The following is a 144,179-nucleotide window of genomic DNA, read 5'->3' on the forward strand; positions in this document are numbered from 1 at the left end:
TCAGCCTGCAAATCAATGCTTTTTGCACATAACACATTATTATTTCATTCAGATGCTAAGCACAACTTAAATGAGGTATTAAATTTCTTTCATTTATATATAAATGAAAGAAATTTATTTATATTTAATATTATATATTATATATATATATATATATATATATATATATAAATTTATATATATTTATATATATTTAATATATATTTAAATATATTTATATATAAGAGACGTCACAATATGATGTAAATAATTATTCCTAACTGCTCGGTTACCTACTCTAATTCTCTCCCCAGTTATATGACCCTTGTTGTAATGTAACTTTTGATCTCTTTGCACTTGTTATGTTCCATTTTTTTTTTTTCACACCCCCTTGTTATATGTAAACCGGCATGATGTGGTTTCTAATCACGAATGCCAGTATAGAAAAAACTCTAAATAAATAAATAAATAAATAAATAAATAAATAAATAAATATATGGTATTTTCTCAGGTTTAAAACTTAACCTTAACAAACCTGAAGGCTTGGATCGCACCGGACAAAGACATTTAGGGGTGCAAATTCATAGCTCACCAGATAAATAGCACTAATCTAATATCCCCAAAATCATTCAAGTTTTCCTTAAAAAATTGCATAGCTGGATGAATTTTTCTATCTATAACAGGGTGCTTAGCATTGGCAACGATAGTTCTTCTGGCTAAATTGTTATATTTTATGCAGATGATGCTGATGTGGTTGAAGAGAAAAGATCTCCTGTTAATGTACCTCGTCAAATCTTTATAAATGTACCTCATCAAAGTTGGGTTAATATATTATGTTAATCTTCCTATAACTTCTCTGCTCCAAGTTGTATTTATCCCTGTTTTATTGTAACTGTAACTGTTTTTTGGTTCAGCACCTGTTATTTACTTCGTTCACTATACCTCTCATCACTCCCCTGTTTACTGTAAACCGGCATGATGTGATACTCTCACAAATGCCGGTATATAAAAAACTAAAATAAATAAATAAAATATTCTGAAGCTAAACAATAGTTGATCTGCATTTATTTAGAAAGGAAAGAAGCCTATATGGCTATTTCAAAGTTGTCTATTCTGAAATCAGAGGGGGTTGGGGTTTTCCAAATGTTAAGCTCTACAATGTGGTGTGTCTGGTGAGATCGCTGGGAGATTGGCTTTGGAATAGTAATCGCTATTCAGATAATAAAATGGAATGCATGGTGATGACGTCTTTGGATCCTAGGTATATCTCACATTCCCCAATGATGAATTTCCTCCAGGAGGTGCAGGAGTCCTTGCTGATCTGTACGATGCAGAGAACTTGGAAATGGGTCCCAGCTAAGCTATCACTGCCCTGGCATTCCTCTTACTGATTACCTTTGCTTGGAAATCCAGAGTTTTCAGGATCCAGCGATAAGTGCTTGAAACCTTCCTCAGTTTCACTGATATGGAGATGTTAAAACCATGCTTATTCCTCCATACCAGGAAGAGTTATTGATGAGACAATCTGACTTTCCAGCTTATATTCAAATAATAGATACTGTTAACGTCAGACATGGAGTGTCCTCTGAGGCCTTTCAAAGGTTAATGCATCCTTATAAAACTGGAAAACAATTCCTTTTTAGGTTATATTCAGCAACTGACTATGCTTATATGAAAGCTTTGGCAGAAATCTGGAGCAAAGATCTAAGTAGAGAAGATATGGAAGACCATTTGTTGGTGGGTATCACTGTGCTGGATAAAACAACAGAATCTGCAGATCTCAGAGAACAAGATATGAAAATTGTTTACAGGATGATATTTTTGGCGTATTGGGCTCATAAAGCAAACATTTCTAGTTCAGCAGCATGCTTGATATGTAATATGCAAAATGCTTCACTGTTCCATGCTTTCTGGGAATGTTCACCCATACAAATATTTTGGAGGGAAGTGTTGGGCTTCCTTACCACAATATTAATGTTTCAAATACTGAGTGATCCCATGTTATGGTTGTTGGGTTACACAACTGATATTGCACAATGTGAGTGATATAAATTGCTATTTAATTTGAAAAGCAATGTTGATGGCTAGATGTAGCATTTTAAAAATGTGGGTACAGTCTGAAGTTATTTCAGTGTGGGAAAATGGTAGGGGTGTGCATTCGTTTTGAACTTAAATGTAAAACGCAACTTATTTTTTTTTTAACTTAAAAAAGTGATGAGGCGAAAACGATCGGATTTCCAACTTATTCAACATAGCTATGTTGAATAAGTTGGAAATCGCGATTGTTGATCCTAAATAAAAATTTAAACCCCTCACCCTCCTTAATCCCCCCCCCAAGACTTACCAAAACTCCCTGGTGGTACAGCAGAGAGTCAGGACGCCATTTCTGAACTCCTTTGCGAGGAGCACGTGACGTCGGCGTCACGTCGGAGTGACGCGGCGTCATGTGATTCCCCGCGCGTTCGCTCCGGGACCCTCGTTGCACCCAAAAGGCACTTTTGGCCAGCTTGGGGGGGGTCAGGAGGCCCCCCAAGCTGGCCAAAAGTTCCTTTTGGGTGCAACGAGGGTCCCGGAGCGAACGCACGGGGAATCACGTGACGCCGCGTCACTCCGACGTGACGACGTCACATGCTCCTCGCAAAGGAGTTCAGAAATGGCGTCCTGACTCCCTGCTGTACCACCAGGGAGTTTTGGTAAGTCTTGGGGGGGGGGGGGATTAAGGAGGGTGAGGGGTTTAAATTTTTATTTGCACGTATGGACATAGACTCAACTTATGGAATTCTCCATATGTCCATATTGACCGAAATTGACCCCCCCTTTCGACTTATGGACTTATGAACATAAACTTTTGGTCTGCACATCTCTAGAAAATGGATCTAACAGATTTATTATGTTTGGATCACAGAACATGGACATTAAGGATTCCATTACAAACGCAATGAAGATCTGGAACTCTGTGCTATCTGAGATAAATAAATTGCTCTCCGATAACTTCCTAGCACTCAATACTAACAAAACAGAGCTACTCCTTCTCTCCCCTCCTAACAACCCCTCACGCTATCTCTCCCCCACATCCCAACTACCTGATCGCCCTCCTACACTACAAGTCCGCAACCTTGGCATTATAATAGATGACCAATTTAACCTTAAAAAATTCATTTCAGCCACTATAAAAAGCGGATTCTTCAAACTCCACACACTGAAGAGAATCAAACCTCTTCTTCATACCTCCGACTTCCGCACAGTTCTGCAAGCTATGATCCTGTCCAAACTTGATTATTGTAACGCTATCCTCCTTGGCTTACCAAAAAGTACCCTACAACCCCTACAGTTATTACAAAATGCTGCGGCACGCATCCTTACCAACACACACCGTCATGACCACATCACACCAGTCCTTCAATCTTTACATTGGCTCCCTGTAACCTCCAGGATAATATATAAAGTACTCACGCTAATACACAAAGCAATTCATAATCAGGACATGCAATGGTTCCCAGAACATCTCCTGCTTCACACTCCGACAAGACCCACAAGAACACATCACCTAGCCAAACTCCAAATACCCTCTCCTAAGTGCTTGAAACATATCACCTTTAGAGAGCGATCCTTTATCATATCAGGAACCTCCCACTGGAATAAAATGCCTTCCCAACTACGCCAGGAACCTTGCCACAAAACATTTAAGCACAATCTTAAAACATGGCTGTTCAAACTAGCGTATCCTGACTAATAATCTGACTCCCCACATAGATTCGACATGACCGTCCATTTGACCACCAACCGACCGCTCATTTGACCCTCTCACCTTCTTTTTTCTCTCCCTACCCCATCTGACCCTCTCCCCACCCTTCTGACCCTCGCCCATTCTACACCCCCCACCCTCTCCTTCCCCCCCTTCTTTACCCTAGGTTCCCTCCTCTTCTTCCCCCCCAATCATCCTTATTGCTTATTTAACCTACTTGTTAATATCAACTTGTACATTTGTATATATTTCTCGTATTATTCTCCTCTGCCCTTGTTAATCCCTACCTGTTAATGTTATTATTGTAAAGCCTGTTGCTAATTTATGTTACATTGTGAACCGAGGTGATGTTTTGCAAACGTGCCTCGGTATATAAGAAACCTCTAAATAAATAAATAAATAAATAAATAAATAAATTGCAAGCCAGAAAGACAGAAGACACGTTCCAGACAACTTGGTTAGAATTTCTATAGTTACTTCCTAAGGAGGTCCAACAGAAGTACCTATGGGATTGAACTAAGAGATGCACTTTATGGGGCCGATTTTAAATCCTACACGCGTAGGATATATTTGTGCGCACTACCTGGTGCACACAAATGTACACCCGATTTTATACATGCGCGCGCTGTGCACCTTGCACGCACCGAGCCCAAGGGGAGCCCCGATGGCTTTCCCTGTTCCCTCCAAGGCTGCTCCGAAATCAGAGCGGCCTTGGAGGGAACTTTTTTTAACTCCCTCCACCTTTCCCTCCCTTCCCCTATCTAACCCACCCCCCAGCCCTACCCAAATCTCCCACCCCTATCTTATTTCGCCGAGTTACACCTGCCTCTGGCTGTGCCGGAGGACTCAGGACCGCCCCCGGCCACTGCCCCGCCCCGCCCCCAGCCCACCCATTTTTGAAAGCCCTGGGATATACGCGCGTCTCGGGGCTTGCACGCACTGCCGAGCCTATGCAAAATAGGCTCGGCACGCGCAGGGGTAGGTTTTCGGGGGTTACGCATGTATATTACGCTCATAACCTTCTGAAAATCTACCCCTATGTGGATGATTCTTCCTGTAGAACAAAAACTTGGACTGTTGGTTTGGAAGTTAGGGGTGTTAGGGTTATGGGGTCTCATATTTATTTATTTTTATTTGTTATCATCATGGTGGGCTAATTTGAAACTGAAAAAACATATTTAAAAAAAATTAATGGTGGAAGTCCTGCAGCTTATTTTGGGCTCCATATCTATAATTGTCTTATCAATTCTCATGAAACTTGTTGGAAGAAATCATCAGAAGGGTAAAGAACTCCAAGGTACCTAAACTGTGGCAAAGTGGCACCAAGGAGGCAGGAATAGCTTCAGGCTGTGCAGAGGGACAGAAGGATACTGACTTTGATAGGAGTGCTAAAAGCAGCAGGAGGGGGCAGAACACCCTAATTCTACAAAACAAGGTATCAGTAATAGTGAAATGAACACTTATAAAAATGATGGTAGAAGAAGACCAAATGGCCCATCCAGTCTGCCCAGCAAGCTTTCACACTTTTTTTTTTCTCTCACATACTTATCTGTTTCTCTTGGCTCTTAGTAACCTTTTTTTATTCTATTTCCCTTCCACCCCCGCCATTAATGTAGAGAGCAGTGTAGGAACTGCATCTAAGTGAAATAGCTTAATTAGTTAGGGGTATTAACCGCTGCAATAAGCAAGCTACACCCATGCTTATCTGTTTATCCAGGCTATGTAATTCAGTCCTTGTTGGTTGTTGCCTGAATATAGATCCACCTTTCTTTATGCCCCCCTGCCTTTGAAGCAGAGAGCCATGTTGGCTATGCATTGATGACATCATGAAAGGGCACCAAAAGTGACATCAGCATGAAGTCAACATGAAGGACGAACAGAGCAGTAAAGGGACCAAGCAGCAGAAAGATTGGCAGCTGGACTTGTAAAGAATATGAGAAGTGCAAGGCAGCCCTCAAACTGGCAAGAACACCTCAAGGGTTAAGGTCTGGGTTATGATAGAAAAGTTGAGTGACACAAAGAACTCCAATGTATAAAATCGTGGCATGACAGCAAGTCTGAGTGACACAAAGACCATGAAGGTGTAATATGAGGGACATAGCAGCAAGTCAGTGTGGCATGGGAGATACCAGTCATTCTGTTCAAGCACATTCAGCACGTGGCAGAATCATTACAAGAGAATAGGGATGTGAATCGTATTTCTGACAATTGAAAATATCGTACAATATTTTCAAAGTCGTCAGAAATCGGGGGCTCCCCGAAACCGATAGGAAAACCCCACAAAATTGTTTGTGGGGTTCTCTTTTCATTTTGGGGGAGTGAGGGAAAAACGGCACACAAAATCAATCCCTAAACCCACCCAACCCTTCAAAACAGCTCCCTTAGCTTCCCCCACCCTCCCGACCCCCCCTCAAAAACATTTTAAATAACCTGGTGGTCCAGAGGTGGTCCTGGGAGCGATCTCCTGCGCTCGGGCTGTCAGCTGCCACTAATAAAAATGGTGCCGATGGCCCTTTGCCCTTACCATGTGACAGGGTATCTGTGCCATTGGCCGGCCCCTGTCACATGGTAGGAGCACTGGACGGTGAAGAGCTGGATGGGAAGTGAGAGCAACAGGAACCAGGGATGAGGAGCAGAACCAACACAGCCAGCAGCTTTAGGAGACCTATTGTAGAGGCAAGGCTGGAGAGCAGGGACTGGGCCAAAATAGTCCCTACTTGATGACATCAGCTGGGATCCGTGGGAACTTTTCCCGCCATGGACTCTTTAAGGCCCGACACCAGGCACACGTGTGTGCCTATGCTGTAGTCGGGTTTGGGTGACTGGTGGCTTTCCCGTGGTCATGAGGGATTGCAGTGACAGCATCTTCCTGCCACCACAAGAGAGGGTGGCTCAGCACCGGGGCCCCGGTATGTGAGGGAGGCCAACCATGCATTCCCATGGCCAACAAGCATAACAGTACCCCCTCTCTTATGCCCCCTTCCAGGAAGTTTAAGCTTCTTGGGGTAGCGACTATGGAATTGCTTAAGCAGCTTCTTATCCAATATCTTTGAGGCTGGTTCCCAAGTGTTGTCTTCTGGTCCATAATCCTCCCAAGATATCAGGCATTCCCACCTTCGATTCTGTCGACTGACATCTAGAACATCCTTGACTTGGAAGAGTTGATCCTCGGCCGAAGAGTCCCTTGAGGGTATGGAACCTTTTGGGTGAGCCAGAATAACACCAAGGGCTTTAGGAGGGAGATGTGAAAAACATCATGTATCCATATGGTTGCAGGCAAGCGTAACTGGTAGGTAACAAGTCTTATCTGTCAGATGATGGGAAATGGCCCAATATAGGGGCGGATTTTAAGAGCCCTGCTCGCCTAAATCCGCCCAAATCCGGGCGGATTTAGGCGAGCAGGGCCCTGCGCGCCGGTGAGCCTATTTTACATAGGCCTACCGGCGCGCACAGAGCCCCGGGACTCGCGTAAGTCCCGGGGTTTTCTGAGGGGGGCGTGTCGGGGGCGGGCCCGAACCGCGCGGCATTTTCGGGGCATGTCGGGAGCATTCCGGGGGCGGGCCCGGGGGCGTGGCTACGGCCCAGGGCGGTCCGGGGCGTGGCCGCGCCCTCCGGACCCGCCCCCAGGTCGCGTCCCGGCGCGCTAGCAGCCCGCTGGCGCGCGGGGATTTACGTCTGCCTCCGGGAGGCGTAAATCCCCTGACAAAGGTAAGGGGGGGGGTTTAGACAGGGCTGGGTGGGTGGGTTAGGTAGGGGAAGGGAGGGGAAGGTGAGGGGAGGGCAAAAGAAAGTTCCCTCCGAGGCCGCTCCGATTTCGGAGCGGCCTCGGAGGGAACAGGGGTAGGCTGTGCGGCTCGGCGCGCACCGGCTATACGGAATTGATAGCCTTGCGCGCGCTGATCCAGGATTTTAGCGGATACGCGCGGCTACGCGCGTATCTACTAAAATCCCGCGTACTTTTGCTTGCGCCAAAAGTACGCCAAATCGCGTGGTTTGAAAATCTACCCCATAATGCGGGGCAAATTTCATGGAAGGTACCCTAAGTCGCATGCATTGGGTACTCAGCCAGACATTATCTTTGCACTTGAGTTGTAGGCCTGGTCAACAATATTTATTTTTACTCTTCGTAGCCCTGAGGGCAGCCTTTTGTATCAGAGACCTTGTGAGCCCCATTGATTCTGCAGTTCCTGAGCCGTTAGCTGGGCTACAAGAGAGGCTACTGATAATGGTAGGGGTAGCGGGGGGCTCAGCTGTTATCTATAGACTATTTGGAATGGGGAGGTTCCAGTGGCAGTATTGAAGTAGAATTTATGGGAGAATTCCACCCAGGGTAATAAGGCGGCCCAATTGTCCTGTCATTCATTGACAAACATTCACAAGAATAACTTCAATGTCCGATTTGGGTGTTCTGTTTGACCGTTGGCCTGGAGGTGGTAAGCTGTGGTAAAGTCCAGGGTGATGTACTTTTTGCAGAGCTGTTGCCAATATTTTGTGGTAAATTGAGTACCTCTCTCCAAGAGGATATGTTGTGGTAGTCCATGTAGATGGAAAAAATGTAGAAATTATGTAGTAAACAATCTCGCCAGCTCCGGGATGGTAAGGAGTCCAGGAAGTGCCATGAAATGGGACATTTTGGAGAAGCAATTGATGACTACCCAGATGACTCAACAGCCCTCTGAGGGAGGAAGGTCAACCATGAAATCTGTGGATAGATGAGTCCATGGCTCCTGGGCACCGGTAAAGCCTGTAACAGTCTGTAGCATCGACCTACCAAGGGTTTTGTTGAGCACAAATATGATAGGAGTCTACATAATTCCAGACATCCTCCTTCACTTGGGGCCACCAGTAAAAGTGTTGAATTAGGTTTAAGGTTCATGCTTGGCCAGATGACCTGCTACATGGGAGACACTCAAGAATTTTCTGACAGAGCCAGCAGGGAACTAACATCTTTCCAGGAGGGACAGGGATGGAAGCAGCCAGGAGGATTCGGGCAGGATCTGTCACATGGCTGGGTGGTTCCAGAGTATCCTCCACTTCAAATAACCAGGAAAGGGCATCCACCCGGGTGTTCTTACGAGCTGCTCTATATTTTACTTCAATGTCGAAGCGGGTGAAAAATAATGACCATAGAGCCTGACGAGTGTTTAATCATTGTGTGTTACAGAGATATTCTAAGCTTTTATGGTCCATATACACTGTAATCCGGTGTTGTTTTTAAACCAATGTGCCATTCTTCAAAGGCCATTTTTATGGCTAAAAGTTCTTTGTCCCCTTTTCCGTAGTTTTGTTCTGCTGAAGAGAATCTTTTTCAGAAAAATGAACAGAGTCAGAGACTCCCCTATCCGAGAGTTGATTCAAAATGGCTGCTATGGGCGGAAGATGGTGGCTTTGCGTGTTGTTTGGGCATCTGCTTTCCTTTTGCCTGACTTTTTTATCCGCAGATCATGCCGCATTCAGCCCGCAAACGCAGGGTAATGGAGCGTCTAGCTCTGGAGACATCCTCACCACAAATTTTGGTGGGGCCAATGGATGCTCTTGTATTTCGGTTCTTAGGAAATACTGTGGAGGGCTCACTGGGAGTAGAGTGGGGGGAAGAAGAGCCTGCTACCTCCCCTGAGCTGATGATAACATTCTCTCTGGTAGAGAGATCTCCGCCCAAGAATGCTGCGGAGGCCCAACCCCAGCATCGGTGGAGGGACTCAGAGATTGGAGGTCGGTGCCCGAGGTGAGTCCCTCCCAGACCTCTGCTGCTGAAAGAGGCCCCTATTTTTCCAGGTGAATTTCGGCTCAGGTTGCCCAAACCCAGGGATATGGGAAAGAACCTAAATATCCCCCATTTCAAATAATGGCATTGGTGATATCTCAACAGTTTAGCCTTGAAACAATTTGAGAATCCATTTATGTTTTGAATACAAATGTCTCACTACAAATTAAAAATATATTCAAAGCAGTTCAAGATGTGGATAGAAGATTGGAACTGGTTGAAAATGATACGGGAGAAAGTGTTATGGCTGCCGGCCGCAGCAGACCACGACTGGGGCCGACTACTCACCGGCGTGGTCGGGCCGTCCCTGAGGTGCTGGCAGCCGGCGTTAATCGTCGGCATTCCCTCCACAGCTGCTCCAGCCGCTGCTGAGGTGGGCCACGTCTTTGCCTTCCTTCCTGGTTGCTGGCTCCTCCCCCGCCGGGTCTCCTGAGAGCAGCGCGTGCAGTTGATCTTTCTATTTAAAGGGGCCTTGATAGGAAATTATCGTGGTTTAGCCCTGGGACTCCTCCCTGCAGTTTCTCATTTAAGGCAAGGTCTGCTCCTGAGACCTTGCCTTGGTTTCTTGGCTCCTGGTCATGAGTTGCTTCAGTGCTCCATTTTCCTGTTCCATTCCTGTGTTCCGCTGCCTGTTCTCCTCGGTCCTGTTCCTGCCTTCTGGTCCCAGCTCCTGCTCCTTTCCTCATTGGACGGATTCTTCTGGTTTAGACCTCTGGACCGGCTTCCGACCATTCTTCTGGCTTCAACCTCTGGACCGGCTTCCGACCATTCTTCTGGTTTTGACCTCCAGACTGGCTTCCGACCATTCTTCTGGCTTCAACCTTGGACTGTACTTAGACCTTTCTACTGTCTTCAGGGGCCCATCTATGTCCATCTGGCCACACGCCCCCAAAGTCTCAACCCACGGATAATGGGGCTGGTATTGGTAAAGCTCCAGTTGGCTCCTGCTTCAGTCCAGTCTCACCTTCTGATGGTAGAGACCTAAGAGGGTTTGCCCTCTCAGGTAGTGCCAACTCTACCTTGGACAAAGGATCCACCTTCGGAACCATAACAAAAAGTAAAAAGAGCCAGGACTTACACAGCACTAAAATTGAAAATCTTAGCCTTTCCCAGCAAGAGATGATTAAGGAAAATACCTCTTTTAATTTTAAGATTAATGAGAGCATCAAGGAATTCAGGGAGTTCTTGGGTGGCCAGATTATCCTTTATTTGGGAGGATAGTCCTTCTAAGAAAATGCTTTGGAGACTATCCTCCCTTCAGTTCAACTCTAAGGTCATAGTCTGGAACTCGATGACGTATTCAACCTTGGTTTTTGAACCCTGGCGTAGATGCAGCATGTCTGGCCCCATGGTGTCGTGTCGGCCAGGTTCATTGAAGACTAACTTGAAGGCCTTCACAAATTGCTGCAGGTCTTGGAGCAGGATGTCGCCTCGCTCCCAAAGCGGTGATGCCCAGGCTAAGGGGTTTCTGTCAAGAAGAGAGAGGAGAAAGGTCACTTTAATAGAATCACTGGAAAACTGTGAGGGCTGCAAGGAAAGTGCATAAAGCACTGATTCAAGAATCCTCAGCACAACTTAGGGTCTCCTGCATATCTAGGAGGTGTTGGAAGATGTATGGTGGCTGCCATCAGGGAGGTCAATGGAGGAACAGTAGCTGCATTGCTGGTCGGGGCAGTAGAGGTGTCCAGGCAGGCAATGAGTCATTCCTCTGAGCTAGCAAGGGCCTCCAAGAATTGCTGCTGTTGTTGGATTTTTTTGTGCAAGTCCAGGTATGGCCTGGAGTCTGGATAGATCTGTGGGTCCATGGTCTCTGCAAGCTATTACAACAGTGGGCCCTTGAGCCGAGACGAGTATGGCCCTACCTGAGAGAGAACTTCCCAAGCTTTCATTGTCCAGAGGCAGATCACAGTACCAGTCCAGATTCGAGGCCAGCAGCAGACAGGAGAGTCCAGACACCAGTCCATGATCAAGACAGGTGGCTACCAGCAGAATCCAACAAACAATCCAGGGGTTGAGATGGGCAGCAGACAGGCAAATCCAGATATCATTCCATAGTCAAGGCAGGTGGCTAACAGTGAATCTATCAAAAAATCCAGGGGTTGAGGCCAGAAGGTGAGGAGCAGCACAGGAATGGAGGGGAACAGGAACCAGGGATGAAGAGCAGAACCAGTGCAGCCAGCAGCTTTAGGAGACCTGTTGCAGAGGCAAGGCTGGAGAGCAGGGACTGGGCTAAAATAGTCCCTGCTCAATGACATCAGCTGGGAACCGCAGGAACTTTTATTTATTTTATTTATTTATTTATTTATTTTTAATTTTTATATACCGAGGTTCTTGTAGGAAATACAAATCACTCCGGTTTACATCAAACAGTGAGATGCCCAAAAAGGGAGGGGCTTTACATAAAACAATAGAACAAAGTACAAATTGAACGTAGAATAGTATAGTTACAAGAAACTTTTCCTGCTGCAGTCCCTTTAAGGCCCGACGTGAGGCACGCATGCGTTTATGCAGTAGTCAGGTTCAGAGGACTGGAGGCGATCCCGGCAATCAAGAGGGTTCACAGCAGTGGCGTCTTCCTGCCGCCATGAAAGAGGGCGGCTCAGCATGGGGCCCCACTGGTGAGGGAGGCCGGCCGTGCATTTCTGCAGCCGGCAATCATAGCAGTTTTTCAAGGGGAACACTACAGTGAAATGCCTTACAGGATCCTCTGCTGGTAAGAATGCAAATAAGATAATCAATGCAATCAATCAAGAAAGTCAGGATTCTGAAGAAGACATCACCATCCATGTGGGATCCAATGATCTTGCTAGAAACAGTATCTAGAGTACAGAGAGGTATCCAGTCTCTAGGAAGCAGATTAGGCACATGGACATAACTTTTGCCTTTTCAAATTCTTTTGCCTTTTAAGAAGTGCCTATATATTTATGGAAAGGGGAAGGAAAAGCTAAGCCATATAGATAACTTCAATGTATGGTTCAAAACCTGGTGTAAGCAAGAAATGTTTGACTATATAGGAGGACCAGTAAAAAAAAGCTCTATATGAACCATAGCATACACCTGTCTGGCATGAAAAAGGATGCTATGTGATAAATTCAAATCATATGCTATAAGGAATTTAAACTAGAGGACAGGGGTCATAGAAATAAATTGGTATGTCACCCCCGAGAACTCAAGGAAGTGGATGTAGAAATTAGCAAAAATCAGTTGAATAAGCCAGAAATGATGTCCAAGAAGAGCAGCAAGCTGAGGGAGATATGCTGGAAAGCTATGATCATAAAAGTTAGTAGTCATGGCAATAAAATCCCAGACCCACAGGCTCTAATTGTGGATGTGGACATGGACATCTTTGCTCTTAGAGAGTCACATGATTGGGGAGAATCAAGATGGTGCTGTGAGGAGAGGATGTGGTGGCTGAAGCTCCTGGAATTGCTCGCCTCTGTAAATTATTTCCTGGATGCCACACACCAAATGGAAAGGTTGGGAGCCCTGGCCCCCCTTAGACCCACCTTGGTTCAGACGAGCATCATAGGATTCTGCGCCGCTGTGGATACATTGGCTCTGGTAGATCCCGCCGTAGTGCATGGGTTAGAACAAGCCCTGTCACTTCTGGTAGAGACTTCCTTAAGTCCCAACAACTCCTTCCCCACCTTTGCATGCTACGGCTGCAGGACCGGGCATGCTCCCTGGATGGATGGTGTCTTTGGGGGTGGTGACCTCCGAGGCGGGATCTGCAGCTATTGCGACGTTGCCTACTACCATCGGTGGAACATTGATCTCAACCCTGCGCTTGGAAGGAATTCCTTCCGATATGAGGATTGATCAAGCGGCCTGCAAGCCACTTTAGATGGGATTAAGACTGTGGAAGTTGCCCAGAATCACGATGGAAGTCCTCAATTAACCCAATCGTTAACTTTTAATTTATAGCTTCTATTGGTAAAATCCAAAGTTGTAACTTTAGTTTCTTTATGGAATGCTATTTCTTTTTAGAAAATTCTATTATATCTCTTACTGCTCCTTTAAAAGACAAGTAGAATTTAACACCTCAAATCCTATTGTTTCATCATATTAATCTAAAATAGAAGAATTGGACTCAAATATTTTCTCAAACAAAATCTATACAGAGTGGCCTAATTCAGGGAGAACTTGCCATAACTTGAAGAGTGGGAAATTTGGAGAACTTTTCAAGATATTTAAATTTAAGGGTGTTAAATTTTCCAAAATGCAAGCTGGTTTCTCCAAAGGAGCAGTTTAGAAACTATCTACATGAGATATTACATTTTTCAATGGAAGCATTACCACCAATTTCTAAGGCTTATTTTCTTGTGAAATCTAAGCAAGAAGTTGAAAATCCATCTGCGGCAATCTCAGCTACACCTCACCTTTCAACTTTAAACCTTTTCGAGTTTTTGGAAATACCTGCAGAGGCTCAGATAGAAAAAAGGGGTACTTTATTTATTTTTGTTTCAATATATTTATTAATGTTTTAAGAAAAAATATGAAATATGAGCATACCATCATATGTATAACTTGTTACAAAAGAAGAAGAAAACTTTCCACTTGAAGCACAGTTAATATATGTAAAATAACATATAGTAGAAAGTGATGAACTATATAAAGATATAATGGCTTCAAGTTATACAAAGGTATTTAACATGAACAAACGAAGAAAGGAATAAGAACAAGATAGATGAAAAAGAAGCAGGAATAGAAAAAAGATAGAAAAGCTGGAGAAAGAGAAGAAGGAAGCAAAGAAATAGATAGGAAGAATACCTAGATTCAAGAGCTAGATAAAAGATAAATCTATGGGAATATCTTATAGAGACGTGATGTAATCGGTTAAGGGTTTCCAAACTTGTGACCAAGTAGAAAGTCTGTTATATTTAATGGCCATTGCTTTCTCATATTTACTATATAAGTTGACTGAGTTCCACCAGAGGTGTTCAGATAATAAGTCTCCACGCTTCCAGTTAGATAAAATATTAAATTGGGCAACAGTTAGTAAAAAATCTAGAAGTTTACGTTGGGGAACTGTAAGTGTGAGATGTGGCTCCTTTTAGAATAATGATGGCATATGAAATTGGAAAAGATGTAGGTAAGATTTTGGATATTGTAACCCATATGTGTTGCCAAAAAGTGTGTACATATGAGCAGGAAAAAAGAAGATGATACAAAGTGGCCTTAGGCATGGAGCATGTCCAGCAATTATGTGATTGGGCAAGACCAGCCCCTTTTAGTTTCCATGGAGTCCAAATAGCTCTGTGTAAAATAAAGAATGAGGATTGTGTTAAGCTGGAGGACAGAGAGATATGAACGGATACCCTCCAAACACATTGCCATATTTGGTTAGAGAAAGTTTCCGCCATATCAGCGTTCAAGGTACGGTGAAGTGCCTGTAAATGATTAGAGTTACCTACGTGATGGAATAGTTTATAAAAGTACGAGGCTAAGTGACCTTTGGGACCAAATTCAAGGTAGACATCCAAAATGTATGGAGATTTCCTGAGAGCGTTAGTAGTGAATTTAGCTTCGTGAAGTGCTTTATTTAATTGTAACCAAGCATAAAATTGGGTAGGAGGCAGATTATATTGCTGGCGCAGCTGATCAAAAGATTTAACTGAATTAGCCTGAAGTATATCTTGGACAGCCCAAATATTGCTATGTTGCCAAAGTGGCCAATTAAGTACCTTATTATCTATACGGATTGCGGTATTTTGCCATAGGGGGGCTAATTTAGATAGTTGCCATGCATGGGTAGAGGGGGGACACAATGCTTCTAGTTCTTTTAAGGTGGTATGTGTAGTGACTGCAAGATTGGAGAGGCTAAATGTGAAGTTTTAAGTGTTAAATCGGGAAATACTTCTAAAGGGTATGGAAGGAGCAAATGTTGTTCTATAGTGAGCCATCTCAGGGGATCAGAGTTAGATTGATTCGGGGCAAAGTAATGATAGCCTTGCTGTAATATGAAGGCTCTATGATATGTGTAAAAATCCTGGAAAGTAACTCCTCCATTCTGTTTGTGTGCTTTTAATTTTTTTAAGGAAATCTTAGGAGTCTTACCTTTCCATAAAAATACTGTAAGAATTTGATCCACATGAGAATAGAAATCTTTGGAGAAAAGGACAGGGAGCATAGAAAGAATATATACTATTTTAGGAGTCAAAACCATTTTGATGGTGTCTAGTCTCCCCCACCAGGTAAGATGGAGTGGAGACCATTTCAGCGTGGTAAATCTCAGCAGATTTAAGATTTTCACTTCGTTGTGTGTGATAGTGTCCGCTGGACAAGTAAAAAAATTAACATCCAGGTACTTGAGCCTGTTAGTTAATTTCTGGATTTGATACTGAGAAGCATTAAACAGCGCTCCTCTGTAGTTAAGAGGGAGGAGTTCTGTTTTGTGCCAATTAATTTTATAGCCTGAATATTTAGAGTAATGAGATTAAGAAGATGTGGAAGAGAGGTTTCAGGTTTAGTAAGAAAAAGGAGAACATCATCAGCATACACAGATAGTGTATAAGTATGTGAGCCAACATTAATGCCATGAATAGAGGAATCTTGTATAATTGCTGAGAGTAGTGGTTCCAAAGCCAGGTCAAAGAGGAGTGGAGAGAGAGGGCAACCTTGTCTAGTGCCTCTAAATAATGAAAAAGGTAAAGAGGCCCGATTATTGATATATAAAAATGCTTTCGGAGATTGATAAATATATTGGCTCCAGGAAAGAAAAGTGGAATCAATACCAAACCATTGAAATACGTGAAATAAAAAAGGCCATTCAACATGATCAAAGGCCTTTTCAGCATCCAGAGCTATGGCTACAGTGGGGAAATCAGCAGAAAAGACCTTGTGATGTAAGTGAAGGAAAAGGCGGGAGTTATTGGATATCAATCTATTTTTAATAAAACCAAATTGATCATTATGTATAAGAGAAGACATGATATGAGAGAGTCAATGAGCTAAACGTTTTGCAAAAATTTTGTAGTCAGTGTTAAGGAGAGAGATAGGATGATAATTTGCAATCTTAGTATCATCTCTACCTGGCTTAGGAATCACCACTACACATGCCTCAGTGAAAACTGAGAAAGCAGCTGGCGAATATAAAAGTGAGGCATAAAATTCATGTAAATGTGGAATAACATCATTCTTGAAAGCTTAATAAAAATCCGTCGTGAAGCCATCAGGACCGGGTGCTTTACCACAGGATAAAGATGAGATTGCTGTGCGAACTTCAAAGGGAGTGATTGGAGCATTTAATTGAGAGTTTTGAATAGTTGAGGTGGTAATTGGAGGTAGAGTAGATAAAAATTGTTGAATAGCCTCCAAAGGCTGTGTAGCTTCTGATTTATAAAGTGACTCATAAAAGTCTCGAAAGGCCTGTAATATATCTGTTTCAGTAGTCAACAGTTTCCCAGAGTCAGTAGAAATTTTGACAATGCGTTTTTTATCTTGTCGTTTCTTTAACATGGTAGAGAGTAAATGACCATTTTTCTTATTCTCTGCATAATATAATGCTCTAGTCCGAAAGAGGGCAGCCTTCACTTGAGAGCTTAACAGCTGGTTGTATTGGTATCTGGCTTTAATAAGAGCATTATAGGTGAGCAAAGTGGGAGATCTGATATGGGTGTCTTCCAAAATTGCAACTTCCTGAGATAGAGATTGAAGTTCCACTTTTTGTCATTTTTTGGAGAAGATGGAGTAACTGAGTATTTCTCCTCGAATGGTAGCTTTGAATGCTGCCCATATTATACTGGAAGAAATGTCCGAGGTGTTGTTAAATTTGAAGTATTCTTGAATCTTATCCTGAAGAAAGAGAATAAACTCTGCCTCAGCTAATAGTGATGAATTAAATCACCACTGGGGGTCAGTAGAAGACAAATTCTTGATGTTGATTTGTAGAGTAACAGCCGCATGATCTGATACGAGAATGGGACAAATATTAGCATTCTGTACTTGGGAAACCATATTATTGGAAGTCAAAAAATAGTCAATTCTGGAGTATGAAGAGTGTGGATATGAATAAAAACTGTAATCCAAAGTAGTAGGGTATAACACTCTCCAGGAGTCTGCAAGGCCAAAAGAGTTGATCAAGTGCCATAGAGCCAAGGTTTATTTGGATAGATGAGGCTTACAAGTAGATTTTTTATCCAAAATAGGATCAAGTGGCTGGTTAAAGTCTCCTCCTATAATGCATGATGAGTAGTCCATAGAGAGTAGTAGAGATGTGAATCGGAACCGGAATCGGTTCGGATTCTCATTGTGGGGTTTTTTTTCGTCAGGCACGATCACGGTTTTGTTTATTGGCTGTGCCCGAGCCAATAAACAAAAAAATCCACCCGACCCTTTAAAACTAATCCCTTAGCTTCCCCCACCCTCCCGATCCCCCAAAAACATTTTACAGGTACCTGGTGGTCCAGTGGGGGTCCCAAGAACGATCTGCCACTCTCGGGCCGTCGGCTGCCACTAATAAAAATGGTGCCGATGGCCTTTGCCCTTACCATGTGACAGGGTATCTGTGCCATTGGCCGGCCCCTGTCACATGGAGGGAGCACTGGATGGCCGGCACCATCTTTAAAAATGGTGCGGGCCATCCAGTGTTCCTACCATGTGACAGGGGCTAGCCAATGGCACGGATATCTTGTCACGTGGTAAGGGCAAAGGGCCATCGGCACCATTTTGATTAGTGGCAGTCGATGGCCCGAGAGCAGGAGATCACGCCCGGGACCCGCACTGGACCACCAGGTACCTGTAAAAAAATGTTTGGGGGGTCGGGAGGGTGGGGGAAGCTAAGGGATTAGTTTTAAATGGTCAGGGTGGGTTTAGGGGTTATTTTTGTGTGCCGTTTTTCCCGCCCTCCCCCAAAATGATAAGAGAATCCCCACAAACAATATTGTGGGGTTTTCCTATCGTTTTGGGGGTGCCCCTGATTTCTGATGATTTTGAAAATATTGTACGATATTTTCAATCATCCGAAGCCTGATTCACATCCCTAGAGAGTAGTTGGTCAAAAGTAGAGTGATAAAAATCTGGATCATCCTGGTTAGGTGCGTATAGATTTAGTATAGAGATGTTATCATTTTGTAGGGAAATCTGCAAGAAATTTCATCGTCCTTTCGGATCAGCTGATTGATGTAGAATTTAGATTGATGTAGATTTAGATTTTGTGCTGACAATCTTTTATGCAATAAAATGGCAGTGCCATGCTTTTTTATGGACAGCCGGACTATAAAATACCTGACCAACCCATTGCTGTTTCAGTTTAAGGGATTCTGTGGCAGAGAGATGAGTCTCATAAATGAGAGCAATGTCTGTATGTAATGACTGTAAAAAGGTTAATATTTTCCTACATTTAATAGGATGAGAAAAAACATTTACATTTAATGAATCCAATGTTAAGTTAACAGTTGTATTAGCCATGAGAGATGTTATAAAAAATCAAAGGTACATCGTCAATCTCTATTTATAGTATTGATAAAGTAACAGTGGATTGAAAGTGTATGGCCACCAGACAGAGGAGTAGAAAATAGAAAGGAAAGAAGGCTTGAAGAAAAAAGAAAAAGGACATAATATACCAAGGTACTTCTGGAGAATAGAACGTTGGTAAACCTACTAAGACCAAACCAAACAAGACCAGCAAGTCTGGTCTGGGAAGTCAAGAGCCTCTAGAAGACAAGTGGCTCCAGATTCTCAGCATTCATGAGATAGCAATATATATGAAAATGTGAACATCAGATGAATAACAAACAGCATTATGCTGCGTATAAACGGAGGAAAAAAAATCTTATAAACATATTATATAGCCGAGAAAAGAAAGTCAAATCTAACATCCAGGAATATATATTCCTTCACAGTATTGGTGATAAAGAAGAAACGAGCACTATCGACAAGCTAACGATTGAAAAACCAAATATGCAGGAAAAAAAAAACAGTCATGTAACCATTTCGTAACTTCCCTCTTGTGCAAGAATAAAAGCTTCAGCTTCTTTTAATTGTTGGAAAAGTTTAGTTTGATTGTTACAGGTGATTTTCAGCTGAGCTGGGTAATCGGGGCCTGAGCACTAGAAAAGCCTTTCGTCTTTCCGCTGTCGATTTTGGGAGGTCCGGCACGTACAGGATTGTGGAACCCTGATATTTAACCAGGGCTCTATTGCGTGTGGTGACCAGAATTTCTAGGACTTGTGGGTATTGTAATATTTTAAGAACAATAGGTCTCGAGTATTTAGAGTTTCGAAGAGGGCGAGAGGGAACTCTGTGTGCCCTTTCGACTTCAAACAGTTGAGCGAAGGTAAGTTACAGAGAAGATGGAATTAATTTAGTGACAAACTCCTGCATATTAGTACCTTCTGCTCCCTCCGGGATGCCTAGAATCCGAAAGTTATTCCTCCGGTTGTGATTAGACAAGTCTTCAATGGCAAGTTGAAGGCCTTTGAGGTCTTGAGTAAGGCACGGCAGTGGTGCAGTAGCTATTAGCAGAGAAGAAGTTTGAGATTCCATGTCTTCTAATATCGTCTGAAAAGAAGACATTTGGGTAGACATCGATTGGAGATCATTACGAATTGCAGCTGTCGAATTGATGTTCAATTAATTAAATCTTTTAGCTGTTTAAGTTCCGTTAAAACTAGATCCGCTGACGCCATTGTTTTTGGGAGGGTTATCTTGTCTGGCAATGATGGATCTTGTTTTGAGAGTTTGGTGCCCGCTGATGCCGCGAAAGCGGCCTCAATTTTCCCAGATTTAGTCGAAGACATTCTTAATGCAGAGGTGTTTGTCTCCTAGCAAATCACATTAGTTAGGTATAACTTTTGGCTATCAAGATGCGAGAATCTCATGGAGCTGAGAAGTCAGGCAGCCATCTTGTCGCTGCTCAAGAGCGTCCCCCCCCCCCAAAAAAAAGGGGGTACTTTATTGATAAATTTTGTTTTGTCTTCTGATCGAGACAATATCTTAAACATTTTTCTTTGAAATAGAAATACCCTCTCCCTGGGCCAGAAAGTTTGGATGTATCCTGATATTTCCAGAGCAACACAGCAGTGTCGGAAAAAGTTCCTTGCTTTATGTCCTCGTGCATGACAGATGGGTGCTCAGATAGTTATTCAATTTCCATGTAAATGTGTGATGAAAATTTATGGCATTAGATATTTTTTTTTTAACCTTCTCAACTAGGGTATTTTTTTGGATTCCTATCGATCTTCTGGTGCAAACAGCCAAGTCTCAGTTGTCAATAATTAATAATCTGCACCCTCTCCTCTTTCTTCTTCTTTGTTATATGGAATTTGTATTTGCTCGGCTGAAGTGATTCTCCCCTTTATTTCATTGTAACTCAGGAAATGGAATTTATATTTCCTTTTAATGTTTCTTATTGAAGTTTAGATAATATTTCTAATTCTCCATGTTAGTCATGATTTTTCTGGTACATGCCATTGCTGGCTGTATAATTTGAAATCAATAAATATAAAATAAAAAAAAAGAAAGTCACATGATTCAGAGCCTCATGATTGGGATATGGCCATCCCAGGCTATAGGCTCTTAAGTAAGGACAGAGAGGGCAGGAAAGAGGGAGGAGTAGCAATTTATGTCAAAAACATTATCCAAGCCACTGAAATACAAGGGAAGTGGGATAAGGAAGAAGCATTATAGGCTGTCCTATAAAAAGAAGATGGGCTTCCATTTACAATGGTGTGGTTTTCAGGCCTCTGTTGAAGACAGAAGAGCTGGACAGGGATCTGGTTGAAGACCTTTATATGATGGGAAAGAAGAGAGAATTGTTGCTCGTTGGAGATTTTAATCTGCCATATACTGATTGGAGTATCCCTTTTATGGAATCTAAAAGAAGTAAAGAGAGAATGGATGCCCTTGAAGGGCCTCTGCTCAAACAAATAGTAATGGATCCCATATGGTAGGGTGTGCAACTTCATCTGGTGCTCACAAATAGGGATACATTCTCTAATATCTGAGTAGGTCCCCACCTGAGCACCAGCAAACATCAGATGATATGTTTGATATCACAAATAAGATTCAGAGAAGTTGTATGAAGAAATGAGTTAGGAATTTCCAATATATGACTGTTGTCAAAATGGAGATGTTCCTGGATGAAGAATTAGAAGACTGGGAAGAAATGAGTGACTTGGAAAAACAGTGGTCCAAATTAAAAGAAACTCTTACAAAGGCTGTAATTACCTTTAACCTATAAGCCTTATACTTGTGAGGTAACTCCAACATTGCTCAATGCTTCATTGGCAAAAGATAACAGGGAATTGGCCTCAGACAGCAACCAACAATGGCCCTGACTGCAGTTTGGGAATCTAAGTATGGGGGTAACTTGTACAGCAAGGCAGATGCCAGCCCCTGATGATACCATTATGGGGGAGACATGTATGGTGCAGCAGATGCTTCCATAAGCTTGCTGGGTAGCCGGATGGACCTCACATAGTAAGTTCCATGCTTTGTGTCCTGAGAGGTTCGCCGCTCTGTATAACACAGTTGGGTAACATAGTAAATGACAGCAGATAAACACCCAAATGATCCATCCAGTCTGCCCAGGAAAATGTTTAATGTTGTAACTGCTGCATCTTGCAGGTTAACTCCATGCAAAAATGTTATAGTAAAATACCACAGGTTACCCCATCTTCTAACCACTGGGGGTCCTCTGTGTTTATCCCATGTCCATGTGCTCTGTGTATCTCAAACCCAGAAAGGCAAGAACGTCTATTAATGATTAAAGGCAACTAGTTCCTGTGAGGATCCGGGGCAAAGAGCAGCAGGATTTCTAATGCACGCAATAGGATAAATAAACAAAGACCATTGACAGTGCACACAGCCCTGTCCAGAGAGGATTAAAGGTTTTCATAAGTGTATGGATGATGTTGGAGATGAGGGAGGTGCTCCTGGCACCAGCCCTGAGTATCTGAGATCAAAGGATAGAATTAAAGTTTCACATTCAATGTGTACAAATGTAACTAAAGTAAATTTCATGGTAAATAATTAATCTCGTGCAATTGTACTTATAGATTCTGCACTATTTAATTTTACAATTCAGACACTTTATTTGTATTTAATTTTATTTCTTTGTTTTCAGAAGGTAGTGAAATATTTTATAAGAGATTAAACCTAGGAAAATATTTCTCTCTTTTTTGTTATTACAGAATTATTATTACTTATGGATGTGCAGAAGAAGGAAATAGGTTTCTTTTTTGGACCTTGTGGCAAGACCCATGGCAGGAAAATGGAGTGCATGATATGCTCTAGTAGTGATGTTTGTACACAGCAGGCAAAAGCATTCTATGCTGAAAGGCCCTTGGGTTGGCATGTGAAGCCTAGCAGTCAGAATCAGAGAATGCATTACATTCAGGCTTCTGTGGTAGTTTTAGGGGCATGGAAGGTAAATAGATTGTATGCTGAAAGGCCCTTGGGGTGCATGTGAGGCCTAGCAGTCAGAATCAGAGGATGCATTACATTCAGGCTTCTGTGGTAGTTTTGGGGGCATGGAAGGTAAATAGATTGTATGCTGAAAGGCCCTTGGGGTGGCATTTGAGGCCTAGCAGTCACATGCCACGCCTAGATGTCAGGTATGTGTAGTGGCATTTTGAACCTAGCAGACCGAATTACTGTGTGCAGAGTAGTCATATGCCTGAGTTGGTATTTGAGGCCTAGAAGTCAGAAGCAGTGGATGCTTTTAAGTGAGGTCCCTGTGTTAGTGTTTAGGGTATGGCAGGCAAAAGCTGTGTACGCTGTCAGGCCCCTTTGGTGCAGTTTGGAGCATGGAAGGCAAAAGCAAAGAGTATTTTCAGACCCCTCTTATGGTGTTTTGGACCTAGCAGACAGAACAAGTGTGTGCAGAGCAGTCAGACTCCTGTTGTAATATTAGGGGCCTAGCAGGAAGAGTAAGAGTGTACATAGCATTCAGGCTATTGAGATGTTGTTTGAGGCATGGCAAGCAAACATTCGGGCCGATACAGTAAGGTGCGGTAGAAAGAGGCGCGTTAGTGCCCGGCGCACCCGCGTTTGCTGCACGCACAGTTCGGATCACCTACCGCTCGATACTGTATTTAAATGGCATTCAAATGCAAGCCGCATCCAACGCGCGTCCAACGGGCGTCCATAAAGCGCAATCCATTTTACTGTATAGGCTCTATACAGTGCCTATACAGTATCCTGGGTGCTCTGGTACCTGTCATTTCAAACGTCATTTCAAATGACGTTTGAAATGACGGGTACCAGGAAGTGGATGGTTCTCCTACAGACCCAATCCACAGAAAAAAAATGCTTCTTGCACTTAGCCGCCCAGTCCCAAACCAACCCAATCCACAGAAAAAAAATGCTTCTCGCACTTAGCTGCCCAGTCCCAAACCAAACCAACCCAATCCAATCCAAGCCCCAGCAGAGAGAGACGGAATTTCACAGTCCCAAACTTTCCCCCAGGCCCCGCTCACCTGCCCTGGCCACGGCAACGCAAGCCCCCAGCAGCAGCAGTAGAAGGGCGTCGAGAGAGAACAGCTTCAGCAGCCCTGCCTGCGAAGGATGAATGCGTGCACGCCTGTACGTCCAATATGGGCGCTCAAGGCAGCGAAGGTGCATGCGCACATGCCGTGACCAGCTGGACCTATTTGCAAATGCCATTATTTGGACAGAATTAACACTGTTTTTCCAAGTTTTGTAGTCTAACTCCAACCTCTTATATCCATTTAATGATTATGTAATATGCCTTTCTTTACCCTTGTCTATAAAAGCTGCCTTTATCACATTACCCACATACTATATCCCACTGATTGCCCTCTTAGAGTGAGATTTGTACCAGTATGGTCAAATATTTTCTTGAATCTCTTATCCTTGGACAAAATCCTGTCCACTATCGGGCCTACAGATGCCTTGTCACATGACTGCACTCGCCAGCTTCCCGATATTGATGACTTACCTCTGTCTGCTATCATTTTCGTTACTATCAGTTTGCTTTTGCATTTCCAGTTTGGTATTCCCTTTTTGCATTAACATGTTTATCCTTTTTTGTGTATTGTCCCTTTGGAGTGGCATACTCCCTGTATGCACCTCTGACCCAAATTGTGATGCTTGCATCTCAGTCACTATAGACAGTATGATCAAAACTTCCACCCTGCTATATAAATCCCATTATGAATGTGAAGGGACAGTTATATATTGTTCCCATAATTCCACATGATACAGTGTATGTACCGTGCAGACAACCATTACCTGTTTTGACCCTACTGAAGCCCCCGCCCAACAATGGATACAAGTCCACAAAGGAGACACTCCTCAGGGTCCAGTTATGGCATCTACCCTTTTGCTCCCTACCGAAAGGTCGGTTTGCCCACATCCTGGGATGTGACCTATAGATGTGGTAATGATTTCGCTTGGCACCATACCTATATGCATAACCATAAGTACATGTGCCCCAAAAGATGGCCATACACACCCTTATTCTTTGACTATCTGGTTTTTCTCTGGATCTTCCTTTCCTTATTTGTGTACTCTGTGGTTTCAGTAGTAATTCATGGTTCAAGAGGAATATACATATATTCACATATATTTCTGCCACATCAGCATATGTTGAATACACTCTGTTCTGTTTGCTGCAAGCTATTTCTAGCATTCTCTCACTCATCCTACTGTTGGTGCCTTGCACAAGTTCTCTTTTGACTTATTCTTTGTTCTGCAGCCTGCATTTATGATAATTACTTTGCTGATCTCTAATATCTCAATATTCTATTCCTTTCTACGCTGACCTCCCTATAATCTTTTTGAACATTTCTTCCTGTAACACTTCCTATTAGGTTTTACCTAGAGTATGCTTGTGCTCTCTTACAAATGTTTCCTGGTAGTGTGGCCTTTGTGCTTATTCTGAGATTGTTTTCCTTGTAGAAATTTACCCATTCTAACTGAGGCTTACTCTCACAGGGATATGTAACTGTTCCTATTCCTACCTATCACCAGAATGTGTCTTATGTTTTCTTTATGTTGTTTTTCTCTTTCTTCCTTGTCCATTACAATGGATTGCCTCTTAATACTTTCTCTGAAGCTTTTAAGAATGATGTTCAATTGCCCTGCTAGGTTATCCTTTCTGATTAGTATATTTGTGACACCTATATGCATAAGCACCTATCCAACCTCATGTAAAGCACAGTGGATATTGGCCAACTCCATTGTTGTAACACAGTGCATCCATAGACCTTACACAGTATTGCACACTATTGCTATAGGCAATTCCCGCTTGTCACAATCTTTTCTCAACTATACCATGAAAGCTCAAATGGAAAATTCTTATTGGCCCAGTATTGTGACCTATTAAGTTGGCTCTTGGGGTTACAGAACTCCAATTTACATGTTAAATCGTATTATAAGATTACAAGCTGTTGTTGAAATAATTACTAATGAAACTGCTAAAGCACTGAGAATATTAGCCACTCAGCAAAAGGGTTTTCGGAATGCCATTTACCAGAACCGTCTAGCATTAGATTACATACTAGCTGCAGAAGGAGGATTATGTGGTAAATTTAACCTCAGTAACTGTTGTCTTCAAATAGACGACAAGGGTGAAGTAATTGAAGAAATCACCGGCAACATGATGTCAATTGCACATGTGCCGGTGAAAACTTGGAAAGGACTTGATGTCAGTGATCCATTCGGATCCCTTGGCTCATGGTTCTCTAGTTTAGGTTCAGGATTCAAAATTCTAATTGGCTCCATGTGTTCGATTGCCTTACTTGGGCTTGTTGTCTGCCTCTGCTAACCATGCCTCTGTATCTGCCTATGAAGATGCCATGATCAAGTCTCTGAAATGCTGATAACACAGACCAGCACTCGGATCATGCTCAATCAAGGTGAAACCCTGAACCTGATGCTCCTGGATTCTAATGATGACGCTGAATCATTCCCCACCTGTAATGACTATCTGTGAAAAACGAACATATTGGTACTAAGACAGGTAAGTCTCTAGCCAGTAAGGATTAGCCTTAACTAGGTGGGACAACCTAAGACAGGCGATATGCGATGCAGATAGGTGTGAAGGGTTCCTAGGCATCACCCTTCAAAGGGGGGAATGTAAGAATACCCAGCACCGAATTGCACCTAGTAGATTGCTAGACTATGAAGCACTATGATAACTAAACTTACCAGAGAATCAGCCAGCACAGGTGACATCATTCCTGGGAAAACAAAAGTTAACTTGGTCTTATTCTCTTCTAATAATAACAAGAGGCTCCTGCCAATAGTAAGAGCACACACACACACATGCTAAAATTTATTGATTGGCTATTAAGGTAATGGGTGGGGATTATGCAGATATCTGGGATCGGCGGACCCAAACCCTTATATTGCTGAGCACACACGTCAGATCTTCGAGCAGATTCTGAATTATACACCGTTTGCTTTGTATTTGCTTCTGCTCCTGGAAGAACCACACCTTCCTCCATAAATAAAACCTCTGCTTTTATAACCTTTTAAAGCTGGTATTTATTGGTTAATTAGCCAGGGGTTACCGCTATTAACAGAGGGAATAGCTAATCGGATCGTTTACTTACATATACATGCCGCGGCGGAAAGGGATACACGTCGAGTTAAAAAAGCGGTAAGTATCGGTAAAAACAAGTAAATCGCGGGTTAGACTTACACGGCAAAATTGGGGGTACACAGCGGGTTAGAAACGGGGTAACTGCGGCCGCGCTTTACTGTATCGGCCTGATTGTTTGTACTATCAGGCCCCTTAAGATAGTATTTAAGGCCTGTCAGTCAGAAGGATTGTGCACAGAGCAGTCAGGCCCTTATGTTAGTGTTTGGGACCTAGCAGGCAAAATGTGTGTGTGCATAGTGATCAGGAATCTCTGGTGATGTTTCAAGAATGGAAGATCAAAGCAGTGTATGCTCTCAGGACCATGTGGAAATGTTTGAGACCTAACAGGAAGAAGGAGTGATTGCAGAGCAGTAAGACACCTTATATAATATTCGGGGTCTTGCAGGTAGATGGAGTGTATGCAGAGCAGTCAGGCATCTGATACAGTGTTTGGGCATGGCAGTAGGGATGTACATTTGTTGGTATTTTTATAGCATTAATTTCATTCATTTCAGCCCATGTCGCATATCTCCCATTCATCATGTATGCACACAAAACTGGCGGTATGCACGCATATGGGCACCCACCAGAGTTCGTGCATACCATCAATTTTGAGCACATACATGCCAACCATGTACACACAGACCAAAGCAAATTAAATGAATAAACAATGAATGCAGATCCTTACAGGGCAGACAAAAGGTCTGTCTTCTGCCAGGCCCCTGTTGTAGTTTTTGGGACCTAGCAGGCAAATGTCATGTGTGAAAGCAATCAGGCCCCTGTGGTGCTGTTTGGGTCATGGCAGGCAAAAGCAGTGTGTGCTGTTAGGCCCCTGTGAAGATGATTGGTCATTCTAGACAAATTCAATGTGTGCTGTCAGGCCCCTATGGAGGTGTTTTCATCAATGCAGACAACAGCAGTATGTGCTCTCAGGTCCCTATGCTAGTATTTGGAGCCTACCTGGCAGAAGGTGTGTGTGGAATATAGTCAGGCCCCTGTGGAGTGTTTAGGCATGGCAGGCAGATGCAGTTTGTGCTTTCTGTAGTGGTTTTTGAGTTCTAAGAGTCAGAAGCAAAGAAGCATTTCAAGTCAAGCTCCTGTATTATTTTTGGGGGCATGGCAAGCAGGCAGGCAGAGCAGTAACAGGCCTTCAAAATGCTTTCATTCTTCTTGCCACTTACATGGAAAACCTGAAAACCAAAGTAAAGTCATATTAATTTTCATGAACACTAGCTTTTCCGTCAATTGTGGTGTCATCCATGAGCAATGAGGGCTCATAATATCCCCTGATCAATGGAGATTCATTCTCTAGACACATTAATTGATGGGGAGGAGAGATAGCAATAAAGTACTCTGGCTAGTCTACTTATATGTCCAATAGGCCAACTCATCTGTGTCCATGTCTTCTATGGGTTCTGTGCCATAGTCTGTCACAGAGATTTGTCCTGGTGTCTCCTTTGCTTGTGTAGGCCAATCATCTTTCTTCCTGCTGTTTTCTCTCTATCCTGTACTGGAAGAATGATTCTTTATAGTTATCATTGCTTTGGTGTGTTTAAGTGGAGAAGGAAGACTAGATGACATGATGCTACTTGCACTACTGTATGAGGTGCCCACTGCCTAACGTTCTCCAGTTTACAGACCTCTATCTACATGTTCTTCATGTATGACAGATTGGTAAACTGGAAGGCAAAGCTCCCGTTTGCATGGGGTTCACCAAATGTAGTGAGCATGAATGTCCTTTTTTTGTGAAAGGTCATAGTCTGTGTTTAAAAAAGGATCGGATAAGTTCTTGGAGAAGTCCATTACCTGCTATTAAGTTCACTTAGAGAATAGCCACTGCCATTAGCAATGGTAACATGGAATAGACTTAGATTTGGGTACTTGCCAGGTTCTTATGGCCTGGATTGGCCACTGTTGGAAACAGGATGCTGGGCTTTATGGACCCTTGGTCAGACCCAGTATGGCATTTTCTTATGTTCTTGTGTTATGTTCTCTCTGTCATCTATTTCTACAAGAATTCCAGACAGCACAGCACCTCAGCCATCATTCCCTCTTCCTGTTAAAAGCCCTCCAACATTTCCTCCAGGATATTTAGTACGGGGACAACATCACCAATGTGGCACTTGTGGAACTCTGTTCCTCTGTGGCATCCTTATAGGGTTTCAGGATTTGGACCAGCTGACCCAGAACTACCTTTTCATAATGCCCTAAAGACACTGTACACCTATCTACATTTCCAAAGACAAATCATAAAGGGGTGTCTGTTGCTCCACTAATCTTTGCAGCATCATATCTGCAGAATTCCTGTGTGTGCCAATATCATGAATATGATGCTTCTGAAACATCTTGAAATCATCATAATTTTCGTGGCTAAGCTTCCCTACATTAATACTTCTGTGAAGGTGTCTGGCTATTCTCCTGCACGTCTTTATTGACTCCTGTAAACATAGAAACATAGAAATGATGGCAGAAGAAGACCAAACAGCCCATCCAGTCTGCCCAGCAAGCTCCCACACTTATTTTCTTCTCATACTTATCTGATACTCTTGGCCTTTATTAGTAACTTTTTGGTTCTAGTTACCTTCCACCCCTGCCATTGATGTAGAGAGCAGTGCAGGAGCTGCATCTAAGTGAAGTATCTAGCTTAGGCCTGAATTTATCAAAATGCGGTAAATATTGCATGTGATGGGAAAAGGGGCATCTTTTATGAGAATAGGGAATTTATTGCAGCAATACCTATGCGAAGAGCTAAGTTAGCACAAATTGCAATTACTTTATGATAAGTGCCAGAATGTAGCATTTCTCACATATAACCACTGGGGGGACCATGTTTACTGAAAGAGAATGAGAGAGTGAGAGAGAGAGAGCGAGAGAGAGAGAGAACCTAGCCATAATGACCTGACACTAGATAGGTGTTTATATCTCTATGGGAAGCCCACCTAGTAATGTGATTTGAGATTTAGGTATTAGTGTAGGGGTTAGGGCCCACTTTGACATTCAATGTGAGACATATGAACAGAACAGTGTTCTCTTGTGACATTTGATGACCCTCGGAGTGAGGAAACTCACCCAAAGATGGAATTTGTGCAATGTTCTCTAACCCTAGCTTGATGGACTCTCTACCTGGGTAACATCAAGCTAGGTTGAGAGTAGAGATGTGAATCGTGTGCCCGATCGTCTTAACGATCGGGTTCGGCTGGAGGGAGAAAAAAATCTGATCGTTGGAGATGTGAATCAGAATCGGTTCCGATTCACATCGTTAATTTTTTTTTAGTGAGGCCCGACCCTTTAAAATTGACCCCTTACCTTCCTCCCCCCCCCTGAAGCCCCCAAAACTTTTTACGAGTACCTGGTGGTCCAGTGGGGACGCGGGGACCGATCTCCCGCTCTTGGGCCATCGGCGCCATTTTGACTGCCACTCAAAAATGGCGCCGATGGCCCGATTAAAAAAAAATCCACCAGACCCTTTAAAGATGACCCCTTAGCTTCTCCCACCCTCCTGATCCCCCCCAAAACATTTTAAAATTACCTGGTGGTCTAGTGGTGGTCCCGGGAGTGATCTCCCGTTCTCGGGCCTTCGGCTGCCACTCATAAAGATGGCGCCGATGGCCCTTTGCCCTTACCATGTGACAGGGTATCCGTGCCATTGGCCGGCCCCTGTCACATGGTAGGAGCACTGGATGGCTGGCGCCATCTTTACGATGGTGGCGGCCATGGCCGATGGCCCGAGAGCGGGAGATAGGTCCCCGCGCCCCCACTGGACCACCAGGTACTCGTAAAATGTTTTGGGGGGTTCAGGGGTGGGGGAAGGTAAGGGATTAGTTTTATAGGGTCGGGGTGGGTTTAGGGGTTGTTTTGGTGTGCCGGTTTTCCTGCCCTCCCCCCAAATAACTCCCATTAATGGACACTAATGGGAGTAACGATTTTTCATGATAAATCATGAAAATTTCTATTGTATTGCGCACTGTACCAATTTTTGACGATTTAAAAAATATCGGACGATTTTTTAAAATCGTCAAAAAACGATTCACATCCCTAGTTGAGAGAACATTGCACAAATCTCTTCTTTGGGTGAGTTTCCCCATTCCAGGTATTATGGCTAGGTTCTCTCTCTCTCTCTCAAACCAGCATCCACAAAAAACATTGCAACAGGTGGTCAAGCTATCACACAGCTTAACACTCCTGAAAATTTTATTTATTTATTTATTTATTGTTTTTGTTATACCGAGTTTCATGACAGGCATCACATCAACCCGGTTTACAATTAACAGAGTGTGTAAAGCATAACATAACTTAAAACAATGTTCTCAATAAGAACCTTGAACTTTAAATACAGTGAATAAATACAGTGAATCAAATAAAGGATGTGAGAAAGTTACAAAAAATCAGGGAAATCAACTTGGAACTGGAAAAGCGGAGAGATTGTACAGAGCAATATTTACATTTTGGCCTATTAATGTAATAGAGTAGCAAAGTGATTAAATAAGAATATGTGAGTAACTGTGGCGGTACATCACTATGAGACGGTACATAAATAACCGGATGCATAAATACGATAATGGTATGATAATGTTGCAGTTAAAGCTGTGATAGGGCTTCACAGAACAAGCCCACCCCTAACTCCTCTTCTTTTTCAGATTTGCATCACACCATATGATATGGGACTTTTCGCACATGATAAGCCCTTAATGCATGCGAAAACGCCTTAACACATTTTGATAAATGAGAAGATATTGGTTAGGGGTAGTAACTGCCGCAATAAGCAAGCTACTCCCACGCTTATTTGTTTACCCAGACTATGCAATTCAGTCCTTTTTGGTTGTTGTCTGAATATGAATCATCATTCCCCCTGCTGTTGAAGCAGTAAGCTGCTCTGAATATATATTCCAAGTGAAGTATCAGGCTTAATTAATTCGGGGTAGTTACCGCCGTAACAAGCAAGCTATGCCCATGCATATTGGTTTACACAGACTATGTAATTGAGTCCTTGTTGGTTGTTGTCTGAATATACATCCTCCTTTCTTCATTCCCCCTTGCCATTGAAGCAGAGGGCTATGCTGGATATGCATTGAAAATGAAGTAACAGGCTTATTTGGTTTGGGGTAGTAACCGCCGCAACAAACAAGATACTCCCCCGCTTTTTTGTGAATGCAGCTACTCGCTTGCTTTTTTTGTGAATGCAAATCCTTTTTTTCCACATTTCCTCTTGCTGTTGAAGCATAGAGCAATGCTGGAGTCGCATTAACCATGTGCATGTTTATTGAATAAGGGTATTAATCTCCAGGTAGAAGCTGTCATTTCCACAAGACACCCCCATGCCTTTTCTCTTCATTCACATCCTCTAGACTTTATGGATCCACAGTGCCGGATTTTAAAAGCCCTGCACACATAAATCCGGCCGGATTTACATGCACAGGGCACTCGCGCGCCGGCGCACCTATTTTGCATAGGCCGCCGGCGTGCGCATTGCCCCGGGATGCGCTTAAGTCCCGGGGCTTCATAAAAGGGGGGGAGGGGGCAGGTATGGGGGCATGGTGCCGGCTTGGGGGCGTGGAAGAGGCCTCCGGACCAGCCCCCGGGTCGGGTGATGGCGCGCCAGCAGCCCGCTGGCACGCGCAGATTTACGCCTACCTCGGGTAGGCGTAAATCTGCAGACAAAGGTAGGGGGGTTAGATAGGGCCGGGATGGTGGGTTAGGTAGGGGAAGGGGGGGGGAAGGTGAGGGGAGGGGGAACAGGCAGCATGCGCCAGGCTCGGCGCACACAGGATGCACAAATGTACACCCCCTTGCGTGCGCCGACCCTGGATTTTATAAGATACGCGCAGCTACACGCGTATCTTCTAAAAATCCAGTGTACTTTTGTTCGCGCGTGGTGCGTGAATAAAAGTACGTGCGCGCACTGTTTTTGAAAATGTACCCCAGCGTGTTTATCCCACTCCCCTTTGAAATCCTTCACAGTTTTGGTCTTCACCACATCCTCTGGAAGGGCGTTCCAGGCATCCACCACCCTCTCCGTGAAGAAATACTTCCTGACATTGGTTCTGAGTCTTCCTCCCTGGAGCTTCAAATCGTGACCCCTGGTTTGAAGCTCCAGGGAGGAAGACAGGCATTCTCCTGGTCCTTGTACCCCCTCAGGGCCTCCTTCACTACTAGTACAGGGTGTTAGTAAAACATTGGACACTCTAAAATGCCCCATTGAATAGCCTTTAACATATTTGAGCCATTATCAGTCACAAAGTAGCTTGCATTTAGACTTCTGGCTGGGGAGTACGCTGGAGAGATTGACCTCTCGCTGGAGGAATCGGCCAGAGGGACTGCTGAGAACCCTGTTTCAGCTGTGGCTGCTGCCCAGGTGGAGTGTCCTGAGCCATACCCCTGGTGAGGTCATCTGACTGCGACTTTGGACTGGTTAAAAGAGGCTGCGGCGCTTGTGGATAAGTTCTGACTTGAAGATACATGATTGAAGATAGATGGCCAGGAAAAGGAAAATTAAGGTATTTACCTCAGCTTCCACTTCTTCTGTGATAAGGGGACCTATGGACACACACCTCATACATAGGGTGAATTATGTCACCCCAAACCCCACTAGATGTTTCCTGTTCTTCGGGGTCTATTGAGAATCCTGGCCTACATTCATCACCTCACAATTAGGGGTCTATAGTTGATAATATTCCAAAAGATTCAAGTTCATCATCTTTGGTAGTAGATATTCCTCAAGACAAGAAGGAATTGGGTGATGCATCAGCTGGTACATCAGTTGGTGGACAGCTTGGAACTCCTCCAATAGCAGGTGTAGCTATGTTGGATAGCTCTAATGTAGAGATTCCTGATCTTATGAATGTGACTTAGGTTGATGCATGGGGGCGGTCACTAACATGGAGAAACTTCTAGCTCAAGCTATGGCTCAATTTGGAACTTTTAATACTGAAACTAAGAATACTCTTCAGGACTATGGAGCTCGCTTAAATAATTTAGAAAATAATTCCTATTCGGTAACCTCTCAGATTGCCTCATTACAGACACTGAGCACTTCCTTGGTTAAAGATAGTTTGGTAGTGCAGAAACAACTGGAAAATTTGGAAAACGAGATGAGATCTAGGAATCTTCGTTTCCTAAATTTTCCTGTTAGTAGGATGTTATCTGCAACAGAAATATTTAGAAAATATTTAGGATAAGTGCTGCAAATTTCCTCAAGTAAAGATATGTTAGTTTCTGAGATATACTATCTTCCTACATCTGGAATTATTTCTGTAGGTCAGGAAGAAGAATTTGATGTGATACAAGGGAATAGTCTTAATTTAACCTCCTTTATGGAGGCATCAATAGATGGCATTATTCCTAGGGCTACTCTTTTAGTAACCTTTTGTAGAGAACAAGATAAGAATTTAGTTCTACAAAAATACTTTAAAAATAAGGATATTCTTTTTTGTGGAAAAAAAAATTCCAATATTTCCTGATGTGACTAAAAGTAGCCAATTGAGAAGAAAGCAATTTTTGATATTAAAAGCTAGTGTTTTATCCTTAGCAGCAGTATTCTTCCTTAAATTCCCATGTAAGTGCTGTATAACATATTGTAAAAACAAATTTGTTTTCTATGATCCCTCCCATCTTGAGACTTTTCTCTTTGATAAAGAATCTAGAATATAATTCAATCTGACTTTTTGAAGTTTAGATGATGGAAAAAATATTGATGTCTCTCGTATTAGCTTTTAATTTTCTTCAAGGAATGATTACCTATGAAGTACTCCCCAAATTACCGATTATGGGGTCTTTAATCAAAGTGTAATGGTTGATATTATTTATTTATTTTATTTATTTAAATTCTTTTAATATACCGATGCTCAAGAACCAGGTCTTATCGTACCGGTTTACAATAAACTAGGGGGAACCAGTTAAACAATGAACGCAAAAATTACATTATAACAGGGAAAGTGGAACTAGGCTGTTAGAAAAAGGATAGGTTAAACAATTTCTAACTGGAGAGCAGGGCATGTAAGCAGGAGCAAGTGCTTACATGGTAAGAATTATATACAAATTTACATAGTGTATTATGATTAAGCAAGTTATATGAAAGTGCAGTTAGCCGAAATACAGTTCCTTTGAGTTCCGGAAAAGGACGCAACCGCGGGGTATGTGACTGTGTGGGTGACCCTGAGGCTTCTTCAAGGGTATGCTTGGGCGAACAGCCAAGTTTTTAATTTTTTTCTGAAAGTGATATGGCAATGTTCCTGGCGGAGATCTGGCGGGAGAGAGTTCCAGTGATGTGGACCAGCAATTGATAGTGCTCGTTTTTCAATCGTGTTGTGAAGAACGGATTTTTTGGGGGAACCTGGAGGGAATCTCTATATGCAGATCTGGTGGGTCTTGCAGAGGAGTGTGGTTTGAGGGGTATGGTAAGTTGGAGCGAGGATTCCTGAAATAAGGTTTTGTGGATAATAGTAAGTGTCTTGAAGAGAATTCTGTAGCGAATGGGTAGCCAGAAAGTATTTTTAGAATCGGGGTGATGTGGTCCATGCGGCTGGAGTTTGTGAGGATCCTGGCTGCAGCGTTTTGCAAAATTTGAAGAGGTTTTGATATAAATATCCTTTTGGCATTGCATGGATTTCTTCTTTTTTTTCCTTTTACCCTTGGTTTTGCTTATGATATTATTGATGTAAAAGTCAATAATTCAAATAAAGTATTCTCCTGCCCTTCTCTATTAACTCCTGTAAGTAGACATTCTCCTGGTCCCCAGCCCCAGGGCCTCCTTCACTGCAAGTTCAGGGAGTTAGCAAAACATTGGACACCCTTAAATTCACCAATAGTATCCAAAACTTATTCAAAATACAACGATTATGTAAGCACTACTAAAAAGACATTGCACAATAGTGTTTCAAATTTGCTGTGTGTATTTTACTGAATATAATTCCTTTTCTAGCTTATTAAGGACCGTCACAACACCCGTGGTCTGCACGCATTTGATGCCTGTATTCTCAGCCACACTCTTAAATTCCCCATTGAATACTTCCTAACTCTTTCCCCGGTATAAAGCTACCAAACACCACTCCATGTCCTCCATTGTGGGATTTTGCGGGGGTCATATGGCAGGGGACTTTTGGCCTGCCACCTGAGCTGAGGGCATAGTAGCAGCTATAGAAACACTCTTCCCTTTTTCAAACAGTGTCCTCTGAATGGACTATCTGACAGTAAGATGCAGAGCTGAGTTTTGGGATCTAAGTGGATTTTCTCCAGAAGGGACGTCCTTCTCTGACTGCCCTTGGGGAAACCTATGGCAGCTTCAAGCTGTTTTGACATACTGCACTCCTGATTCCTCATAAATGTATTCTTGATATGTGGATTGAAGAAACTCCACCATTGATAAATTTATGGTTGTACATGATGACAGATGTATTGCTATTAGAAAGACTGAATGTGAAAGTTGCTGCTCAAAAGGAACCTGAAGAGAATAAAACAGACTGGAGCCATTTTTTTCTCATGTCTGCCAGAAAATAAAAAGCCATCATTACTAAGTCTGGGTTACAGAGCTGTAGGGATCCTGTTAGGTCCCCTTCTAGAAGTTGGATACGATGTACTAACTGGGTTTGGGGGTTGCAGAGTGGTGACTGCGGGTTTTTAGCTCCCCCATGTGGAAGAGGCACAGTGTTTTCCAGAGAGATCACCTTTTTACCCCTGAGTGTGCTCTTTGCTTTTGAGGAGGCAGCATATCTTGAGCTGCACTCTGATTTTAACATAAGAACATAAGAAATTGCCATGCTGGGTCAGACCAAGGGTCCATCAAGCCCAGCATCCTGTTCCCAACAGTGGCCAATCCAGGCCACAAGAACCTGGCAATTACCCAAACACCTAGAAGATCCCATGCTACTGATGCAATTAATAGCAGTGGCTATTCCCTAAGTAAACTTGATTAATAGCAGTTAATGGACTTCTCTTCCAAGAACTTATCCAAACCTTTTTTGAACCCAGCTACACTAACTGCACTAACCACATCCTCTGGCAACAAATTCCAGAGATTTATTGTGCGTTGAGTGAAAAAGAATTATCTCCGATTAGTCTTAAATGTGCTACTTGCTAACTTCATGGAATGCCCCCTAGTCCTTCTATTATTCGAAAGTGTAAATAACTGAGTCACATCTACTTGTTCAAGACCTCTCATGATCTTAAAGACCTCTATCATATCCCCCCTCAGCCGTCTCTTCTCCAAGCTGAAAAGCCCTAACCTCTTCAGCCTTTCCTCATAGGGGAGCTGTTCCATCCCCTTTATCATTTTGGTTGCCCTTCTCTGTACCTTCTCCATTGCAACTATATCTTTTTTGAGATACGGCGACCAGAATTGTACACAGTATTCAAGGTGTGGTCTCACCATGGAGCGATATAGAGGCATTATGACATTTTCCGTTTTATTAACCATTCCCTTCCTAATAATTCCTAATATTCTATTTGCTTTTTTGACTGCTGCAGCACACTGAGCCGACGATTTCAATGTTTTATCTACTATGACGCCTAGATCTCGTTCTTGGGTGGTAGCTCCTAATATGGAACCTAACATCGTGTAACTACAGCAAGGGTTATTTTTCCCTATATGCAACACCTTGCACTTGTTCACATTAAATTTCATATTTATATTTCAAAATTTTTATATTTCTTATCTTTAAGCTCCATGGAGGCTTTTGTTATTGATGAAAGTTTCTTCCCACCCTCTCATGCCACCTTGAACTTATTTAAGTTCAGAGTCCCAAATCCTTTAGGACTCGGTTAAGCTGTTTTTGAGTTTTCTCTTCTAACCTCTTCTTACCCTCTTCGTCCCTCAAGCTAAAACATCTCTAAGAAAAAGGGCCTTTTCTACCGCTGGTCCCTCTAACTGGAACACTCTCCCTCCTGACCTCCGACAAGAGATTTGCCCTATCTCCTTTAAGAAAAAACTTAAAACTTGGTTATTCAAGCTTGCCTTTCCAGAACCGTCTTGTTAGCTTAAGCCTTCTCTACATCTCTGACTTCACTTCTCTGTTTATTTCTCTCCCTTATATGGTTTGATCTGTTATTAATCTTAGTCTTTTCATTTATTCTGGTTCCCTCTGAAGAGACCCTTACTCACTCTTTTGACTTTCCCTTTTATTTTTTTTATTTATTTATTTATTTATTTTTATTATTTTATTTTATTTATTTTATGTTATTATTTTTATTCTATTTCATTCCATTTATGTCTTCCGCTTTTCCCCACTCCTTTTTATACATACCTGATCCCTAACTAAGCCTAGTACAAGAACAACAAATTTTGAAGTATACATTTACTAGACTTTTATCACTTATGACCTTCATTACTATGTAATCCAAGCCAATTCTTATCTACCTTGATTACTATGTAATTTAAATTGTATATTTAGTTTTTCTTCTCATTGACTATTACTTAAAGTTGCTTAAATGTTCATTGTTCCATGTAAGGCCGTCTGGCAAGTTTCTGTTCTTTGTAAACCGGTTTGATTTGCATCTAATGTAGGAAGATCGGTATAAAAAAAAACAAAAAATAAATAAATAAATAAATAACCAATAGAAGAGGTTCTGTTCATGCAGGAGGGACCTGAGATCATCAAAGGTCCAAGGAGAGGAGAAGGAGAAAGGGGACAGAAGGATGGGAGAGGGACCACTTCAGATGCTCAGGAGCACCTACTGAAGATTGGGAGAGTGAGGCATAAGAGTTATCATCCTTGATACTACAGGAGGAGGTAGGAGATAAAAGACTGAAAGCTTTAAAAAGGACATCATTGATACTTCAACTGCCATGGGAGGGAAAAAATCTATGAATTAAAAGAATATATTGAAATTGGAAGAACATCTACATTTAATAAAGAATGTAAGAAGTCACAAACTTACTAAGAACACTTGTACCAACCAAACAACTCTCATGCTTCTTATTGAGTGGTGACTTTCTTATTCTCCATGCTGTGATTATCAGTGCTGTGTACCAAGAGACATTAACATAGGAAAATATAAATGCAATATGAGGGCCTTGAAAGGAAACTTTCCCCCCACAGGAAAACCTGGAAGTGTATAATGCAGCAGAATAACAGTGTCCAACTAATGTATAAATGTGAGATATTTATGTATTTGTTTATTTATTTGTTTATTTTTATATACCGACATTCACCCAAGGGTATCACATCGATTTACATAATGTCTAGTGAGATAGTGTGAAAACAGGTCATACTATCTTTACATTGAGAGACATAGTAAAATTACATTGATACAGTGTAGAATTACAGAGAAGTAGTGCTTTGTGACGTATAACATTATATCATTGTAGAATAAAAGTGATTTGTTGTCTTGATAAAATAGCAGCTAGCATTTGATTTGGCTTTTGCAAATTCTCATTGTGGGATATGTGCGTGGTTAGAGTTTTGTTTGTTAATGGTTACTGGGGATGGCAGGGGGGTTAACTGTTGGCTGGGTAGGCTTTTTAGAATAGCCATGCTTTTAGTGATTTCTTGAAGTTCTGTGATGAGGGTTCCATTCTGAGATTTGCTGGTAATTTGTTCCATAGTGCGTGCCTGCAATTGATATTGCTCGTTCTCATGTTGAGGCGAGGTGGGCCACTTTGTTGAATGGGATGGAGAGTAGTCCGGTGTTATTGGATCGTAGGTTCCATTGGGAGGTGTATGGATGAAGGGTGTCCCTTAGCCATTCTGTTTTTTTCATTGTTAAGGGACTTCTGTATTAGGGTGAGGGCTTTATATTGAATTCTGTGTGTTATGGGGAGCCAGTGGAGTTCTTTTAGTATAGGTGTGATGTGTGTGGAGCGTTTGCTGTTTGTGAGGGATTTGGCTGCCACATTTTGAAGTAGTTGGAGGGGCTTGAGGGTGGAGGTTGGGAATCCAAGGAGGATGGAGTTACAATAGTCGAATATGGAGAAAATGAGGGCTTGGAGTGCTGATTGATAGTCTTGAATGAGTAGCAGTGGCTTGATTTTTTTGAGGACTTGTAGTTTGAAGAAGCCTTCTTTTATTATGGTATTGATGTATGTTTTCAGGTTGAGCTTGGAGTCTAGAGTGATGCCTAGGTTTCTTGCAGTCATAACGAGATGGCTCATGCTTTGTGTGGAGGGCCCGTCTTGAATGTTCCAAGCTGGGGATTTGTTAGAGATGTGTATTATTTTTGTTTTTGCGTAGTTAAGGGTGAGTGCTATTTGGGATAAGAGTTTTTGTATTTGAGTAAGGATGTAGTTCCATTGTAGAAGGGTGTTCTGTATGTTGTCTTTTGTAGGGATAAGGATCTGGACATCATCGGCATAGACAAAGTATTGGAGGCCCAGGTCAATGAGGAGTTTGCATAGTGGGAGCATGTAGATGTTGAAAAGGGTAGAGGAGAGTGAAGATCCTTGAGGGATGCGGTGTGAGAGGGGGAATTGTTTTGATTCCTTGTTGTTGAGGATTACTTTGTAGGTTCTGTTCGATAGGTAGGAACTGAACCATTTGATTGTGATGCTGTCTAGTCCGATTTCACTTAGTCTTGTTAGGAGGGTGTTATGTAACTAGGGATAACAAGAGAAAAGTTGGGAGGAGTACTAAAGAGGGAAATATTTATTTATGTATTTATTTAGCGCTTTTATATAACGATATTCATGTAACAAGTCACATATCACTTCGGTTTACATTAGAACGATAAACAAGCATGTAAGAATGCATTACATTAAACAAAAGGATGAACAAACTTGGATCAATGGAACTGGGTTTAACAGAGCTGATAAATAAATGATCTTTTCCGGAGGCCGGAAACTAACATAGGTAAAGAGCCCGGTGCCTAAAAAGATGACACTGGGTCTAGGTTCAGGGTGGATAACTAGTTTGAAGTTGTCTGAGAAAGCGAAGGCTCGCTTGAACGATGGTTTATTAGGGAACAGCATAAAAACTGAAAGGGTCATCTGAATTCTGAGAAGGCTTGGTCGAACAGCAAAGGTTTTGAGTCTTTTTTTAAAGGTAATCGGGCATCGTTCTAGCCGAAGATCTGGAGGGAGAGAGTTCCATTGTGCTGGACCTGAAGTGGATATAACTCGCTTCCTTAATGAGGTTTTGAATGGGGGGGCATAGAGGGTGTCTCTATACGCTGATCTCACCGGTCTGGAGGGTATGTGTGGCCGAAGAGGGTTCTTGAGCTCCAGTGGGGTGATATTATGAATGGCTTTGTGTGTGATCGTAAGTACTTTGAACAAGATTCTAAATTTGATTGGGAGCCAGTGCAGGTTCTGCAAGATGGGTGTAATGTGGTCTCTTTTGTTGGTCTTCGTCAGAATCCTTGCTGAGGCGTTTTGCAGCATCTGTAAGGGTTTGATGGTATTAGCTGGGAGGCCGAACAAAAGTGAATTGCAATAATCAATTTTTGAAAAAATGATTGATTGGAGAACTGTACGGTAGTCTTGGAAGTGGAGGAGAGGTCTCAACCATTTTAAAACCTGAAGTTTAAATATTTAAATATTTTAAATATTGCATTTCAGGGGAAATTTAATCGTCTTAGAGTGAAGCTTGCATTAGGGGGAAGGAGGATCTGGTTCTGGGGGGAGGTGGAAGGTGAATATTAGGTCACGGGGTAGGAAGAGCCATGTTTTTAGGTGTTTTTTAAATAGATGAGTTTTATTTGTGCTGGAAGGTTGTTCCAGAGAGACAGACCAGCTACACAAAGCACGCGTTCTCTCGTTGTAGCCAGAAGTGCCTCTTTTGGGGTGGGGATTAGGAGAAGTCCAGTGTTGGTAGAGCGGAGGTTTCTTTGGGGAGTGTGAAAGTGTAGGGATGTGTTTAGCCAGTCCATTTTACTGTTGTGGAGCGTTTTATGGATGAGTGTATTATTATATTTAAATGTTTAATGTATTTGACAAAGGTAACACATGAGTTCCTGCAAATTTTGTTTAAATGTAAACCGATGTGATAAGTAAATCAATCAATAAATAAATAATATGATTGGAAGAAAATCTGCATTTAATAAAGACTGTAAGAGGTCACAAATTTACTACGAGCACTTGTACCATATTAAAAGTGAAGCACAGAGCAGTAAAGACTTTTATTCATCATTGCACCTTATCAGAAGAAGAGAAATGATGGAAACCACCAAACAACTCTCGTGTGTCTTCTTGAGTTGTGAATTTCTTATTCTTCATGCTGTGATTATCAGTGCTGTGTACCAAGAGACATTACCATGGGAAAATATAAATGCAATGTGAGGGCCTTGAAAGGAAACTTTCCCCCGTGTAGGGAAAACCTGGAAGTGTATAATGTGGCAGAATAACAGTGTCCAACTAATGTATAAATGTGAGATATCATCTCTGGAAGAGTTCTCCAGGTACAACCATCACAGGGGTTCCACGGTTATATGGTAAATGAAATATCTCTTGCTGGGGGAGCCGGGGAGGGATTAGGGATGTGATGTGTGGATGTTAGAATGTGTGACCTGGATGGAGTTAATGGGGGAGAGTGAAAGGGTGGGTTTCTAGTCTAAATAAAATGTGCTAGCGTGACAGCTGTTGTTTATTTACTATGTATAGTGCATGCTCAGAGAACCATGAGTCCGGACAGTCCTGCATTGTTTTGTGACAAATCTCTGTTTGTCCTCCTATACAACATTTCTGTTGGAATATTTTTTGTCATGTGAACAAAGAATATTAAACAAAAATTTAAAAAAAAACAAAACCTAGAAACCAGGAGAAATACGAAAGCCTAAATCACAGTGTCCTCAAAACACCCGTTTCCCTGATGTGAGAAAAGGAACAAATTAGAAGACACAGGAATGTCAATGCTTTGCTTTAGATTTATTGAAGAAGCGATACAAGGGAGAGCAGAATCATGAGAAGTCTCTGGAGGAGAAGATGCTTCGTGTGCCAGCAGAAATGGAAGAAGATCCCTTGTACTGAGCAGGAAGGAGCAGAGAGGATTCAGCCAACAGCCATCACTTTGCAGATCCATCGGCTGATATTCAGGTAGGGACCAGGACTCCCTGAAAGAGAGAATAAGAGCAATAAATACTGAGCAGGGTCAGCCTGAGACAGAAAAATACAAAATCTTCTGAAGGGATCAGTGAGAGAGGATCTCTATTAATGAGGGGGATGATCCAAGGGCACCATGGGGAGAAGCTAACTCGCTGCTCGTTTCCTCTGGTTGCACTATGGGAGAGTCGTGATCACTTATTGGCTCTGGCTGCATTGCAGAAGCTTTCTGATTGGCTGCTTATTGGCCTTGACTGTACCTGCTTATTAACTTTTTTGCACAACTTTTTAAATTTCCATATTTCTTGTACACATTTCTTCTGTAATGAACTCTGGTCCCATTCCTGCTCTCTGATTAATAAAACAGAAATCCTAGAAAACTCCAGGTGTAAGGAAGGAGGCTGCAGGTATTTGCTGGAGTAAGAGTCACGTTTGCTTTCCTCCCCAATCTTTCCCCACAGGAAACAGCTCTCACCCCCTCCACAGCAATCACAGAACCAGGCTGTCTTAGAGCAGGATCGGGTCTCCTCCCAGAACCTCCAGTTTAATGCACACGGTGACGGCACTGAACCCCAGGACTCCCCTAAAGCTGCATAATGTTGGGGGGAGGAGGATGAATTGGGGGTTCATGGAAGCAGAATTGCCACATTCTGCCAATGTTGTGGTAAAATTCAGGTGAAGATTATTTCAGAGGCCAGCGATGGGGAGATGGGTGAGAGATCAGTAAAGACAATGTGGGTGAGGGGAAAGAGGGGAGATGGGGAGCAGGGGTTGGTTTGTGAGTGGACGTTTTATTCTCATCTATGGAAAGAGGGAGAAAACCAGAGAGGAAGAATCTCAGCTGGGAAAATTTGAGGGAATGGGGTCAATGGTCCATATCTGCAGTCATTTACTATTTCAGAATTGATTGTTTCATTCTGATTACAAACTCTTAAAATTAGTAAAACCAGGATGTTGGTTTTACCGGCCATTTATGAAACAAATTGTCAACAAACACAAGACAATAGAAATAGAAGTTAGAAAAAGGAATTAGCAAGATCTAAAGTTTGGGCTTACCTAAGAAGGCATAGGACCAGCAGCAGCAGCACCCTAAATGAAAGAAAAAGATCCTGATCACCATGAGATTTCTGTCCTGTCTGAGGATTTGCTTTTGCATTAAATCCTTCCTGATTAGAGCCTCCGGGTGAGAGAGTCACAGTGGGATCTGTGTTACAGTGCATGACATGATGTGATCTCCATGTAAAAGTAACATCCCACATCAGGAGATATCAGACCCAGATCTGAGGATCAGAAGTAAAATCCCCCAAGATCCACAGCAGACGCTCTCACCCTCTCCTGGTTTTCCTACCATCATCCCTCAGATTCTGGGTCCCGTTCTGTTTTAGCATTTTATTGTGGGATGAGAAAGAAATCTCCAGCACATTTACCAATGGAAACCTGTAGCATCATAAGATGCAAACAGTGCTTGGTGGCATCACACAATATAATAGACACACAGGACCTGATAAGCGTTCAGTATTATTTAGCTGGATAAGCTGGACTTATGTGGCTAAGTAGCAGCTTCTGTATATTTGCGCATGTTCAGTCACCCCCAGCAGCTGTCAGGGGGCAGATTGGGGCAGTGCGAGTGAGCCACACTACTTATGCAGCTAGCTGCCTATATTTGGACTTAGCCGCTTAGGGCCGGAAGGGCGAAAATTAGTCAGTTACACTTATTTACTAAGCCTTCATTTATAACCTTATATACTCAGAGACATAGCCGTGCTGCTGAATATACATCGGAACTTAGCCAGATAAGTTCTACCCAACTAAGGTCTGAATTTATCAAAATGTACTAAATATCGCATGCGATAGGAAGAGGGGCGTGGTTCATGGTAGTAGGCTATTTATTACAAAGTGGTTTTCCAGATTTTCCCTGTGAATAGCAAGATGAATAAAAGCAATTTAAAGCCTTGCAGCAGCTCCAACTGCCTCCTATACTCCAGATAATATAAGCACTGCACCATATGTATCTGACCTGAAATGTTGTGCCTGTCTGTCCACTGTCCAGGCCGTACGTCCCTACAAAGACTTGTCCTGTAATGCTGTGCCTGTCCGTCCAGGCCTTATGTCCCTACAAGGGTTTGATCTCGATTGCTTTGCCTGTTCATCCAGGCCTTATGTCCCTAAGAGTGTTTGACCTCTATCCTCGACTGCTGTGCCTGCCGTCCAGGCCTTATGTCCCTAGGTGGGTTTGACCTCGATTGCTGTGCCTATTCGTCCAGGCCTTATGACCATACAAGGATTTGACCTCAATTGCTGGGCCTATCCATCCAGGCCTTATGTCCCTAGTGGGCTTGACCTCTGTCCTCGAATACTGTGCCTGTCCATTCTGGCCTTATGTCCATAGGTAGGCTTGACCTCTGCTCTCGACTACTGTGCCTGTCCGTCCATGCCTATGTCCCTACAAGGGTTTGATCTCGATTGCTTTGCCTGTTTGTCCAGGCCTTATGTCCCTACAAGGGTTTGACATTGATTGCTTTGCCTGTTCGTCTAGATCTTATGTCCCTATGTGGGCTTGACCTCTGTCCTCGACTACTGTGCTTGTCTGGCCAGGCCTCATGTCCCTACAAGGGTTTGACCTCAATTGCTTTGCCTGTTTGTTCAGGCCTTATGTCCCTAGTGGGCTTGACCTCTGTCCTCAAATGCTGTGCCTGTCCATTCTGGCCATATGTCCATAGGTGGGCTTGACCTCTGCCCTCGACTACTGTGCCTGTCCATCCATGCCTATGTCCCTACAAGGGTTTGATCTCGATTGCTTTGCCTGTTCATCCAGGCCTTAAGTCCCTATGTGGGCTTGACCTCTGCCTTCGACTACTGTGCTTGTCCAGCCAGGCCTTATGTCCCTACAAGGGTTTGACCTCAATTGCTTTGCCTATTCGGCAGGCATTATGTCCCTAGGTGGGATTGATGACGATTGCTGTGCCTCTCCATCAAGACCTTATGTCCCTCTGTGGGATTGACCTCTGTCCTCGACTGCTGTGCCTATCCATCCAGGCCTTATGTCCCTAGGTGGGCTAGACCTCTGTCCTCGACTGCTGTGCCTGTTTGTCCAGGCCTTATGTCCCTAGGTGGGCTTGAACTCTGTCCTCAACTGCTGTGCCAGTCCGTCCAGGCCTTATGTCCCTATGTGGGCTTGACCTCTGTCCTCGATTGCTGTGGCTGTCTGCCCAGGCCTTATGTCCCTACAAGGGTTTGACCTTGATTGCTTTGCCTGTTCATCCAGACCTTATGTCCCTATGTGGTCTTCACCACTGTCCTCGATTGCTCTGCCTGTCCATCCAGGCCTTATGTCCCTAGGTGGGCTTGACCTCTGTCCTCGACTGCTATGCCTGTCCATCAAGGCCTTATGTCAATAGGTGGGCTTGACCTCTGTCCTTGACTGCTGTGCCTGTCCGTCCATGACTATGTCCATACAAGGGTTTGACCTTGATTGCTTTGCCTGTTCATCCAGGCCTTATGTCCCTAGGTGGGATTGACCTTGATTGCTGTGCCTGTCCATCCAGGCCTTATGTTCCTATGTGGGCTTGACCTCTGTCCTCGACTGCTGTGCCAGTTTGTCCAGGCCTTATGTCCCTAGCTGGGCTTGGCCTCTGTCCTCGACTGCTGTGCCTGTCCATCCAGGCCTTATGTCTCTATGTGGGTTTGATGTCTGCCTTCGACTAGTGTGCCTTTCCGGCCAGGCTTTATGTCCCTACAAGGGTTTGACCTCAATTGCTTTGCCTGTTCGTCCAGGCATTATGTCCCTAGGTGGGATTGATCACGATTGCTGAGCTTGTTCGTCCAGGCCTTATGTCCCTCGGTGGGATTGACCTCTGTCCTCGACTACTGTGCCTGTCTGGCCAGGCCTTATGTCCCTACAATGGTTTTACCTCAATTGCTTTGCCTGTTCGTCTAGCCATTATCTCCCAAGGTGGGATTGATCATGATTGCTGTGCCTGTCCGTCCAGATCTTAAGTCCCTCGGTGGGCTTGACCTCTGACATCGACTGCTGTACCTGTCTGTCCAGGCCTTATGATCCAATATGGGCTTGACCGCTGTCCTCAATTACTGTGCCTGTCTGACCATGCCTATGTCCCTACAAGGGTTTGACCTCGATTGCTTTGCCTGTTCATCCAGGCCTTATGTCCCTACGTGGTCCTTGATTGCTGTGCCTGTCCTCGACTGCTGTGCCTGTTCATCCAGGCCTTATGTTCCTAGGTGGGCTTGTCTTTGATTGCTGTGCCTGTCCATCCAGGCCTTATGTTCCTACGTGGGCTTGACCTCTGTCCTCGACTGCTGTGCCTGTCTGTCCAGGCCTTATGTCCCTATGTGGGCTTAACCTCTGTCCTCGATTGCTGTGCCTGTCTGTCCAGGCCTTATATCCATACAAGGGTTTGACCTCGATTGCTTTGCCTGTTCGTCTAGGCATTATGTCCCTAGGTGGGATTGATCACAATTGCTGTGCCTGTCCATCCAGGCCTTATGTCCCTCGGTGGGCTTGACTTCTGACCTCGACTGCTGTACCTGTCCGTCCAGGCCTTATGATCCAATGTGGGCTTGACCGCTGTCCTCGATTGCTGTGCCTGTCTGTCCATGCCTATGTCCCTACAAGGGTTTGACCTCGATTGTTTTGTCTGTTCGTCCAGGCCTTATGTCCCTAGGTGGGATTGACCTTGATTGCTTTGCCTGTCCATCCAGGCCTTATGTTCCTATGTGGGCTTGCCCTCTGTCCTTGACTGCTGTGCCTGTTCATCCAGGCCTTATGTCCCTAGGTGGGATTGACCTCTGTCCTCGACTCCTGTGCCTGTTCGTCCAGGCCTTATGTCCCTACAAGGGTTTGACCTCTGTCCTCGAATGCTGTGCCTGTTCGTCCAGGCCTTATGTCCCTACAAGGGTTTGAACTCGATTGCTTTGCCTGTTCATCCAGACCTTATGTCCCTACAAGTGTTTGACCTCTGTCCTCGAATGCTGTGCCTGTTCGTCCAGGCCTTATGTCCCTACAAGGGTTTGACCTTGATTGCTTTGCCTGTCCATCCAGGCCTTATGTCCCTAGGTGGGCTTGACCTCTGTCCTTGACTGCTGTACCTGTCCATCCAGGCCTTATGTCCATAGGTGGGCATGACCTCTGTCCTCGACTGCTGTGCCTGTCCGTCCATGCGTATGTCCCTACAATGGTTTGATCTCGATTGCTTTGCCTGTTTGTCTAGGCCTTATGTCCCTAGGTGGGATTGACCTTGATTGCTGTGCCTGTCCATTCAGGCCTTATGTTCCTACGTGGGCTTGACCTCTGTCCTCGACTGCTGTGCCTGTTCGTCCAGGCCTTATGTCCCTAGGTGGGATTGACCTCTGTCCTCGACTGCTGTGCCTGTTCATCCAGGCCTTATGTCCCTACAAGGGTTTGACCTCTGTCCTCGAATGCTGTGCCTGTTCATCCAGGCCTTATGACCAGTCCTAATGTCTGAACCCTCGTTGCCAAGGGAAACCTCAGTCTCTGGCAATTCAAACTAGTAATACTTCACAGCATGGATCCTTAAATAAAACAAACAGGTTTTTTTTTAGTTTCAGGGTAGAGAAGAGAACTTCCTCAGTCTTGCTTATGAAGTCATGATGTGCTTGCAAATGCTTAAATCATAACAATTTGTACCATTATACACTCTAGGGGCCAACCCATTCCAGGGAGCCCTTTCCTACTCAAAGGAAAGGGAACTCTCCCTGGGGTTGCAGCCTATCTCTTATCAACTGTTGACCCATTTTCCAAACGAGAAAAGATCTCCAGGGTACTTAGACTGTGGCAAATGCAATGAGACCATGCTCACAGTGAGACTCTGCTCCAGGTCACCACGCTTTGAAGGCTTGTGCTCCACTCTAGGGGCCAACCCTTTCCACGGAGCCCTTTCCTGCTCAAAGAAAGGGAACTCTCCACGGTGTTGTAGCCTATCTCTTAGTACCTGTTGACCCATGTTGAACCACTGTTCACATGGCACCTTGCTCCACATCACCATGCTTTGAAGGCTTGTGCTCCACTCTAGGAGCCAACCCATTCAGCGGAGCCGTTTTCTGCTCAAAGAAAGGGAACTCTCCCCAGTGTTGCAGCCCATCTCTTAGCACCGGTTGACCTATGTTAAACTGCTGTTCACATGGCACCCTGCTCCACGTCACCACACTTTGAAAGCTCTTGCTCCACTCTAGGGGCCAACCCATTCCGGGGATCTCTTCCCGGCTGAAAGGAAAGGGAACTCTCCCCTGTATCTATTCTCTGACCCATGTTGAACTGCTGTTCTCATGCACCCTCTTCCGTCTTGGCCTTGAAAACTCTTGTTTGTATACCAATTACGTCCACCAGATTTTAAAGGACCAGCAAGAGCTCACTAGATGCCAATGGAAACACTCCACTCTAGGGGCGAACCTATTCTAGGGAGCCCTTTCCTGTGCAAAGGAAATGGAACTCTCCCTGGGTATAGCCCTCACTATGTCATTTTGAATATTGGCAATACGGCGCGAGTGCAAGAGATCACTCCCGGACCCCCGCTGGACTTTTGGCAAGTCTTGTGGGGGTCAGGAGGCCCCCCCAAGCTGGCCAATAGCCCCTGGGGGTCCAGCGGGGGTCCGGGAGCGATCTCCTGCACTCGTGACGTCAGGTGTCAGGAACCAAAATGGCGCCGGCGCTACCTTTGCCCTGTCATATGGTAAGGGCAAAGGGCCACCGGCGCCATTTCTATTAACACAGCCGTGGCCCGAGAGTGGGAGATCGCAGGAGATCGCGCCGGGACCCCCCCACTGGACCCCAGGTAATTTAAAACATTTTGGGGGGGTTCAGGAGGGTAGGGGATTTGTTTTAAAGGGTCGGGGTGAGGTTTAGGGTTGTTTTGGTGTGCCGGTTTTCCCGCCCTCCCCCGATTTACGATTTTTAACGATTTAAAAAACAAAACAAAACACGACGATCAGATTTCCCTCCCCCCCCAGCCAAAATCGATCATTAAGATGATTGATCACACGATTCACACCCCTAGAAACAGGTGGTGGTATTGCGGAGGCCAGCCACGAAACCCGTGGCCGGATCTCCTTACCCCTCTGCCATGGCAAAACACCTCATGGCAAAACATCACTGAAATGATAGCCAACGAATTATGCCCACTGTCAAAAAAAATTATAAACCCCATAAAAATAAGCAACCGTGGTTCTCAAACGAACTCTGCACTCAGAAGCAAAATCTAAGACGGAAAGAAAAAGAATGGAGGAAGAATCCTAATCCCCTCTCTCTTTCCATATACAAAACTACTCTCCACCAGTACAGATCAGCAACACTTCGAACAAAAAGAGATTTCTATGCTCACCGCATCCACGATATGCTGTATGATGCGAAGGCCCTCTTCTCCTATGTTTCGGAACTTACCAAAACGGCTCTTCGGAGTCACTCGCGAAAACACTGTCTCATTGGGAAACATGCCTCCAAAATATCAAACAGCTTCTCACAAGCCTCAACCTGGTACTAAATTCATCCAAAACGGAATTACTACTCATCACACCAGAGAACAGCTCCTGCACCCCCACTCATCCAGCCATACCAAAAACTACACAAGTGAGAGACCTAGGAGTTCAAATTGACAATCACCTGAACCTGAAAGCCACCATCAACAAAACCACCAAAGACTGCTTTTATAAACTCCAAGTACTGAAAAGAATAAGACCTCTGTTCCATACTCATGACTTTAGAACAATCCTACAATCAATCATCTTCGCAAAGCTGGACTATTGTAACACCATCTTGCTTGGTCTCCCCTCTCTACACACCAAACCACTGCAAATGGTTCAAAATGCCTGTGCCCGTATACTCACTAATACCAGGAGAAGAGACCATATAACCCCTATCCTAATGGGCCTCCACTGGCTACCCATCCACTTCAGAATAATATACAAGGCCATTCTCACCATATACAAACACATTCATCAACTAGCCCCAATTGACCTTCATTTCCCCCTCCGATTACACACTTCAACAAGACCGACAAGAGATGCTTACAAAGGATCACTTCAAGTCCCCCCAGCCAAAACTACCAGACACATTACGCTAAGAAATCGGGCCTTCTCCACAGCCGGTCCTACCTTATGGAACTCTATCCCCCCAGATCTTAGAATGGAACCCAGCCTCTCAACCTTCAAGAAAAGACTCAAGACCTGGCTGTTCAGGCAGGCTTTTCCTAACTCCAATATCATTTAACTCCTAACAATCATCACATCACCATCAACATCACTATTAGCTACCTCTTACAATGTAATTATATGTAATTAGCTGGTTTTCCTTTTTCCTTTTTCCTTCTCATTCCAAGTTCAATTTTCCTTGTTACATGTAACTGCTATTTCCGCACTATTGTTCAAGTTTAAGTTTATTTTGCACTCCTGTTTCATGTGAACCAGCATGATGGGACTATTGTCTTGAATGTTGGTATATAAAAAACTTAAATAAAAATATAATAAAAAATAAATCCCTGACGATACAGCTCAATCAAAGGCCAATGACCTGGCCTTATTCTTTCAAAGTAAAATCACCAATACCCTGGCCAGATTACCTGTCAACACAAATCCTCCTCTTCCAGACACAGTTCTCCTACCAAACTCAGACATAAGATTGGACTCCTTTGATTCGACCCACACTTTAGAGGTAGAATCGCTGATAAAAAGAATGAAACCTTCGACCCACCCGCTGGACCAAATACCTTCCAAGTTACTGATTCTCATTCCAGAATACTTATCCAAATATCTAGCTGATATCATCAATTGTTCCCTTACACAAGGAACATTCCCGGACGCGCTCAAATTGGCCACGCTCAAACCCATACTCAAAAAATCCAACCTGGACCCGGAAGACGTCAACAATTACCGTCCCATATCAAATCTCCCATTTGTATCTAAGATCATGGAGAAAATTGTAAAAAAGCAACTTTCAAATTACCTAGAAGACCACAATATACTTCACACGTCACAATATGGTTTCCGAAAAGAACACAATACGGAAACCCTCCTCACCTCCCTCCTGGATCAACTCTATATTGGTTTTGATAAAGGACAGTCATTTCTCTTAGCTCTCCTCGACATCTCTGCGGCTTTTGATACGGTAAATCACAATATCCTCCTAAACCGACTCTCAGACATAGGAATTACAGGTTCAGCCCTCAGATGGTTCGAATCTTTCCTCAGTAATAGAGGCTATAAGGTAAAAATTAAAAACATGGAATCACCTCATACTAATGCTCCTTTTGGCGTCCCCCAGGGCTCCTCCCTATCACCCACCCTGTTTAATATCTACATTCTCCCCCTCTGCCACCTACTTTCAAACCTCAAACTCAAATTTTATATTTACGCAGATGACCTTCAAATTTTAATCCCTATATCCAAATCATTGGACTCAACACTCAGGTTATGGAACTCTCATCTACAAACTATAAACCACTACTTATCCAGCCTCAACCTTGTGCTCAACACTTCTAAAACCGAACTCTTACTAATTACTCCAGAAGGTAGTCCCATACTTCTCCAATCACAAAATATTCCACATATATCACACGCCAGAGATCTTGGAGTCTTAATCGACAGTCACCTGAACCTAAAGCATTTTATAAAACACACTACTAAAGAGTGCTTTTACAAGTTACAAGTACTCAAAAAACTCAAACCTCTCCTATTCCACTACGATTTCAGATCCGTCCTCCAAGCCATTCTGTTCTCCAAGATCGACTATTGCAACTCCATTCTGCATGGTCTTCCAGCCTCTACCATTAAACTTCTCCAGCTGCTACAAAATGCAGCAGCAAGGATTTTGACAAATACCAATCGGAGAGAGCATATTTCTCCTATTCTAAAAGATCTCCACTGGCTCCCAGTAAACTTCCGGATCCTTCATAAATCTCTCACAATCATTCATAAAAATATCCACCATCAGACCCCGCTTGATCTGTCTCATCTTCTCAGACTGCACTCGACAGCCAGGCCTTTAAGGGATGCCTACAAGGGATCTTTACACGTTCCTACAATCAAATTAGTGCACCACGCAAACATCAGAGACCGGTCATTCTCTACCGCAGGCCCTTCCATGTGGAACGCCATGCCTCCGGACCTCAGACTGGAGACTTGTCTAACAACTTTTAAAAAGAAACTAAAGACATGGCTCTTCAGTCAAGCCTTCCCCACTACAAACCCCATTGCCTGATCTAGAATTGTACACCACACATCTTTGTAAACAAAATTCTGTTGTGCTCTGGGTGTGGATCCTTGGGCCGACCGGCAATATGGGACGGTCGGAAGGCAGACACACACAGTGCGGGATGGATCTTCACCTGGAAACCCGTGACCCCACCAGAGGAGCTGTTAGGACCCGGGTCGCTAGGACTTAGGTGGCTTCGCCCTGGAAGTCCGAGGTCCCCCCAGGAGGAGCCCGTAGGGACCCGGACCGCTGGGACTTAGGAGAGTCACTGGCGTGAGGGAAAACCGAGGACGGACAGAAGTCTGGACTGGTAGCTGAAGACAGGAACGAGGAGGTGTGCCGGAGTCTGGGTATGCAGCAAGTAGTGGCTCCAAGAAGCGAGCCAGAGTCGAGGCAGGCAGTGAACAGGCAGAGACGTGAAACAAACCAGGATCAAGGCAGGCAGCAGGCAGGCAGAATCGTGAGACAAACCAGGATCAAGGCAGGCAGCAGGCAGGCAGAATCGTGAGACAAACCAGGATCAAGGCAGGCAGCAGGCAGGCAGAATCGTGAGACAAACCAGGATCAAGACACGCAGGATAGCAGCAACTAACTCTCTCCAAGGAGTGACCACGTTGCAAGGCAAAGCAAAGAAGAAAGCTGCGGGTTTAAATCCCCCTCCGGGGCTGACGTCAGAAGGAGGGCGGATCGGCACATCCGGGTGCTGGGAGCTCAAAAGGACAGCCCTCGCGCGCGTGCATTCCCCCGCAGGGGGCGGAGCTATCCTCAGGCTTGCCGGCGTCCCCACGAGGAGGACGCCGCTGCCATGCGGCCAGGCCGGCCCGGAATCGCACGGCTCGCGGCGCAGGGAGGAGACCCGCGGGGAAGGTAAGAGCCCTGGTCGCTGCGTAAGCGACTGGGGTCGCAACAGTACCCCCTTTCTTACGGCCCCTCCTCAGGGGACCCGGCTTACCGGGATTGTCCTGATGGAAGCGAGCTAACAGCGATTTGTCCAGAATGTTCCGAGCTGGCTCCCAGGAATCCTCTTCAGGACCGCAACCCTCCCATGCCAACAGGTATTCCCAGCGCGAGCCCGGAAACGAACATCTAGTACTTCGCGTACCTGATAGGTAGGTTCTTCATTAGAGGGGGATGATACAGCATCAGTCGAGGGTTGATGGAAACGGGAGAGTACCACTGGCTTCAGTAGAGAGACATGGAACACGTTGTGGACACGTAAAGAGGAGGGTAGACGGAGTCTATAAGAGACCAACCCTATGCGTTCAGCGATAGTGAAAGGGCCACAGTATCTTGATGCCAATTTCTTGGAGCGACCTGGCAAATGGAGGTTTCTGGTGCTTAGCCATACCTTAGTACCGGGTAAGAATATGGGTGCTGGTCGACGGTGGCGATTGGCATATTTCTGCATCTTTTCGGCTGAGGAAGTGAGTCGGCGTTGGACCGACCTCCATAGATGATGAATGTGTTGGGCCACCGTTAGTGCTGCCGGTGAAGGCACGGTAACAGGAATGGGCACCGGAGGTTTCAGGTGGCGACCGAAAACAGTCTGGAAAGGTGATTGTCCTGTTATCGAGTGGGTGTGGTTGTTGTAGGCAAACTCGGCCCAGGGAAGGAGGGACACCCAATTGTCTCCTCTTTCGGAGACAAAACTTCGAAGGAACGTCTTCAAGGACCTATTCATGCGTTCGGTCTGCCCATTGCTTTGTGGGTGGAAGGCTGTAGATAGGTTCAACTGTATCCCAAATTTCCGGCAGATGGCCCGCCAAAATCGAGCCGTGAACTGTGGGCCCCGATCAGAAACGATACTTTGCGGAAGTCCATGAGCCCTGAAGATATGCTGTGTGAACAGGTGGGCTAACTCTGGTGCTGATGGCAACTTGGGTAATGGTACGAGATGAACCATTTTGGAGAAGCAGTCTACTGTTACCCATATCACCGTATTGCCCTTGGAAGGGGGTAAATCCACCACAAAATCAGTGGCGATATGGGTCCAGGGTTCCGTGGGAATGGGAAGAGGCTGCAGAAGCCCCCATGGGCGACCGTTCAGAGGTTTCTGCCGGGCGCAAACTGGGCAAGAATCCACGTACAGGCGTACATCCTGGCGCACCTTAGGCCACCAGTAATAGCGGTTGAGAAGATTGAGGGTCCTCTCCCTACCGGCGTGACCACCAGAGAGGGAATCATGAGCCCAGGCAAGAACTCTTTTGCGGTCCCTGCGAGAGACTACAACACGTTCAACAGAGGATACGATAGTATTGGCTAACTGGACCTTGGCTGGATCGATAATATACTGAGGAATCTCCTCCTTCTCCTCCGGAATATCATTCCTCGAGAGGGCGTCCGCCCGGACGTTCTTCGCGGCAGGTCGATACTTGAGGAGAAAGTCAAACCGACTGAAAAACAGCGACCAACGTGCTTGTCTGGGGTTCAGCTGCTGGGCTTGGTTCAGGAATTCCAAATTCTTGTGATCGGTGTAGACCGTCACAGGATGAGTCGCCCCCTCCAACCATTGCCTCCACTCTTCTAGTGCCAACTTGATTGCCAATAGCTTCTTGTCGCCAATCCCATAGTTGTTTTCGGCGGAAGTGAATTTCTTAGAAAAATAGGAGCAAGGGAACAAATGGCCAGAAGAGGACTTTTGTGAGAGGACCGCCCCTACCGCAACACTAGAGGCATCTACCTCCACGAAGAATGGCTGAGTGGGATCCGGATGTCGCAAACAGGTGTCATGGAGGAAAGCCTCCTTTAAGTCCTCAAAAGCTTTGCAAGCCTCGGAAGGCCAGATTCGAGTGTCCGCACCCTTCTTGGTTAGGGTGGTGAGAGGTGCCACCAGCTGGGAATACCGTGGAATAAAGTGGCGGTAGAAATTTGCAAAGCCCAAAAAACGTTGCAAAGCCTTCAGGCCCACCGGCCGGGGCCAATTTCGGATGGCAGATACTTTGCTGGGATCCATGCGAAAACCAGTTGCAGAAACGATATACCCTAAAAAGGGCAAGGAATTCTACTCAAAGAGACATTTTTCTAATTTCGCATATAACCGATGATCCCGCAGAATCTGGAGTACCTGTCGAACATGTCTTCGGTGAGAGGCTAGATCTGAGGAGTAGATAAGAACGTCATCTAAATATACTATAACGCATGATTGTAGGAAGTCCCGGAGGATCTCATTCATTAAGTGCTGGAACACTGCAGGAGCATTGCATAGGCCAAATGGCATCACTAAGTATTCGTAATGTCCATCCCGGGTGTTGAAAGCGGTCTTCCATTCATCCCCGGGACGGATACGAACCAAATTGTAGGCCCCTCGCAAGTCCAGCTTCGTGAATACTTGTGCCCCCCTGGAGTTTGTCCAACAGCTCCGGGATTAACGGCAGTGGGTAGCGATTTTTCTTGGTTATGGCATTAAGTCCACGATAGTCTATACAGGGCCGCAAAGACCCATCTTTCTTAGCCACAAAAAAGAAACCCGCTCCTGCGGGCGACTTAGAGGGGCGAATAAACCCCTTGGCGAGATTCTCCGAAATGTACTCAGACATGGCTCGGGTTTCAGGCTGAGAAAGTGGGTATACTCTCCCACGGGGGGGAGTGGAGCCAGGAAGCAAGTCAATCGCGCAATCAAATGGACGATGCTGTGGAAGCAACTCCGCTTTTTCCTTGGAGAACACATCAGCAAAATCCTGGTAGGGAAACGGAAGCTGAAGCCTGACATCAGTCTGCGCCAGAGGCGTTTGCGGACCCCTCCAGGGCTGGATGCAAGAATGGGAGCAGTGTGCACCCCAACGGACAATCTGGAAATCGTCCCATCGAATCTCCGGGGAATGTAGTTGGAGCCAGGGTAACCCCAGGACCACGGGATATACCGATTTCTCCAAAACCAGGAACGAAATCCTCTCAGTGTGAAGCAGACCAGTCTGAAGGATGATGGGCTTGGTACTAGTAGTTATACTGCCGGCGAGCGGTGTACCCTGAATGGAGGTGACCCGTAAGGGAGGTTCCTGACGCTGCGTGGAGAGCTGAAGGTGTCGTACCAAATCCAGAGTGATAAAGTTCCCTCCTGCGCCGGAATCTATGAGGGCCTTTGTGTTGAAAGAACCCCCCGGATATTTGAGGGTTACGGGTACGGTACAATGAGGAGTTGCAGTCAGACAACCTAGGGGAACCTCCTCACTTACCCCTAGGTGCGGGAGTTTCCCGGACGCTCCTTGCATTGGGCCAGGAAATGGCCTTTACCTCCGCAGTATAAACATAAACGCAAGTCTCGGCGGCGTTGCCTCTCCTCGGGGGTCAGAGCGGATCTTCCTAGGTGCATAGGCTCTTCCTGAGAAGACTCTGCTGAGGAGCCGGTGGTCCGAGATCCGGAGTTCGAAGATCTAGCGGTAGCTGACGGTACGGGGACCAGACGGCGAGGGAAGCGCCCTTCCTTCGCTCTTTGCTGCAGGCGTCGGTCGATGCGCCCAGCCACGTTAATAAGTGAGTTCAGGTCCTCTGGAAGGTCCCGAGCTGCAAGCTCGTCCTTTATTCTAGCCGCCAGGCCTTCAAGAAAAACCCCGCGAAGGGCGTTATCGGCCCAACCCACTTCTTGGGCAAGGGTGCGGAATTCCAGAGCGTAGTCGGCTAGGGTTCGTGTCCCCTGCCGAAGCTGGAGTAGTTCAGAAGCTGCGGAGGCCTGACGTGCTGGTTCATCGAATGCTGCTCGAAATTCCTCCACGAACAAACTCAGATCACTCAGGGTGGGATCATTCTTATCCCACATGGGAGACGCCCAGTTTAAGGCTCGACCATCAAGTAATGAAAAGATGTAAGCCACCTTGATTCCATCTGAGGGAAACTGATTGGGTAGCAGGGCGAACCGTACAAAACACTGATTCAGGAAGCCCGCACAAGCCTTAGAGTCCCCAGCAAAACGTGTGGGAGCTGGAAGCTGCGTGGGAGTATGAAGCGTCACCACTGGGGCAGGTATGGCTACCGGAACCGGTGCCGCGGGCTCAACGTCCATACGGGTAGCCAACCGTTCCACGGTGGCCGCCAGGGTGTCCAGTACCTGTTGTTGTTGAACCAAACGTTGAGCCAGTCCGGGAATGGCCTGTAGACCAGCTAGGTCTGCCGGATCCATGGCCTTGCAAACTGTTGTGCTCTGGGTGTGGATCCTTGGGCCGACCGGCAATATGGGACGGTCGGAAGGCAGACACACACAGTGCGGGATGGATCTTCACCTGGAAACCCGTGACCCCACCAGAGGAGCTGTTAGGACCCGGGTCGCTAGGACTTAGGTGGCTTCGCCCTGGAAGTCCGAGGTCCCCCCAGGAGGAGCCCGTAGGGACCCGGACCGCTGGGACTTAGGAGAGTCACTGGCGTGAGGGAAAACCGAGGATGGACAGAAGTCTGGACTGGTAGCTGAAGACAGGAACGAGGAGGTGTGCTGGAGTCTGGGTATGCAGCAAGTAGTGGCTCCAAGAAGCGAGCCAGAGTCGAGGCAGGCAGTGAACAGGCAGAGACGTGAAACAAACCAGGATCAAGGCAGGCAGCAGGCAGGCAGAATCGTGAGACAAACCAGGATCAAGGCAGGCAGCAGGCAGGCAGAATCATGAGACAAACCAGGATCAAGGCAGGCAGCAGGCAGGCAGAATCGTGAGACAAACCAGGATCAAGACACGCAGGATAGCAGCAACTAACTCTCTCCAAGGAGTGACCACGTTGCAAGGCAAAGCAAAGAAGAAAGCTGCGGGTTTAAATCCCCCTCCGGGGCTGACGTCAGAAGGAGGGCGGATCGGCACATCCGGGTGCTGGGAGCTCAAAAGGACAGCCCTCGCGCGCGCGCATTCCCCCGCAGGGGGCGGAGCTATCCTCGGGCTTGCCGGCGTCCCCACGAGGAGGACGCCGCTGCCATGCGGCCAGGCCGGCCCAGAATCGCGCGGCTCGCGGCGCAGGGAGGAGACCCGCGGGGAAGGTAAGAGCCCTGGTCGCTGCGTAAGCGACTGGGGTCGCAACAAATTCTCCATATTTTTCATGCATAATATCCATTAAAGAGGTTGGCCCCTTGCCCCCTCTTCTGTATATAGTATTTATTCTATTTTATTTCACTTTATATATTTATTGCTCCATTCACCCCTTCTTTATTTTCCTACTCCAAGTTAAGGCTTCCTTGTTATAATGTAACTGTATGCTCCGTATCTCTTGTTGATTGGTTAATTTTATATTCTGCTTAGTTCATTGTAAACCGAGTTGATTTGATTTGTATCAAGAAAGTCGGTATATAAAAGCCTTAATAAATAAATAAATAAAATAAATGGTCCGGGCTAACCTCTGCCGCTGTGCGGCATGGCAGGCGCGCCGCTGCCGCCATTCCCCAGGCCTCACCATGTGGCCCTTCCGCTGCTGAACTCAGTTCCTGATGGGGAGTTCCCTAGTGCGCGCGCCTCTCCCCAAGATTTAAAGGGGTCTCGACGTGCTAGGGCTGCCGGGTCCCCTCTGCTGACATCATTTCCACCCGACTATTTAAGGCAAGCTCTGACAATCAGAGTTTGCCTTTGCAACTGGTTCCCTCCCTAGTTGTCTTGGCTCCGTGGTAATTGTGTTCTATTCCAGTTCGTTGACCGCTGCTGGAACCTGACCATTGCCTGTTCCTGACTTGCCTGCCTGCCGCCTGCCGCCTGCCGCCTGCCAAAGACCTCAGCTTGTTCCTGACTCATCTGCCTGCCTGCCGCCTGCCAAAGTTCTCAGTCTGTTCTTGACCTTGCCTGACCTCTGGATCTTGACCCTTGCTTCATTGACCACTCCTCGGACTGATTCCTGGACTTTGACCTTGCCCGTCAGACCTTGCTTGATTCTGGATCTGCCTCTAGCCTTGTCGTTTCCAGCCTCGAATCCGAGAGCACTCCCCTAGTGTCCGAGGGCATGCCGGACTTAGACTCTCCCAGGAGACACTACGAGGCCCACCTAAGTCCCAGCGGCCTGGGTCCCTACGGTCTCCTCCTGGGGGGTGACCTTAGGCTTCCAGGGGTGAAGGCCTACTCTGCCTCTGTCTCCTTCTGTGCTCCACCCCCTGTGGTCGGTTCCATAAGGCCACAGGCCAGGGGTTCACCCCTGAGCACAACAGGTTGCAAAGACCATGGACTTAGCGGATTCCCTCTGCCTTGCAGGCCATTCCGGGTCTGGCTGCTAAGGTCCAGGAACAGCAGTGATGTCTTGAAGCTCTGTCCTCCTCTCTGGAACGTTTTCATACACAACTCTGTCAGAAACTCCAGTCAACTCTGGATCTAGTAGTAGTGGATGTGAATCACCTGGCTACTTGACAAGACTTCCTGAATCGGTTGAATGTTCCGCTAGCTTCTTCAGCGACCTCTGTGCCATCCAGATCCTGGATGGAAACCCATTTCCTTACCAACACTGCCTCGTTATTCAGGGGATCCTAAACAATGTTGGGGTTTCATAAACCAATGCCATATGCATTTTACTTTACAGTCTGCCCTTTTTCCAAGTGATCTGGTGAAGACCACATTTATCTTGTCTATCTTGGAAGGTAAGACCCTGGCCTGGGCCTCCCCGCTTTGGAACGTTCTGACTCTCTTCTGTCCAGCCTCCCCCAATTCATATATGCTTTCAAACAGGTCTTCGATGAGCCTGGCAGACTCCTCACAATGGGCTCTGACTTGTTACAATTAAAACAAGGGAATCACTCCCTGTCCAAGTACGCCATCGAGTTTTGCATGTTGGCTACAAAACTCAACTGGCAAGGATAGAGCCTACATGCCATCTTTTTGCAAGGACTGGCACCCAAGCTAAAAGATGAACTCGCCACACAGGAGATCCCTATGTCCCTTGGAGAGTTGATTGACCTCACAGGAAAATTGGATCGAGGACTCCAAGAACAGGTCCGAGAGAACCGGCCCAACTTGAGGAGTCACGCAAGGGCCTACTTTTCCACTATTGAGAACCAACGTCCGCTCTTCGAGAACACCAGAGAACCAATGCAGATCAGCCATGCCCATCTATCGGAAGAGGAGAAATCCCGCCATCGCCAGCTTGGCCTGTGCCTCTATTGCGGAGACCATGGTCACCATTGCCTTCATTGCCCTGTGAAGAGAGAACCCTCTTCACGTCAGGGGATCACAATATCAATACCTCTTGTCCTCACTACAACCTCCCCATTGCTCCTGCTAGCTACTTAAATAGAGACCTCCTCCATCAACTTTAATACTCAGACCCTAATGGACTCCGGAGCTGGGGCCAACTTCATTCAACAGGGTCTAGTAGACCAGTACCAGATTCCCACTGAAATGTTAGCGTCACCACTGGCCCTTTCATCGGTCTATGGCAACTCCCTTCCCAGAGCAGTGAACCGGGTGACCCAACCTCTCACATTAAGGGTTGGTCTAGACCATGTAGAATAATTTGCTTCTATGTCCTCCCCACAACAGTTGGCCCAGTTATGTTGGGCCTTCCATGGCTACAAAAACATCAACCTCAGTTTTACTGGGTTACAGCCAATCTTATCCAGTGGGGACCTCAATGTCCTGAGTCTTGTGTAGACCCGATTGAACCTTCACGTTCGTTAACTGTAGCTACCACCCGTACCAACTTCTGGTCCTCCCAAAAGACCCAGGAACCCCAGACCTACTCTAGTTCACCTCAAAAGGAGATCCTGAAGACAGCCAAAAATGAAGATCTCATTAGGAGGTATAGTACAGCCTTTGAGGGGTTTATACCCCTCTTACTGTTCCAGGAAAATGATGTCCGGGACCCTCCTACCTTTCTATGACAAGAGAAGTAAAAACATTGCCTATCTCCAGGCACAACCAGAACTCCAAGTAATTTTAGAACACCATCTCTTCCACATTCTTGGGAACCTGAAACGACATCCCCATATGATCTTGAGAAGATTCGGCACACATTTCATGAGTCCCTCTTGTGGAGGGCCTTAAAGAGAGGGTATTGTTGCGGAGGCCAGGCGCGAAACCCATGGCCGGCTCTCCTTACCCCTCTGCCACTGTCCGGGCAATCCTTTGCCACTGTGCAGCATGGCAAAGGATTGCCATTCCCCAGGCCTCACCATGCTGCCCTTCTGCTGCCGAACTCAGTTCCTGACAGGGACTTCCCTAGTGTGCGTGCACGTCTCTCCCTGAGATTTAAAGGAACCATGATGTTCTAGGGCTGCTGGGTCCCCTCTGCTGATGTCATTTCCACCTGGCTATTTAAGGTAAGCTCTGACAATCAGAGTTTGCCTTTGCCACTGGTTTCCTCCCTAGTTGTCTTGGCTCCATGGTAATTGTGTTCTATTCCAGTTCGTTGACTGCTGCTGGAACCTTACCATTGCCTGTTCCTGACTTGCCTGCCTGTCGCCTGCCAAAGACCACAGCTTGTTCCTGACTCGCCTGCTTGCCTGCCGCCTGCCAAAGACCACAGCTTGTTCCTGACTCGTCTGCCTGCCTGCCAGTTCTTGACCTTGCCTGATCTCTGGATCTTGACCCTTGCTTCATTGACCACTCCTCGGATTGATTCCTGGACTTTGACCTTGCGCATCTGACCTTGCTTGATTCTGGATCTGCCTCTAGCCTTGTCTTTTCCAGCCTCGAACCCGAGAGAGCTCCCCCAGTGTATGAGGGCACGCCGGACTCAGACTCTCCCAGGAGACTCTGTGAGGCCCACCTATGTCCCAGCAGCCTGTACGGGGCTCCTCCTGGGGGAACCTCGGCTTCCAGTGGTGAAGACCTACTCTGCCTCTGTCTCCTTCCATGCTCTGCCCCCTGTGGTCGGTTCTGTACGGCCACAGGCCAGGAGTCCAACCCCGAATGCAACAGGTGGCAGTGCATCATCTCTAAATTTCAGTTTTTTCCAGATGTAACTGCCAGCCCCTCCAGAGATTTTAGGTTGGAACAGCTCCCTTTTTAACTTAAAGGGGGAATGGCACTGCCTTTTGAAGTGCCTCCTCTGCCAGTACCTACTCTACCAGACCCAATCACTCGACCACATTTACCTTTCCCTGACATCATGGATTTAATGTCACTGCCTACTAGGGATTTCAATTAAAATAAGTATTTCTTTATTGGTAACCTAACACCTCTCTACAAATATATGTAAGTGTGGAAAACTACACACACACACACACACACACACAGAAAAGATTGGAAGCCTGAGCAAGCCCAGTTCCTATAGTGATGCTGCTTGTTCTTTGAAAATACCAACTCCCAGACAGCCACTCCAACTCTCACACTATCTCCCACCCACCTCACCCAAACTCTGCCTGCAACCTACCCCAGGGGGACAAGATCAGCAGCAAAATGCCACTGCAGGCAGCTTGGCTCAGTGGGAGAGACAGAGAAACAGTCTGAGTGTTGCTACCGTCGCTGCCTGATGTCTCCACTATGCCCACCTTACCACCTTGGCGACTTCCTATTTGCTGTTGGAAGTTTGGCTGCCGCGGCATCCTCTTTCCGTCCTTCTCCGGTGTCCCCAGATCGGCTAGACAGTGCACACCGCCATGTTTCCCGGAGCCTAAGGGCGCACGCCAGGGGCGGATTGTGGGAAAATAGTGGCCCGGGGTATTTTTCTCCATACTGGCCCATGGGTACCCAATTACATATACAAAATAATTTACGTATATAATTTACATATATTTTACATATATATGTACACACCCCTATATTTCGGCATGGTCCTCCCGTATCAACACAGTACTATTTGCCAAAACTCAAAGAATAGCAACCCCACCTATGAAAAAGAATACCACAAATATTACACCAGAATCTAAAATATCAATACACCTCCTATCAGGAAAACAGAACAGGCCAAGCTACTACAGATCCCTACAGAGAAACCACATGCTAAAAGAATGCTTCATCCCAGTCTTTGCATGCAGAACACAAACTCTCACCAAATACAGAATAAAGCCACATAAAGTATAAATAGAAATGTGCAGACAAAAACTGAACTGTAAAACGCTTCACGCCAGACTCTATTCATTGCAACAATGGAAAAACAAAAATGTCACCATTCCTCATGAAACAATCAATAAAATCAAGATATATAAATCATGAATCATAATTATAAAATCATACTAATAAAATAATTTCAAAACAGCTGATGAATAGAATATCCAATAATTAAAGACTCAAGCAAATTTTGAAACTGTTACCAAACACCAATAAAATATTTCAAACAGCAGATACATCACATACTACCGAATAATTAAAATGGTAGTCAATCAAGAAAAATGAACTTAAAAAGTCACCTTTACTTACCCTCTCCAGCAGTTCTCCTACTCCTTTCCCTTGCAGGCACCACCAGAAGCAGCAGTAGCTGCTGAAACTGTCCTCACAGACCTCTTCCTTAGGGACCACAACCAGTCTCTTCTCTCTCTTCTCTCTTTCACATACACACCAGTCACACCCTCAGGACCAGTTTCTGTCTCTCACACACCAATCTCTCCCCAACCAGTCTCTCTCTCTCTCTCACATACACACACACCAGTCATCTCCCTGATCAGCCTTTCTCACACATACACATGTCACCTCTCTGGCCAGTCTCTCTCAATCACACAATGCTCTCGCTCCCTCTTACACACAGGAAAGTGATACTAAAAGTGAAAGTGATGATCCCAACCGTTAAATAAGAAAACCACATTCCTAACAAAAGGTGAAATAACACCCTTCCTTCAGGTTCTGTCCTCCCAAGGGACAGCTACCCACACCGTACAGCTTCTCTTGTTTTACACTTTCAGGCAATAAAGAAAGTGTCTTTCTTCAAACTATCAGTCGTATGATTATTCATGTGGGAGATATGGAACTGAAAGACATCCTTAGTCACCTTCCCTTTTAAATGGGAAGATTCTAGTCTTAGTCATTTAAAAATATACATTTTCTAAAGGCTTAAAAAAAAATAGCAAAACCATTTCAGATTGGAACTATTCTAGTCTTCATGGTTAAATTATGCTTAAAAAAAAACAAACGAAAACCCACCTGGCATCAGTATCGTAAATTTGTGATTTTGCTGAGATGAAGATTTTAAATATTTTAATTTTGTTTTGCTTTAATATTTGTCTCTACCCACTTTGCTAAATTTTATTTTTCAGAAGAGGGATGCTTAACATTCAGTAATTTCATCTTTCATCCAACTTTTCAAAAGTTGCGCTACCAGCACAAAAGTTGAGGTATATGTACTATCACATTTCAATTTTTTTTTAAACTGGCAGATTCCTTTCTCACATACATAACACACGCACACACACACACAGAAGCACCATTCCTTTCTCACACATCACACATACATACACAACACACACACAGAAGCACCCTTCCGATCTAAGGCCCCCAGCTGAACAGCTGGTCTCTGGCGGTGGTTAGAGGCACTGGTGTTCACTTCTTTGGGCCCCGCCGGCCTTGATTTTAATTTGTTCGGCCCTCGCTGGCCTTCGGGGCCAGCCTTCGGGGGCCAGCTGTCTCCGGCGGGGGCTGGTTGTCTCTGGCGGGGGCCGAAGAAATTAAAATCAAGGCTGGCGGAGGTCAAAGAAAAGAAGATGGGCACCGCCCAGCCAGCCCATGGCCCATCTTCACTGGATATTTAAGGTCTCTGAAATTGCTAACGAATCAAGTTAGCAAGGGCGGGGGTTACTCTACCTAAGCTACTCTGCCTCCTTGGACTTACCAGGGGTACCCACTCCTCGGGGGCCTCGCTTTCTCTTTGCTTTTCAGATCGCAGTTTGGAACCGGTATTCACTCCTCGAGGGCCCTCGTTCCCGGACTTGCTACTGAATACCACTTCTTCCAGGAAGTCTTCACTGCCTACAGCATCAGCGAGTTACTTATCTCTCTCAGAGCGTTCCATGGAACCAGGTACTCGCTCCTCGAGGGCCTACTCCATTCCAACTCCTGGGCTGCTTCCAGGAGACTATTGTGTGAGTGTTACCATCAAGGTTCTGTTCCTGAACTCTGCATACCCTGTCTATTCACTATATTCAGTTTCTCTACAGCACAGTTATCCAGGATTGCTGTTCCAGTATCTGAGGGACTACTGCCCAGCCGGGCACTCCAGCTCACTACTGCCACCTCTAGTGGTTCAATATACTGTTTAATAAAAGAACTAGTGTGTGTCTTTCTCCATACTCTGAGCCTGACCGGTGGTCCCTCTCGGGATCTTCCCCCGGGGCGTGGTCATCTGCTACCAGCCCAAGGATCCACTCACAACTACCGTATTTTCTGGCATATAAGATGACTGAGCGTAGAAGCCGACCCCCAACTTTTCCATTTAAAATGTAGAGTTTGGGATATACTCGCCGTATAAGACTACAATTCTTAGCTGGTTGTTGTACAGCGGTAACGCATCCCTCTGGCCCACCCTTGTATCCTATTACCGGTACCTTCTTCTCTGCCTCTCAGATCTCGCTCCTGAGGACTGCAGTGAAGTGGCGCAGATGCGCATGTGCGACATCTGAGAGGCAGAGAACAAGTTACCGGTAATAGAGATGTGAATCGGAACTGGAATCGGTTCTGATTCCGGTTCCGATTCACATCGTGGTTTTTTTTTTTCATCCGGCCTGATCGGGTTTTTATTTATCGGCTGTGCCCGAGCCGATAAACAAAAAACCCACCCCGACCCTTTAAAACTAATCCCTCAGCTTCCCCCACCCTCCCGACCCCCCAAAAAACTTTTTACAGGTACCTGGTGGTCCAGTGGGGGTCCCGGGAGCGATCTCCCGCTCTCGGGCCGTTGCCTGCCACTAATCAAAATGGCGCCGATGGCCCTTTGCCCTTACCATGTGACAGGGTATGCGTGCCATTGGCCGGCCCCTGTCACATGGTAGGAGTACTGGACGGCCGGCACCATCTTTAAAAATGGCGTGGGCCATCCAGTGCTTCTACCATGTGACAGGGGCCAGCCAATGACACGGATACCCTGTCACATGGTAAGGGCAAAGGGCCATCGGCGCCATTTTTATTAGTGGCAGCCAACGGCCCGAGAGCGGGAGATCGCTCCCGGGACCCCCATGGACCACCAGGTACCTTTAAAAGTTTTTTGGGGGGTTGGGAGGGTGGGGGAAGCTAAGGGATTAGTTTTAAAGGGTCGGGGTCGGTTTAGGGGTTATTTTTGTGTGCCGTTTTTCCCGCCCTCCCCCAAAATGATAACAATTCACATCCCTAACCGGTAATAGGATTCAATGGCGGGCCAGAGAGATGCACTACCGCTCTGATAGTCTTGGAGACAGGGAGGGCTTATAAATTAATTATACGCCCTATAAGACGACACCCGGCATATAAGACGACCCCTATTCAGTAGAAAAAGATATGCAAACACAGAGAAACTCACTCGGCAGTCTCAGGTAATTATGCTACTGAATAGCAGCTTGAGGCTCTCTACTGCAGTGATTGCTTCGACCCCTTCCGGGTCTGACGTCAGAGGGAGGTGCCGTTTCAGACGTCCATAAAATTGGCGTCTGTTTGAAGTCATTTGCTGCTGACTGTTTCTTTGTGAGCATAATTACCTGAGACTGCCGAGTGAGTTTCTCTGTGTTTGGATATCTTTTTCTACTGAATAGCAGCTTGAGGCTCTCTACTGCAGTGATTGCTTCGACCCCTTCCAGGTCTGACGTCAGAGGGAGGTGCCGTTTCAGACGTCCATAAAATCGGCATCTGTTTGAAGTCATTTGCTGCTGACTGTTTCTTTGTGAGCATAATTACCTGAGACTGCCGAGTGAGTTTCTCTGTGTTTGGATATCTTTTTCTACTGAATAGCAGCTTGAGGCTCTCTACTGCAGTGATTGCTTCGACCCCTTCCGGGTCTGACGTCAGAGGGAGGTGCCGTTTCAGACGTCCATAAAATCGACGTCTGAACGGCGCATCGCCGTCGGCGCGTCGCCAAAGCCGCGCCTAAGGGGCGTCCGGCTTAGCCGGCTAGCCGGAGAATGCCGGAGAGCGCCGCTACACGAGAAGAAACACACTAGGAAGTTGGGAGGTAAAGTGCCTGTTTTGCTTGATGCTTTTCGGAACAGTAGCCATCGGAACCTGTTTAATACAAACTGAGTCACCAGGCTCCTAATTGAACATTGTATTTGAAATGTTGTTTTCTTCACTTAATTGAAATAGTGTTGCCCCTTCCTCATAGTGATGCCACATACTAAGAGGAAGGGGAAGATAGTAACAACATCAACACCAGTGGTTGATAGCAATCAACCCCGAATTCAGGAGTTTTTTGGAGGAACTATATTAATACCAGGAGCAGAAGTCGCTGGGACTGGAGTTCAGGAGCAGGAACACATTTCCCTGACTTATGAGACATCATTAAGCCCTGGTGCTCCATTAACACCTGAGCCACCAACGGGAAGAGGAGGAGGTGAATTTACATTTGAGGATACCACCCAGACTCTGGCTTTCTTATCACCTTCGGATAAAAGGGGGGTAGTGGGAATAGATCTCCCACAACTGACCCCTAAATCCCAAGTGGTAATCAACCAGAGTCAGGGCAGTAGTACCGTTTTGGCCTCTAGGGTAGAAAAGATGGAAGGCAGACAGGCGGAAACGCTAGCAGGTCTATCAGTAATTGCTCCCACAAAATTTACTATGGAGGAAATTGGTGGTTTGATTCTTTCAATTCAAAAATCTATCAATGACTTGACAAAGACAGTTCAAAAAAGTTTAGATAATAACAAAATTTTGCAGATAAAAACTGAAAAAATAGAAAAATCAGTGATAAAATTAGAACAAAAGGTTGAAGAGGTAGAAAAAGTTCAAGTAAATTTAATTAAATCAGAGAAATTTCAATTAAGTAAAATAGAACAGATGGAAAATCAAATTAGAAGAGCAAATTTGAGAATCCTTAATTTTCCTAGGACCCATCTGTAGAGAACTGTTTAAAAGTTATCTAATTAAAATTCTAAAGTATTCAGAGGATTCACTTCCCTTAATATCTAGGATATATTATATAACTCAGAGAACAGTAGGCACAGAAGGACCAGAACAAACTCAAGGAAATTTAAATGAGGATGTAAATGTATCTGAGCTGTTAGAAAAGTCGTCAGATTTAGAGATTAAAAATTGTGCCACTTTAATTATTCAGTGTGCAGATATTTCTCAAAGGGATCAAATACTTAGATTATATTTTAGAAATCAAAATTCTCAGTTTCATGGATTTCCAATTAGAATTTTTCCAGATGTTTCATTAACCACGCAACTGAGGAGAAAAGAATTTCTGTCTATGAGAGAAAGGGTTATTCAAAAAGGAGCAAAATATGTATTGCGTTTTCCTTGCAAATGCATTCTAACATATCAAAATTCAAGATACGTATTTAATTATCCAGATCAGCTGCGAGAATACCTAGATGCCTAATCCCATCGTAATATACCTTAGTAATAAGGAAGAGTAAATAAAAGATATATATAGTTCAGACACAGTTATTTGTTGGTAATTGCTTAACAATAAAATGCTGCCCCTTTTTTTTCTGCATATTAGACAGGTTTCGTTATTACTTTCAGTACCAGTCCTAGATTATCACAGATGAGATCAAAAGATGTTTTCTGTAAAGTTGAAATTTGTGTTTTGTTTCAAGTATTTGGAGATCTATCTGTGTTTTATCTTCTGTAATGATTATATAAGTTTAATAAAAATAAAATTAAAAAAAAAAAAAAAAAAAAAGACGACCCCTGACTTTTGAGAAGATTTTCAAGGGTTAAAAACTCATCTAATATGCCAGAAAATACGGTATTTCAAACACCAATACTGAGTTCAATAAAAAAAAAGTGTAGTAAAAAAAGCCTGGCTGGCACAGCAGAAAAAAAGAACAAATATCTTTTTCTGCAATCTAAAATGTATTGTTGCAATTTAAATAACAAGCAATAGCAATTGAATACAGATTTGAGACTCTCGGGCAGTAGCTCAAAGAGCAACCTCCTCAGACAAAAGCCAAGAAGAAAGTGCACTGCGTGGTGCGCCACGTGCTATGCTTGCTTAATGTAGAAATACAGCAGGAACAGCATCACAGAGCACTGAGGGCAGTGATTGGCTGAATTAGAAAAATGCTTCACTCTGATACATTGGTATTCTGGTCTCCTTGACAACCTGTCTGACCCACTGTATGACAGGGCTGTGAGGTCACTTATGACTCACAGGAAAGGGCTGGTTGTTGCTATGGATACTCCCACATGGCCTTCTCCTATTTCAAATGGCTGCTAAGAAAGCACTGTGAACAAAAAGAATGAAACCATTATGATATGTTTCATTCGTGGGGGATTGCCATGCGTTTCACGGACCCACGAATCAAACAAACAGGGACCTATACATAGCGGATTACACATTCATTGAAAATGAATGCACATCCCTAATGGACCACCTTCATGCCCGTCTTGATGTGCTTACTAATGACTCAGCTCCTCCTCTTCCACAGCCACCTCCATCATTTTCACGAGCCTTTTTGGCACTTCCAGTGCCCTCATGTTTTAATGGAGACTCCATTCTCTGCAGAGGATTCATAAACCAATGCTATATACGCAATTTGCTCTGTAGCCCTCTGTCTTCCAGGATAACTTAACAAAAATCACGTTCATCTTATCTTGCCTTGAAGGGAAAGCTGTTATGAATCAGAGAGTGGATCCTTGTTCTGAGGTAGAGTCAGCGCTGCTGAGAAGGAAGTTAATCCTCGTCGGTCTCTACCGTTGGATGGCAAGGCCTGTTGATGTTGAGATGAAGGCTTCACCCTGGAAGCTAGTGATTCCCCCAGGAGGAGCCCGTAGGCACACGGCCGCTGGGACTTAGGAGACTCCCTGAAGAATGAAGATGGTCTGGATGCAGGCACCTCCTGCAGGTCATGGGTTCCAGATGGATGGCGCCTCCAGCAGGTCGTGATCAGTCCGGGAGTACACATTGAAAGATAGTCCCAATCCAGTCCAAGGGTCGAAGTCCAGAGAGAGGTCGAGAGCCAGTCCAGGAGCAGATGGGAGAATGTTCCGAAGCCAATCCAGGAGCAAAGAAGGAGAATGGTCCAGAGCCAGTCCAAGTCAATACCAGAAGATCACCACCACTGGTCCAAGGGTCAGGAGCCAAAGAATCAGTCCAACGAGGAGAAGAGCAGAAGCAGGGCAAAGAGCGGATCCGGAACACCAACACAAGAACCAAGCACAGAGCCTCAATACCAAGGCAAGGTCTGAGTATCAGACCTTGCCTTATATACCGGAACTGGAAGGAGGAGTCCCCAGGGGAGCCATGACAATTTCCTGTCATGGCTCCTTTAATTTCTCTCTTCAGCTGCGAGCATGGCACCTAGGAGGCTGAGGGGGAGGAGCCAGACTGCCGAACCCATGTGGTCAATTAGGCAGTGGCAGAAGCCGTGAAGAAGTTAAGACAGAGGGCTACCTGCCACCGCAGGAGCCCCTGATCCTCCCGGTGAGTTAGTTTATCGCCGTGGCCACCTGACCGACCCCAGTCGTGGCCTGCCGCAGCCGGCAGCCATGACACCTGGCCACGGGATGCTGCGGCCGGCATTTCTAACAAAAGCTCTGGCCGGGGATTACCCCCTGTGGGAACGCTCAGACTCCTTGTTGAAGGAACTAGCTCAATTTGTGGCTGTTTTCAGATGGACCTTCGATGATTTAGGGCGACATGCCATAGCAAGCACCAGTTTATTACACCTATGTCAAGGACAACAAAGTCTCTTTGAATATACTATTGAGTTTCGGACGTTAGCGACCGAGCTCGATTGGCAAGAAGATTGCCTTCAAGCTATCTACCTGGATGGTCTCTCCACGCAACTAAAAGATGAGCTGGCAGCACAGGAGCTTCCTTCTTCCTTGGAGGACTTTATAGATTTGACAGGCAAAATTGACCATCGTCTTCAAGAGCATCACTAAGAGAGTCATATGCCCAAGAAGCCCTCGCAGGTTCGCTCCCGCTCACCACCCATTACTAACCCTACACCTAGTGACAATGGAGTGGTCAAGGTGGAAGAACCTATGCAGTTGGGTCGTGGGTGGCTGGCACCGGAAGAGCGCCTCCAATGAAGACAAACTGACGTGTGTCTGTATTGAAGAGCACCAAGCCACCATCTATAGAATTGCCCAATCCTTCCCAAGTTCAGTAGGGGTCCTGAACTTGGGTGCAACTTCTCAGTCCCCCCAACTCTCAGTTCCAGTCATGTTAATTTGGGACTCCCGGGCCTTCCCGTTCCTTGCTCTGGTAGACTCCGGAGCAGGAGGTAATTTTATTCTTAAGGACCTTGTGCAACTCTTGGGCAAAAAAACCAGTTCGCTTCACCCTTCCTTGTGTATTGCCTCTATCTACGGAGAGCCGCTTATTGGCCATATCTCTTTGACCATAGAACCTGTCCAGTTACGTACTTGAATTACTAGTATTAGATAAGTCTATCTATCCCATAGTTCTTGGACTTCCCTGGCTACAGAAGCATTCTCCCCAATTTAATTGGGCCTCACTACAATTGGTAGAGTGGGGTCCGGCCTGCCATCAGTCCTGTCTTCAGAAAGTGACTCCATCACCGACGATTCCCTTGGTTACTACATCCTCTGGCATCCCTGCTCCATACGCTGCCTATGAGGATGTTTTTTGTAAACAGAAGGCCAACCTTCTCCCGGCTCTCTGATGGTCCAATTGTCCAATCAATCTCTTTCCCAGAACCACGCCTCCTCATGGACATACCTATCCTCTGTCATTACCTGAGATAAAGGCTATGACTGAATATATTCCAGAGAATCTAGAAAAATGATTTATTCATTCATCTACATCACCCATTGGAGCGGGACCAAGAAAGATAGGTCACTTAGATCGTGTATTGAGTACCGCGGTCTAAACACCATTACCTGTAAGGATACATATCCTTTACTACTGATTTCTGAACTCTTCGACCGTCTTCAAGATGCCTCCATCTTCATGAAGCTGGATCTACGCAGGGCGTACAACTTGGTCATAATCCACCCCAAGGACATCTGGAAAACCACCTTTAATACTAGAGATGGTCATATGAATACTTGGTGATTCCTTTTGGCCTTTCTAATGCAGCGAAAGATGAACGTAATTTTTAGAGATCTGTTGTACACCAAAGTCATGGTTTATCTGGATGATATTCTCATTTTTTCTAAAGGTCTTGACACTCATCATGCTGATGTACGAATGGTACTTCAATGTCTTAACGAGAATCATTTGTTTTCAAAATTGGACAAGTGTCTATTTGAGAAGTCCAGTCTGCCATTTCTTGGCTATATAATTTCTCCACAAGGCTTCTCCATGGACCCAGAGAAATTGAGAGCAATCCGAGATTGGCCACAGCCAGTGGGACTCAAAGCACTCTAGCACTTCTTGGGATTTCTTAACTACTAACGCCACTTCATCCCACATTATTCAGTGCTGGCTGCTCCTCTGACAGCTTTGACCTGGAAGGGCCAAAACACACAGAATTGGCCATCTGAGACCATAGCCACCTTCCACCATTTGAAATAAGCCTTCCAAAAGGGATCCTGTTTACACCACCCCAATCCAACTCGTCCATTCTTAGTTGAGGAGGACACCTCCACCATTGGGGTTGGGGCTGTCTTAAGCCAACGCACCACTTCTGTACCATGTTCATTTATTCCCAAAAATTCACATTTGCAGAACAAAACTACAGCATCAGGGACCGCGAACTGCTAGCCATAAAGTTGGCTCTCGAAGAGTGGCATCCATGGCTCGAGGGCACACAACATAAATTTATGGTGTTAACTGATCATAAGAACCTGGAACATCTAAGCCAAGCACAGTATCTCAACACCCATCAAGCCTGTTGGGCCTTGTTTTTCTCTAGATTTGAGTTTGAGCTCCGTTATCGCCCGACTGATAAGAATCTCTGGGTGGATGCTCTATCTCGGTCCTTTGAGCCTGAAGATATCCCTGAAGAGCCAACCTGTATTTCCCTGTCTGCCACCCATCCAGTTCCTACTGGGAAAACAGTAGTGCTATGACTACTCCGAGAAAGGGTTCTCCGCTGGGCACTCGATTCCAACTTTGCCAGTCATCCAGGACAAGAGCGAACCATTGCACTATTCTTCTGGTGGTCTTCCTTGGTCTTCGACGCAAAGGCGTATTTCAAATCCTATAATGTTTGTGCACAACAAAAACCCCTGGTCAAGTGACCTTGGGGGCTTCCAGCACCTGAAAAACTGTGGACTCACTTGTCTATGGATTTCATCGTGGACCTGCCTCCCTCTAAGGGTAACACCATAATATGGGTCACCATAGACCGCTTTTCTAAAATGGCCCATTTTGTACCTCTGCCGGGCCTACCATCTGTACCAGAGCTAGCACGACTGTTCTTCCATCATATTTTTAGACTACTTGGCTTACCCATGGATATCGTTTCAGACTGAGGTCTTCAATTTGTCACCAGGTATTGGCGCACTCTCTGCCAAAAATTCGGTATCAACATCAGCTTCACGACCGTCTATCATCCTCAGGCCAACGGGCAAGCCGAACGTATGAACCGCTCCTTGAAGGCGTTCTTGCACGCTTACATCAATGACTGACAAGATAACTGGTTGGATCTCTTATCCTGGGCAGAGTTTTCTCACAACTCTCACATCACCACAGTTAATGGGACATCTCCATTTTCAATTGTCTATGGGAAACAACCTCCACCACGATTACCCATACCTCTCTCCATGCTGTCTCCTGCAGCACAGGGTACCGCGGATACCCTTAAAAAACTATGGGAACAGACAAACCTCTGCCTGCACCAGACCACCTCCCAGGCCAAGAGAACTGCTGACAGACAACGCCGCTCAGCTCCTGAATTCCTTCCTGGCCAGAAAGTCTAAGTTCCAAATATATTCAACTCCAAATTCCTTCACAAACATTTGCTACTAGATTCATTGGACCATTTCCGATTACCCGACGCATCGGACTTGTTACATACCAGCTTCAGATGCCTCCTTCTTTGGGCATACATAATACATTCCATGTATCGCTATTAAAGCCCGTAATGTTGTCCTGGCCTACCCGGAAGGTTCCTAAACCACCTTCTTTGGTGACAGAAACTGACATGATGTACAAGGTCCACGAAGTCCTAGACAGCCACCGGAGGGGCCGCCGATGGGCATACCTTCTTTCCTGGGAGGTTATGGACGCAGAGGAAAATTTGTGGGAGCCAGCTCATAACATCCTGGATAAGACCCTCCTCTTGAACTTCCATTGTGCCAATCTGGGCAAATTCCAACCTCCAGGAGGGGGAGCGTAAAGGGGGTACTGTTACAATTGCCGCCCTTGGCTGTCCCGTGGCATGGTCCTCTTACCTCCTTAGATGGACTCCAGTCTCCGGCTCCCCATTGCTGGCAGCAGTGGGCCACCAGCTCCGACCTCAGGCTCCTTCCAGCATCTCCGGCCCTGCCATGCTACCTGGAGTTTCCAGCCAAGATGCCACTGTTCATCGGGCCTCTCCTCATAGTCCACGTAGAAATGCCAGCAGCGCCGCACCCCTTCCTAGGCACGTGTGTGCTTGCATCAGTAATTCTTTTAAAGGGCCCATGGCGGGAACCTGGCCGCGGACCCAGATGCCGACATCAAATCCTCCAGTGTATAAATGCTCAGGCCTCATTCCATAGCATTGCCTTTGCAACAGGTCTCCTCGTACTCCTAGTACTCATTGCTACCCTCGTCTGCTTTGCTCCATGTTCCTACATAAGAACATGCCATACTGGGTCAGACCAAGGGTCCATCAAGCCCAGCATCCTGTTTCCAACAGTGGCCAATACAGGCCATAAGAACCTGGCAAGTACCCAAAACTAAGTCTAGTAATAGCAGTGGCTATTTTCTAAGTCAACTTAATTAATAGCAGGTAAAAGACTTCTCCTCCAAGAACTTATCCAATCCTTTTTTAAACCCAGATAGAGGCATTATGACATTTTCCGTTTTATTCACCATTCCCCTTCCTAATAATTCCCAACATTATGTTTGCTTTTTTGACTGCCGCAGCACACTGAACCGACAATTTCAATGTGTTATCCACTATGACGCATAGATCTCTTTCTTGGGTGGTAGCACCTAATATGGAACCTAACATTGTGCAACTATAGCATGGGTTATTTTTCCCTATATACATCACCTTGTACTTATCCACATTAAATTTCATCTGCCATTTTGATGCCCAATTTTCCAGTCACACAAGGTCTTCCTGCAATTTATCACAATCTACTTGTGATGTAACTACTCTGAACAATTTTATATCATCTGCAAATTTGATTACCTCACTCATCGTATTTCTTTCCAGATCATTTATAAATATATTGAAAAGTAAGGGTCCCAGTACAGATCCCTGAGGCACTCCACTGCCTACTCCCACTGAGAAAATTGTCCATTTAATCCTACTCTCTGTTTCCTATCTTTTAGCCAGTTTGTAATTCACAAAAGGACATCACCACCTATATAATGACTTTTTACTTTTCCTAGAAGCCTCTCATGAGGAACTTTATGAAACGCCTTCTGAAAATTCAAGTACACTACAACTACCGGTTCACCTTTATCCACATGTTTATTAACTCCTTCAAAAAAGTGAAGCAGATTGTGAGGAAAGACTTGCCTTGGGTAAAGCCATGCTGACTTTATTCCATTAAACCATGTCTTTCTATATGTTCTGTGATTTTGATGTATAGAAAACACTTTCCACTATTTTTCCTGGCACTGAAGTCAGGCTAACTGATCCGTAGTTTCCTGCAACGCCCCTGGAGCCCTTTTTAAATATTGGGGTTACATTAGCTATCCTCTAGTCTTCAGGTACAATGGATGATTTTAATGATAGGTTACAAATTTTAACTAATAGGTCTGAAATTTCATTTTTTAGTTCCTTCAGAACCCTGGGGTGTATACCATCCAGTCCAGGTGATTTACTACTCTTCAGTTTATCAATCAGGCCTACCACATCTTCTAGGTTCACCATGATTTGGTTCAGTCTATCTGAATCATTACCTATGAAAACCTTCTCCGGAACGGGTATCTCCTCAACATACTCTTTAGTAAACACCAAAGCAAAGAAATAATTCAATCTTTCCGCGATGACCTTATCTTCTCTAAGTCCCCCTTTAACCCCTTGATCATCTGTCCAACTGACTCCCTCACAAGCTTTCTTCTTCGGATATATTTAAAAATATTTTTACTGTGAGTTTTTGCTTCTACAGCCAACTTCTTTTCAAATTATCTCTTAGCCTGTCTTATCAATGTCTTACATTTAACTTGCCAACACTTAGGGGAACGTGGGCTGGTATAGGTGAAGCTCCAGTGGCCTCTCGCTTCAGCCCACTCCGCCTGCTAACAGTGGGCACCCATAGGCCCTCGCCTGCAGATTGCATCAACCCCACCTCAGCCCAAGGGTCTACCTCCAATGCAACACAAGGTTTTTCAGATTTTTGTGGTCCATGTAAATATTCACTTTATGTCTGGCCCCTTCTAAAGATAGTGCCATTATTCTAAAGATAGTTTCATGGCTAGAAACTCACAATCTCCAGTAGTGTAACTTCATTTTTTGGAAGTAAATTATTTAGAGAAAGAACAGCAGGTCACAAGTGTATCATGGTTGCTGTGCTGTAAGAGGCCAGTCCCTACCTCAATGGAGTAAGCATCTACCTCTGGATTGAATGTTTTGGAGAGATTGGGATGGTACAGGCATGAGTCATGTCTGAAGTACTCCTTAAGGTGTTGGAATGCCTGAATGGCACTGTTGATCTAATGCTTAGTATTAGTATAAGAATTCTTTTTAGTGAGCATGGTGAGAGGTGTGGAAGACATAACGTAGCTGTAAATAAATTGTCAAAAATAGTTTACAAATCCAAGAAAGCGCTATTGAATTTTTAGGACTATGGGCTAGGGATAATCCAGGATGGCTTTCAGTATGTCCATATCCATGTTGAGAAATAATGTAGAACGGGAAGCGGATGTTCTCTCAACCTAGCATGATGTTACCCAGGTAGAGAGTCCATGAAGCTAGGTTGAAAGAACATTGTACAAATCTCATCTTTGGTTAAGTTTCCTCACTCCAAATTACGTCAAATCTTCACAAGAGTGCACTGTTCTGTTTGTACATCTCACTCTGAATGTCAAAGTGGCCTCTAACCCCTACATTAATACCTAAACTTCACCTCGAGTAAATAGATGGACCTCGTATAGAGCTATAAATACTAGGGATGTGAATCGGGCTTCTGACGATTGAAAATATTGTACATTATTTTCAAAATCATCAGAAATAGGGGGCTCCCCGAAACCGAGAGGAAAACCCCACGAAATTATTCGTGGGGGTTCTCTTATTGTTTTGGGGGAGGAAACACAAAAGTAACTCCTAAACCCACCCCGACCCTTTAAAACTAATCCCTTAGCTTCCCCCACCCTCCCGACCCCCCCAAAACCTTTTTACAGGTACCTGGTGGTCCAGTGGGGGTCCCGGGAGCGATCACCCGCTCTCGGGCCGTCGGCTGCCACTAATAAAAATGGCGCCATTGTCCTTTGCCCTTACCATGTGACAGGTATCTGTGACATTGGCCGGCCCCTGTCACATGGTAGGAGCACTGGATGGCCCACGCCATTTTTAAAGGTGTATCCTTTAAAACATGGTAAGGGCAAAGGCCATCGGTGCCATATTTATTAGTGGCAGCTGACGGCCCGAGAGCGGGAGATCACTCCCGGGACCCCCACTGGACTACCAGGTACCTGTGAAAAGTTTTTTTGGGGGGTTGGGAGGGTGGGGGAAGCTAAGGGATTAGTTTTAAAGGGTCGGGGTGGGTTTTTTGTTTATCAGTTCGGGCGCAGCTGATAAAACCGCGATCGGGCCGGACATAAAAATACACGATGTGAATCCGATTCACATCTCTAATAAATACCTAACTATTATGAGTGCTTTGAAGCTAGGTTCTCTCTCTCTCACTCTCTTTCTCTCTCTCTCTCTCATTGTATTTAGGAATTACAATTGTAGCACATACCACAAAGTGTGAAAAAGTTATCGATCTCTGCAGTCATACCTATGCAAAGCACTAAGATAGTGCACTTTGTAATAAATAAGCTATTACCATAAAACACACCCCTCTTTCTATCACATGCAATAGTTTGATGAAACTAGCCTTTTGTCTAAATGTGAATTGATTTTATGTGTGCAAATTTTATTTTTATTTATTTATTGGTTTTCTATACCATCATTCAGTATTCTATCACAGTGGTTAACAAATCATAAAACATAAAAAAAAAAACATATTATACAAATACAAATTAAAACTATAATAACAATACATTATCTATCACAATAAAATTATGAATACCTGCAATAAAATATTAAGTTCAATGATGTAATCAAATAAAATAATTAATATAAGATAACAAAAAATAGATAAAACTGACAAATTAAAAGAAGTAGGGTAAGAGCTCATTGATGTTTTAACTTCTCAAGTCATTGCCTGTATTATTATTATTTTTTTTTAATTTTAAATTCTTTTACTATACCGATACTCAAGACGCGGTCTTATCGTACCGGTTTACAATAGAACAGGGGAAACCAATTAACAACTATATAGAAGGTAAAAAGTTACATCAAACAGGGAGCGAAAACATGGGAGCTGGAGGACAGGAAAGATATTTTAAAACGATATCAACTGAGGAGTGCTAAAATAGTCATTGAAAACAATGAAAACAAAAGACAGCGATACAAAATCAGCTAGATTAAGCTCGGCTGTGGGTTAATCTTAGGTAAATTATTCACAATTATTCATAAATCTTGTGGACGGGAGAAACATGGAGGGTTGGCAGGGGGGGAGGTGGGAGGGCAGGGAAGGGGGGGGGGAAGAGGGAAGCGGTCAAGGGTGAGAGACAAAGTGTTTGATAAAATGTTCCTTCAACCGTAAGCTTGAGTGAACAGCCAGGTTTTCAGTTTCTTTCTGAAGGAGAGATGGCATTGTTCCTGGCGTATATCCGGGGGAAGCGAATTCCAATGGAGCGGACCCGCTGTCGAAAGTGCTCACTTATGAATGGAGTTGTGGACCGAGGATTTGTTAGGGGGGGCCTTGAGAGAACCTTTGTAGGCGGATCTGATCGGTCTTGCAGAAGTATGTAGTTCGAGAGGGATGGAGAGTTGGAGTGTGGATTGCTAGTATACAGATTTGTGGATGATGGTGAGAGTCTTGAATAGTATTCTATAATGGATGGGTAACCAATGAAGGATTTTTAGAATAGGTGTGATTTGGTCCTTACGACGTGTGTTTGTAAGGATCCTGGCCGCTGCGTTTTGCAGCATCTGTAGAGGTTTAGTAGAGGAGGCGGGAAGACCGAGTAGTAGAGTGTTGCAATAGTCAATCTTTGAAAACAGTATGGCTTGCAGCACTGAACGGAAATCCTGGAAGTGTAAGAGCAGTCTTAGCTTCTTCAGGACCTGTAGCTTAAAGAAGCATTCTTTAGTTGTAGCGTTAATGAACTTTTTGAAATTCATTCTAGAGTCAAGGGTGGCCCCAAGGTCTCTAACCTGGCTAGCTAGCGGAATAATTGTATTATTGGCCGAGGGGTTGTCATCGTTAGGGGAGATAATCAGGAGTTCCGTTTTGGAGGTATTAAGCACCAGGTTGAGACTAGAGAGAAGAAGGTTGATGGCGTGTAGGCAGCTGTACCAGAAATTTAGAGTAGATGAGATGGGGTCCGAGATGGGTATTATGATTTGCACATCGTCCGCGTAAATAAAGTGGGTAAGGTTGAGGCTGTTTAGAAGCTGGCATAGAGGGAGTAGATATATACTGAACAGGGTAGGGGAAAGTGAAGAACCCTGTGGTACTCCATGTTTTGAAGGTATGGGGTGGGATTCTTTGTCATTAATTTTAACTTTGTAGTGCCTGTTGTTTAGAAAAGATTTGAACCAGAGCAGTGCAGAGCCAGAGATGCCTATTTCCTTTAGACGGTTGATGAGGATAGAATGGTTAACCGTGTCGAATGCCGCGGAGATGTCGAGTAGGGCTAGCAGGTATGATTGTCCTTTGTCAAGGCCCATCAGGATGTTGTCCGTTAAAGAGAGAAGAAGGGATTCTGTGTTAAGGCGTTTCCTGAAACCGAATTCAGAAGGGTAGAGAATGTTGTGAGAGTCAAGGTAGTCTGTGAGTCGGATGTTGACCAGCTTTTCCATTAGCTTGGCTATAAAAGGTAGGTTTGAAATGGGGCGGAAATTTACCGGGTTAGCTGGGTCCAGATTGGGTTTTTTTAGTAGGGGTTTCAGGGAAGCAAGTATTGTAATTATTACAGTATATTATTTCCTTCCTGCTCCTATTCCTGAAATGACAGTTTAAATAACCATGTATTTAATTGTTTTCTAAAAGTTCCTAAATTATTTTGTAATCGTTGATCCATATGTCTGTACTAAAATAGCCTGGGGGTCAGTTTGTGTAAATATATACACGTAACCTGGTTTTATGTCAGTAAATATCTGTACTAAAATAGCCTGGGGCTCAGTTTCTGGTAATGTATGCATGTAACCTGCTTTTATGTGTGTAAATGATTGTACTAAAATAGCCTGGGGTTCAGTTTGTGTAAATGTATGTATGTAACCTGGTTTTATGTGTGTAAATGTCTGTACTAAAATAACCTGGGGCTCAGTTGTGTAAATGTCTGCATGTAACCTGGTTTTATGTGTGTAAATGTCTGTACTAAAATAACCTGGGGCTCAGTTGTGTAAATGTCTGCATGTAACCTGGTTTTATGTGTGTAAATGTCTGTACTAAAATAGCCTGGGGCTCAGTTTGTGTAAATGTCTGCATGTAACCTGGTTTTATGTGTGTAAATGTCTGTACTAAAATACCCTGGGGCTCAGTTTGTGTAAATGTATGCAGGTAACCTGGTTTTATGTGTGTAAATGTCTGTACTAAAATAGTCTGGGGCTCAGTTTGTGTAAATGTATGCATGTAACCTGGCTTTATGTGTGTAAATGTAGTAAAATAGCCTGGGACTCAGTGTGTGTAAATGTGTGCATGTAACCTGGTTTTATGTGTGTAAATGTCTGTAGTAAAATAGCCTGGGGGTCAGTTTGTGTAAATGTGTGCATGTAACCTGGTTTTATGTGTGTAAATGTCTGTACTAAAATAGCCTGGGACTCAGTTTGTGTAAATGTATGCATGTTACCTGGTTTTATGTGAGTAAATGTCTGTACTAAAATAGCCTGGGACACAGTTTGTGTAAATGTATGCATGTAACCTGGTTTTATCTGTGTAAATATCTGTGCTAAAATAGCCTGGGGCTCAGTTTGTGTAAATGTATGCATGTAATCTGGTTTTATGTGTGTAAATATCTGTGCTAAAATAGCCTGGGGCTCAGTTTGTGTAAATGTATGCATGTAATCTGGTTTTATGTGTGTAAAGATCTGTGCTAAAAAAGCCTGGGGCTCAGTTTGTGTAAATGCAATCATGTTACCTGGTTTTATGTGAGTAAATGTCTGTACTAAAATAGCCTGGGACACAGTTTGTGTAAATGTATGCATGTAACCTGGTTTTATGTGTGTAAATATCTGTGCTAAAATAGCCTGGGGCTCAGTTTGTGTAAATGTATGCATGTAATCTGGTTTTATGTGTGTTAAATATCTGTGCTAAAATAGCCTGGGGCTCAGTTTGTGTAAATGTATGCATGTAATCTGGTTTTATGTGTGTAAATATCTGTGCTAAAATAGCCTGGGGCTCAGTTTGTGTAAATGTATGCATGTAACCTGGTTTTATGTGTGTAAATGTCTGTACTAAAATAGCCTGGGGCTCAGTTTGTGTAAATGTATGCATGTAACCTGGTTTTATGTGTGTAAATATCTGTGCTAAAATAGCCTGGGGCTCAGTTTGTGTAAATGTATGCATGTAATCTGGTTTTATGTGTGTAAAGATCTGTGCTAAAATAGCCTGGGGCTCAGTTTGTGTAAATGTATGCATATAACCTGGTTTTATGTGTGTAAATGTCTGTACTAAAATAGACTACAGCTCAGTTTTTTTTTAAGTTATGCACATATCCTGGTTTTATGTGTGCAAATTTATTTCTTAAAATAGTCTGAAGTCACACTCTGCAGAATAATCACTGATTGAGTTATTTGCAATGTCTATTGCTTGTGTTATTTGTCCTTCTGCTTGGGTCATTGCAATATCTTATGGAATTTTTGATATTTGACTTCTGATTTTATCCCCTCATTTCTTTTTTCTTATTTTCATATTTTTTACATTTTTATTTATTTCATTTATTCTAGTTTTGTGTTTTCTCCATTTTTGTTCTTTTTGGGTTGTTGATAGTATTTACATTCTGTTTATTGTTCCTTGTGTATATGTTCGTATTTATTTAAATAAATGTTTTGGTATTTCATTGCATTTTTAATTGTTAACTTGATGTGTTTGCACATATTGACTTTATTGAATGTTGGTTGTGGTTTGAGTAGCACATGTTTAGGCTTATAAGATTTTTAGATATAGTAGTTTTATAACTTTCAGATATGTGTATATGAAATTGAAATTTAATAGATTTCACTTTTGTAGATTTGCCAGTATAGATTATCTTTTGTTTAAAGTTTGGTTTTGCTAAACTATCTTTGTCATCTCTTTATATGTTTTATTGATGAAACATACAAGAAAGAACAGAAAAAGAGGTTATAAAAAGGATTTTTCTGAGGCAGTAACACAAACTTACTGGATCATTTATCAAATCGCGTTATGGCATTTTCGCATGTGATAGTACCATAACGTGTGGTGCAATGCTTAGAGCTTCACCGTTTTGCGAAGCCCTATAACTGATTTTAGCTACAACATTTTCAGTAGCGTTAAGCCGTACGATAGGTTGTGTTAAGGCTTTATTGCATATTGCGATGTGTTCTCATATGCCGGTTTTAGTAGTTTTGAAGGAGAGAGAGAGAGACATTCAAAGTGAGACTTACGAACAGCACAGTGCTCTCTTGTGAAGATTTGAGGACCTTCAGAATGAGGAAACTCATCCAAAAATGAGATTTGTGCATTGTTCTCTCAACCTAGCTTGATGTTACCTAGGTAGAGAGTCCACTTTGAATGTCAAAGTGGCCCCTATCCCCTACACTAATACCTAAACCTCATCTCGAGTTACTGGGTGGGCTTCTCATAGAGATATAAATACGTATTAAGGGGTAGATTTTAAAAAATTGCGCGTAGCCGTGCAAATCTTATAAAATCCGGGGTCGGCGCACGCAAGGGGGTGCACATTTGTGCAACCTGCGCATGCCAAGCCCAGTGCACTCTGCCTGTTCCCTCCGAGGCCGCTCCAATTTTGGAGCGGCCTCAGAGGGAACTTTCCTTCGCCCTCCCCCAACCTTCCCCTCCCTTCCCCTACCTAACCCACCCCTCAGGTCCTATCTAAACCCCCTCTACCTTTGTCGACAAAGTTACGCCTGCTGAAAGCAGGCGTAACTTTGCGCACGCCAGCTGGCAGCCCCGCTCCGTGTTCTGGTCCCGGGGGCTGGTCCGGAGGCCACGGCCATGCCCCCGGAACACCCCTGGGCCGAAACCATGCCCACGTCGCCGCCCCCGAAACACCGCGTCACGCGCGTCGCCGCCCCCAAAACGCCGCGTCACTCGGCCACGCCCCTGACACACCCCCGACATACCCCTTTTAGAAAGCCCCGGACTTACACGCATCCTGGGGCTTTACACGCGCCGGCGGCCTATGCAAAATAGGTGCGCCGGTGCACAAGTGCCCTGCGCACGTAAATCCTTCCGGATTTACGCGCGCAGGGCTTTTAAAATCCGCCCCAAAGTGTGAGGGCATTATGGCTAGGTTCTCTTTCTCTCTCTTGTCCCCCCAGTGGTTGTAGGTAGGAAATAAATTATCGCAATTTGTGGTAACCTAGCGCTTCACTTATTACCATAAAATATGCCCCTTTTTCTTTTGCATGCGATATTTAGTGCATTTTGATAAATCCAAGCCTTAGTTCAATGAACCGTTAGGGGCAGATTTTAAAACCTGCCGGGGAGGCAGCGTAACTTACGCGCGCCGACCGAGGGCCGGCCCACTGTGCCTGGAGTCTCAGGCCACGCCCCGCCATGCCACCCAGGCCACCCCAGACCACCCAGGACTGCCCACGCCCAGCTCCTTTTTGCAAGCCCCGGGACATATGCGCGTCCCGGGCTTGCACGCACAGGGGCTGGCAGGGACAGCTTTTCGAGGGCTACGTGCGTATCTTACACGCATAACCCTTTGAAAATCTGCCCCTTAATGTGAATCATTACCAGCAGGTAAAGTTAAGGCTTACCAAACCAATCCAAATGGCAGCAGCAGGATTCTAAATGAAATAAAAAGATCAGTGAGATTAGGGAAGAATCGCTCCTGGGAAGGTCACAGAGATTCAAAGCCACTTTATAGGGGAGACAGAAGTGTGAGAAGCAAACCCCAGGTCACCATGAAACTTCGGTTCTGTCTAATGTTTTGTTTTTGCATCAAAATCTAGCATTATATTGTAGAATGTAAAATATTAGCAAAAGAAACCTTTATCATATCTAACAATGAAAGGCTGTACTAGCATAAATGGTAACAGTGCTTGGTGAAATTACTCAATATAATACACAGACAGCAGAATGTTACATTAATTAAAAATAAAACTGTATGGTAGACACTCTTATGAACAGAAAGAAAGTGTAGGTATATCTCATACACAAGTCTGTATTTACCAGGCTCTGGGGCATTGTAGAGGATTCATATGAGTTCAGAAGGCAGCAGCAACAATTCACCCAATCCATCTCTGTAATGCACTGTACCTGCATGATGTCTCTGAGAGCCTGGGGCTCAATATAAGTAAATATATGCATGTAAACTGCTTTTATGTGTGAATATATCTGTATTAAACTGTTGCTATGCTAAGTTGCCTAAATGTATGCACGTAAACTGGTTGTATGTGCGTCAATCATTGTACTAAAGTAGCCTAAGGCTCATTTTGTGTAAAAGTGTGCACATAACTTGGTTTTATGTCTATAAATTTCTATACTAAAATATTCTGAGGCTCAGTTTGTGTAAATGTATGCATTAAACCTGGTTTTATGTGTTTGAATGGCTGCACTAAAATAGCCTAGGGCTCATTTTGTATAAATGTGTGTTAGGGAGCGCTAGGAGAGTGGTTCCACTTTCCAGGAGTTTGTGTGTTCTTGGACCACATCTCGACCTCAGAGGAACTCCGAAGAGGTGCCACGGCAGGCGAGGCAAGCGCAAGCATGGGCTGTACAGAAGCAAGGCTGGACTGAAAACAGATGACAGAAGATACTGACCCTCCTCCAAGAAGACCATCAATGCAATGGTGGTCTTATGAATAGTCCTCTGACCATTCAAAGCCCTTTCGGACCTACCGTTGGGTAACGGCAAGAAGCGGCAGGCTGGATGGAGGCCAGGGCAATGAAGCCTGAAACATGGAGATTCAGACGAAGACTCAGGAACAAGGTACTTGGATTTACGGACGAAGACTCAGGCAAGGTTCAAGGTATTTCAGAAAACTCAGGCAAGCTTCAAGGTATTCGGGCAAGTCAAGCAAGTACTGGGTAGAGTCTGTGACGCAGCGCGTCCTACACAGCCCACCAGCGGGACTGGTCACGAACCACGCTGGACTCGAAGTAGCATCTAGACGAGATTTGGAGTAATAAAAGGAGCATGTCTCAGAAGCTGTAGAGGCCTGCACCGGAGCACGCCCTACACAGCTGCCAATGGCTGGTCACAGACCACGCTGGAATGGCACAGGAACTAGCAGAGTCTTTGGCATGGACAAAGCAATCACAAGGGACTCCGTAGACCAGGGTCAAGACAGAAGCGAAAATCTCCTGGAGGCTTGTGCTGCAGAAGTGAGGAAGGCATTGCACCATGAGGCGCCCTACACAGCCCGCCCATGGGACTGGTCACGGACCATGACTTGGCACACCAGGAAGGGTGACATGAGGAACCAAGGGTTCAGGACATCTGGACTGGATCACGGACATCAGGATCAGGAGAACAAACATCTGGACTGGATCACGGACATCAGGAACAGAGAACAAACATCTGGACTGGAACACGGATTACAGGATCAGGAGACAGACCTCAGGACTGGATCACGGACATTAGGAACAGCAGGCGGACATCTGAACTGGAACATGGACAACAGGAACTGGATCACGGATATCTGGATGAGACATGGAGCTCCAACAAAGAACAGGAAAAACAGGACCTTGAAGAAGTGCTGGAACAGGGATGACTCCTGGAGCAAAGGACAGAATGATCCCAGGAGTGTCTAACTCCTTGCAAAGGCAACGCTGGAATGAACGCTGGGCCCTTTTGTAGGGCTGAAGAGGACAACGCCCAGAGAGGAGCTAGAAGGGGGCCACACCTGGCTGGCCCTTGAAAAGCAGGAGAGAGGCGCGAGCCCATGCCTTAGGAAGCCAGAGGAGAAGATCAGGAAGCTGGTGGTGTCCTCAGCCACGTGGAAAGCCTGAGGAAGCAAGATAGGCAGTGGGGCAGCCCTGCCATGAAGGTGGAGAGATTGCAGGTTGGAGGAAGAACAGGAAGCTGCAGGCACTGGTAGGGATGGCTTCCCTGCCAGGCAAAGACCTGGGCAGCAGCAGGCACTAGCAGGGACAGCCTCCCTGCCATCTGAAGACCCCGGCATCAGTGAGGACGGCTCCCTGCCATCCAAGGACCATAGGGACGGTCCTAGCTGCGTTGGGAGGAACAGGAGCGGCAGCGGCTGTCCCGGCCACGAAGAGAGGAGAGCAGGAGCTGCAGCGGCTGTCCCAGCCTCATGGGAGGGTCTCAGCCTCATGGGAGGCTCCCGGCGACTCGGCCCTGCTGCGAAGGGCAAGAAGGAACATGGCCTCCGTGCCGCAGAGAATGGCGTCGGCGGCGGACTGCCGCTCCGAAAACAGCTGGGGGACCGAGAGGCGAGTCAGTGGCCCGACTGGCCGCGAAGGTAGGGAGCCTGCCCACGCTCCTCGCGGGCAGATTCACAACAATGTGTGCACATAACATGGTTTTAGGTGTGCAAATGTCCATACTAAAACAGCCGGGGGCTCAGTTTGTATAAACAAATGCAAATAACCTGGTTTTCTGTGTGTAAAGTCTGCACTAAATTACCCCAAAGCTCAGATATGGTTTATATGCCTTAGTTGACATTTAATAAATTGTACTTTTGAAGATTTGCCAGTATAGCTTGGTTTTTGTACAAATTTTGGTTTTGCTATACTATCTTTTTCATCTCTTTACAATTTTTATTGATGAAACATACAACTGAGAACAGAAAAAGAGGGTTTTTTTTATTCTTTATTTATTAAATTTTCAACAATACATTACAAGCATATCTTGCAATATGAAATTTCCAAATCTGTATGTAATAATGAAACATAGTAACAGACTTTATATTTACCAAAACATATTCTACATCTTCTAAAAGAAAAATTAGAGAAACGTCCTATTAAATGAGCGCTTTAAAGAGGTAATAATAAGATCGAAAGGAAAGAGTAAACGTTTCCCCTTTTAACTTCAATCCCTAGTAATGACCTAAGATGTTCTGGGTCAGTGAATTGGTAGTTTTCCCCTTTAAGTTTAACGGCGCACATACAGGGGTATCTGAGTAGAAAATCTCCTCCCTTTTCAGTTACTTCTTTCCTTAATGCTAGGAATTTCTTCCTTCTAAATTATGTAGCCCTGAGGAGATCTGGATAGATCCAGATCTTCTGTCCATAAAATGTCTTTAATCTATTTTGAGAAAAAAAACCTTCAAGACGTTATCTTTATCTGAGATAAACGCAAAGGTTACCAGCATGATACCTCTATTTCCAATATTCAAATCCTCCTGTGATTTCAATAGAAAGTCTGAAATATCCATTCGGTTTGTGGTTATTTAATTCCTTATTATCTGTTACTATTTGGTCTGATTCTTTAATTTTGTTGATACATTTACATAAAAAGCTTTTACAATTGTGGGCATACATTGCTCTGGAATTTTTAATATTTGAATAATAAAAGTTCTAAATAATTCCACAGGGCTCATTTTTTTCCATAATAGGGAAATTAATAACCCTCAAATTTAGAGCACGAGTATAATTTTCTATGCTTTCAATCTTTCTTTGATGTTCTCCTTCTGCTATTATTTGCTGGGTTTGATTTTTTTTCAACTTGTATCAAAGGTTGTTCTATATTAATAATTTGCTTTTGCTGAGTTTGTAATGTTTCAGAATTTCTTTTCACAACTATATTAGTTTCATTTACTGCATCTGTAGATTTCATAATAGATGAGTCCAGTTTAGCCATGTAATTCAATAAAGTTTCCATAGTTATGGCTGCAGGTCTTACTATTACATCTTTGGTATTTTTTGCTTTTGTTTTTCTCTCAGTTTCTTGATGTATATTACATTCCAGTTTTCTAGCATCCTTTGGTGTACTCTCTTGATTTGGAATGAGTGAGCAGTTCCTTTCGAATCAGGTGTTGGTAATGATGTTTGTAGACCAACTTCCCTGGGTATCTTGTTAATTCCCTTTGAATCCTCACCATTTCCTTCCAGAATATCCAGGTCAACCTGGGAGATGCCTGGTATTCGATGGGGTATCACCCCTTCCTTACCAGGCGGCCATGGAGTCTCTGGTGCTCCCGGGCTTATTGAGATGTCCTCGGCCATAAGGGCCTCTAGTACTCCGATTGTAGAGTCTGGCCAGAGGACTGCAGCGGAATGGTTAAACCCCCTCCCCCCCAGATAACTCCTATTGAGAGGGCTGAGTTAGGGGTGGAATTGGAGCAGAAAAAGAGGTTATAATAAGGAACTTTCTCAGGCAGTAACACAAATTAAAGCTTATCAACTGTTAATGTGAATCATTATAAAGAGGTAAAGTCAAGGCTTACATTAATAATCCAGGTGAAAGCATCAGGATTCTAAATTAAAGAAAAAGATCAGTGAGATGAGGGAAGAAGCTTTCCTGGGAAGGTCACAGAGATTCAAAGCCACTTTACAGAGGAGACAGAAGTGTGAGAAGCAAACCCCAGGTCACCAGGAGACTTCGGTTCTGTCTAATGTTTGTTTTTGCAACAAAACCTTCCCATTTAGAGCCCCAGGGGGAGGGATTCCCAGTGGGATCTGTGTTACAGTGCATGACCTGACGTGAGTTACACATAAAAGTGAGGTCCCACATCTGGAGATATCAGACCCAGATCTGAGGATCAGATGTAAAATCCCCAAGAACAGCTGCGGTCGCTCTCACCTTCTCCTGGTTTTCCTGCCTTAATCCATTGGTTTCTAGGTCCCATTCTGGTTTAGCTTTATATTGTGGGATGTAAAATATTAGCAAAAGAAACCTTCTGCACATGTAACTATGAAAATCTGTAGTAGCGTAAATGGTACCAGTATATTACTCAATATAATAGACAGACAGCAGAATCTTCCATTAATTAAAAATAAACAGTATTGTAGACACTTTTATGAACACAGAGAAAGTGTAGGTATATCTCATACCCCAGTCTGTATTTATCAGGATCTGGGGCATTGTAGAGGATCCATATGAAGTCAGAAGGCAGCAGGAACAATTCATGCAATCCAGCTCTATAATGCACTGTACTAGCAGGATGTCTGTGAGAGCCTGGGGCTCAATATAGGTAAATATATGCATGTAACCTGGTTCTTTGTGTGAAAATATCTGTATTGAAATGTCACACAACTAAATTTGTCTAAATGTATGAAAATAAACTGGTTTTATAAGTGTAACCATCTGTACTAACATAACCTTGGGCTCATTTTGTGTCAAAGTGGCACATAATCGTAAAGTTTACAGTAAATTAGCCCAAAGCTCAATTTTTATAAATGTATGCACGTAACCGGGTTTTTGTGTGTAAAGTTCAATACTAGAATAGTCTGGGTGTCAGTTATTTTAAATGTATAAACATAACCGGGTGGTTTCATGTATGTAAATGACTGGACTTTATAGGCTATCGTTCAGGGTTTGTACATGTATCCTCATAACCATTTTTAATGTGTATAAATGTCTATACTAAAATAGCCTGGGGCTCAGTTTGTGTAAATGTTTGCATGTAACCTGGTTTTATGTGAGTAAATGTCTGTACTAAAATAGCCTGGGGCTCAGTTTGTGTAAATATATGCATGTTACCTGGTTTTATGTGAGTAAATGTCTGTACTAAAATAGCCTGGGGCTCACTTTGTGTAAATGTATGCATGTAACCTGGTTTTATGTGTGTAAATGTCTGTACTAAAATAGCCTGGGGCTCAGTTTGTGTAAATATATGCATGTAACTTGGTTTTATGTGTGTAAATGTCGGTACTAAAATAGCCTGGGGATCAGTTTGTGTAAATTTATGCATGTAACCTGGTTTTATGTGAGCAAATGTCTGTACTAAAATATCCTGTGGCTCAGTTTGTGTAAATGTATGCATGTAACCTGGTTTTATGTGTGTAAATGTCCATACTAAAATAGTCTGGGGCTCAGTTTGTGTAAATATGTGCATGTAACCTGGTTTTATGTGAGTAAATGTCTGTACTAAAACATCCTGGGGCTCAGTTTGTGTAAATGTATGCATGTAGCCTGGTTTTATGTGTGTAAATGTCTTTACTAAAATAGCCTGGGGCTCAGTTTGTGTAAATGTATGCATGTAACCTGGTTTTATGTGAGTAAATGTCTGTACTAAAATAGTCTGGGGCTCAGTTTGTGTAAATGTGTGCATGTAACCTGGTTTTATGTGTGTAAATGTCTGTACTAAAATAGCCAGGAGCCCAGTTAGTGTAAATGTATGCATGTAACCTGGTTTTATGTGTGTAAATGTCTGTACTAAAATAGCCTGGGGCTCAGTTTGTGTAAATGTATGCATGTAACCTGGTTTTATGTGTGTAAATGTCTGTACTAAAATAGCCTGGTGCTCAGTTTGTGTAAATGTATGCATGTAACCCGGTTTTATGTGTGTAAATGTCTGTACTAAAATAGCCTGGGGCTCAGTTTGTGTAAATGTATGCATGTAACCTGGTTTTATGTCTGTAAATGTCTGTACTAAAATAGCCTGGGCCTCAGTTTGTGTAAATGTATGCATGTAACCTGGTTTTATGTGTGTAAATGTCTGCACTAAAATAGCCTGGGGCTCAGTTTGTGTAAATGTATGCATGTAACCTGGTTTTATGTGTGTAAATGTCTGTACTAAAATAGCCTGGTGCTCAGTTTATGTAAATGTAAAAATGTAACCAGGTTTTCTTTGTGTAAATGGCTGTATTATAATAGCCCAGAGCTTAGCTTTTTTAACTTATGGACATATCCCGGTTTTAAATATACAGCTGCATTTATTAAAGTACTCTAACGATACGCTTTAGAGAATAATCACTGATTGATTTATTTGCAATGTATTATTTTTGTTATTTGTCCTTCATTTTGGGTCAAAGGAATGTATTATGAATTGGCATTATCTTTATAATCAGTGGTGGGTTTTTTTTTTAAATATTTGACTCCTGATGTTATCCCCTCATTTCTTTTTTCTTATTTTCATATTTTTCACATTATTTGTTTACTTTTTCATTTATTCTCTTTTTGACTTTTTTGGGGGGTTGTTGTACTTATATTCTGATTATTGAACCTTGTGTATATGTTTGTATTTGTTTAAATAGATTTTTTGGTATTTCATTGCATTTTTAATTGTTAACTTGATGTGTTTGCACTTATTGACTTTATTCAATGTTCGTTGTTGTTTGAGTGGCACATGTTTAGGGTCGTAAGATTTTTATATATAGTTGTTTTATAACTTTGAGATATGTGTATACGAGAATTGAAATTTAATAAATTGTACTTTTGAAGATTTGAAATTATAGCTTATTTTTTGGTAAAAAGTTTGGTTTTACTATAACATTTTTGTCATCTCTTTATACATTTTATTGATGAAACATACAAGACAGAACAGAAAAAGAGGTTATAAAAAGTATCTTTTTGAGACAGTAGCACAAACTTAGTCCGATGAACAGTTAATGTGAATCATTATCAAGAGGTTAAGTTAAGGCTTACATTATTAATCCAGGAGACAGCATCAGGATTCTAAATGAAATAAAAAGATAGGTGAGATTAGGGAAAAAGCTTTCCTGGAAAGGTCACAGAGTTTCAAAGTCACTTTACAGGGGAGACAGAAGTGTGAGAAGCAAACCCCAGGTCACCATGAAGTTTCGGTCCTGTCTAAAGTTTTGATTTGCAACATTTATCAGGCTCTGGGGCATTGTGGAGGCTCCATGTGAGTTCAGATGGCAGCTACAACAATCCACCCAATCCAGCTCTATAATGCATTATAATTGTATGATGTCTTTGAGAGCCTGGGGCTCAATATAAGTAGATATATGCATGTAACCTAGGTTTTTTGTGACTATATTTGTATTAAAAAGTCACAAATCTAAGTTTGTCTAAATGTGTGCACGTAAACTGGTTTTATGTGTGTATATATCTGTAATTAAAAGCCTAGGGCTCATTTTGTGAAAAAGTGTGCACCTAACATGGTTTTATGTGTGTAAATTACTATACTAAAATAATCTATTCTTACGTGAGCACTTGGAAGTGGTCCTATTTCCGGGGAGGTAGTGTACCCTTGGACCATGATGCGAAAGCAGAGGAGCTCTGGGGAAGCACCGACTCAGGCAAGATGTGTCCAAGCACTGGTAGACAGGATAGAAATAAGGAGCCCTGGCCTCTGCTGAATCTGAATGCATCAGAGAGACCTAACAATGCAATGTTGGTCGCTGGGTAAAAACCCTCTGGCCACTCGATAGCCCTTTTGAACATATGGGAATGGCAGATGCGACAGGATGGACAGAGGCTGAAGGCAAGAACAAACGGACTCAGATGAAGACTCAGAATACTTGACGGTCTCGGACGTAGACTCAGGTTGCTTGGAGATTCAGAGAAGGTTCAGGATTAAGGAGATTACTGAATAAGTAATGCCTCGCCACGCGCCCTACACAGCCAGTCAAGGCAGGTCGTGGACCATGTTGATGACGAAGCAGACTTCCTTCCTGAGACTTGTGCTGCTGATGAGAAGGGCATCTGGATTCGCGAACTTCAGGAGACAAGGACATCAGGAACATCAGGATGTCAGGAACCGACAAGATGGAGATACAGGATCAGACAAGAGACCATGACAAAGATACGGAATTCCCACAAGGAGAAGCTGAGATAATAAGAAATCCAGACTGGCTCCTTGCATAGGCATTGAAGAAGTGAAGAGAGGCCCTTCTTATAGGGCTGAAGAGAAACATCCACAATGACTTCATCCAGAAGGGCCGTTGGGCTACTCCCACTGCAGGCCCTTTAAGAGGCTGAAGTAGGTGCGGCCGCGTGCCTAAGGAGGCAGGACCACGGATAGTGGCGGTCATGCTGTGAAGAGAAAGCAGAAGTGGTGCTAGTCCGCAAACCCAGGCCCAGTGCCAGTGGCAGCCTCCAGGGCTGCAGAGAGAAGGCAGAAGGCGGCTCCATGCTGCAGGAGAGGAACTGACATTGGCATCCTCCGGGCCACAGGATTTGAATGGCAGAGGCTCCAGACTGCTGGGAGCATGGTGGTGGTTCCCTGCCACCACAGGATGAAAGAATGCCGGTGGTGTCCGGGCCAATGGAGATGGTATCGGCGGCCCCAGAAGAGGTGAGAGGCTGCTCGCGGCACAGCCGTGAGCAGAATCATAACAGTACCCCCTCCTCAAGGGCCTCTTCCCCAAGTCTTTTTCTCTGACTTGGAGGGTTCGATGAACTGGAGATGTTATACACAAGGCCACAATTTGGAAATGCAGAATTCTTGGCACTGGATTTGGAAACCTGGGCACAGGTGCCTCCTGCAAGTCTTGTGGAACCCAGGAAAAGAGCCAGCATCACAGTGGCCAAAATGGAAATGGCAGGCGCGTCCTGCGGGTCATTGGCAAGTCAAAAAATTTTTTAATGAAAACTAAAAACTCTTGGAAGTCCAAAAGTGTAGGCCCATCACAGGAACACCTTCTCTGGGCACATGGCCTTCGCAATCTGTTACGGGAACGCTGGAAAGCGGTCCCATTTCTGCGGAGGTAGTGTACCCTTGGACACAACATTACCGCAGAGGAGCTCCGCGGAAGCGCCGATGCAGGCGAGACATGTCCAAGCACAGGCGGACAGGCTGGAGATAAGGACCCCTGGCCTCTGCCAAACCTGAATGCATCAGAGAGACCCAACAACGCAATGTTGGTCTCTGGGGAAGCCCTCCAGCTACTTGATTGCCCTTTCGGACCTGCTGTACGGGAACGGCAGATGTGACAGGAAGGACAGAGGCTGAGGGCAGGAACAAACAGTCTCAGAAGACTCAGAATACTTGAAGGACTCTGACGTAGACACAGGTTGCTTGGAGATTCAGAGAAGGTTCAGGATTAAGGAGATTACTGAATAAGCACTGCCGCACCTCGCGCCCTACACAGCCAGTCAAGGCAGGTCATGGACCATGTTGATGATGAAGCAGACTCCAGACTTATACACAGACTCAGGTTACTTGAAGTTTCAGGGTTATGGAGAGTTCTGCGTGAGTGCTGCCTCACCTCGAGCCCTACATAGCCACTCAAGGCAGGTCACGGAGCATGCTGAAGGCGAAGCAGACTCTAGACGAAGCAGTAAAACTTCAAATCAGGACATGTCGAAGATTCAGGTAAGGCCTGCCCCGACACGCCCTCCACAGCCAGTCAAGGCCGCGCTGGAATGGAGCAGGTTCAGGCAGGCATGGACAGAAGCAGACACAAGGAACTCCAAAAACCAGGAAAGGATACAGGATTCAGGACAGTACCTCAGGATCCAACACTCAGAGCAATGAACTTGGAGCAGGGTGCTTTGAGCAAGGAACTCGGAGTAAGGTCTCAGAGCAAGGAACTCGGAGCTTGGAACCTGAAGCTTGGAGCATTGAAAGCAAAGGTCTTCCAGAGACTTGCGCTGCCAATGAGAAAGGCATCTGGATACGTGAACATCAGGAGAGAAGGACATCAAGAACATCAGGACATCTGGAACCGATGAGACGGAGACACAGGATCAGACGAGAGACCATCACGAAGACAAGGAATTCCCACGAAGAACAGAGTGTCTAGGAGAAGCTGTGATGATGAGAAGTCCAGGAGCAGACTGGTTCCTTGCGAAGGCATCAAAGAAGTGAAGAGAGGCCCTTCTTTTAGGGCTGAAGAGGAATGCCCACGATGACATCATCAGGAGGGGCCACGGGACTACTCCCACCGTGGGCCCTTTAAGAGGCTGAAGGAGGTGCGGCCGCGTGCCTAAGGAGGGAGGCCCACAGATGGCGGTGGCCATGCCATGAAGAGAAACAGGAGTGGTGCAAACCCAGGCACAGCACCAGAGGCACCTATTTTTCATATTATATAAATGTATGCATGTAACCTGGTTTTCTGTGTGCAAATGTCTGTACTATAGTAGTCTGGGGCTCAGTTTGTGTAAATGTGTGCATGTAACCAGGATTTATGTGTGTAAATGTCTGTACTATAGTAGTCTGGGGCTCACTTTGTGTAAATGTAAGAATGTAATCTTGTATTATGTGTGTAAATGGCTGTCCTAAAATAGCCTGGGGCTCAGTTTTTTTTAAAACTTCTGAACATAACCTGGTTTTATGTGTAGAAAATGTATTTATTAAAATATTCTAAAGGTACGCTCTGCAGAATAATCTCTGATTGAGTTATTTACAATGTCTATTGCTTCTGTTATTTGTCCTTCTGATTGGTCAATCGAATGTCTTATGGAATTTTTCATATCTTTATAATCATTGATGATTTTTTTTTAATATTTGACTCTTGATGTTATCCCCTTATTTCTTTTTTCTTCTTTTCATATTTTCACATTTTTTGTTTTGTTTATTATTTCATTTATTCTATTTTAGTCTTTTCTCCATTTTTGTCTTTATTGGATTGTTGATGGCATTTATGTTCTGTTTATTGTTCTATGTGTATATGTTCGTATTTATGTAAATAGATTTTTTGGTATTTCATTACATTTTTAATTGTTTACTTGATGTGTTTGCACATATTGACTTTATCCAATGTTGGTTGTGTTTTGAGTGGCACATGTTTAAGCTCATAAAACATTTAGATTTTGTAGTATGGTAATTTACAGATATGATTAAATGACAATTGAAATTTGATAAATTGTACATTTGAAGATTTGCCAGTATAGCTTATTTTTTGTATAAATTTTGGTTTTGCAATACTATCTTTTTCATCTCTTTATAAGTTTTATTGATGAAACATGCAAGAGAGAACAGAAAAAGAGGTTATAAAAAGGATCTTTCTGAGGCAGTAACACAAATTTAAGCCTATGAACAGTTAATGTGAATCATTATCAGGAGGTAAGGTTAAGGCTTACCTTACTAATCCAGTTGTCAGCAGCAGCTTTCTAAATGAAATAAAAAGATCACTGAGATTAGGGAAGGATCTCTCCTGGGAAGGTCACAGAGATTCAAAGTCACTTTACAGGGGCGACAGAAGTGTGAGAAGCAAACCCCAGGTCACCAGAAGACTTCAGTTCTGCCTAACGTTTTGTTTTTGCATCAAAACCTTCCCATTTAGAGCCCCAAGGGGAGGGTTTCCCAGTAGGATCTCTGTTACAGTGCATGACCTGACGTGAGTTACACATAAAAGTGAGGTCCCACATCTGGAGATATCAGAGCCAGATCTGAGGATGAGATGTGAAATCCACCAAGTCCCTCAGCGGTCGCTCTCACCCTCTCCTTGTTTTCCTGTCTTCATCCATTGGTTTCTAGGTCACATTCTGGTTTAGCATTATACTGAAGGATGTAAAATATTAGCAAAAGAAACCTTCTGCACATTTAACTATGAAAACCTGTAGTAGCGTAAATGGTAACAGTATATTACTCAATATAATAGACAGAATGTATCATTAATTAAAATAAAACAGTGTGGTAAACACTCATGATCAGAGAGAACATGTATTTATTAGGGATGTGAATCGTTTTTTGACGATTTAAAATATCGTCCGATATATTTTAAATCGTCAAAAATCGTTAGAGCCGCAATACAATAACAATTCCCCCGATTTATCGTCAAAAAATCATAAACCGGGGGAAGGGGGAGGGCGAAAAAACCGGCACACTAAAAAAACCCTAAAACCCACCCCGACCCTTTAAAATAAATCCCCCACCCTCCCGAACCCCCCCAAAATGCCTTAATTTACCTGGGGTCCAGAGGAAGGGTCCCGCTGTGATCTTCCACTCTCGGACCTCCGGTGCTGGTAGAAATGGCGCCGGCGCTACCTTTGGTTTTTCCGTACGGAAAAACGATTCGCGGCTGGAGATCGCTCCCGGACCCCCGCTGGACCCCCAGGGACTTTTGGCCAGCTTGGGGGGGGGGCCTCCTGACCCCCACAAGACTTGCCAAAAGTCCAGCGGGGGTCCGGAACGACCTCCTGCAGTCGAATCGTGTTGTCTACGGCCGGCGCCATTTTACGCCGCCATTTTACGCAAAATGGCGGCGTAAAATGGCGCCAGCCGTAGACAACACGATTCGACTGCAGGAGGTCGTTACGGACCCCCGCTGGACTTTTGGCAAGTCTTGTGGGGGTCAGGAGGCCCCCCAAGCTGGCCAAAAGTCCCTGGGAGTCCAGCGGGGGTCCGGGAGCGATCTCCTGCCGCAAATCGTTTTTCCGTACGGTAAAACCAAAGGTAGCGCCGGCGCCATTTCTACAAGCACCGGAGGTCCGAGAGTAAAAGATCACACCGGGACCCTTCCTCTGGACCCCAGGTAATTTAAGGCATTTTGGGGGGGTTCGGGAGGGTGGGGGATTTATTTTAAAGGGTCGGGGTGGGTTTTAGGGATGTTTTAGTGTGCCGGTTTTCGATTTTCACGATTTTCACAATTTTCACGATATTTTAAAAACCCAAACAGCGACGATCCGATTCCCTCCCCCTCCCAGCCGAAATCGATCGTTAAGACGATCGATCACACGATTCACATCTCTAGTATTTATATCTCATACCGCAGTCAGGAGATCGACTGCAGGAGGTCATTCAACGGTGGTCTGGAACCACCGCTGAACGACCTCCTGCAGTCGATCTCCTGCCGGCGCCATTTTCCGTACGAAAACGATTCGCGGCAAGAAATCGCTCCCGGAACCCCGCTGGACTCCCAGGAAAATTTTGGCCAGCTTGGGGGGGCCTACTGACCCCCACAAGACTTGCCAAAAGTCCAGCGGGGGTCCGGAATGACCTCCTCCATCGAATCGTTTTGGTCTATGGCCGCCGCCATTTTGCGGCGGCCATTTTGAAAAATGGCGCCGGCTGAAGACAACACGATCCTATTGAGGGGGCCGTTCCGGACCGCCGCCGTTCTGGACCACCGCCGGATCCCCAGGTAATTTAAAGCATTTGGGGGGGTTCGGGAGGGTGGGGGATTTAATTTAAAGGGTCGGGGTGGGTTTTAGGGGGGTTTAGTGTGCCGGCTCACGATTTTAACGATTTTTCACGATAGTTTACACACCCAAACGGCAACAATACGATTCCCTCCCCCTCCCAGCCGAAATCGATCGTTAAGACGATCGAGGACACGATTCACTTCTCTAATGTCTATACTAAAATAGCCTGGGCTCAGTTTGTGTAAATGTGTGCATGTAACCTGGTTTATGTGTGTAAATGTCTATACTAAAATAGCCTGGCTCAGTTTGTGTAAATGTATGCATGTAACCTGGTTTTATGTGTGTAAATGTCTGTACTAAAATAGCCTGGCTCAGTTTGTGTAAATGTGTGCATGTAATCTGGTTTTATGTGTGTAAATGTCTGTACTAAAATAGCCTGGGGCACAGTTTGTGTAAATGTATGCATGTAGCCTGGTTTTATGTCTGTAAATGTCTGTACTAAAATAGCCTGGGGCTCAGTTTGTGTAAATGTAAGCATGTAACCTGGTTTTGTGTGTGTAAATGTCTGTACTAAAATAGCCTGGGGCTCAGTTTGTGTAAATGTATGCATGTAACCTGGTTTTATGTGTGTAAATGTCTGTACTAAAATAGCCTGGTGTTGGATTTGTGGACCCTTGGGCCGATCGGAACCAGAGGGTGAGCCGCTGAGCGAGGTGGCAGCGGTGGTCCCGACCGGGAGGCGGCAAGGACGGAGTTGAGTGGCCGGAGGAAGATCCTAGGAAGTCCTATGCAACCAAGGGCCGTGGCAAGGAAGGATGAAACGGTGGAGCTGGTACAATGGTGAGAAGATCTTCGCCCTGGAAGCCAATCCTCCCCCGAGAGGAGCTCGTAGGAGTTCGGCCGCTGGGACTTAGGAGATTCACCCTGGAAGCCGGAGTTCCCCCAGGAGGAGCCCGTAGGGACCCGGCCGCTGGGACTTAGGAGGGCCCGCGGGGGCTGGGTCAGACGGAGTCCAAGGTCGTTGCTCACCAGTCCAGAGTCGTGTACCAGAGAATCGTCGCTTGCCAGTCCAGGATCAGAAGCCAAAGGATCGCTGTAAGCCAAACCGGGGTCCAAGACCAGAGAGTCGTCGTAAGCCAGTCCGGGGTCAGAAGCCAAGAATCACCGTAAGCCAGTCCGGGATCAGGAACCACAGGAGAACAAAAGGGCACAGGAACGCAGCAACTGGAGACAGGTAAACCTGGGAACCTCATTGCAAGGCCCTGAAGAGGAGCAGCTTTAGGGCTTAAATAGCCCTGCTGCGTCTGACGTCATCGGAGGCAGACCCAGCATTTTCCCGCGCTGGCCCCTTTAAATTAAAGCCTGAGACGCGCGCGTGCATCTAGGGGGCGGGGCCAGCTGCCGAGGAACGCTGGCTGCTCCGGCGGGGCAGAAACGCGGCGGTAGAGGAGTCTGCAGGCCCAGGAGAGACAGGACGACGTCGGGGCCGCGTAGGTGGAGGTCCCTGGGGCCCCGAGGAGCGCGGGCTGGTGCCGGAACCACGAGCGGGTAGGCGCTGATCCCGGGGCCGACCCGGGATCGCAACAGTACCCCCCCTCCTACGCCCCCTCCCGGGAGGCCGTGGCTTGTCCGGGTGCCTGGAATGAAACTGGCGGAGGAGGTCCTTATCCAGGATGTGTGAAGAGTGCTCCCACGAATTCTCCTCAGGACCGTATCCTTCCCAAGAGAGAAGATATTCCCAGCGATGACGATGGAGCCGAACATCCAACACCTCCCGAACTGTATACGTGGTCCCAGGATCAGCAGCGACCTTGGAGGGCTCCGGAGGCAGAGGTCGGAAGCGAGAGAGGATCACCGGTTTGAGGAGGGAAACATGGAAGACGTCATGTATCCGCAGGGTAGAAGGAAGACGTAGGCGGTAGAAAACCACGCCTACGCGTTCGGCTACTCGGAAGGGTCCAATGTAGCGAGGTGCTAGCCTCATGGAAGGGATCCGGAGCTGGATGTTCTTAGTACTGAGCCATACCTTTGATCCGGGCAGGAACACTGGAGCGGGTCGCCGGGACTTATCCGCGTAGGCTTTGAACCGAGCGGCGGCGCGGTGGAGCTTCTCTTGTGTGGTGTGCCAGAGCTGATGAATCTGGTTGGCCGTCAGTTGCGCCGCTGGCGAGGAGGTAGACCCTGGTAACGGTAGCGGAGGCTTGGGGACCTTTCCGTAAACCAGCTGGAAGGGAGACTGTAGCGTGGTGGAGTGTCGATGGCGATTGTAAGAGAACTCGGCCCACGGAAGAAGAGCAACCCAGTTGTCCTGCTGCTCCCCTACAAAGGCTCGGAGCAATGCTTTCAGGGTTCGATTCGTGCGTTCAACTTGGCCATTACCCTGGGGATGAAACGCTGTGGTCAAGTCTAGTTGAACCCCGAATTTCCTGCAGAGCGCCCGCCAGTATTTCGCCGTGAATTGGGGCCCTCGGTCCAAGGCAATATGTAGGGGCAAACCATGCAGTCGGAAGATATGCTGGATAAATAGTTCTGCTAACTCAGGAGCCGTCGGTAACTTGGCAAGTGGCACAAAATGAGCCATCTTCGAGAAGCGGTCAACAGTGACCCAAACCACAGTCTTACCCTGGGACGGGGGCCAGGGTAAGACGGAACCGTGGAGATGTGAGTCCACGGTTCCGTGGGTAAAGGGAGTGGCTGGAGGAGACCCCAGGGGCAGCCTGGTAAGGGCTTTTGCTGCGCGCACGTGGGACAAGACTGGACATAAAGACGAACGTCCTCTTTTACCCGGGGCCACCAATAGAACTCGGTTAGTAGCTCGAGAGTCCGGGCGATCCTGGGATGGCCGGCTGTCAGCGAGTCATGTGCCCAAGCTAGGACCCTCTTCCTCGAGCGGACAGGAACCACCGTCTTTCCTGCGGGTGCAAGTTCGGTGGCAGACAAGTGAACCCTCGCCGGATCCAGAATGTACTGAGGGGTCTCAGTGGTGTTCTCAGGCACCGTGGTGCGTGAGAGGGCGTCTGCCCTAATATTCTTGGCCGCCGGTCGGTATCGAAGGGAGAAGTTGAACCGACTGAAAAAGAGGGACCAGCGTGCCTGTCGAGGATTGAGCCTTTGTGCTTGGGACAAGTACTCCATATTTTTGTGGTCCGTGTACACTATGATTGGATGTTGAGCCCCCTCCAGCCACTGGCGTCATTCTTCGAAGGCCAGTTTAATTGCCAGTAGTTCCTTGTCCCCGATACCGTAGTTCTTCTCGGCAGGCGAAAACTTACGGGAGAAGTAGGAACATGGCCGCGCTCTACCGTCCTTGGAGATCTGGGACAGGACGGCTCCCACCGCCACGTTGGAGGCATCCACCTCTACTATGAACGGGCGTACGGGATCCGGGTGTCGGAGACAGGTGTCTTGAAGGAAGGCCTCCTTAAGATCCTGGAAGGCCTGCACGGCGGTGGGAGTCCAGTTTCGGGCATCGGCACTCTTGCATGTGAGGGCTGTTAGAGGGGCCACCAAGGTGGAGTACTGTGGGATAAAATGGCGGTAAAAGTTGGCGAAGCCTAAGAAACGCTGGAGCGCCTTTATTCCCATCGGTTGTGGCCAGTTCCGGATAGCGGTGACTTTATCGGGATCCATGCGGAAGCTGGTCGAAGAGACGATGTACCCCAGGAAGGGCAACGATTCTTCCTCGAACTGGCACTTCTCCAGCTTGGCATACAGGCGGTTCTCTCTTAGCTTTAGCAAGACCTGGCGCACATGTTGCCGATGTTCCTCAAGGTCCCGGGAGTAAATCAAGACGTCGTCCAGGTAGACAATGACTGAGGTGTACAGGAAGTCGCGAAGCACCTCGTTCATTAAGTTTTGGAATATGGCTGGGGCGTTGCAGAGACCAAATGACATGACGAGGTACTCATAATGGCCGTCCCTGGTGTTAAAGGCGGTCTTCCACTCGTGTCCCAGCCGGATTCGTACAAGGTTATACGTCCCTCTAAGGTCTAGCTTGGTGAAGATGCGGGCCCCCTGCAGACGATCCAGGAGTTCTGGAATCAGAGGCAACAGATAACGGTCTCATCGGGTGATCTGGTTCAGGCCCCGGTAATCGATACAGGGCCGAAGAGACCCATCCTTTTTACCCACAAAGAAGAAACCGGCTCCTGCCGGGGAATTGGATGGTCTTATAAACCCTCGGTCTAGATTCTCCTTAATATAGGCAGACATGGCCTTGGTCTCCGGCAGGGACAGAGGATAGACTCTACCACGAGGTGGCGCGGTATCCGGCAGCAACTCAATCGCACAATTGAAGGGACGATGCTCAGGTAACAGTTCAGCTTTTTCTTTAGAGAAGACATCCCGGATGGCCTGGTACAGTGGTGGCACCGTCAGCGGGGCTGCCAGAAGCGGAAGTGTCTGAAGCGGGCGAGCGGGAAGACAACGATGAGAGCAGGCTGACCCCCATGACGTGATCTGAAGCGAGTGCCAGTCTATCACTGGGGAATGTTTCCTTAGCCATGGCAGTCCTAGGATGAGCGGGTGAATGGATTTCTCGAGGATGAGGAAAGAGATCTCCTCCTTATGAAGAAGCCCGACCTGAAGCTGGAGAGGGTGCGTACGGGTGGTGATGGACCCTGGAAGCGGAATCCCCTGGATAGATGATACTTGCAGAGGTGGCTCCTGAGGCAAGACCTTGAGTTGTAGTTGTACCAGATCTCGGAGGATAAAATTCCCCCCGGATCCGGAGTCGAGCAGTGCCAGGGTATCGAACCCTCCTCCAGGAAGACAGAGTCTCGCCGGGACGGTACATGGGGAGTTCGGAGAGGTACTGCCTAGAGTCAGCTCCCCACTAGACTCTAGGTTCGGCCGTTTCCCGGACGCTCTGTACAGCGAGCCAGAAAGTGCCCCTTACCACCGCAATAGAGACATAACCCCTGCGAGCGTCGACGCCTCCGTTCTTCGGCCGAGAGAGGGCCCCGACCCAATTGCATGGGTTCTTCAGGCGGAAGGGCAGCTGCCGCAGGAGGTGAAGCTCGGACCCGAGGTGGCGTGGTTCGACGAGCAGCCGGCCCCTGGACGGGCCTTCGCTCCTGGAAGCGGTGCTGGATGCGTCGGTCCACTCGTCCAGCCAGTTCCACTAGCTCTTGGAGGTCATCCGAAAGGTCCCGAGCCACGAGTTCGTCCTGGAGCCGTGGGGAAAGACCCTCCAGGAATATCCCATGCAGGCTGTCCTCCCCCCAGGCCAATTCGGTGGCAAGGGTCTGGAACTCCATCGCGTATTCCTCTAGGGGGCGATTACCTTGTCTCAGCTGGAGGAGTTCCGAGGCAGCTGTAGAGGCACGAGACGGTTCGTCAAAAATCCTCCGGAAGGCCTTGACGAACTGTACGAGGTTATTCAGTCGGGAGTCTTGGCGCTCCCAAAGGGAAGAAGCCCAAGCCAGAGGTCTCCCGTCCAGGAGAGAGATAATGTAGGTCGTCTTGACCCGGTCCGTAGAGAACTGCGCAGGCAGAAGGTCAAAGCGGATATAGCATTGGTTGAGGAATCCCCGACACGCCTTCGGATCTCCAGAGTACCGTGGCGGTGATGGCATCTGTACCGGGGCAGGGGAACCCACGTTGGCCTGAGACGAGGATGCGGAGGGGCGAGCGGCGGAGGCCCCTTCCACACGATCCGCCAGGCGTTGAACGGTCAACATCAAGGTCTCGAGGCAGGACTGTTGTTGTTGTTGCAGCTTCTGGGCTATGCCTGGAATAGCCTTGAGGCCGGCAAGGTCCGCCGGGTCCATGGCCTTGCAATCTGTTGGATTTGTGGACCCTTGGGCTGATCGGAACCAGAGGGTGAGCCGCTGAGTGAGGTGGCAGCGGTGGTCCCGACCGGGAGGCGGCAAGGATGGAGTTGAGTGGCCGGAGGAAGATCCTAGGAAGCCCTATGCGACCAAGGGCCGTGGCAAGGAAGGATGAAACGGTGGAGCTGGTACAATGGTGAGAAGATCTTCGCCCTGGAAGCCAATCCTCCCCCGAGAGGAGCTCGTAGGAGTTCGGACGCTGGGACTTAGGAGATTCACCCGGGAAGCCGGAGTCCCCCCAGGAGGAGCCCGTAGGGACCCGGCCGCTGGGACTTAGGAGGGCTTGCGGAGGCTGGGTCAGACGGAGTCCAAGGTCGTTGCTCACCAGTCCAGAGTCGTGTACCAGAGAATCGTCGCTTGCCAGTCCAGGATCAGAAGCCAAAGGATCGCTGTAAGCCAAACCGGGGTCCAAGACCAGAGAGTCGTCGTAAGCCAGTCCGGGGTCAAGAGCCAGAGGGATCACCGTAAGCCGCACCGGGGTCAGAAGCCAGAGAGTCGTTGTAAGCCAGTCCGCGGTCAGAAGCCAAGAATCACCGAAAGCCAGTCCGGGATCAGGAACCACAGGAGAACAAAAGGGCACAGGAACGCAGCAACTGGAGACAGGTAAACCTGGGAACCTCGTTGCAAGGCCCTGAAGAGGAGCAGCTGTAGGGCTTAAATAGCCCTGCAGCGTCTGACGTCATCGGAGGCAGACCCAGCATTTTCCCACGCTGGCCCCTTTAAATTAAAGCCTGAGACGCGCGCGTGCGTCTAGGGGGCGGGGCCAGCCGCCGAGGAACGCCGGCTGCTCCGGCGGGGCAGAAACGCGGCGGTAGAGGAGTCTGCAGGCCCAGGAGAGACAGGACGACGTCGGGGCCGAAAAGGTGGAGGTCCCTGGGGCCCCGAGGAGCGCGGGCTGGTGCCGGAACCGCGAGCGGGTAGACGCCGATCCCGGGGCCGACCCGGGATCGCAACAGTACCCCCCCCTCCTACGCCCCCTCCCGGGAGGCCGTGGCTTGTCCGGGTGCCTGGAATGAAACTGGCGGAGGAGGTCCTTATCCAGGATGTGTGAAGAGGGCTCCCACGAATTCTCCTCAGGACCGTATCCTTCCCAAGAGAGAAGATATTCCCAGCGATGACGACGGAGCCGAACATCCAACACCTCCGAACTGTATACGTGGTCCCAGGATCAGCAGCGACCTTGGAGGGCTCCGGAGGCAGAGGTCGGAAGCGAGAGAGGATCACCGGTTTGAGGAGGGAAACATGGAAGACGTCATGTATCCGCAGGGTAGAAGGAAGACGTAGGCGGTAGAAAACCACGCCTATGCGTTCGGCTACTCGGAAGGGTCCAATGTTGCGAGGCGCTAGCCTCATGGAAGGGATCCGGAGCTGGATGTTCTTAGTACTGAGCCATACCTTTGATCTGGGCAGGAACACTGGAGCGGGTCGCCGGGACTTATCCGCGTAGGCTTTGAACCGAGCGGCGGCGCGGTGGAGCTTCTCTTCTGTGGTGTGCCAGAGCTGATGAATCTGGTTGGCCGTCAGTTGCGCCGCTGGCGAGGAGGTAGACCCTGGTAACGGTAGCGGAGGCTTGGGGACCTTTCCGTAAACCAGCTGGAAGGGAGACTGTAGCGTGGTGGAGTGTCGATGGCGATTGTAAGAGAACTCGGCCCACGGAAGAAGAGCAACCCAGTTGTCCTGCTGCTCCCCTACAAAGGCTCGGAGGAATGCTTTCAGGGTTCGATTCGTGCGTTCAACTTGGCCATTACCTTGGGGATGAAACGCTGTGGTCAAGTCTAGTTGAACCCCGAATTTCCTGCAGAGCGCCCGCCAGTATTTCGCCGTGAATTGGGGCCCTCGGTCTGAGGCAATATGTAGGGGCAAACTATGCAGTCGGAAGATATGCTGGATAAATAGTTCTGCTAACTCAGGAGCCGTCGGTAACTTGGCAAGTGGCACAAAATGAGCCATCTTCGAGAAGCGGTCAACAGTGACCCAAACCACAGTCTTACCCTGGGACGGGGGCAACTCTACCACGAAATCCGTAGAGATGTGAGTCCACGGTTCCGTGGGTACAGGGAGTGGCTGGAGGAGACCCCAGGGGCGGCCTGGTAAGGGCTTTTGCTGCGCGCACGTGGGACAAGACTGGACATAAAGAAGAACGTCCTCTTTTACCCGGGGCCACCATTTCGGGGGAGTGTCGGGGGCATGTCGAGGGGGTGGGCCCGATCCTTGCAGCGTTTTCGGGGTGGGACGTAGCGTTTTGGGGCGGGTCCAGGGGCGTGGTTACGGCCCGGGGCGGTCCGGGGGCATGGCCGCGTCCTCCGGACCCGCCCCCCAGGTCGCGTCCCGGCACACTAGCGGCCCGCTGGCGCGCGGGTATTTACGCCTCCCTCTGGGAGGCGTAAATCCCCCGACAAAGGTAAAGGGGGGGGGGTTTAGACAGGGCCGGGCGGGTGGGTTAGGTAGGGGAAGGGAGGGGAAGGTGAGGGGAGGGCAAAAGAAAGTTCCCTCCGAGGCCACTCCGATTTCGGAGCGGCCTCGGAGGGAACGGAGGTAGGCTGTGCGGCTCGGCGCTCGCCGGCTATACGGAATCGATAGCCTTGCGCGCGCCGATCCTGGATTTTAGCGGATACGCGTGGCTACGCGCGTATCTACTAAAATCCAGCGTACTTTTGTTGGCGCCTGATGCGCCAACAAAAGTACGCCAAATCGCGCTATTTGAAAATCTACCCCTATTTGTTTACTATTACATTTATTCTATTTTTGTTTTTTCTGGGTTGTTGTACTTATATTCTCTTTATTGGACCTTGTGTCTGTATTTATTTAAATAGATTTTTTGGTATTTCATTTCATTTCATTTTTAATTGCTAATTTGATGTGTTTGCACTTATTCAATGTTAGTTGCGGTTTGAATGGCACGTGTTTAGGCTCATAAGATTTTTAGATATAGTAGTTTCGTAACTTTCAGATATGTGTAAATGATGATTTAAATTTAATAAATTGTGCTTTTGTAGATTTGCCAGTACACCTTATTTTTTGTATAAAGTTTGGTTTTGCTATACCATCTTTGTCATCTCTTTATAAGTTTTATTGATGAAACATACAATCTCATCCATATTAAACCCATCTGAGCTCAGGAATCCGGCCAGATCATCTCCTCTGCTGCCACAAAGTTTATTTTTAACTGAACCAGCAACAGAATTTGGAAGCTGGTGGGGGCTGCAAATACATTTCCACTAGCCCCCCCTTGATGCCCTCCCTACAAAATATAGTTTGGTTTCTTTCTTCTCACATTTGAGAGTGGTGCAAAAGCTGAGATGACGCTTCTTAGCAAAGTTCTGTGAAGTGTGAATTTAAGGACCTGTCTCATGCCAGAGAGAGTCTACTAGTGGGGAAGAAGAGCAAAGAAGAAGCAAATCTCGAACAGTGCAGCAGTCAGAGCAGGAAAGTAGAGATGGGGAGCCCTAACGTGTAAAAGCCCTCCAGCAAACCAACCTCAAGTTTGCCGGACAGCTTTCGAGCACCAGAGTTTAGGGATGTGTAGCAAGGACGGATTTGTCCCATTTAGTATTCGTATTCGTCGGGACCCAAATCCATTGCATCCATTCTCGGGGGACCCCGATCCATTCAATAGTTACATATGTATTCATTTCCCCCAAAAAACCCCATCCCAACCCTTTAAATTTAATTTACTACAACCCCCCACCCTGCTGACTCCCCCAAGACTTGACAAAAGTCCCTGATGGACCAGTGGGGGTCCTGGAGCAATCTCCTGCACTCGGGCTGTTGGCTGCTGGTATTCAAAATGGCTTTGATAGCCTTTGCCCTTATTATGTCACAGGGGCAACTGGTGCCATTGGTCGGTCCCTGACACATGGTAGGGGCAATGAACGGCCGGTGCCATCTTGTGCTCCTACTATTTGACAGGGGGCGACCAATGGCACCGTTTGCCCCTGTGAGATAGTAAGGGCAAAGGCTATTGGTGCCATTGGTGCAGGAGATCGCTCCAGGTCCCCCGCTGGACCACCAGGGACTTTTGGCAAGTCTTGGGGGAGTCAAGAGGGTGAGGGTTTATTCGTTAGTGATACTCGTGGGGGTTCGCCAGTCATTTCGTGACCCCCACGAATACAACGAATATGGCATATACGTTGCGGATTGCCAATTCATTGCAAACGAATGCACACCCCTACCAGAGTTGTCATTCACGAGTGCCATAATAGCAGCGGCAGTGAGCATTAGGGATGTGCAGACAAAACGTTTGCGTTGATACGTTGATAAGTTGAAGTTGAGGGTCAATTTCGTTCAATATGGACATATGGAGAATTCCATAAGTTGAGGGTCTGTCCATACGTTCACCGGTTCCCTAAATAAAAATTTAAACCCCTCACCCTCCTTAATCCCCCCCCCCCCCAAGACTTACCAAAACTCCCTGGTGGTCCAGCGGGGAGTCAGGAAGCCATCCCTATATTCCTTTGCGAGGAGCACGTGACCCGTTGGCGTCACTCCGACGTGACGCCAACGTCACGTGCTCCTCGGCGCCTCCTCTCCGGGACCCCCATTGGACCCAACCGGAACTTTTGGCCAGCTTGGGGGGCCTCCTGACCCCCCCAAGCTGGCCAAAAGTTCCGGTTGGGTGCAACTGGGGTCCCGGAGCGGAGGCGCCGAGGAGCACGTGACGTCCGCGTCACGAGCACGTGATGTCCGCGTCACGAGCACGTGACGTCCGCGTCACGAGCACGTGACGCCGACGTCACGTGCTCCTCGCAAAGGAATGCAGGGATGGCTTCCTGACTCCCCGCTGGACCACCAGAGAGTTTTGGTAAGTCTTGGGGGGGTCAGGAGGGTGGGGGGTTTAAGTGTTTATTTAGGTTCAACGTATTCAACATAGCTATGTTGAATAAGTTGAAAATCGCGATGCGTTGCGCATCATCACTTTTTTAAGTTTAAAAAAAAAAAGTTGTATTTTACATATGCGTTCAAAACGAATGCGCACCCCTAGTGAGCATGGTGATGGTCACCGAAAATTGCAAATCATCAAATCCACATCAAAGTCTCCTGCGCCAAATTGAATTGGCAGAAGGATCCAGGAAACAAAAGAGGAAACATCTTCATATACCTGTCCTTTGTGTGAGCTGTTTTGCGGCTCACAGCACCAGCTCACGATGCACATCCGACAGCACATCACAGATGTGGGAGGGAAAGACCACAGCTACAGCATCTGCAGGAAGACCCTCAGCTGCGCCAGCTCCCTGGATCGCCACATGCTGGTGCACTCCAGCGAGATGCCTTACAGGTGCAACGTATGCGGCCAGTCCTTTACCCTCAATGGCAACATGCACAGTTTGCTGACTCCTCCACCGGACCTTCATCCAGTTCATCTGCACCCTCCACCGCTTCACCCTGACTCCGCTGCCACTTAACTCAGACCTCTCACCCTAACATTTCTGAGACTCAATTAGGCGTAAAAGCATGCGTAACCTAAGCTCTTTAGTTTTCTACTGTTACACTGTAATTTAAGTATGTCTGTTGAGTTCACGACTGTTACACAGTATTAATATTATGCATGTTTTAATTTAATTTAATAATTTTAGTTATTTGAGCTCCATACTGTTACAATATAAAAATAATAAGTCTCCATGTCCTATTATTCTCCTTGTTTACATGTAAACCGATGTGATATACTCCAATGAATGTCGGTATATAAAAGCAAATAAATAAAATAAATTAGAAAGAACAGAAAAAGAGGTTATAAAAAGTATCTTTCTGAGGCAGTAACACAAACTTAGTCTGATGAACAGTTAATGTGAATCATTGTCATTAGGTAAAGGTAAGTCTTACCATAGCAATCCAAAAGTCAGGAACAGGATTCTAAATGAAATAAAAAGATCAGTGAGATGAGGGTAAAAACTTTCTTGGGAAGGTCACAGAGATTCAAAGTCACTTTACAGGGGAGACAGAAGTGTGAGAAGGAAACCCCAGGTCACCAGGAGACTTCGGTCCTATCTAATGATTTGGTTTTGCATCAAAACCTTCCCATTTAGAGCCCCAGGGGGAGGGATTCCCAGTGGGATCTGTGTTACAGTGCATGACCTGATGAGGTTTACACATAAAATTAACATCCCACATCAGGAGATAGCGCCAAATCTGAGGATCAGATGTAAAATCCACCAAGACCCTCAGCAGATGCTCTCACCCTCTCCTGGTTTTCCTGTCTTCATCCATTGGATTCCTGGTCCCATTCTGGTTTAGCATTATATTGTGGGATGTCAAATATTAGCAAAAGAAACCTTTATCATATCTAACAATGAAAGGCTGTACTAGCATAAATGGTAACAGTGCTTGGTGAAATTACTCAAAATAATACACAGACAGCAGAATGTTACATTAATTAAAAATAAAACAGTATGGTAAACACTCTTATGAACAGAGAGAAAGTGTAGGTATATATCATAACCCAGTCTGTATTTATCAGGCTCTGGGGCATTGTGGAGGATCCATGTGAGTTCAGATGACAGCAGGAACAATCCATGCAATCCAGCTCTATAATACACTGTACGAGCATGATGTCTTTGAGAGCCTGGGGCTCAATATAAGTAAATATATGCATGTATCCTGCTTTTATGTGTGAATATATCTATATTAAAATGTCACAAAACTAAGTTTATCTAAATGTATGCACGTAAACTGGCTTTATTTCAGTAAATTTCTATATTAAAATAACCTGTGGGGGGGGCGCTCGTGAGCAGCGACCAAGATGGCTGCCTGAGACGAACCTCCGAGAAACATCACTCTTCAGTCCGGGGGAAAAAGCAGATAAACGTAGTTTTTTTTAGACTGAACGAACCTCTATCTTAAATTAATCATGACTTCTACCAAAGCGGGGAAAATAGAGGCGGCCTTCGCTGCGGCAACCGGCTCTAAGTGAGTGAAACAAGATCCACCTTCCCCCAACAAGGCCCTGCCTGTGAAAAATATGACGTCGGCAGATTTAGTCCTGGCTGAACTCAAACAACTTAAAGACATGCTCCAATTAAATATAGATGCTACTACTGCGGTTCAATCCGATTTACAATTGATGGCCTCGCAGATGGATGGCCTCAAACTGCGACTCGATGATACTGAAATGCAAGTAGCCTCCTTATTACTTACCGCTTGCCACTTCCTAGCTTAGTTAAGGAAGTGGAATAACTGCGCCATGACATGAAAGACTTATCAAATCGAAATCACCGTAATAATGTCAGAATCCCCCTGAAGGGGCAGAAGGTACCGATCTCATGCAATTTCTTCTGCATATGATCCCTACTACTCTACAAATCAAATTTGATTTGCCTTTTGAGCCGAAAGAGCTCATCGTATTCCATCTCAGCCCCCTCACAGCCCCCTCACAGTGCAAAATACCCAAGACCCATCATTTTTAAGGTTGTAACGCTCCCCTTCAATTCCAAGGGAATTCTATTTTAATAATTCCCGATCTCGCTAAAATGATGGCTGTGAAATGCAAGGCTTTTTTGGCGCTACAGCCCCACCTTCAATCGCTGGGTGTGAAATATGGCTTGCTCTGTCCTGCTATGATGAGGGTAACATAAGAACATAAGAACATAAGAAATTGCCATGCTGGGTCAGACCAAGGGTCCATCAAGCCCAGCATCCTGTTTCCAACAGAGGCCAAACCAGGCCACAAGAACCTGGCAATTACCCAAACACTAAAAAGATCTCATGTTAATGATGCAATTAATAGCAGTGGCTATTCCCTATGGGGCGGATTTTCAGAGCCCTGCTCGCCTAAATCCGCCCAAATCCGGGCGGATTTAGGCGAGCAGGGCCCTGCGCGCCGGTGAGCCTATTTTACATAGGCCTACCGGCGCGCGCAGAGCCCCGGGACTCGCGTAAGTCCCGGGGTTTGGCGAGGGGGCGTGTCGGGGGCGTGTCGGGGGCGGGCCCGAACCACGTGGCGTTTTCGGGGCGTGTCCGGAGCATTCCGGGGCGGGCCCGGGGGCGTGGTCGCGCCCTCCGGACCCGCCCCCAGGTCGCGTCCCAGCGCGCAGGAGGCCCGCTGGCGCGCGTGGATTTACGCCTCCCAGAGGGAGGCGTAAATCCCCCGACAAAGGTAAGGGGGGGGTTTAGGGCCGGGTGGGTGGGTTAGGTAGGGGAAGGGAGGGGAAGGGAGGGGAAGGTGAGGGGAGGGCAAAAGGAAGTTCCCTCCGAGGCCGCTCCGATTTCGGAGCGGCCTCGGAGGGAACGGGGGTAGGCTGCGCGGCTCGGCGCGCGCCGGCTATACAGAATACATAGCCTTGCGCGCGCTGATCCAGGATTTTAGCGGATACGCGCGGCTCCGCGCGTATCTACTAAAATCCCGCGTACTTTTGTTTGCGCCTGGAGCGCCAACAAAAGTATGCCAACGCGCCTTGTTTGAAAATCTACCCCTAAGTAAACTTGATTAATAACCATTAATGGACTTCTCCTCCAAGAACTTATCCAAACCTTTTTTGAACCCAGCTACACTAACCTGCCATAATCAGTCCAAGCTCTTCCAAGATCCGTCTGATCTTGAGGAATTCTTAAAATCTCGTGAACAAACATAAGAGATGGTCACTTGAAAAGTTCTCATGCCTGCAGAGCGTCTTCACTTTTCAATTACTTGGCTGATTGTTCAGGTTATACCTATTTGTTTTGGTTTTTCTTTTTAAGCCATGCTTACATCTGCAGGATTTCATATGGGAATAAATTCCATATATTTGATTATGTGTTACGACTATCCTCACAACGTGATATCATTTGCTATAAGGTGTAACAGAACTGATGGCTTTTTGGCTCCTTTTGTTGCTCTCAATTTTCACAACTAAAGCCCCTTGTTTGTATCCATTACTAGGGATGTGAATCGTTTTTTGACGATTTAAAATATCATCCGATATATTTTAAATCGTCAAAAATCTTTAGGGCCACGATACAATACCAATTCCCCCGATTTATCGTTAAAAAATCGTAAATCGGGGGAAGGGGGAGGGCAGGAAAACCGGCACACTAAAACCCCCTAAAACCCACCCCCGACCCTTTAAATTAAATCCCCCCCCCCCCCCGAACCCCCCCCCCCCCCCCCAAATGCTTTAAATTACCTGGGGATCCAGCGGTGGTCCAGAACGGCGGCGGTCCGGAACGGCCCCCTCAATTGAATCGTGTTGTCTTCAGCCGGCGCCATTTTGCAAAATAACCGCTGCAAAATGGCGGCGGCCATAGACCAAAACGATTCGACGCAGGAGGTCGTTCCGGACCCCCGCTGGACTTTTGGCAAGTCTTTTGGGGGTCAGGAGGCCCCCCCAAGCTGGCCAAACGTTCCTGGGAGTCCAGCGGGGTTCCGGGAGCGATTTCTTGCCGCGAATCGTTTTCCGTACGGAAAATGGCGCCGGCCATACGCGTATTCGACAAAGTTTGATTTATTTCTAGTCATCTCCTTGCATAATATAATGTCCAATTGGAAATGCAGTGAGTTGCTTTCTGAACATTTATGGTGGAATTCAATATGCTTATACAGTAGATATGAAAAAGCCATGGCAGTTAAATTTAATAGGCTTTAGGGATGTGTAGAAGAAAAAAAAAATGTTACTATCCGGTATTCATTTCGCCAGGACTCAAATTTGTTGCATTTGTTTAATGGGGTGGGGGAACCAATTTGTTGATATGTTTTACTCATTTTCCAATTTCCTATTAAAGTCAATGGGGGAAGTATTTTCAGCCTATTTTTGGCTGCAGAATTGGAGTTTTGTTATCAATTCTGATGAAACTTCTGGGGAGCTAACATCAGAAAGAGAAAAGAGCTCCAAGGTACTTAGACCGTGGCAGAGTGGCACCAAAGAGGCATGAATAGCCTAAGGCACTTTAAAGGGGCAAAGGGCTAACAGGACTGGCAAGAGTGCTTTAACAGAGGTGCACAGGCACAGCATTCGAGGATAGGGGTCAAGCCCACGTAGGGACATAAGGTCTGAATTGACATGCACACCATTCGAGGACAGAGGTCAAGCCCACATAGGAACATAAATCCTGGATGGAAAGGCACAGAAATCGAAGATAGAGGTCAAGCCCACATAGCGACATAAATCCTAGATGGACAGGCACAGCAATTGAGGATAGAGGTCAAGCCCTTTTAGAGACATAAAGCCTGGACGGACAGGCACAGCATTCGAGGATAGAGGTAAAGCCCACTTTGGGAAATAAATCCTGGACGGACAGGCACAGCTATCGAGGATAGAGGTCAAGCCATGTAGGGACATAAGACCTGGAAGGAAAGGCACAGCAATCGAGGATAGAGATCAAGCCATTTTAGGGACATAAAACCTGGACAGACAGGCACAGCATTTGAGGATAGAGGTCAAGCACGCATAGGTACATAAGGCCTGGACAGTCAGGAACAGCAATCAAGGGTAGAAATTCTGCCCTTTTAGGGACATAAAGCCTTGATGTATAGGCACAGCATTCGAGGATAAAGGTTAAGCCCACAAAGGGACATAAGGCCGGGACAGACAGGATCAGCAATCGAGGATAGAGGTCAATCCCTTATTTGGCATAAGGCCTGGATGGACAGGCAGAGCAATTGAGGAGAGAGGTCAAGTCCAAGTAGGGACATAAGGCCTGGATGGACAAGCACAGGTAGCGAGGATAGAAGTCAAGCCCTTTTAGGGACATAAATCCTGGACAGACAGGCACAGCATTTGAGGATAGGGGTCAAGCCCATGTAGGGACATAATGCATGGACGCACATGCACACCATTCGAGCACAGAAGTCAAGCCCACATAGGAACATAAATCCTGGACGAACAGGCACAGCAATTGAGGATAGAGTTCAAGCCCTTTTAGGGACATAAAGCCTGGACGGATAGGCACAGCCTTCGAGGATAGAGGTCAAGCCCTTTTAGGGACATAAAGCCTGGATAGACAGGCAAAGCATTCGAGAATAGAAGTCAAGCCCACATAGGGACATAAGGATTGGACGGACAGGCACAGCATTCGAGGATAGAGGTCAAGCCCAGATAGGGTCATAAGGCCTAGACGGACAGGCACAGCATTCTAGGATATTGGTCAATCTCACGTAGGGACATAAGGCCTGGACGGAGAGGCACATCAATCTAGGACAGAGGTCAAGCCCTTTTAGGGTCATAAATCCTGGACGGACAGGCACAGCCTTCAATGATAGAGGTCAAGCCCACATAGGGACATAAGGCCGGGATGGACAGGCTCAGCAATCGAGGTTAGAGGTCAATCCCTTTTTGGGACATAAGGCCTGGATGGACAGGCAGAGCAATCGACGAGAGAGGTCAAGCCCACGTAGGGACATAAGGCCTGGATGGACACACACAGCTAGAGAGGATAGAGGTCAAGCCCTTTCAGGGACATAAACCTGGACGGACAGGCACAGCATTTGAGGATTTCATTTCTACAGGTATGTTGTGGTTTGATCTGACTTCTTCTTGAACTGGTTCTCTGCCAGAAGAAAATGGCATCTTTTTCATTTCTGAAAGATAATTCAATAGAGGATGCTTTTAAAGCAATAGAGACTACCATTTGTGAAGCAGGAACTGATCTAGAGATTATTTTTGAATACCCAGAAACTATTATCTGTACTTATGCACTATAGCTGATGACAAAGGAACATGAACAGCTCTCAGAAATAAGAAAACCTCTAATGAAGTCCAAATCAACAATATCAACCGATGATGAGTTTGTGGTTTACGCAGTGCCTCTATAAACTATGGGAAGACAGAGAATGAACTAGAGTGCAACCACCACCAGTTTTCTATAGTAATAGACACATTACTGTTGGTACCTAAGAAAGATTTTGTGAACATTGCCCATATTATGAAGGTTAGGAAAACTATTGAGCATATGAACATTCGAGCTACAAGCATCTGAAGTCAGATTTTTATGTTCTTACATTCCAAATTATGCAAAACAGGAAAAGAATATTCTGGAAAGAAGTGATGCACAAATACATGAAACTGAAATTAGAAATACCAGAAATAAACAAAGACAGGCATAACATTTGAGGTCTGGCCTTTGTAGGGATGTATGGCCTGGACAGTGGATGGACAGGCACAGCATTTTATTTATCTTGCCATTCACAGGAAAATTTGGAAACCCAAGCAAAGGCTGGTTTATTTTCAAAAACACTAGAATTTCCATCACCTCTGGTGCCAGCCTTGAGCGGTGAGGGCTCATGATATCCCCTGTCATTGAAAATACACCTTCACTGTGCACACTTGTTGGTGGACATGACAGATATCACTGAACCACTTTGGCTAGGAGTGGCCAGACAGTGGACTTGTGTGCCCAATATTCCATCGGATATGTCTGCATGTCCTCTGTGGGCTCTGAGAGCTACCGTGTCACTGAAAGTTGTGCTGGTGTCTCCTTTACTTGGGTGGGCTGAGAGTCACTCAGGCCATCTGCTTTCTTTTTTTTTTTAATTTATTTTTTATTGAAATATAACATTTTCACAAATGAATATATTCAAGAATTCCAGGAAAACAAACAAATAAAAACACACATTATTATTAAATCTCATTTCTTAGGATATCTAGCCCACATCTAGGGAGAGTAAGAGGGTGGTCAGATATACTGATACATTTCTAATACAACCATTACTTATACAGCCGGCATTTCTACTGATGACTTATCCCTAAGGAATCGCTCTAAATGTAATGGGTCAGTGAACACAAATTTATTGTTCTGATACATTATCTGACACTTACAGGGGAATTTCAAATAAAAACTGGCTCCTAAATCTAACACATTGTTTATGAGACAAAAACTGCTTTCTACGCGCTTGAGTAGCACGCGAAACGTCAGGAAAGACCTGAATCTTCTGACCACAAAAATTCTGATCTTTAAATTGAAAATATTTAGAGAAGAATAGGTCTTTCTCTTGTCTTAAAGAAAAAGAAATTAACAACGTTGCTCTAGACGAAATATTGTCCATGGAGTCCTCTAGAAAAGTAGAGACCCCAGGACTTTCCATAATATCAATTCCACCTTCCTGTGTCAGTAATGTTTTCCCTTTTGGAATATAGTACATCTTAGAAAGTAAAGGAATCTGTGTAGAATCATAGGATAATATCTCAACTACATATTTTTTATATAATTCAAAAGCTGAAATTAACCTAGATCTCGGAAAATTTAACAATCGAAGATTACTTGATCTTAACTCATTTTCTAATAACTCAATTCTATTATGTAAGATGAGGTTATCCTTAATGGATGATGCAACAATTGCTGGAATATTACTAACTGTGGGGTTCAAATTTCCAATTATAGTTTCTATTTTATTAGTTCTATCTTCTAAGTCCACAAACCTTTCTCTGGTTTCCACAGAGAAAGTATGGATCTTAGTGACAGAACTATACAATTTCTTATCTATTTTGGTTGTCAACCACCATAGATCCAATAATGAAACACTCTCAGGCTCTACCTCATTTTCTAAACCTTCATCACTTGAATTGAAAATTATACCTGGGCATTTGACTGTTGAACTAACAGCCAAATTCCCCCCACCCACATTTTTACCTTGAAACTGTATAGTTCCACTTGGTACTGACGCCCCCTTTACTTCAACAGGGGGTGAACTTTCCAAAGGATCTATACCTCCATTAGCCTCAGATGTACCCTCCCTTCTAGGCTGTATAGGAGGTTGTGAGGACCTAGGACTTAAAGATATCCCCAAATGGGAATCTCCTTCTAACACGTCCTCTACAATGGACTCCCCCATACGAATTATGTGGGAGTCCATGGGTCCTTTCATTCTCGGCACTAAAGATATTGGAGATGAAGAAAAATTCTTAGACTTCCGTTTCTTACCCATTATTATTCTAAGGAAAAAATATTTACCAGGGGCGCGCCCCTTTGGCGCGCGGCTTCGGCAGCTCTCCGGCGGCTGTGCGCCGCAGGGCCCACGATCTTATACTGTCCGGGTGGCACCCGTTGATGATGTCACAACCTGGGTCCACCCACTCGGTCTGGGCTCACTTCTCACCACGTTGTGGAGAAAGATGGTAAGTCTCTTTGCTGCACTCCTGCAGCTAAACGGGTGCCTCTCAGCTCTCCGACCTTCCTCTGTGCTCCCCCGTGTCACTGAAAGTTGTGCTGGTGTCTCCTTTACTTGGGTGGGCTGAGAGTCACTCATGCCATCTGCTTTCTGTCTAGCCCGTAGCACAAAAGATGAATCTTTATGGGCAACATGCCTTTGCGTACTGAAGTGGAGGAGGAGGAGGTACTAGCTGTCGATGACAGAGTGCTACTCCTGCTTGGGCTACTACAACTCACTGAAGTGCCCGCTTTTTCCTCCTCTGCTTCATGCCTGATCTGTCTCTGCCTATGGCGCTCCTGATCACGGACTTTTGCTAACAGCAGGTCCTTCACAAATGAGAGACAATTGGACTGTAGGGCGAGTTTCCCTTTCACACGGGGTTCAAGACTGTGGCAAGCATGTATGTGTGGACTTCTGTTAAAGGCCTTAATCTCTTTTGCACCTGCTGCTGCAAAAAGACAATGCAGCACCTCAGCTAACATTCCTTCTTCCTGTTTAAAGCCCTACAAATTTTCATCCAGGAAATCAACTATAGGGATGATGTCAGCCAAGGTGGCACTTCTGGAATTCAGCTCCTCCGTGACATCCTTGAAGGGCTGCAGGATTTTTACCAGCTGACTCATGACTAACCAATTATGATGCCCTTGGGGATTGTACACTCCTATGTCCATTGAAACAGAAAGTTCATCAAGGGGTGTCTGCAGTTCCACTAAGCTCTGCAGCATCATAAAGGTGGAATTCCACCGGGTGGCAATGTCTTGAATGAGACGCTTGTGAGGCATCTCCAAATCATTCTGCTTTTGTTGGAGACCCTGCCCCGCCTTCACACTTCTGTGGACATGTGCTGCTATCTTCCTGCACTTGTGTATTAACATATGCAGGTATTCATTCTCTTGGTTATTGGACTCCAACCCCAGATTTGACTTCACTACCAGTGTGTAAAACATTGGATGTTCTGAAAGCGCCTGACGGTTATTGCCTTAACCATGATTGCACCATTGTCTGTGACAAAGAACCCTGCCTGAGGATTCCTGTCTCATTGGTGTAGTTGCCAGCCCTCCAACATCTGCCTGATGCATGCTAGAATTTTGGCTGCGGTATGGGCCTGGTCCGACAGGTGGGTGTGCAGTAAAGCCCACCTCCACCATGATACTTGTTCACTAATAGAGATGCTGCCTGCCCCTGCCTCAGCCAGGTCCTACCTGTGTGCTGTCAGGGAGAGGTAAGAGTGTGCAGCATTCATGGCGGTCCAGATATCACAGGTAAAATGCACACTCCCCTGTGCCTTAGCTAGCAGTGCTTGGATGCACTGTGACACTGCTTGTGCAGGGTGGCGATGACCTTTCTGCTAAATGTGGTTCTGGAGGGGACTTTGTAATTTGGAACTACTACCTTCAGAAATGCTTGAAATGAACATTTTCCACTATCTGCAAGGGCTGGTCATCAAGGGCAATCATTTCCCCAATGCTCCTGGTTACAACCCTTGAGGCTGCCTGCCTCCTTCCCCATGATACCGTTACCGCACTCCACCCCATTTCCTACAAGGTGGGTTGTTGCTTCTGCCACATGGGAGGGGGCTGCTGGCCTGCCACATGACTGCTAGAAGGGGCTGATTGTGTGGGGTGACTCTCCTCCTTTTCAACCACTTTACGCTGCCTGGAAAAAGGGGTCCCCTGACTGGTACCGTTACCATCCCCAGATTGCAGTGCTGTTGTTGGGTGTTGCCTCTTATATGAGGCATCATGCCAAAATTAGATAGATGTCCCATTTGCCTGCCTCTGCTAATAGCCTTGCCACAGTAATTATATCGAGCAAAACACGGGTCCTCCATCACTTTAAAGTAGCTCCAGATCACGGATGTCTTTCATGATCCTCGCTTCTCTATAGCCTTGGGGGTGGATGCTGGCACTGGAGCTGAAGTAGTGGGTACACCCTGAAAAGCAATGCCAGGGGCATCAGTCACCCTCTGTGCCTGCACTTTCTGCTCTTCCTCCTCATCATCATCAGTTTCATCTCTCCCCTGCAGCACTGAAGTGGAGGCTAAGACAGGACTAACGAATCCTCCTAAACTTTCGTCAGCTATTACTTCTCCCATTTCTGATGAGAATCTCACACAAGATGATTCTTCATTGGAATCAGAAGCAAACAGTGCCTGTGCTGCATTGTCAATGCTAAGTCGAGACTGCTGTCACACTGCTCCTTTTGGGTGTTGCCATTTTGTCGTGCATGACTCAACCTCCTCTCACCTCCAAAACTACAGGGTCAGAAACAGGTGGTGGCAATGCATCATGTTTAGATTTCATTTTTTTCTGGATGGAAATGCCTGCCCTTCCAGAGATTTTAGATTGGTACAGATCCCTTCTTAACTTTAACGGGGGACTGGCATTCCCTTTTGAGATGTTTCCTTTCACAGTCCCAGTCACCCGACCATATCTAGATTTCCCTGACATTATGGATTTAATGATACTGCCTACTAGGGATTTCAATTAAATAATTATTTCCAAAAGAGGCCCACTGGGGATTTGGCTTCAGAGAACAGTGATCTCCCAATATATGCAAGTCTGCTAAACTGGCTGCCCAGAGGCACAGGGCCTTGATGTGCACTAATGTAATGTATGTATAATGGGATCATGACTTGAAGCTCCAGGGAGGAAGATTCAGAACCAATGTCAGGAAGTATTTCTTGACAGAGACGGTGGTGGATGCCTGAAACTCCCTTCTGGAGGAAGTGGTGAAGACCAAAACTATGAAGGACTTCAAAGAGGCATGGGATAAACACTGTGGATCCATAAATCTAGAGGATATGAATGAAGAGAGGGTGGCTTGCAGGAATGACGGCTACTACCTGGAGATAATACCCTTATTCAATAAACATACATACGGTCAATGTGACTCCAAAATGTCTCTATGCTTCAACAGCAAGAGGAAATGTGGAAAAAAGGATTTGCATTCACAAAAAAGTGGGAAGTTGCTTGCTTGTTACGGCGGTTACTTCCCCAAACCAAATAAGCCTTATACTTCACTTTCAATGCATATCCAGCGTAGCTCTCTGCTTATCTAGCATAGCTCTCTGCTTCAATGGCAGGGGGAATGAAGAAAAGATGATTTATATTCAGACAACAACCAACAAGGACTTAATTACATAGTCAGGGTAAACAAATAAGCATGGGTATAGCTTGCTTGTTACGGCGGTTACTACCCCCAAATCAATTAGCCTGATACTTCACTTTCAATGCAGATCCAGCATAGCTCTCTGCTTAAACGGCAGAGGGAATGAAGAAAAGTGATTTTATATTCAGACAACAAACAACAATGACTGAATTGCACAGGCTGGTTAAACAATAAGGGGTAGATTTTAAAAGAAGCGCGATCAGCCTACTTTTGCTTGCGCATCAGACTCAAGCAAAAGTACGCTGGATTTTAGTAGATACGCGCGGAGCCGCGCGTATCCACTAAAATCCTGGATCGGCGCGCGCAAGGCTATCGATTTTGTATAGCCTGCGCGCGCCGAGCCGCGCTGCCTCCCCCCGTTCCCTCCAAGGCCGCTCCGAAATCGGAGCGGCCTCGGAGGGAACTTTCCTTTGCCCTCCCCTCACTTTACCCTCCCTTCCCCTACCTAACCCACCCCCCCGGCCCTGTCTACACCCCCCCCTTACCTTTGTCGGGGGATTTACGCCTCCCGGAGGGAGACGTAAATCCCCGCGCGTCAGCGGGCCTCCTGCGCGCCGGGACGCGACCTGGGGGCGGGTCCGGAGGGCGCGGCCACGCCCCCGGGCCGCAGCCACGCCCCGGGCCCGCCCCCGGAACACTCCCGACACGCCCCGAAAACGCCGCGCGGTTCGGGCCCGCCCCCCGACACGCCCCCTCCGAAAACCCCGGGACCTACGTGAGTCCCGGGGCTCTGCGCGCGCCGGTAGGCCTATGTAAAATAGGCTTCCCGGCGCGCAGGGCCCTGCTCGCCTAAATCCGCCCGGTTTTGGGCGGATTTAGGCGAGCAGGGCGCTGAAAATCCGCCCCTAAGTGTGGGAGTACCTTGCTTATGGAGGCAGTTACTACCCCTAACCATTCAAGCTAGATATTTCACTTAGTAGTGACAGCACTGATCTCTACATTAATGGTGGGGGTGGAAGGGAATTGGAACCAAAATGTTACTAAGGTCCAAGAGTAACAGATAAGTATGAGAGAAAAAAAAACAAGTGTGAAAGCTTGCTGGGCAGATTGGATGGGCCATTTGGTCTTCTTCTGCCATCATTTCTGTTTCTATGTGCACACAACAAAGTGGTAAATACAAAAGAGGCCCACTGGGGATTTGGCTTCACAGACCGACATTGTCCCAATGTACTTGGGTCTGCAAAACTGGCTGCCCATGGGCACAATGCCTTGATGTGCACTAATGTAATGTGTGTGCACACAACAAAGTGGTAACTACAAAAGAGGCCCATTAGGGATTTGGCTTCATAGAGCACCGCTGTCCCAATATACTTGAGTCTGCAAAACTGGCTGCCCACAGGCACAGTGCCTTGATGTGCACTAATGTAATGTATGTGCACACAACAAAGTGGTAACTACAAAAGAGGCTCACTGACCACCACAGACCACCTTTGTTCCAATAGTCTGAAAAACTGGCTGCCCATAGGCACAGTCCCTTGATGTGTACTAATGTACTAATGTAATGCATTTTCATACACCAAGCTTGTAACTACAAAAGAGGCCCACTGGGGATTTGGCTTCACAGACCACCGCTGTCCCAATATACGTCAGTTTGCAAAACAACCCAGTGCCCACTGTTACTGATGCCCAGTGCAATGCCTTCTTGGATTAAAAGAGCACAGAGAGTCAGTGAGTTCAATTAAAAAAAAAACTGCAGTTATGCCAGTTAACAAAAAAGCCTGGCTTGCCACAGCAGCAAAATCGATGAAATGTCTGATTCAATGGCAATTCTATCAAACTAGCTACAAATTGAATATATCTCCCACTCACAACACCCAAATGCTGCTTGCAACCAACCCCAGGGGGTAAAATAAGCAGCAAAATGCCACTGCTAGTGCTAGCAGCTTCTCTCAGGGGCACAGAGAGACCATCTCAGATCAATAAAAAAATTTGCAGTAAAAAAAAATAGGGCTAGTAGCTGGCACTGCAGCCAAATTGAACAAATATTTTTTTTCCTTCGATGTAGCTAGCAATTGAATACAGATTTGAGACACTCAGACTAGCTTTGAGTGAAGCCACCTTCCACAAACCACCTCCCCAGCCCACCTCTACAAAGAAAGTGCATGGCACTCTGTGTGCTTAACATTTATATAGTGCTGGGTCATCAGGAACAGCTTCGCAGAGCACTGAGTTAGAGCGGCAATTGGCTGCATTAGAAAAGTGCTTAGCTCTAATAGGTTGCATTCTGGTCTCCTTGCCAACCTGACTGACCCACTCTATGACAGGGCTGTGAGGTTACTTATGACTCACAGGAAAGGGCTGGTTTTTTTTTTTTTGCTAAGGATACACCCATATGGCGTTCACCTATTTCAAACGACCACTAAGAAATCACTTTGAGCTTGCCAAAAGAACAAAGCTAATGATATGTTTGTATTCGTGGGGGATTGCGATACATTTTGTGAACCCACAAATACAACGAATATGGACCTATACGTTACGGATTGCCAATGCGTTGCAAATGAATGCACACCCCTAATAGGCTTACTAAATGATCTCTGGTGTGGAAGCCTTTGGATGACTATATTAACTCTCTTTAATAACATTCTTTCTGGTGGTAATAGTAATGGTATCTCGTTATCTGTTTGGTAGGGACCGGTTTCCCCTCCCCTTTTCCTTCCCTCCTGACTCTCACTCCTTTTTTTTTTCTTTCTTTTCTTCTCTTTATTACAACAATCATGCTGTTTATGCCTCTTGTAATAGCAGTTACTTGCTGTTTGTTATATTGTGGCTGTGTGCATAGATGGGAGGTTTATGCTTATTTCTAATGCTAAGTGTATGTTACCTAGGGATGTGAATAATTTTTCTAATGAATTGAAATATCGTACAATATTTCTAAATTCATTAAAAATCAGTTAAAAGAAGGAAATGATCAATTTTACCCCCAATTTTTTGTAAAAATCATTTTTCGGGTTAGCGCGCACTAACAAATTCATGTTAGTGCGTAGGAACAAAAACAATGTTTATTTTTGTTACTTTTTGTTATTTTTTTCTATTTTTGTTAGTGCGCACTAACGGGGAGATAACGCGCACTAACTCCCATTAGTGTGCGCTAACCCGAAAAACAATTTTTCACTAAAAAAAAAAAACCGGGGAAACACGGGAAATGATTATTTCCCAAGGCAGCTGATCCTGATAGCGGGAACGAATGGGCACCCGATTCACATCCCTAATGTTACCTATAACTTTAATAAAAAGATTTAAACAAAAATAACCTGTGGCTCAGTTTGTGTAAATGTCTGCATGTAACCTGGCTTAGTGTGTTTAAATGTCTGTAATAAAATAGCCTGGGACTCAGTTCTTTTGTTTTTTGCTTAAATAAATAACCTGGTTTTATGTGTAGAAATGTATTTATTAAAATATTCTAAAGGAATGCTCTGCAGAATAATCACTGACTGAGTTATTTACAATGTCTATTGCTTATGTTATTTGTCCTTCATCTTGGATCAGTGGAATGTCTTATGGAATTTTCGATATCTTTATAATCATTTAAGGCTATGTACAGTTAATGTGAATCGTTATCAGGAGGTAAAGTTAAGGCTTACATTCTGCATCCAGGAGGCAGCATCAGGATTCTAAATGAAAGAAAAAGATCAGTGAGATTAGGGAAGGATCTCTCCTGGGAAGGTCACAGAGATTCAAAGTCACTTTACAGGGGAGACAGAAGTGTGAGAAGCAAACCCCAGGTCACCATGAAACTTCAGTTCTGTCTAATATTTTGATTTGCAACAAAACCTTCCCATTTAGAGCCCCTAGGAGAAAGGATTCCCAGTGGGATCTCTGTTACAGTGCTTGACCTGATGTGGGTTACACATAAAAGTAATGTCCAACAACAGTTGATATCAGTGCCAGATATGAGGATGAGATGTGAAAACCATCAAGTCCCTCAGGCGTTAATAGCTGAGCACTTTTAAAACAAGTACGGAAAAGCAGAAAAAAAACTGCTTTTCTGTACTTCCTCCTACTTAATATTGTTGCGATATTAAGTAGGAGGAAAAACTTTAAAAAATAGTTTTAAAAAAACCCAACCTTGACAGTTAGGTGCAGGAAACAGACACTCAACTGACAAGTGTCCGTTTCATGAACCAAGGGCATCAGTTTTCATAACCCACAGATGGCCGAGGTAGGAAAAGTAATCGAGTTCTCATTAGCAAGGAGTCACTAAGGGCGAGCAAGTGACCCTAGCACCTCCTTGCTAACATGACCCCATAATTTAAATATTGCATGGCACCCCCCTTGGGTGTGCCGGGGGGCACATTAAGAAAGTGGGTTTTATGTGTCTAAATATTTATACTAAAATATCCTGGGGCTCAGTTTATATAAACATTTGCACATAACCTGGTCTTATGTGTGTAACGTCTACAGTAAATTAGACCAAAGCTCAATTTGTCTAAATGTATGCACGTAAACTGTGTGTAAATGTCTGTACTAACATAACCTTTGCTCATTTTGTGTAAATGTATTCACGCAACCTGGTTTTATGCGTGTTAACGTGTGCACTAAAATAGCATTTGCACACTTTTGGCCCAATTTTCAAAGGCCCGCTCGCATAAGAATCATCACTTATGCGCTTGGCAGAGCTCTGCATGCACCATCCGCATTTTCAAATGGTCAAGGCCACATGCGTATGCGCCGATACGCACACAAGTACTGGCCCTGTTAAAGGCGTCATCGGGGGGTGGGGAGGGGCGATCCTGGAACCGACCGGGGTAATAGCCATTAGCTGCTGTTCCGGGGAAGCGCGCACCAGCAGCCATCTAGTACACGGGAGATACTGCTCCTCCAGAGCAGAAGTAAGTGGAGCGGACTGGGAGGGAACTGAGAAAATGGAGGATCGCTTCGCCATGCATACATTTAAGATCTCCCCTCTCTAGTGTGAATTGCGGCCGCAGGCACACGTGCACACTAATGTGAAAGTCTGGCCCACATGTGGCATTACATATGTATTTTATAACATGTGCACAGCGACAAGCGGAAGTTATGAAATACGCGCGTCCATGTCAACATGCCAGGTACTGCACGCAGATGGATGTACAGCGTGCCTTTGAAACTCCACCTCTCTGTAAATGCATGCACATAAGCTGGTTTTATGTGGGAAAATGTCTATTCTAAAACAGTCTGAAGTTACGCTCTGCAGAATAACCAGTGACTGACTTATTTGCAATGTTCATTGCTTTGTTATTTGTCCTTTATCTTGGGTCAATGAAATGTCTTATGGAATGTTGATATCTTTATAACTATAGACGATTGTTTAAAATATTTGCTCTTGATGTTATCTCCTTATTTCTTTTTTCTTATTTTCATATTTTCCACATTTTTTGTTTATCATTTCATTCATTCTATTTTTGTCTTTTTCCATGTTTCTCTTTATTGGCTTGTTGATAGCATTTACACTGGGTTTAATGTTCCTTGTGTAGATGTTAGTATTTATTTAGACAGACTTTTATGTATTTCATGATACTTTTTCATTGAAACTTGATGTGTTCTTACTTATTGTCTTTATTCAATGTTTGGTTTGGTTTGAGTGGCGCATGTGTAGGCTCTTTAGATTTTTAGATATTATAGTTTGGAAACTCTCAGTTATGTATATAAAACATGATTGAAAATTAATTAATTGTACTTTTGAAGATTTGCCAGTATAGCTTATATTTTGTATAAATGTTGGTTTTGCTATAATAAATTTTTCATGTCTTTATACATTTTATTGATGAAATATACAAAAGAGACCACAAAAAGAGGAAATAATAAGGAACTCTCTGAGGCAGTAACACAAATTTAAGCCTATGAACAGTTAATGTGAATCGTTACCAGAAGGTAAATTTAAGGCTTACATTATTAATCCAGGAAGCGGCAGCAGGATTCTAAATGAAATAAAAAGATCAGTGAGATTAGGGAAGGATCTCTCCTGGGAAGGTCACAGAGATTCAAAGTCACTTTACAGGCGAGACAGAAGTGTGAGAAGCAAACCCCAGGTCACCAGGAGACTTCGGTTCTCTCTAACGTTTTGATTTTCTTTAAACCCTTCCCTTTTAGAGCCCCAGGGGGAGGGATTCCCAGTGGGATCTGTGTTACAGTGCATGACCTGACGTGAGTTACACATAAAAGTGACGTCCCACATCAGGAGGTATCAGCGCCAGATATGAGGATGAGATGTGAAAGCCATCAAGTCCCTCAGCGGACGCTCTCACCCTCTCCTGGTTTCCCTGTCTTCATACATTGGATTCTAGGTCTCATTCTGATTTAGCATTATATTGTGGGATATAAAATATTAGCAAAATAAACCTTTATTATATCTAACAATGAAAGGTTGAACTAGCATAAATGGAAACAGTGCATGGTTGTAATACTCAATATAATAGACAGACAGCAGAATGTATCAATAATTAAAAATAAAGCAGTATGGTAGACACTCTTATGACAGAGGAAAGTAGTATTATAGTATTATATCTCATACCACAGTCTGTATTTATCAGGCTCTGGGGCATTGTAGAACATGTCATACTGGGTCAGAACCAGGATCCATCAAGCCCAGCATCCTGTTTCCAACAGTGGCCAATCCAGGCCATAAGAACCTGGCAAGTACCCAAAAACTAAGTCTATTCCATGTAACCATTGCTAATGGCAGTGGCTATTCTCTAAGTGAACTTAATAGCAGGTAATGGACTTCTCCTCCAAGAACTTATCCAATCCTTTTTTAAACACAGCTATACTAACTGCACTAACCACATCCTCTGGCAACAAATTCCAGAGTTTAATTGTGCGTTGAGTGATAAAGAACTTTTTCCGATTAGTTTTAAATGTGCCCCATGCTAACTTCATGGAGTGTCCCCTAGTCTTTCTATTATCTGAAAGGGTAAATAACCGATTCACATCTATCCAGTCTAGACATCTCATGATTTTAAACACCTCTATCATATCCCCCCCTCAGCCGTCTCTTCTCCAAGCAGATCTGTTACAGGACCGGGCCGTGCCCAGGTCCCTCCTCCTACCTTGGGGCCAGCACGGCCCACACGGATATCCTCGGCTGCATAGGTCCAATCTTCAGCCTGCTGCGGCTCTCCCTGCTCGAGGGAGATGCCGCCGGTCCAACGCGCTGAGCCCCGCCTCCTAGGTGAGCCCGCGCGGGTGGGCTCGACTCTTAAAGGGGCCAGCGCGGGAAATCCAACCACGGCCTCCTGTTGATGTCACACGCTGCAGGGTATTTAAACCCTGCAGCTCGATCAAGCCTCGATCAAGCAACTAAGTCACAGTCTTTTGTGTCTTAGTTGCTGAATTGCACTTCGGTTCGCCTTCGCTGACTCTTGACTCCTGGCTTCTGACCCTGCTTCGTCTCCTGACCACATCTCTGGCTTCCGCTCCTGGTTTGGTTCATTCTCTGACTTCTGGCTTTGACCTGGCTCCGTCCCACGACTCTGTCTTCGGCTTACGTCCCTGGCTTTGGTTTAGACATCGGACTTCTGGCTTCTGACCCGGCTTCGCTCTTGGACTTCGGCTTCCTCCATCATCTCAGGTATCCGGTTCTTGCTGGCTCAGAGAATTCTCCTACGTCCCAGCGGCTCGGGCTCTCACGGGTTCCTCCCGGGGGAGCCGCGGGCTTCCGAGGGTGAAGACTCTTCAACTACCTAGGCCCAGCCGTCCTTCATCCATCTCTTTGGCAGCAGTACCTGCTATTAATTAGCTATTACTAGCAGCAGTAACATGGGATAGACTTTGATTTTGGGAACTTACCAGGTTCTTATGGCCTGGATTGGCCACTGTTGGAGACAGGATGCTGGGCTTGATGGACCCTTGGTCTGACCCAGTATGGAATGTTCTTATGTTCTTCATGTAATTACTAAATTAGTCTGAGGTTACACTCTACAGAATAATCATTGACTGAGTTTTTATTTTATTTTATTTTTATTTATTATTTTTAATATACCGAGTTTCATGATAGGAATCACATCAACCCGGTTTACAATTAACAATGTGGGTAAAGGCAGAGAGTAACAAAGTAAAGAACATTTCCCAATACAACAACAAATATAGTATGAAACTTAACAAAAATTAAAACAATATTTTGGATGTGAGAAAGTTACAAAAAACATGGACGAATAACTTGGAAATGAAAGGGGAGGAATTGTAGAACGACTATTAGCATTTTAACCAGCTGTATCAATTAATAAATAAGTATAATATTATAAAATATAAAATATAGATGTGTAGCAAAATGATCAGATATGATATTGTTGTGAAGTATAATAAAATGTTGCTGTGACTGCGTGTGAAGTTAGTGGGATTTTTTTTTTTTTTTTTTTTTACAGTTCCTAACTTTTGTGTTTATGCTGATGATGAGTGGGGAATTTAATCCAGATCTGGGAAAGCTTTTTTAAAAAGCCAAGTTTTTAGTCTTTTCCTAAAAGTTGGAGCGCATGGTTCTTGTCTTAAGTCCGGTGGGTTGGAGTTCCAAAGGATTGGACCTGCTGATGAGAGAGCTCTTGAGCTGTAGGATTTATGATGGTAGGTTTTGGCATGTGGAACCTGTAGTGATTCTTTGTAGTGTTCCCTGATGGGTCTGTCTGATATGTGTTTTTTAAAAGGGATTTGTAGGTCAGGTTGAGTGTGTTGATGGATGTTCTTGTAGATAATCATGATGGTTTTATACATAATTCTGAAGTGGATCGGTAACCAATGAAGGTCTTTGAGGATGGGGGAGATGTGGTCGATTTTCCTGGAGTTTGTGAGGATTCTGGCTGCTGTGTTCTGTACCATTTGTAGAGGCTTGGTGTAGGAAGCTGGGAGGCCTAGTAGAAGAGAATTGCAATAATCTAGTTTGGAGAAGATTATTGCTTGCAGGATTGATCTAAAGTCATGCGCGTGGAAAAGTGGCTTTATTCTTTTCAGGATATGTAATTTGTGGAAGCAGTCTTTGGTAGTTCTGTTAATGAATGGTTTGAGGCTAAGACGATTATCTAAGAAGGCTCCTAGATCTCTTACATGTGTGGTTTGTAGGAGTGTTGGAGGCTTTGAAAGTGTATTGTTGTTTTCAGGTGCTATAAGGAGATATTCCGTTTTAGACGCATTGAGGACTAGGTTTAGGCTGTTGAGGAGGTGTTTGATTTCTAGTAAGCAATTGTCCCAGTATTCCATTGTTATCGAGATTGATTCTTTTAAAGGGATCACAATCTGTACGTCGTCAGCGAAGAGGAAGTGTTTCAGGTTTAATTTTGTGAGTAATTGACAAAGTGGTAGAAGGTATATATTAAATAGAGTGGGTGACAGGGAGGAACCTTGTGGCACCCCTCTAGTGGAGGGGTGATATTGGGATTCTGTATTATGTATTTTGACCCTGTAACCTCTGTTTTCCAGGAAGGTTTTGAACCAAGTTAGTGAAGTAGCTGTCACTCCAATATTTGCCAGTTGTTTTAGCAGGAGGTAATGGTTGACGGTATCAAAGGCCGCCGAGTTATTTGAAATGTTTATTGCTTGTTAATTTGTCCTTTATCTTGGATCAATGGAAGGTCTTGTGGATTTCTTGATATCTCCATAATCATGAAAGTTTTTTTTAAATATTTGACTCTTAATGTTTTTCCCTTCTTTTCATATTTTTAACATTTTTTGTTTAGTGTTCCATTTATTCTACTTTTGTCTTTTCACTGCTTTTGTCTTTTTTTGGGTTGTTGATAGTCTTTGTATACTGTTTACATTATGAATAGGAATGAAAAATATTAGCAAAAAAAATGTTCTCATATTTAGAATGAAACCCTGTACTAGTATAAACGATAACAGCGCTTAGTGGCATTACTCAATATAAAAGACACATAGCAGTATGTAACAATAATTAAAAGTAAAACAGTTTGGTAGACACTCCTAGGAACAGAGGGAAAGTGTAGGTATATCTCATACCCCAGTCTGTATTTATCAGGCTCTGGGACATAGGGCCTCATTTTCCAATATCGCATTGGTATCGCATGCGATACCAAAAAGGGGTGTACCTTATGCTAATAAGCATGATGAGATTTGTGCAATGTTCTCTCCACCTAGCTTGTTGTTGCCCAGGTAGAGTGTCCATCAAGCTAGGTGGAGAGAACATTGCACAAATCTCATCTTGGAGTGAGTTTCCTCACCTCGAGTTACGAGGTGGGCCTCCCATAGGGATACAAATACCTGTCTAGGGAGGAGGCACTATAGCAAGTCTCTCTCTCTCTCACCTGCAGCATACTGAAACAGGCTGTCCGGAAACATCGTGAACTGCAATAAACCTTTACTGGCCTCTAGCGCACAACGTAACGCAAATGAAAGAGGTGTAGTTATTGGCCATGCTAACACTGCGGCTGTTTTGCGGCACACGATAAATCCTCCCTACTTTACATTTGCTCCGCCCCCTGAATACAGAATTCACAAATTGCGTTAGCGCGATTTGCGGAATTATCACCCACGGTAACTCCTTGGAAAATGACCCCCATAGTGGAGGATCCATGTGAGCTCAGAAGGCTGCAGCAACAATCCACCCAGTCCAACTCTGTAATAAACTATTCTAACTTGAAGTCTTTGAGAGCCTGGGGCTTAATATAAATAAATATATATACAGAACCTGCTTTTGTGTTTGTTAATATATGAATTAAAATGTCACAATATTAAGTTTGTCTTAATGTATGCATATATCCTCATTTAATATGTTCAAATGTCTGTGCTAATGAAGCCTGGGACTCATTATGTGTAAAGGCAAACATGTAACCTAGTTTTATATCTATATAACTCTCGATGTTAAAATAGCTTGGTGCTCAGTTTGTATAAATATTTGCACGTAACCTGGTTTTATGTGTGTAAAGTCTGCACTAAATTAGCTCAAAGCTCAGTTTGTGTAAATGTATACAGATATACTTGTTTCCTGTGTTTATGGCTGTACTAAAATACCCAGGGCTCAGTGTGTGTTAGGATCCTGCAAGCAGTCCCTATCCTTTCGAGCGACGCCGACTACGTCCCTTGCGGCAGACCGCTGCCAATGCTGTCCTTCACGCGGCCTAGAGGCCGTTGCTGTGCTGGTGCCTCTGTGGTCCTAGTACCGCTGCTGGAAGATCCTCTTCAAGGCAAGAAGCTGCCGCTGCCGCGGCCTGACTTCTTCTCTTGAGCGGCAAGGAAGCCACTGTCCACCTGGCTTACCACGTGGCAGGAACGCCGCCGATGCAGCCTTCCCCTCCGGACATCCCATAGGCATGGGTGCGTGCCTCAGCTGCACTTTTAAAGGGCCAGCGGTGGGAAAAGCCCCGAGGCCCACCGGCAAAGAGTGATGATGTCATCACTCTTTGCCTGCTTTAGTCCTATAAAAGGGCCCAGCTTCAGTTCTTCAGAGCCTTCAGATCCGGTCGACTGTGTCTGTGGTCTTCTTCCTGATCCAGGTCCTCCGTGGTCTTCCGGTGCCTTGATGAATCTTCGTTCCATGTTCTTCATGTTCCTGAACCGCTTCATCCTGATGTTCCTGGTCTCGTTCCTCGTTGGAACTCCCTCGTCGCTTGTTCCATGTTCCTGATGTTCCAGATATCCAGTTCTCCTGATGTCCTGATGTCCAGATGTTCCATGTCCAGATGTCCTGATGCCCCATGTCCTGAGGTGCCATGTTCCATATTCCTGATGTTCGATGCAGTATAAAGTAGGAAATGGATTCAGTTTTAGCTGTTTTACATACATTTAAATATTGATATTTCAGACTATTTTTGTAACCGATTTTTAATGGACTGGAACTTTTAATGTTTTAGAATTTTTAGATATTTAATGTTATTCTTGTGTGACTTATTTGTAAACCGTCGTGATGGTTTTTAACTTAACAACGGTATATAAAATTATTTAAATAAATAAATAAATCTGTATAAATGTCTGTACTAAACTAGCCCATGGCTCAGTGTGAGTAAAAGTGTCTACGTAACCTGGTTTTATGTGTGTACATATCTGTACAAATATAGCCTGGGGGACAGTTTGTGTAAATGTGTGCATGAAACCTGGTTAAATTAGCCTGGGACACATTTGTGTAAACGTATGTATGAACACAGTTTTCTGTGTGTAAATGGCATTACTAAGATATCCCAGGGCTCAGTTTGTTTTACTTATGCACATAACCTAGCTTTACTACTGCAAATGTAATTACTAAATTAGTCTGTAGTTGCACTCTACAGAGTATTCACTAACTGAGTTATTTGCAATGTTTATTGCTTGTTAATTTGTCCTTTATCTTGGATCAATGGAAAGCCTTATGGATTTCTAGATATCTCCAGAATCATCAAGACATTTTTAAATATTTGACTCTTAATGTTTTTCTCTTTTTTCTTATTTTCATATTTTTCGTTTAGTATTCCATTTATTCTATTTTTTCTTTTCTCTGCTTTTGTATTTTTTTGGGTTGTTGATAGTCTTTGTGTTACGGCCATAGATTGCAGATGGCTGCGACCACTGTCTCACTGCACTGACTCCATTGGGTAGACGCGGCCTCCGCCAGCTATCGCCAGCCTGCTTGCCCCTGTTCCCGGGCCTCCCTGGACGGCGTGGATGCTGCCGACTGCCATCTTTCCCTCGGAGTTCCTAAGGCACGCGCACAAGCTCTCAGGCCAGTCTTATGCACGTCATGGCGGGAACCTCAGGGGTGTCCCTCCCGGATAAGAACATAAGAACATAAGAACTTGCCATGCTGGGTCAGACCAAGGGTCCATCAAGCCCAGCATTCTGTTTCCAACAGAGGCCAAAACCAGGCCACAAGAACCTGGCAATTACCCAAATACTAAGAAGATCCCATGCCACTGATGCAATTAATAGCAGTGGCTATTCCCAAAGTAAACTTAATTAATAGCAGGTAATGGACTTCTCCACCAAGAACTTATCCAAACCTTTTTTGAACCCAGCTACACTAACTGCACTAACCACATACTCTGGCAACAAATTCCAGAGCTTTATTGTGCGTTGAGTGAAAAAGAATTTTCTCCGATTAGTCTTAAATGTGCTACTTGCTAACTTCATGGCATGCCCCCTAGTCCTTCTATTATTCGAAAGCGTAAATAACCGAGTCACATCTACTTGTTCAAGACCTCTCATGATCTTAAAGACCTCTATCAAATCCCCCCTCAGCCGTCTCTTCTCCAAGCTGAACAGCCCTAACCTCTTCAGCCTTTCCTCATAGGAAAGCTGTTCCATCCCCTTTATCATTTTGGTTGCCCTTCTCTGTACCTTCTCCATTGCAACTATATCTTTTTTGAGATGCGGCGACCAGCATTGTACACAGTATTCAAGGTGCGGTCTCTCCATGGAGCGATATAGAGGCATTATGACATTTTCCGTTTTATTAACCATTCCCTTCCTAATAATCCCTAACATTCTGTTTGCTTTTTTGACTGCTACAGCACAGTGAACTGACGGTTTTAAAGTATTATCCACTCCGATGCCTAAATCTTTTTCCTGGGTGGTGGCTCCTAATATGGAACCTAACATCGTGTAACTACAGCAAGGGTTATTTTTCCCTATATGTACTTGTCCACATTAGATTTCATCTGCCATTTGGATGACCAATCTTCCAGTCTTGCAAGGTCCTCCTGTAATATATCACAGTCTGCTTGTGATTTAACTATTCTGAATAATTTTGTATCATCCGCAAATTTGATAACCTCACTCGTCTTATTCCTTTCCAGATCATGTATATAAATATATATATATATATATATATATATATATATATATATATATGTATTGAAAAGCACCAGTCCAAGTACAGATCCCTGAGGCACTCCACTGTTTACCCTTTTCCACTGAGAAAATTGACCATTTAATCCTACTCTCTGTTTCCTTTTAACCAGTTTGTAATCCACGAAAGGACATCACCTCCTATCCCATGACTTTTTAGTTTTTGTAGAAGCCTCTCATGAGGGACTTTGTCAAACGCCTTCTGAAAATCCAAATACACTACATCTACTGGTTCATCGTGGACTCTTAAGCCGGCTGGCCATGTCTGCCTATGACTTGGCAACGATTTCCCTCATTGCTGTATCTGCTTCGCTCTCTGCTGACTTCCCGTTCCAGCTCCTGCTTCCTCGGCGTGAGACATCTTGGAAACAGCTCCAGAGAACTGTCTATGGCTATCCGCTCCTCAGAGGGTCTTGCACCTAGAACCACTGCCTGTCCCATTCCCTGGGGATTCTTCTGGAACCATCGCTACTTCTACAGTGAGTACACTGCTTGTCGACCATTACCGTTTCATCTCTACTGAGGAACCCTCATTGGTGCACCCCGCTCTTCAGACCACTACTGTTACATCTCTACTGAGGAACCCTCATCGGTGTACCCCACTCTGCAAACCATTGCTTATCATCTCTACTGAGGAACCCTTATCGGTGTACCCCACTCTGTGGACCATTGCCGTATCATCTCTACAGAGGAATCCTCCTTGGGTATACCCCAATTCACAGACCCAATGGCACCTCTGTCTGTGTGACTTTCCTGATACACTCCCCACTCCATGGGCAGTGTCACTCTATTTCACTATAGATACTCAAGGAATTCCGAGCTGTATCTGATGTCAGCGCCCGGCACTGACGCTCCATGGCTGCTCCCCCTGGGGCCATCCTCTCTAGCTCCTTCTGTCCTTCCAGCTTGCTCTCTCTCTGCTCTCTCTCCAGTACCTGCTGTTCTACGCTCATAGCAGCTGAGACCTCGCCTCCCAACAGTGAGGCTCACAGGGCTCCTCTCCATGGGTGGTATCATCTCTCACCTCGGCCCAGGGCTCATATGCCCTCAAACCCTAACACTTTGTATGCTGTTTATTTTCCCATGTTTAAATTTTTGTATTATTTAAAATATTTTTTGGTATTTCGTATGAATTTCTAATTATTAACTTGATGTGTTTGCAATAACATAGGGAAGAAAGACAATGTTCTTGGATGCTGCCTTGTATCCCCCCAATGAAAACAACTGTTGGCTGCAGTTTAATTAGCAATGAACCCGAGCACTTACAATCAACATAAACGTTAAACACCCCTCCCCCAGTGCTCTTCTCCCCCCACGTTTTCCCTGACCTCCACCACCTTAATCCCCAATGGTGGAGTTACCCTCCCCCTTTCCACCTGCTCCGCCTCGTACAAGCGAGAGCAAGCTCTACCGTGAACCTTCGCCTCACAGTTCTCTGGTCCTCCTGTGTAGCAGGTCCCCCAACTACACAGGCACTCCCCCTCCTCCGCCAACAACTCCCCCACCCTATCATGACAACCATAACAATGGGCTCGGGTTTACCGCCACCACTGCGACAATACAATCACGTGTCATAATCATAACATGCAACAAGGGCGGGCTGGACAAAATTATGGTGCTCCTTTCCCTGATCTCTCCCTCGGCAACCTGCTGCTTGCCACCCCTGACGTCATCTACCACCAACTAATCTGTGCCCCCGATTTGAATTCCCTGTGACTGCTTGCCCTCCTCCTCCCCCTCCTTTTCCTTTTCTTCCTCTCACTCTTCCCGCCTTACGTTCCAAGAATTACCCTTCCCCCAACCCTCCTGGCAGCCTCCCGCGCGTGCTTTTCCCGTGTTATTTCTGCCATGCTGTAATCCAACATGGCTTCCTTTAATTAAATGTCCATTTTTGGTTTGAGTGCCACATGTTTAGTCTCATAAGATTTTTAGATACTGTAGTTTGTTAAGATTTCTGTTATGTGCTTATGGCTTCATTCAAATTTAATAAATTGTTCTTTTGAAGATTTGACAATATATATAATTGTAGAATTATAATATTGTATAGTTTTTTATTGCTCTACTATCTATTTTACCTATCAGTTTTATTGATGAAACATTCAAAAGAGAACAGAAAAAGAGTTTATAAAAGGAACTTTAAGAGAGTGTAACACAAATGTAAGCCTATGAACAGTTAATGTGAATCGTTATCAGAAGCTGAAGTTTTAGATTTACCTCAGTAGTCCCAAGGGAAGAAGGAGGTATCTAAATGAAAGAAAAAAAGAGCAGTGAGATAGGAAGAAGCTCTCCTGGGAGGTGAAACTTCAGTCCTGTCTAACATTTTGATTTGCATTAAACCCTTCTCTTTTATTTATTTTATTTATTTATGTATTTATTTATTTAACATTTTTCTATACCGACATTCGCACGAGACATCACATCGGTTTCCAGATAACAGCAAATTCAGCCAACAGGGATTTACATTGTAACTGATATTATAACTAGGGGGAGGGGAGGGAAGGGGGCAGGGCAGTAACTTGGAACTGAATGAGTATGCTGGGAAGAGAGTAGGGGAATAAGGAGGATTATTTACAAAAAGCAGGAGTTATATACATTCTGTATACATTCTAATATGTACATTCAATATATGTACATTCAATATGTACATTCAATATACACGGGGGGAGTGGGGGGGCTAGGTTAGAGAGGGATGGGAGGTAGGGGGGTGAGAGCGGGGTGATAGAGAGGAAGGGGTAGGGGGGGGGGGGGGGAGGGGGGAGGAAAGGGTCTGTGTGAGGGGTGGAGTGGATTAGGGGGGGTGTGGGGGGGGAATGGAACTGGGATGGCAGATTAAGAGTAGGCGTGTGTGAAAAGCCATGTTTTAAGTTTCTGTCTGAATTTCTTTGGACAGATCTCAAGGCGTAGACTGGTGGGCATTGAGTTCCATAGCTTGGGACCAGCTAAGGAGATGGAGCGTTGTTTGGTGGAAGCGAGGTGGGATAGTTTGGGTGTAGGAGTGCGTATTGTTGCAAGGTATGGTGATCTGGTTGGTCTTGATGTCGTACGAAGGTGTAGAGTGTCGGAGAACCAATGCATATTTGGGTTGTGGATGGCTTTGTGTATGAGAGTTAGAGTCTTAAAGATGATTCTTGAGGATATGGGGAGCCAATGTAGTTGTTTAAGAACGGGCGTGATGTGATCGTTTCTACGTGTGCCTGTTAGAATGCGTGCAGCTGCATTTAGTAGGAGCTGCAGGGGGGTTGTGGTATTTTTGGGAAGGCCTAGCAAGATGGCGTTTGCGTAATCTATTTTGGATAGGATGAGTGCCTGAAGCACAGTTCTGAAGTCGCTGGGATGCACGAGTGGTTTTAGTTTTTTGAGTGTGTGTAGTTTGAAATAGCATTCCTTAAGGGTGGTTTTGATGAATTTTTGCAAGCTGAATTGGGTGTCAAGAATTACACCAAGGTCTCTAACATGTTGAGCGAAGTTTGGGAGGGGGTGCAGGGAGCTGACATTGGTGGGTGAGGGATTGAGTTGTTGGGGGGCGATGATCATTAGTTCAGTTTTATTAGTGTTTAGCGCTAGGTTGAGTTGTGTGAGAAGGCTGTTGATGGAGGAGAGGGCACTTTCCCATTTTAGGAGGGCATTGGGTAGTGAGTCTGTGATGGGAATGAGGACTTGTACATCGTCGGCATATACAAAATGTGGGAGACCAAGTTTCTGAAGGAGGTGGCAGAGGGGTAGGAGGTATATGTTAAATAGGGTTTAAGATAGGGAAGAGCCTTGGGGTACTCCGCACGTGATATTGATGGGTTTGGATTCATTCTTTCCTATTTTGACTTTGAAGTGTCTGTCATTAATGAAGGATGTGAACCATAGGAGGGGGATTAATGAGATTCCAATTTCAGTCAGCCTGTCGAGTAGTATGGAGTGATTGATGGTGTCGAAGGCTGCTGATATGTCTAGTAGGGCTAGGATGTATGTGTGACCCATGTCTAGTCCTCTGATGATGTAGTCCGATAGTGACGTCAGGAGGGTTTCGGTACTAAATTGTTTGCGAAAGCCGTGTTGTGAAGGTAGGAGGATTTGATGCTGGTCTAAATAATTAGATAATTGCGTGTTAACAGTTTTTTCGAGGACTTTCGCAAGAAACGGGAGATTGGAAATGGCACGAACGTTGGTTGGGTCAGTGGGATCTAGTTTGGGGCTTTTTTAAAATGGGTTTTACGATGGCTAGTTTATGTTGGTTGGGCACGTTGCCGGAGGCCAGGGATGTGTTAATGAGGTCAGTTAGGGGTTGTGCGATGCAATCTGGTATAGATGAGAGTGCTTTGGTGGGTAATGAGTCTGAGGGGTGGGAGGAAGATTTCATTTTACTAAGTATAGATCTGATTTCAGATGTGGATGTGGTCTCGAAGGCATCCATTTGGTGATTAGGGGCTTTCAGAGAGGTTCTGGTGGGTGAGGGAGGGGTGGTAAAGCGTGAAGCGATGTTAGCTATTTTGTTGTGGAAGCATTTTGCGAGCTCGTTGCATTTGTTGTTTTATATCCCTTAGGGGGAGGGAGTCACAGTGGGATCTTTTTATTGTAACCCCAATATTTAAAAAGGGCTCCAGGGGCGATCCTGGAAACTACAGACCGGTTAGCCTGACTTCAGTGCCAGGAAAAATAGTGGAAAGTGTTCTAAACATCAAAATCACAGAACATATAGAAAGACATGGTTTAATGGAACAAAGTCAGTATGACTTTACCCAAGACAAGTCTTGCCTCACAAATCTGCTTCACTTTTTTGAAGGAGTTAATAAACATGTGGATAAAGGTGAACCGGTAGATATAGTATACTTGGATTTTCAGAAGGCGTTTGACAAAGTTCCTCATGAGAGGCTTCTAGGAAAAGTAAAAAGTCATGGGATAGGTGGCGATGTCCTTTCGTGGATTGCAAACTGGCTAAAAGACAGGAAACAGAGAGTAGGATTAAATGGGCAATTTTCTCAGTGGAAGGGAGTGGACAGTGGAGTGCCTCAGGGATCTGTATTGGGACCCTCACTTTTCAATATATTTACAAATGATCTGGAAAGTAATACGACGAGTGAGATAATCAAATTTGCAGATGACACAAAATTGTTCAGAGTAGTTAAATCACAAGCAGATTGTGATAAACTGCAGGAAGACCTTGTGAGACTGGAAAATTGGGCATCCAAATAGCAGATGAAATTTAATGTGGATAAGTGCAAGGTGATGCATATAGGGAAAAATAATCCATGCCATAATTACACAATGTTGGGTTCCATATTAGGTGCTACAACCCAAGAAAGAGATCTAGGTGTCATAGTGGATAATACATTGAAATCGTCGGTACAGTGTGCTGCGGCAGTCAAAAAAGCAAATAGAATGTTGGGAATTATTAGAAATGGAATGGTGAATAAAACGGAAAATGTCATAATGCCTCTGTATCGCTCCATGGTGAGACTGCACCTTGAATACTGTATACAATTCTGGTCGCCGCATCTCAAAAAAGATATAATTGCGATGGAGAAGGTACAGAGAAGGGCTACCAAAATGATAAGGGGAATGGAACAACTCCCCTATGAAGAAAGACTAAAGAGGTTAGGACTTTTCAGCTTGGAGAAGACATGACTGAGGGGGGATATGATAGAGGTGTTTAAAATCATGAGAGGTCTAGAACAGGTAGATGTGAATCGGTTATTTACTCTTTCGGATAGTAGAAAGACTAGGGGGCACTCCATGAAGTTAGCATGGGGCACATTTAAAACTAATCGGAGAAAGTCCTTTTTTACTCAACGCACAATTAAACTCTGGAATTTGTTGCCAGAGGATGTGGTTAGTGCAGTTAGTATAGCTGTGTTTAAAAAAAGATTGGATAGGTTCTTGGAGGAGAAGTCCATTACCTGCTATTAAGTTCACTTAGAGAATAGCCACTGCCATTAGCAATGGTAACATGGAATAGACTTAGCTTTTGGGTACTTGCTAGGTTCTTATGGCCTGGATTGGCCACTGTTGGAAACAGGATGCTGGGCTTGATGGACCCTTGGTCTGACCCAGTATGGCATTTTCTTATGTTCTTATGTTCTTATCTCTGTTACAGTGCATGACCTGATGAGGTTTACACATAAAAGTAATATCCCACATCAGGAGACTTCAGACCCAGATCTGAGGATCAGAATTAAAACCTACTAAGACCCTCAGCAGATACTCTCACCCTCTCCTGCTTTTCCTGTCTTCATCCATTGGTTTCTTGGTCCCATTCTGATTTTACATTATTTACAGGAATGAAAAATATTAGCAAAATAAATGTTTATCAAATTTATCAATGAAAACCTTTAGCAATATAAATGGTAATCATCGTATTTGCTGGAATAACTCAATATAACCGACACACAGTAGTATGTAACTAATAAAAAATAAAACAGTATGGTAAACACTCTTATGAACAGAGGGAAAGTAGAGTTATATCTCATACCCCAGTCTGTATTTATCAGTCTCTGGGGCATTGTGGAGGACCCATGTGAGTTCAGAAGGCAGCTGCAACAATCAACTCTGTAACAAACTATTCTAATTGAAGTCTTTGAGAGCCTGGGACTTAATATAAATAAAGATATATATACAGAACCTGTTTTTTTGTGCGTAAATATAAGCATTACAATGTCACAAAATAATGTTTGTCTAAATGTATGCAGATAACCTCATTTTATATGTTCAAATGTCTGTGCTAAAGTAGTCTGGGAATCGGTATCTGTAAATGTATACAGTTACTCTGGTTTTATGAGGGTAACTATCAATATTAAAATATACTGGGGCTAGGCTTCTATAAATGTAGGGACATAACCTGGAAATCTGTCCAAACGGCTCTTTTTCCAGGACTACATGTCTCAATCATCAACCTTTGGTGAAGATGATTGAGAATTGGAGTCCTAGATAAAGGGCATTGCTGAAGCCAAGGATGAATATTTTTAATTGACTTTGTGACTCCTGGGGAAGCAGATTATGTGAAACATCAGCCATGGCAGAGCAACAGTCATTTTTTTAAATCCACATTTCTGTGAAGCTATATGAATTTTATTTGCAAAAACAAAGATTTATAAAAATTGGGCTTGATACTGCAAATGATTGAATCATCTGGATGGCCTTTTGAGATACCCCCTCAAACTGCACTCAACAGCTAGACCTTTAAGGGACGCCTACAAGGGATCCTTACATGTACCTTCTATCAAAGCTATACAACACTCAAATATCAGAGACAAGTCATTCTCCATCACAGGTCCATCCATTTGGAACACCATGCCTCCGGACCTCAGGCAGGAATCATGTCTACTAACTTTTAAAAAGAAATTAAAGACATGGCTGTTCTGCCGAGCCTTCTCCAACACCAGCCCAACAGCCTGACTTATAACTCTTCTAGCAACTATGCACTTTAACAAACGCTAATCCGTATATATAAATTTTAAGAGAATGTTTACAAATTTATCATGAGGTCTTCAACTTGTCACCTTCACATACCCCAATGTATATCTTAATCTCTCGTCCCCCTTCTTATTTCCTCCTCTAAGTTACACATCCTTGTTATAATGTAACTTTACTCTCCTTTAAATTGTCTTTACTGTTTGGTTGGTTATAGTTCCTACTTGTTTGATGTAAACCGAGCTGATTTGATTTGTATCAAGAAACTCGGTATGGAAAAGCCTTTAATAAATAATAAATAAATCATCAAGCTTGTTGATGCGGTTATATAGAAATATATAAATGTATGTCTATTTAAGTTGAGTGAAAAAGGTCTAGACAATTGGCATGAATATTGCATTGAATCGTTTTTGATGATTTCCTTTTATATGTAATTACACTTTTTCATGTCTTTATAAGTTTTATTGATGAAATATACAAAAG

The sequence above is a fragment of the Rhinatrema bivittatum genome, chromosome 1 (genome assembly GCF_901001135.1).
Source record: "Rhinatrema bivittatum chromosome 1, aRhiBiv1.1, whole genome shotgun sequence".
In the NCBI taxonomy this organism is placed as follows: domain Eukaryota; kingdom Metazoa; phylum Chordata; class Amphibia; order Gymnophiona; family Rhinatrematidae; genus Rhinatrema; species Rhinatrema bivittatum.